Source organism: Pelobates fuscus, chromosome 2 (genome assembly GCF_036172605.1).
Source record: "Pelobates fuscus isolate aPelFus1 chromosome 2, aPelFus1.pri, whole genome shotgun sequence".
NCBI lineage: Eukaryota > Metazoa > Chordata > Amphibia > Anura > Pelobatidae > Pelobates > Pelobates fuscus.
In genome coordinates, this window is record NC_086318.1 from 56,315,349 (window position 1) to 56,459,527 (window position 144,179).

The 144,179-nt window shown below is 43.3% G+C and overlaps 1 protein-coding gene across 1 annotated transcript; it reads right to left on the reverse strand.

Annotated features, from left to right (window-relative positions):
- Nucleotides 1-4,845: 4,845 nt before the first annotated feature.
- On the reverse strand, nucleotides 4,846-90,474 carry TAF1B (TATA-box binding protein associated factor, RNA polymerase I subunit B). Its single transcript, XM_063442184.1, has 15 exons — nucleotides 90,362-90,474; nucleotides 84,076-84,174; nucleotides 81,128-81,218; nucleotides 79,943-80,040; nucleotides 78,856-78,939; nucleotides 77,974-78,079; nucleotides 76,227-76,380; nucleotides 75,631-75,730; nucleotides 50,931-51,078; nucleotides 40,742-40,916; nucleotides 39,827-39,870; nucleotides 36,956-37,046; nucleotides 34,872-34,942; nucleotides 28,434-28,650; nucleotides 4,846-5,155 (listed from the first exon to the last, which is right to left on the reverse strand). The coding sequence occupies exons 1-15, from the start codon at nucleotides 90,377-90,379 to the stop codon at nucleotides 4,963-4,965; spliced, it is 1,689 nt and encodes a 562-aa protein (XP_063298254.1). The 5' UTR covers nucleotides 90,380-90,474; the 3' UTR covers nucleotides 4,846-4,962.
- Between the last annotated feature and the right edge of the window lie 53,705 nt (nucleotides 90,475-144,179).

Here is a 144,179-nt window from a genome sequence, read left to right on the forward strand (position 1 = left end):
TAAAGCTGAGCTGGTGTAGCTTCAAAATATATTGGGTTTCTGACTTGTTTGGAGATCCTCCTGCTTGTTTGATCCCAGGGATAGAGGACAGTGCATGAGTTTAACACCATCGGTGCATAGTGTGAGGACGTTCAGCATCAGTTAGGCAACCGTAAGTCACCTAACGACCCCTAAGGTCCTCTACATATGTCTAGTAGACAGCCACTAGAAGTTGAGTTAACCCTAAAAGGTAATTATTGCAGTTTATTAAAAACTGCAATAATTACATTTGTAGGGTTAAGGAACCTGGGACTATGCACCCAGAACATTTCAATGAGCTGAAGTGGTCTGGGTGCCGATAGAGTCCCTTTAATGTTTCTATCACCCCACCCCCCGCTATCATTCACCCAGGTCCTGTTGCTTTCTGGTTTGCTTAGTTCTGTGGAGGAAGCCATTGCCAAGAGCACCTTGAATTTTGGGCAGACTAGATGGGCCGAATGGTTCTTATCTGCCGTCACAGTCTATGTTTCTATATGTTTCACCTGCCTTGCAAAGACTTCTCATTGAGTTGTATTGAGAAGTCTGTGATTGGACAATCACAGCAAGACTGGGAGGGGTTAGAAGGGGAGGGCTGGCAAAGGCTGCACACAAGATATATGCAGCTATTGCAAGCTGTTTGTAGATATACCCCCAATTAAACTATGCATAATTAAATGCATGCATGTTTTACTGAGGTTTTATCTACTTAGAGATGTTTTCTTTTTTTTTTGTCTTTGGGCAGTGGAGTGTCCCTTTAACACATTTGAACAATACAGCAAAATATATGCATTTATTCATTTTTTTCCCCCAAATTCCATAACTACCTAAAATCCTATGTTTTCTTAACTGCAGAACATGCAAATCCATTCCCTTTTGGCCCAGCACAATCTCCCGTAAAGAGTTTATAACAATATTATGCTGTGCAGGTTTCCCAGACTCCAAGTTTTTCTCCATTCTTTGTGAGAGTCTTACCTTATCTCACACAGTAGGCTGTTGGTAAGAGGCAATGTTTTATGCGGACGTAGAAGGAAAAGTTGAGCTATATCTTTAGAAAGTGTGGCTGTGTGATTGGTAGTCAGGTTAGGCAATGCTAGGACTGAATAAATAAAGGCACTTACCTCCTGAAGAGCAGAGAATTGAACATGAAGACTTAAAATAATTACTATGTCCATTGGAGATGTCCAAGTTAGTGCACTCTCTCCATAGGTTGAAGTGTAAAAGATCTGAATCAGAGAATGGTGCAATTTTACAGCTGTACCTGTAACCTCTAGTTTCTGAATAATACATGGCATTGTGATTTTTATTGTTTTCTACTGGGATTCATTTCCCAAGGAACTCCAGCTCGTAAAAAAAAAAAAAAAATCACATTGCCAATACTTTTGGACACACTTTTTATTAAATTCTTTATTTTGTCATGCATGGAAAATACAAAACGGCAAGCAATGCCACAACAGTTATTGCTAGCATATCAGTCAACATTTATAGACAATTGTTTGGCATCCAATAACAATGCACATTTTATATTATAATGTAGAACGATCAAGTGGTAAACCAACATTTCAGCTACGAGACAAGGCAGGTTTGGGAATAAGTTGTATTAAACATACTGACAGTATTGAAAGATTATGGGAAGACAAGCTTAAATGAGACATTTCCTATTTTCACTATTTATGAAGAAACAAGGCTTGAAATGTCTAGCAAATATCAGCTGTGTCTTCCTAGGAGGCCCCACTCTACGGCAGCCACGGACTACCTAGGGATAAGGGCATGAAAATGCATGTAGGTCAGCTCGATTGCATATTGTGATAAACTAATAACAAAAACAGAAAAACAAAAAACACAATAATGAAAAGGTAACTTCGATCTCATGCAAAAGGCATGGCTATGTTGCTTTCTGCTAATACGGAATTACAGTAGGTAGCAAGTCATGGGCAATGTGTCCCAGAGAGTCCCTCAGTGCCTCCTCATTCAGCCCACGCCTTCAAGAGTCACAGCCCAGACCTGTTACACGCAGAGGAACTCATCCATCACAGATCCCAGTCCTGAAAGCCCGGATGTCCGGCTTATCTGCTTACGCAAATGGAGGCATGCTGTAGAATAACCAGAGCTACTTGCGGGTGTTGTTCGGGTCCAGCGTGGGTAAGAGTGCAGGCTCTTCATGACTTTTGTGCCAAGCTGTGACTTGGAGTTGGGCTTGGATGAAACTAGCTGTGACTTGCGTGGGTTATTAGCCACAACCGGGTGCAGCCCCGCAAGTTTATATGCCGGCGGGATGTAGCTCCTTCTGCAGCGCCATTTTCTGGTTTGCTTTGTTTGGCTTGGTGTGTTTCCGAGTCATGAGTGAGAGGGTAGTGCCAACAGTAAGTACTCAACCGGAGTGTGTGCAGTAGCCTATCGCTTTTCAAGTTTGTTCCAAAGGCCTTGAATACTGCATCCAGCCGCACCAGAATGTCAGGCTCCTGTGTTGTGACAGATGGCCCAGGGATGGTTGCTGCCATTTTAGGGTTAACAGACCTTGGCTGGGTCCATGTTCAAGATTTCAGATGTTGAAGGCGACAGGGGAGGAGCCATCTTCCCTGCGCCAACCCTGCCGTGGTTTTGCTCCTGGAGTTCCTGCAGGTTATACTGCATGTTTGGTGTCAGCGTGTAGCCCCTGCAATCATCTCTCAGTTGGTGGTCCATTTGATTTGTTAGAGTTCCGTTTAAGGTTTATAATCAGGAAAACTTGCCTCGAGAAGCCTGTTTATTCTGCGTCCGCTCAGCTCTACGGTCGGGCCCCGCCCCCTTGGAGACACTTAAAAAATATATATAAATTAGACGATACAAGAATCCTGCTCCAATATAAAAGAGCACTGAGACCTTTACCACTACTTTAAATTTTGGGAAAGAAAATGGTAAAAACTGGAAACAACAGAAATATTAATGCAGTTCTTGCAAAATATGTTTAAGAAATAAAAGTGAACAGAACACGTTTTGATACCAGTGAAATTGGATGCAAAAAAAGAAAGAAAAATGTCTTAAACACCTGATCTTCTTAAATCTGAAGGGGCACAGCCTTAAAATTGCATGCTTCAAAAAGGTTTCTGTTAGCCCCGAGGGGTTTGATGTGAGGTTCACTAGTTACATGTTAAAGGTTTTTTATCACAGTTGAAAAAAAAAAAAAAGGAAAGATTGTTTGATCGTTTAAATGTCATGTAGCATAGTTTAGAGCAGCAAAAATAAATACATAAAATACTTAGAGGGACACTATAGGAATTAAAACAACTTTAGCTTAATGAAGCAGTTTCGATGTATAGATCATGCCCCTGCAGTCTGCTGTCCTTGTGATTGTAGGTGTTAAAATCACGTCAGAGCTAATATTTACACTTCCTTTATTGCACAGTTTGTTTAATTTAGAAATGTTTTTTTTATCTCCTGCGCTGCTAATAGCTTGCTAGACCTTGCAGGAGCCTCCTGTGTGATTAAAGTTCAACTTCACAAGCTACATTATACAAGCAGGTAATGAACAGAGATAAATAAAGAGCAAACACCATGGAAACCAGTAGAATGTCTCTCAACATTTAGCACTTGGCACAGAAATAAGCACCTGTTTCGACACAATATATCTTCCCCAATAACTTCTAAAGAAGCATACTCTGCTTATGTGAGATAGGTTCCAAATGAGCCAGTTTTTTTCAAGAAGTGTGTATGAAGGCTATGTGAGTTCTAGCCCAGAAATGTTTTGGGTTAAACAGAAAATTGGGTAGTGACCCTGAAGGGAAAAGCTCTATGCACAAAAATGACTTTCTTAACCCCTTAAGGACACATGACATGTGTGACATGTCAGGATTCCCTTTTATTCCAGAAGTTTGGTCCTTAGGGGGTTAAGCTAAAGTGGTTTTAGTGCTTAGACTGACCCTTTAAAGATTTGGAAAACCACACCACAATTCAGTTCAGTCCTGGTCCAGAAGGACACACATTGCATTTGAGAAGACGAAACAAACGTTACAATACAGTTTCTGACCCCAATTGATAACACTGTAATAAAGCTAAATCTGGGTTTACTTTTCAGTAAACATTGTTCGTTACAAAATCTTGTAATCAGTAGTTTATGGTACTTTTCTTTACGCACGTTCATGTGTATATCAATTTTGCTACAGTACCTATTAGTCCTTTAAGTGATTTAACTGATTAACAATGAAAGGCTAGTAAAAGTAAGTTTGACATTGCGTGCGCTAGTCAGAGTACCATTGGGTCTCTCTGGGTTGTTCTTTTTAAGCCTAACACATAAATATTTTGTGGTATTGGTGAACTGTTAGGAAAAGACTGTTGGGATTTTTTGGCAGAAAAAGTGAAAATCATGTTTGATTCCCAACAATTCATTCTTTATTAAATAACATTTAAGATGATCGCTTATTCAAGACTGAATAATGTACAACACATTATTTTCTTAAATGTTATTTTTACTAGTAGAAAGAGAGATAAAAGGCACCATAACTAAAAATGTAAATGGAATATCAGAAGGAAAGCGATATGGTGCATTGTACATATAAATACAACGGAAGAATCAATAAAACCGAAGTATACATGTTGTAAACTTTTAATTTTATAATTTCACTTTTTTTTTTAAATGTTTTTATTTGTTTAGCGTTAATATATAAGTAAAATGTGTGTTTAAACATATTTGTACCATGTTTATCTATTATGCTGCTTTCGTTGCTTTCTGAAATAAGAAGTCATGCAGGCAGGATAAAAAGAACATTGTAATAAAGAATGCAACATTTTAAAACGGAATACTACATTGTGTGACTGTTCTCTTCAGTAAAGTTGTATAAAAGTGACCAGACATAACTGCTCCAGAAACCATTTTATTAGTTGGATGATAAGACGTGCACGGGACTGAAAATGGAAACTTTTGATTTTAGACTGTGCAATTGTTTGTTCTGTTCATATAAAAACTGGTGTTCATGTTGCACCTCTTTCTTTGTTTTTTTGGAGTCCTTTAAACTTGTAGTTGAAAAGTTTGTATTCTATTGAGCACACCTCGTGGTGGACTACGCACAGTTCCAGTCTGAGCATGAAGCAGAAGAGAGACAATACAAAGTGATAGCTCCTTGGGAAGTTTGACTCGTCATACAACGTCCAATGTTTACAAATCCTGCAACAAAAATGAAGAAAAGCGTGTTTTTAGTATTTCCCTTTAACACACACGGTGCTTGTAGCGATGGTTGATATGGGGTTCTGTGAAGCAAGGTCAAGCCATGTCTAGGGCAGAACTGACATATGACTCATATTTTAATAGTTTGATGGAGAAATTCCTGTAACTTGTGTAACTTTTTTTCATGTAGAATTTTAACCCCTTCATGCCGAATGATATGATGCAACTATAGGACAAATGACTTTCCTGGCAAGTGATCTGTGTGTTAATTCTGCTATTAATTGCTTCCGGGCTAGCGATGCCCGTATAAGCCATTTATTGTCATGTGATTGTTCTAAGGGAAGGAACGAGTGTCGGTTAATGCTGTTGGGTACAGACACTAGTAATGCTCGGTGTATTCTCTCCACTCCCACCCTTCCTGCTTAGTTACAGAGATTCGGAACGAGCAGGGAGGCTTAGAGAAATGTGAAAAGGATACCCCTTTTCCTGGCAATGTTCTCCTATGACCCTTAGTACTCATCTTCCCTATAAAAAAGTAGTTAGCCTATTGGTCGCATTATAACTCAGTTACTCAAAACAAAAAAAGAGTTAGTTCATTTTTAAAGGCCCCAAGTGTCCCCTCACTCAGAAAAAAAGCAGAAAATAAATAAAATTTTAATCACTGTATCACACAGTGATGAATGGCTTTCAAGTATGTCTGTCATTCACACAGATTGTGAATCATCAAAGAGAGATTTGGGGTTAAGTGTAGGCATTTTACCGACCCCAACAAATGTCCCCAAGTTTCCCTTAAAATAAATATTAAACTCCTTTGTCACTGAGGAATTCAGTGGCCAGGGAGGACTCTATGGACCGGTTTCCAATGTTATTTATTGCTATTTTTTTCTCAGCCAGCCTCTACTCAAAAGAGTGCCTGTCATTTCTGTTAGCAAGTGGCCATTGTTTACCGTAAGAAAAAAAAGTCATCAGTAGCGACAGATTTACTGGCGGTCACTACTGAAAACCAGTCGCTAGGTAGCGGCTAATGGCTTCCAGTACTCTCTGTGGGAGCTGCTAACTACTACTTAGCAAATGGTTTCCAACCCTGTCTATACTGCTTATCGGCTGCCAGTAAATGCCAAAACCTGCCAGAACAGCGAAATCCCTATAGATCCTGAAATAAACACATGGTTAGCTATACAATTTACATGGACATCCTAAAATGCATATCAAGCATATTAAACCACATTAAACGGAAAATAAAAAAAAAGGTCAGACACGACATAAAACAAATGATTTCTTATGCAAGTGCATGTGCCATTTAAATGTATAATGCAAACGGGGGCGGGGCCTGACAATCATGGCGACTGGTTGTGTCCCTTGCTAGCTCCTGGGGACACGCTGAGCAAATCTACTTTTCGGAATGAGAGACCCATAACCGGGCATCAACCAACCTACTTTCAGCTAAGCTAACCGAAGGACTGACCTGGGAACTCTTCCAGCAGGCTTTCAGGGCACCCCAGAAGTCGAGCTTCAGTGAGGCCTAGCCGGCGCTGAGGAAGGGAGAGGCGGCCGATCTCCCGGACCGGTGCAGGCGAAGTGCTAAGCATGTTCCCGGCGCCCTGCTACCCCCCCTCTCTGGACCGGTGGGGGTGATCCCGGTCCCCACCCTGAACGCTCCCAAGCACAGAGGAGGAGCCATGGCGGAATCGAAATGGTATGTGAGCAAAGTGGAATACCCTCTAAGATGGCGGACGCCACGAGTAATCCGACTCCTGTGGGGGAGAGGTCCGTGACTGACCGCCTGGCAGCTATCTTCGATGCCTTCTGGAGGCGACTGGAGAGCAGACTGACAACCACTGAGCTCTACGAGGCACCCCCTGAACCATCTTACTGCTCTCCAAGGCACCCGCCAGCAAACATCACGAGCCCAACATACCTGAGGCGGAGACGGCCTAATCGGCATGCGGCGGCAAAAGCAGCCCGCCCGCCATCTCCGAAGCAGCACAAATCCGGAGCCACCAGGAGGAAAGCAAACAAGGCTGAGATGAGAAGAGGGCGGCCGCTGACCGCAGATCAGCACATGTCACCCGCTACATGGCTCATACTTCCCAAGGGATCAAGAGGCCGGGAGAGGAGGATGAGAGGAGCGGCAGGCCTGGCTCGGCGAGCACTTCGGAGGCTGCCTCAGATGTCAATTGGCCTCTCAGACCTGCCAACCTATGCTGCACTGCGGGACTTTCGCTTGCCCCAGGAGGGAATCGGCTAAACAGGGACTGGTACTACTAAGGGGTAGCTCCTTACCACGCTCCCTGCATAAGTCAATGTGTAGCCAACAGCTCATTACTATTTTGTTCTTCCCCTATTATACTCTGCTTCTGTTGTTATCTTTTATCTTATCACTTATCGCTAATTCACTTGCCAGCTGCAAGCATAGACAGCGAATTGTTAGGCACCAGTCTGACCTATCTACGTGGCCTCTCGGGTGGTCAGTTTAAGGGCATAAAGCACCGGGAAGGTGGTACTACTGCAGCTGCCTCAATACTATATATAATGCAATTCTGCCTTCCACTACCAAACACCCCATATTAACTTAATTCTTACCATGTCTATGACTTTGCATAGCTACGTAATGATCCCACAATAATTCTGCCAGACATGTAATGCTTAACCCGTACTCTACTCTACACTATACTAAAAATTGTGCAGTATACTCAAATGCCATGTAACTGATATGTCTTGTTTAATCAATCTTTCTTGCCAGTGCTGTTGTGGCATCGGAAAATGTCTGTTAATCTCATGCACACAAAAAATAAAGAATTATAAAAAAAATAAAAAAATGTATAATGCAAACAGGAGATACGAAGTGTAAATTTTACATAGATACATGTCTGGCGTATAAAATCCCATTATACATTCTATACACTATTGCTGTGTTCTGCTAAGAGCTATCACAGGATGAAGTACACATACTCAGGGTGAGCCTTTATATTACCAGTGATGTGTGGTTGCCATGGTGACAACTGATGCACAACATTAGTTGCTATGCGTTGCCAACAAGTGGTTACTTTTCAAGTGGTCAGTATTTTTGCAAGCAGAGGTTATTGTGGTCAAACAGTGACACGGTTGAAAACTGGTCAGTAATCACTACCTGCTACTAGCTTTTGGCTGTTAATAGCAATAGCTTATGGTAGCTACATGCTGACTAAGTTGGAAACGAGCCCTATGTCGCACCCTCAAACATTGCAATTTTGACTTGAGACATTAGCAAAGTTCAAACCTAAAAATGGCCAGGTCGTAAATTTGGCCTTATAATGTCACGGAAAATTATCAAAGGTAAACATAGGAGACATTTTTGTATTCACAAGACAAATTTTCCAGACATCACTGCCGTAATACAAATCAGGTTTATAAAATTCTCAAGATAAAAATAAATTAATGTATCATGGGGTGCATATGTTCTTACATTGGAACCAGTTATCTTTATACTCCGAATAGCCACTACATTAAAATAATCTGCCTAGTATCGTGTAGGTCCCCCTCATGCTATCAAAACAGCTCTGATGCATTGAGGCATGGACTCTACAAGACCTCTGAATGCGTCCTGTGGTATTAGACACCAAGAAATTAGCAGGAGATCCTTTAAACCCTGCAAGTTGCGAGGTGGAGCCTCCATGGATGGAATTTGTTGTTCCAGCATATCCCACAGATTTGGAGGACAAAGTAACATCTTGAACTCTTTGTCATGTTCCTCAAACCATTCCTGAAGAACTATTGCAGTGTGGCAGGGTGTATTATCCTGCTAAAAGTGGCCACTGCTATGAGGGAACACAATTGCCATTAAGTGGTGTGCATGGTCTGCATCAATCTCTAGGTAGGTGGTATATGTCAAAGTTACATCCAAATGAATGTCAGGACCCAAATTTATAAAGCAGAACATTGCCCAAGGCTTAACACTGCCCCACTGTCTTCCCAAAGTGTATCTTACTTACTGGCGGCATGCATTTAGTGTGGCCAAACTTGCCTATACTCTGGTGGTTACTTGAAACTCTCAAGTTTAGGCGGTGGGCCTCGGGTGCAAGAACTCTGTCTTTTGTCAAAATGATTGAAAATGGATTGACAAAATAACAGAGGGATTGCACCTATAACCACTGCAATAAACTTTAGTGTTATTTTTAAGACAAGACATTTTCACCTGTACAGACTATCTTCGTTTCTTAAGGAGATCCCCCCCACACCTGCATACTACAAAGACCTACCGGTTACTGGTAAAGGCAAGGAAAAGGAATTTGCATGCAAAGTCAAAATAGATTGATTTAAGAATGTGTAGTATTTTCTTTAGCTTAAATGTTCCTTGCTGTAAATTCCTACCGTGCGTTAATCGTTATATCCTTCCGCACCGAATGGCATTGCACCAATGAGTAAGACTGAAGTGATCGTCTTCATCATTTTCTGAGGATGATTAATATTTACTGCCTTATTGGGCATACACTAAGTAGAGTGTAATTGGATACAGTTTAATGCTCTCCTCTCATTAGAATGATGGAACACACATTAATCTACAGGTAGTCCTCGTGCAGCAGTGAATTGTGACATTAGAAGAATGAGGAAACAAATTACTTTACTGTTTACCCATATTTCTGTAACAGAGTTAGGAAAACAACAAAAGATCTTTGTCAGCATAAAAAAAAAAAATATAGAAAACTAAATACATAAAAAAGGGAAATGAAATATTTAAGTATATGTTAGGAACTTGTCAAATGAAATGAAAAATGGAAGTCACGCAAGATGCTGAAGTGGGCCCCAACCTAAAGCTGTTTGGGAAACTGCCAGGGAAACTTCAGGTGAAACTTATGTAGGTAAATTTCAGCTTTGTTGTTTTTTTTTTTATATATAAACTTTTGAGGGGTGGGTTGCAGGTCAGTAAGACAGTCATGTTCTGTTTTAAGCAATATTAAGATCTACTGGTGCTATACGTGCAAGCGAAGATAGAGCAATACAATATGCCGATAGAGGGTACGTTTATAGTCGGTGACCACCACCAATGTGACATTAGGTAAGTACCTTTTACTTTTCCTAAGGAATATACTATATATATTGGCATTTGGAATTTAGATTTATTTTAAAACAACACTTCTGTGTGTAATGGAGGCTTGGATGTTTCTCCTTGTTGGTTCCAGCTAGAAGGAAGCTAAGATTGATTGATATTGTGTCACTATTGTCCAAGGAACATATGGTGTCCATCCACTTATATGGGGGCAACACACTGGTAATATATTGGTACATTCATTGACACACTTTCTATATATGTATTTTAATAGTTAATTTGCATAATTATTCTATAGGAATTTATTCCTGTATTTTGGGTGTATATATATTTTTTGCTTGGGTGATGTGTCACATGAGAGAATATTTCTGTCTTTCTACTTGGTTATATTGCACGATTCAGGCTGAAAAAGCCCGGAAACCTGTCCTTTATTGCCATATCGTGTTGGCCCATATCGTTGTTTGCACTGTATGTGTGGGTGCATTGCGGGACCCTTGGTCTTGCACACCAATAGCCAAGAGGGCCTTTTTTGGGTAATCTTTGAGTGTACTATCTGTATTGTTTCACTGGTGATAGAAATCAGTGTATGACTTCAAAAGCAAAAAGGATTTGGCAAGATCCATAATTTTTATAGATATGTTATACTTACAAATAAAGAGAAATTACAATGTGGCTTAATGAAACATTTAAAAGGTTTCCAACATTTGATTTATCTCCACAAGTTAGACACAGCATTGAGAACATGTCACTGATATTTCTTATAGATGGATTTTTTTGCCAATGACTTTTTAGTCTTATCTGTCTTTTCCTTTTCATACACATTTCTAACTCTAAAGGCACTTGCGTGAATACACATCAGCACAACTTATGTTCCCTTACCGTATCTATCTTATCTGCTTCATATAAGCAAATTAATAAATATTCAGGGCCATTAATAATGTGTAATAATTAAAGGGAGAGATCTAGCTGCACGTGCACTTAGAACAAGTAGAATTGAGCAATCCTGTAAATATATATTTCTGCTCAGTCATCTATAAAAAACAATGCAGAAATGAGGCAATAGGGGCGGTAACTGTGTATGTCAGAAGGATCAGCTACATCATTGGATCAGGGTCAGTGCATACTGGAAGAATCGGAGGCATTACTAGGTATAACTGTGTATACTAAAGGATTTGGTAGCATTATTGAGTAACTCAAGTTATATTTATTATAATAAAAATTAAAAATTAGTATTGATGGCATTGCTTTGAGGTACTTACTGTCCTCCAGGGGTAGTCATAATGACGACTGCCGTGCTTCACTACATCACTTGTGTTTTGCGGTTACTGTTTCTTATATTTTGTATTTTTTACTTTTTTTTCTGGCCTATCGACCCTTTTTTTTTGTTTTGTTTTTTTAATTTATTAAATTTTAATTTCAAAGTCTGAAAACAGATCATACATCAGACATAAATATATCATAAAAGGGAGAACTTTGTACATCAGTTACAAAGTAGGGGCAGAAACACCATATTCATACAATGAAACATTTGAAAATGTAGGGCACAGTTGGATATTAAAGGTATAGTGCCTACTCCGGCTTCGCAGTGAATTTGGTTTCTGACTCCAGCCTCCGTTACCCCTCATTCGAATCCCGTGTAGACTGGTATCAACACTTATGAGTAGGTTACATGTTATACTACATTGTTTGTCATGACTTACTGCTGTTTTGTGGTCTACCCATCTCTACTCTTCTCTTGTCCGAGAAATGGTAAAAAACAGTAGACGCAGTAAACCTTAAACCATGGTACATGTAGGAATGACATAGCGAGAGTCATGTTTCATAAAGAACAAAATAAAACCATAATTATCCCTGACTAATAGGTCATGTCTGAACGTGCTCGGTCCCAGCCTGTACCTTCTCCCGCCAAGGGCCTTACAGTTATCTCATCGGCTAAAGAATGAAAGGGGGGGGGGGGGGGGGAGTGTGTAAAAAGAGTTAACCAAAGAACCATTCAAGTGGTTAGGTAGGCAGTGTTGTGGAATTGTGTCTCGTGAAGGTCACCCAAGGTTCCCATTTAGTGGCATATGAGGCATATTTGTCAGAAAGGGATGCATTAATCTCTTCCATTGTTCTAATGAATTCTACCCTCTGTATCCATTCTCTAGGTGATGGGGACTTTGCATCATTCTACTTAGCCAGGATAAGTAGATTAGTTGCTGTTATTAAGTGGAAGATCAATGTTTTGTTGGGTTTGGGCAGCAGGCGAGGGCTCAAGAGAAACAATAGGCTCTCCGGATTGAGTTGTAAGCTTATTCCCGTCACCACTGTTATCATTGCCACCACCAGTTTCCAGTATTTTTGGATTTAGGGGCATAGCCACCATATGTGAGCTGAGGTACTTCCCAATTGTTGACATGTCCGGCATTTATCTATAGTATTTGGAAACAGATGGTGAAGTTTGGCCGGAGAATAGGGCCACCAAGAGATTCTCTTATGGTTATGCTCTTGTATGGAATTGCTGATTGATGTATTTTGTATGTTAAGAAAAATCTTCTCCAATTCCTTAGCGGTGAGGGTAATGTTAAGTTCCTGCGTCCATGTGTTGGTAATGTCAGTTTGATGTCATCCTATAGTAGTTTATACATCATGGATAACTATTTACATTTCAGTTTACGTGTTTCGCAGTATGTTTCAAATGTCGTGACAGCTCTACCTCCAGATAAGAGCTTATCAGTAGTGCACAGGAAATGTGTTAATTGATGGTGTCTATAGGGCTGAAGAGCCAAGGGATCTTCTTCAATTCCCATACTTCAATTTGGAGCCCGATTGCGGAGGATTTCCCACGTTGGCTCGGAGAGCTCGGCTATGCTGCGGCCATTCAGGACGGTGGTTAGCTCCGCCCCCATTATCAACCCCTGTCAACCCTTGTTTGTGCTTACAGAAATGCTTCTCTAACAATTGTATAATGTCTATGACTCTGCATTTTATTTGCAGCTATAAATAAAGAATTTAAATAAATAAATAAATAATTGGGGGCATTGTTGGGTATAGCTAAGCATATTAGAAATGCTACCGGTTTCTTAAAGTTACATAATTCAGCCTCATTCACTTTTCTATTTTCCTTCAATAATAGTGATAGATGAAACCGTATTATTTGCTTACTGTAAAAGGTATGTTGATGTTTAGTGGAGCCTGGAAACCCGTCATGGACATTTCAATTCAAGACAGAACTTTTATATTGAGTTACTCGTTTACTCATGGGGGCGAATTACAGACTAGATTTAATACAATAAAAGTTCTACATACTGAAACCTGCCACCAGGATTATCTACTGAATACAGATCAGATAACATGTTTCTGCCTATGCATTACGTCCCTTTGTTGAATGAACCACTAAAGTTGGAAAATAAAACACAAAATCTGAATTAAAAAATAACAGCAATATGCCTGTTATCTTAAAGATAGTAGCTTCCAATAGTTATTAAAGCGGCAAATCCCGTTTTTTTTAACCCCCCTCCCGCTTCCACTACATCCAATTGACCCCCTAGTCACCCCCAAATGCCCCTAAGCCCCCCACATATGAAGTCCCTGTGGGACACGTCATCTGCCCACACTAGATAGCGCTGTGAGATTCCCGCACATGCCCAGTGAAACACCTGGACATGCGAACGGGAATTTCACCTATTCATTCATTCATTAGACAGACGAATGAATGAATAAAAAAAATCAAACAAACAAACACCGAATATCAGTGTTCGTTTGTTTGTTCGGTTTATTACAAGGAGGGAGCTACCGGCGTGCAGCTCCCTCCTTGTAATATGTAAAGACAGAAGCGTCAGGAAGTGCTCCCCACCACTTCATAAGCCCCCCAGGTCCCCCCCATAATAGCATAAGGGAGATTAAAATCTCCCCAATGCCCCTACTCGCTATACCGCGAGTAGGGGCATGTCCACTAAACAGTGAGCAGCCTGTGGCTTAAGACATAAGACATAAGAGTCCCTACTTTGTCTTATGATTTTAAAGAAAACTAAAGAAGACAGGAAGAAAAAAATAACAGATCCCGAGAGAGGGGGAGAAGAGGAAGAGATTGAGGAAAGGTAAGTTCGGCATGACAGTGCCGCTTTAATGCACATGTTGAAATCATCTGAAATGTTTTGTAACATATTGTGAACATTTGAAATGTTTATTCAAAAATATTAAATCAAGGCCATCAGCTAGCTTGCTGTTACTTCAGCAGTTGTGTTAGATGCAAAGGAAAGCTACAGGATGCTTAGAAAACTGATATAATCTCCCCCTGCAGGAGACGGTATTTAAGCTCTTTTGGAGGTCCACAAGGTGGAGGAACATTGCAGTGATAAAGAGATGCTGATCACGATCTCCAACAAAATACTTATTGACGTTGACACAAACATTTGATGTTCCAGCTCATCCCACAAACGCTGAATTGGATTTAGATCTGGGGAATTTGGAGTCCAAGGCAAGAACTGGAACTCTTTGTCATGTTGATCAAACAATCCTGATGAATTTTTGCAGTGTGGCCGAGTTCATTATCCTGTTGAAAGACCCCACTGCCATCAGGGAGGTGAAAAGGTGTACCCGGTTTGCAACAATCTCTAGGTCCCTTTCTGATGTTGAAATCCCCATTGAAGGCACTTTTGGAGGTGGACATGGATCGTCATGGGCACTCCGACAGATCTGCGGCTATACCGCAAACTGCGATGCACTGTGTGTTCTGACATCTTCCATTATGGCCAGCAATAAGTTTTTCAGCAATATGAGCTCCAGTAGCTCTTTTGTGTGAAGGGATCAGACAGGTTAGCTTTCACTACTATAGCCTTCACTAAGTCCATCAATAAGTCTTGGGGTGCATCAATGTGCCTTGGGCATCCATGACTGCGACGCCGGTGCACCAGAGATGCTCTGACCAGAGTCGTCTAGCCATCACCATTTGGGGCCCTTGTCAAAGTCCCTCAGGTCTTTTTGCTTGCCCAGTTTTCTTGCTTCCAACACATTCAAGAACTGACTGTTCACTTACTGCCTTATATATAGATAAAACCTCTTAGCCTAGGCTTATATCTTTATCACAATAAAAAAGGGGTCCTCCAACCCCCAAACCTATCTCTTGTACAGTGTTACAGGTGCAAGAACCGATATATTTTAGGATTCATAAAAACATAAGCCTCTGTAAATATCCTGTAGAAATAGTGATTATAACTTTCCTTTATCACCTTATTATGTCTGGTTGATTACACGATTGCTCAATACTAGTGGAATCCAGTTTGATACATGTTGAGAAACGCGAATCTAAACTTTCTAGGATTTTGCAGTGTGTGTCCAGTTGCCAAGTGTCAATTGCCTTGGAACATTTTAGGCCAATACCGTTTAAACAGAACGAATAGAAGAAAGCTAGTCAGCTATGGGAGGAAATTTAACACAAGGCCCGACTTCTCTTGCAGGCATAAGCTTTCAATAACTGCTAGAATATTCCTGCTCATGCAGAAGAATGTATCGACACAAAGCTCCTGTAACATAACACTGTGTTTACATTTCTCCAACCAACAATGTCACGGTAGATATAGAATGACATACACAGAAGAAAAAAAAATACAAGAAAAAAAGGCTAGTAACTAATAACAAGCAAGTTTGCTGAACTAGAGAACAAAGCAGGAATTAGCTTGCGCGGTTAAGGTGTACACAAGAAGACATGAATAATGGCTAAATTTAACATCCTTTCTGTGATCCATGGCAATTTCTTCTTAATGAAACGTGTTTCATAACTGACCTTTGATCACCTGAAACATAAAAATACATAAAGGGGTTGGAAAAATATTTTATACTCTGAATTTCCTAAAGTCTTCAAGCCCTTGTACGATCTCCAGCAGTGAATAGAAGCTAAAGGAGAAGAGCGCTCAGGGGTCTCAAATATAATGTCACCTTTATGTTATCAATGTTTTGGTCCTCAATTGGAACCTTTATCAAGGCAAACTACACAATAAACAATCCACTATAAATAGGGAGGCATACAATGGAAACAAGGGTAAGCCGTACGTAATCACCCTGTGTCAGGACACAGAGTTGAGAGAACATGGAAGTGAACATCACATATCCAAGGTGCAAGGCATATATAAAAAAAACACAGCCAGACAAAGAGACTAGACAGATACAAAGTTGCAACAAACTAATCTAAATACTGTGAGGCAATTAAGCGGCAAACAGACCGGAAAGGCACAGTAATGCACTACACAATTAGCGAACATCTAAGAAATAGTGGACGCTATTTTTAAAACATTTTCTTAAGGCCCATTGGGGAAAGGATATCCAACTTGTGAATTCAATATGCCTAACAGTCTAGTATTTCAAGGGAACAATGCCTCCCCCCAGGGGCTGGTGGGACATGGTCAATGCCCAAAAATATTAATGTGGGGAGTTGGTGACATGCTTCCAAAAAGTGATGAGGCATGCATTTATCCGGATAGACTGGATAGACGAACGATGACCCCTCATCTGTTCACGCAATTCATTTTAAATTTTACCCATGTAGGCCAGGCCATGGGCAAATAATCCAATATACAATATGGGGGTTAGTACAAGTGATATACAGCTGATCAAAAGAATACAATACCCAAGAGTTTGCTTCTTCGGGTTTTTAGACCAGTGTAGACACTCCAGTAGTGTCCAAAGGGCTAAATCCTAGTAATAACAACACAGGAAAGATGAATCTAATCCACAATAAAATGGACTTATGATAACCCTTTGTAGGTAAGTAGTGCACTAGAAAATAAACCAGTGTACCAAGGTAGACAAGGAGTTAAACCATAGTATTAGTGTTAAAAAACAGTGATTAACTAGAGTTTAAAAGACCACTATAGTGCCAGGAAAACACTCGTTTTCCTTGCACTATAGTGCCCTGAGGGTGCCCCCACCCCGCTGGGCTCTAGGGGGTGGAAGGGGTTAAACTTAATCTTTCTCCAGCAGCGGACGGGGGACTCTCCTCCTCCTCGGCTGAATTTGCATGCGTGGCTGGTGCCGCGCGCGCATTCAGCCAGTCCATAAGAAAGCAATGCTATGCTTTCCTATGGACGCTGGCGTCTTCTCACTGTGAAAATCACAGTGAGAAGCTCGGAATCCCTCTAGCGGCTGTCAATGAGACAGCCACTAGAGGCTGGATTAACCCTATTATAAACATAGTAGTTTCTCTGAAAAGGGTTAAACCTAGCTGGACCAGGCACCCAGACCACTTCATTAAGCTGAAGTGGTCTGGGTGCCTATAGTGGTCCTTTAAACCATTCTATCCGTATAAAAAAGCAGCAAGTTAATAGTACCTTCGTTAGCCCTTGATAGGTAAATAGTGCACTGGAAAAGTATAGCAGTGTACCCAGGTATACAAGGGGTTAAACCATGGTCTAAGTATTAAGTAACCGAGGTAACTTGCTGCTTTATAACAGAACTATGGTTTAACCTCTTGTTAATCCCTGTTTTTTTAACACGAATACTATGGTTTACCCCCCTCAGTATTCAAAGAGAATTATTTTAATAATTCTGAAATTAATATTTCTTCACATTAGTTAAAAAAAAAACAAAGATCTTTTGTGAACTCTGGTTTTCAAGGTAGGAGAGAGAACATGTGACAAAAATAAGCAAATTTAAAACGCATGAGTACATCCGACGTAATCGTAATAACTGTATGCCTGGAACAATACAGGCCGCACTACTCTATGGGTGCAGGCACTAAATATAAGGAGGTAGGAAGCGATGGGTTTGGGACAATTCACAGTTCAGATTTGTTCAATAAGTACTAACTAACTTCAATAAGTATACATTGCTGTAGCTGGGCTTGCACAAATCCAGTGTTTATGCCAGTCACCGGTTAGCAGGGCTCAATAGTCTTAAGGTTATAATATACCATCTTATATTTTGTAATTCATGTATATCAAGTTTTTTGAAAGAAAGCACTTGCCTACCTTTTTTACTCCCCCTTTCTGACAGTCATCTTTTTGCGCCTTTGAACAAATTTTCCGTTATCTGACCCAATACTCGCTGTCTTGCAGCTGTGATATGTTTTTCCAGAGTTGTAAAATTGATTATCCCAACAGTTGCGAGGATATGTTGCCATTTTGAAAAGCATTTTGAACCTTGAATGCAACCTCATTGTCAAGATTGGGTAACGCGCACACACACACACACACATACACACACACACAGATACTCTCTGTCAGACACACTCTCAGGCACATACACAGGTAAACTGTGCATTAATGTGTATATGTGACAGTGTGCATGTATTGCAACTATTTTCTGTTAGTGGGGCCTCATGTTTGAGTTTCGCCTAAGGCCTCATAAAGTCTAGAGCCACCTCTGGGTATGACACTCATATCGACAGTTCTGGAGTTACCTTCATACTGTTTTTTTTTTTTTTTTTTTTTTTTTTTTTAATTCTTTATTTTTATTGTGCAAAAGTTTAACAGACAGGCTTTGTATGCCACGACAGTAAATACAGGCATTTCAAAAAGAATAAGACTTTTGAGGCATATGATAGTACTGCACAGTTTTAAAAAACGATAAACAGGTTGAGACAAGTAATGTCACTTAAGTAGAGAACAGTTAGACATCGTATTTGGATTGACATTAACGTAATCAAAAATAAGGTAACAATCTAAACAGTAGTTAATTCCTCGGCGTAGGAGCCGCTGGGCGCTATGGTTGGTGTGGGCGCTTGGGTGGCTAGCAGAGTATTCATTAATGGTTGCACTATGTCGACCGTCACCTCTGGTGTACCTCCACCGCGGTGGGGAGGGTGTCAATAAGAGAGGCTGGCATGACCTCAGTGGTGTGTCACCCGGGGAAGGGACCTGCTTGGTCCGATCTGGCTACATCACAGCAGTCATATAACATAGGCAGTTGGATTCTAAACAGTTGTCATAAAGTAACAGGCTACATGACTTCGCACTTAGTGAGCTAGTAGAGCATGGCATTGCAGTTTTGGAGTACACTATTAGATTTAGCACAATAATCATGACCCAGGTTTCTCATCATGTTAGCCGGGGAAGGCGAATGGGTTTGACATAAGAGGCATACGTGACATGATGGTAGATGGTTATACATTTTAGTTAATATGCAAGATTAAGGACATGCAAGCTAAGCCCTAGAATAAACGAAAAATAAAAGTTCCAGGCAGGCTATACATGTTACCTAAAACAGTCTAGCCTGGGATTGTATGACTATAGGTGATCATATGTTGCTAAGTAATGCATGCTTAATTAGATAGAAACTGGGCTGAAGCTACAGTGGAAGCCCTGATAACGATATTCATGTCTTAATGCTGAACAAGGCTGGTGTAAGTAAGTAGTTAAAGAAATTATAAACATGGTGAATGTTGAAAATCGTCTAGTGTCAAGATCAGGCTATAGTATCTCGTTGCGACCGTTGAAACGATGTACATTAGCAAGCTAGCACTCTAACCTTAAATCAGAACGGTCAAAGCATAACAAAACAAGAAATGATCTACTAGAGTTGCATGGACGTAGTGGGAAAACAGCAGTCCATCATACATTGAGTCAGCGATAGTCACCCTACTCCCACAGTCGATAAGGGCCGGGTGCGTACAGGAGAGTCACTGTTTACCGGACTGTCCAGCACGTCGGTGGTCATCCAGGCGGCAGCTCTCTCGCTTGGTAAGGGGTTGCCCAGCCTCGGGCGGCATGGGGGGCGGCTCGGAGGTGACCACGTTGGTTTCTGTATGTTGCTTAGGACAGGTTGTGGCGCTTTGGGACTTGGTGTTTTACGGCGGCGGGGAGGACGTCTGTCCGCATCTCGGTGTCTCAGCCGGTAGCGTTGTTTCTGCAGCTTGTGTCGCTTCAGTGTGCGGGAGATTTGCCGGCTTGTAGGCAGCCTCTCAGGCTGCTCCATGTTGCGTGCTTGGTCTCCCTTGTCAGGCTCCCGTGTGGCTTTCGCGTGCCTTGCCCTGTCGAGCAGCATGGCCCAAAAGTTATCCAATATGGCTCCCAGAGTGTTAGTTTCTGTGGCTTTAGGGCCTACTGAATCAGGCTGCAGCAATGTCCAACCTCGTGTTGCAGAGCTTGGTGCCTCCGCCATCTTGGGTGTCTCCGGCACCATGTGGCTTGGGAGTTCTGCAGGGCTCACAGGAGTGTCCGCGCTTAAGGCAGCCTAGGTACTCAAGGACCGGGATGACCCCCACCGGTCCACGGGGGGGGGGGAGGGAGGTGGTTTGAGAGTGCCCCTTTGTCAGCCAGAGAACCGGGAGAGCGGCCGTCTCTCCTCGGCTCCCACCCTCACAGGCCGCTGGTCTCGATTTGGTCTGTCTTGCCACGGAGACCCATGTGACGGGTATCCCCGGGTGCAGTGCAGTCTCCTTGTCCCGAATATTGTGATCAGCAGTCGGTGCGCTCGGGTGGTCGGGCGATAAACCCAGAATCTTAGCTTCAGACTCGGGAGCCCTCACCATGTACGTCTGGTCCGCTTAGTAGTCAGGCTCCGCCCCCCACCTTCATACTGTTTTTGAGTGATTGAATAGCACAGGTTTTAATCGATTCCCAATCTTTGGATGTACTCAAAGGAACAAAAGCAACGTGCAAGTTTTCCTCCTCTCAGTCATGTTCACTGGAATTGAACAAGTTCCTGATTTTCAGCTTGAATTGTTTATCAAGGCAAGGAAAGCTTAGCTCTTTAAATGCATTTTATCTAAATAATTTATAGGCAATAAAGTATAGGTTCAAAGTAACATGGATTTAAAGTGTCAGTGTTGAGAGTGGGAAAGCGACTATGTAGGGTAAAACATATAGTAGAGTTAGAACCTATTATAAGAGGACATTGTACTCATGGAATACTGTTTAGTTTGGGAGAAAAAGCTAAGGGGTTGACCCAGTTGTAATCAATAAGGTGTGGACGTACTGTATGATGGATACTCTGAATGTGGAGGGAACTGATCCTTCAATTGTGTAAACTAGAGAATATAGTTTGTCTTAGAATCTATATGGTCTCCAATGTGGCTATGATTACTCCTAGCTAAGGAATTATAAGGATACCCAGGCATAAACTGTGAATACTGCCAACATAACCTACACACAACTAGCAGTTCCCAAATACTTACGTCTGCTGTGCTCCCACGTGAATTGCGTCCATGATAGACCCACCATAGAGAATTCAGAACAAATTACCAGGGCTGGCTCCTGGACTTTGCCTCTTCACATGACCTGCAATAAATCCCTCATTGAGATTTCAAAGCAAAGGACCATGGCTGGATTCTGGACTTTGCCTCTTCACCTGACCTGCTGACCTGCAGACCTTAACTTGGACCTTGAGACTGCTTGCCCTCTTTCCTGATTGCATACTTTGTGTTCTTCTAATAGAGCCCCTGTGCCACCATGCACTTCCTAGGAACCGGTCTTCAACTGTATGCTATAACACAGGGCAGCTCAATTCTCAAGAAATCTCTCTATCCCAATCGACATGACATTTTCTGATTATTATTACACCATCATTAATAATGGTTTTTCTAATATTCTGTTTGGGCCAGTGCATGTTCCATTAGGAATTTGTCTAATGAAGAACAACTAACTTTGAAAATAGATTCTTTTTTTCTTTCTAAAACCTAACACAGCCCTCTTGCCCTTACACATAAAAATATATAAAATGGTTAAATGAGAAAGAGCTGTGAAAAAGGCACTCAATCTAGATATAAGGGAGAGGCGAAATGTTGCCTCAGGCATTTCATATGAATCCAAGGCTGTCCCATATCCTGCGTAACTTACACATCAGGAAAAAACTACAATAACATGCATGCTTACATAAAACCCTAATTTTTTGCAACATATTCATTGTAATGAATTTTGTTAAAAAATATTCGACTTAATGGACGGGAGACAGAGCCCTTAAACCGCTGACCGACGTGGCGACGGCACAGAGACCGACTACACTGGATAGGTTCCGCTATCACCAGGTGAGGACCTATTACATGAGCCTCCAGGGTTTAGATCACATACACAGACCTTTAACGGACTTCGAGCGCCTATGCACAGACAGGAAACACCTAGATCATGCCGTATCGCATCTTTACACTATGCTACAAGCTCTGGGTAACGAAAGCCTTCTAGGATACACGGCAAAATGGGAAAGGGAGACAGGGACGCACCTGACAGCCCAGGAGTGGGACAAAATCTTCCTCCTAACCCACAAGTGCTCTATTAGTTCTAAGTATCAGGAAATGAGCTATAAACTGCTCACGCAATGGTACAGAACCCCAGACATGCTTCAACGTATGAGTGGCACTTCCTCTGGCGAATGCTGGAGATGTGGCTCTGCCCCGGGCACTACCCTCCACATCTGGTGGAATTGCCCCCGCATTGTCCCGTTCTGGCGGCTGATACACTCTAAGATCACCGAAATTGCAGATCCGGACCTCCCACTGCAACCGCTACCAATGCTTTTGCACCACACAGCCATGTCGGTTCAAAGGTATCGGAAAACGCTCACGATACACCTGCTCTCTGCCGCGAAAAGTCTCATTCCCCTGCTCTGGAAAAGCCAGACAGTGCCAACATATAGACAATGGGTGGATAAGGTAGAAGACATACATAACATGGAAATGTTGACCGCTTCCCTGCAGGATCGCTCGGACAAATGTGCACTCCTGTGGTTTCCATGGACGTCCTACATAGCCCGTGGACAGGCCTGACCGGCCTACTCTGCCATTAATATAACATAGGCGATTGAACTTGCAGTTGTGTTCCGCACCCCCAGGGGATAGCCCTGGACTCAGCCTTACCCCCTCTCTCCTTCCCCCCCTCCCCCCCCCTTCCCTCAGTCCCAAGACACGGTTTTCAGCTACTAGAGCCCAGCCCTCACTACGAGCCAGGTACTCTCCCAGGACGGGTGACCTCCACCTCCCGACCCAGACCTGGGTACACACTCCTCTACTACCCCAGATCGACCCGCTTTCCGTGTCATTTGCTCGCTACTTGGCGGGATTCCCCCCCTCAAGAAACGTACAGGCAGGCTCGATGTCCAGCGTTCCGATATTACAGATTTAGCTGATGTACTTGGCATATCCACTCAAACAGTTCAGGCTGGCTAGATATTAACCGTATAGGTATAGCGGTAATCGCATATGACTTTGGATAGCCTATCTAGATGTCCATAAATGTACTGTATTCTGTAAAGTATACCTTGCTTCCCCCCCCCTCCCTCCCTTTTCTTTTTTCTGTCTCCCTCCTTACTTTGAAAAATACTATAAATAAAGAATGTCAAAAAAAAAAAAAAATATTCGACTTTGTGGAATTTGATCTTGTAAATTTACTATATAACCCCCATCTAACAGTAGCCCCAAGCCTTGCCATTCTCAACAGCTCTACAAAGCAATTTAGCTAAACCATTAAAACTAGCCGTCTGCGTTTCAAAATGTTCTAAAGAGTCAATTCCCATGGGGTATACTGCAATGGTGTAAGTCAGGGATAGAACGTGGAGAACCCCTACAGCAGCATTGCACAACAGTCTAACCCACTTTTACAAAAGTTTAGCTCATTGGATACCCTTTAACCCTATAAACCCACTCATATGCAGCTCTGTACCCCCAATTATACCCCCACTGTTTGTTGTTCTTGGTGCACTGTAGAAACATACCCCTTTCTACTCTCTTTTCACCCCTTACATAGTCACATTTCATACTTATTTATTATTTAGCATCCCTCTGGTTAAACCTATTTTTCACTGAAATTAAAGTTATAATGTGGTTTACATAAATGTAGTAGATCTTCACTCATTACTAATGATACTATAGTCTTAGAATTATGGTGGCACTGCAAAATATTAAACCTTTCAAATAAAAATAACAGATGCCAGTTGATATTCTAATTAATTTATAAGGGACACTATAGTCACCCAGACCACTTCATCTAACTAAAGTGGTCTGAGTGTAGTGTCCCTGCCCCCCCTTAGTTGAGAAACTGCATTTATTACATTGCAGGACTAAGACTGCCACTAGAGGCGCTCCCTTGAGTTTGACTCCATGAAACAACGCTAGACGTCCAACGTCTGAAATCCCCACAGGAAATACCATTGACTCAATGTTTTACAGAGGACGTCGTAGGAAGTGGAGAGCCGACCCAGCACCAAGGGACATCGGCGCTGGAATCTTGTGAACGAATAATGAATAACCCTTTACATTGCCTGGGGGGGGGAGGGGGGGAGGGTGAAGGGGAGCTGGACCAGAGGGCACTATAGTGTTAGGAATACACATCAAGCTGTATGGGGGAGTGATTGTGGCTCACAACCTGAACCAGCTTGATCCTACTAAACCCTGGGAAAGCCACCCTTTTGCACCCAAAAAGTATGGAAAGAAAAAGATGGCTAAAGTAAGTTTACAGGAAGATTAACTTAACCAAATAACCAATGATATTTTATGATGTTATCACAATCTAGCACCTGAAGACCATATTCACCTACACCAGTATAAGATTTACTGCTTATTTAGCGCTTGTTGCTCTATGTAGATCTGTTACCATTTAATGGGGGTGTTATTACATTTTGATACAGGTTGGTTTGGTTTAATGGAAGTTTTCTTTTATTGGCCCTTAAGTCGTTGGGTTGAGGATCCTAAGTGGTGAACAGTGCAAGGGGAATTTGGATTTTAGCAGATACCAAAAACCTAGAGGTTTAACCCCTTAAGGACACAGCTTCTGGAATAAAAGGGAATCATGACGCAATATTTCTGTCATGTGTCCTTAGGGGGTTAAAGGGATACTAACCCTGAAATTATTTATATGAACACATTTACACATTTCTCTAAGCAATTTACAATAGGTCCTATAAATATGGTGTATTTAAGGGTAATTCGCTATTTCTAGTTTTAATTAATTCCTTTTTTTTTTTTAATATGTAATATAAAACAAATCACTTATTTTCCTTTTCTATATAAACTGGTGCTGGTTTATACACTTAGTGCTTAATTATTTGGGAAAGCACTCCATGAACAAGTAAAATATCACCACCACTGTGCTAGCTCGGACATAGTGTTCTCTGATCTTCGTAAGGAATCTTACAAAACTGGTAAAATTCTGGTCTCTACATTGCAATGTAGTATTTCTACAATAATCTGGAAGTTGAACTGAAAGCATGGTTCTCCCTGAAGCTATATTGGCCAGTTCTCATTATTCCAGTTAAACACACACAGAGATCCTTACAATATAGTTTCACTAAAGCTCCATTACATACGTACTCGCATATTATATGGCAGTTTTACATATAGAACAACGGAGAGCGAGAAAAAAACATCTTAATACTGGGAGAGTGACTGAATGAACAGCCCTCGCTCATCCTGGGAAGACTTGGACGTGTGTGCATGACAAAACTTATAGTGTAGTTTAAAAATGGGAAATTATGATCTGCACGCTTTAAAAACCAAGCAGATCATGTAACATATTTTACAGAGCAGATAAATGTAGGGGCTATTGGAGCTGAAGCTCCAGGCCTACACACTGCAATTGTGTTTTGTGATCTGCTGCTCCCCTGAAATGTTGTATGCATTGTCATAGCGTGTGGCCAGGCTGGCACAGATATCCTCCATGCTTTCAGTTCAACTTCAAAATCGTTGTATAAATGCAACACTGTCCACAATACCTGAATGCCTAGAGATTACCTTTGGCACTATAAAGACAAACATGTATCCAATTGGTTTCCTGATTAACTAAATAAAAGCCTAACGGTGTCCCAGGTTCATTGCACATGGGCACTATGAAGCCTGTAATCCATAGGATGGATTCCTTATTCCTTGTGCCCCATGCCTGATAGTTAGACCCTTGTACCCCTTGATTTCCCAGGAGACTTCTATGTGCCTCTTTCAGAGGTCAAACACAAGCTCTTCTAAGAACAAAAGACCAGAAAAGAGAATTCAAACGTCATAATTCGGACCACCATCATTTTCAGATCAAGGCCCATAAAGTCCCTAATCCAGCACTGTATGCATGTATATGTATTAGGGCAGGTCATAAGAATTTATAGCACTATAATACTGGATTCAAAAACACTCATATTCATACTCAAAGTGCAATCAATATTCTCATAGATTTAAAGTGGCTAGTGGTTAATTGGACAAAATGCATTTTGTGAATATTCCTTAGTCTTCTCCTCCTTACTGCAAATGCACATGACAAACACCTATTCTGAATGTCCTCGAGTGGTAGACGGGGACAAGTTACTGGAGAACAGCAGATCCAAAATAAAATCCTTAAACACAACATCTTTTGTTTTGCGGGAAAAAAGGAAGCACTGTATGTAATTTAGTAATAACTGACAAGCAAAGGGAGGGGGGGAAGAATTAAAACCAAAAAAAAAACGGGATAATGATATCTTTTAACTTTTTCTTGTTTACGTTGGCCATGGCTTAGTCCTTCGTTCAGGAGTTGTGTGGTTCATGTTTATGTTTTAGAACACAGCTGGCCCTGTTCACAATACAGACATATTGTATTTGTAATCTTGAATGCAGTTTGCCTTGAGAGATGAAAATGAATCTGCTGCTGGTATACGAGTCTCGCATGAAGTTCCCTTTGTGAATCTTGGAACGAAGAGTTCAGCATTGTCTAGAAATATTTAATCCCTTAATTCAACGGAATTCTTAGCCATGGCTTGGATTGTAAGGCAAACCATTAAAATCAACATTTCCGAGTGCTAGCGTCAAAGGCAAATGGAGAAATTTAAAGAATAAAAATCTCATGGGTTCAGGTCTAAATCTGATGAGGTAGGTTAGGAACACAGAATCAATGTGAATTACTTGTGTTGTCTTTAGGAAAGGTAAGGTGAGGTGAGGACAGCTTTGCTTACTTAAAGCAGCACGGTCCGCCTCACACCCACCCCAAGCCACTAAAAAGTGAATGTTTCATAAAGATAGAGTCTTTATAAAATACAAATTTTAACTGTATTGGAATTTCAGGGATTACTTTTTCTCTGTATATTTCCTCTGCCTGACTTTCTTAGATTTAGAGCAGAGTCTAAGTGTCAATCCCCATGTGAAGGACCACCTAGCCCCCCCCCCCCCCCCCCCCCTGGTTACCTCCGTCAATCGCTGCTTCCTTGAGTACCATAAGCACCGCATCGGACACCATAACCACAACAAACCACACAAACCGCCGCAGGTTGATTGGGGTCTCGCTGTCCTCCACCCACCCTGGACCCAAGACCAGGATCCAGCTTCCAGTGGGTAAACCTCTCCTAGCCCAGAGAGCTAAGCAGACGGCTCTTACAAGAGCAAGTGTTGCAATCCAAGGGAGTATAGTGATTATAACAATCCCTAGAGTGAATATAGCTCTCCAACATGAGCCTAGACTTCATGAAGGAGTAAAGTGTTCTGTTTAATAGCATAATATGCACGTCCCCATGCAAGGGGTTTCCGGTTACATATTCCAGTGTCATTCTCCACTGGAGCTGAGAGTAGACTACAGCAAAAACATACACATGATTACATTGGCTCTCACATCCAGGACACTCCCACGTAAAACAAGATAATCCCTCCTCTGTGCCTGGGAGATAATGGATTTAGGAACTGTACTAAACTCAGTTATGTCCAGGCACAGAAAACACACATTTTACAATACCCCAAAACACATGGAAACCCCACAAAATCATATCCCTGATAGCCACGATCTGGGGGACAAACATATCCAAGAATCACCCAGATCGTCCCAGTTTTGGGATTTCCATCGAAGTCCTACTTTGACCGACCGCACATGAGGCTCCTGCCCAAAACAGATCCAAAGAATCAGGGCTTGCGGTCGGTCTAGTTCGGTAGTTTAAAAACCGAACAAATTACCGAACATAGTCAAGAGTCTTACCCTGGAGTTTGTTCACCTTGTTCGTGGGAAGGAACAAGTTCAGGTAAGTAAACTCACTTAACCTGGCCCACCCTAGACCCCCCCAGTGGCGATGTCACCATCGGGGCGGGGGGGGTCAATGCAAATTCAGTCCTCCCAGATGGTGACAGTGCCACTTTAAAAGCAATAATATATTTTTGCATAAACTAGCATAATCTATCTGGCGTAATAAGAGGACTTGGAGAGGTGCAGTCACGGATATGACTGGGCACCAAGTACTAAGGGCCTGCACCTGCAGAACCCTCAGGACAGAAGTGGCGTATTCCCAGATTTCCTGACATTGTATCAGCACACAGAAAGGGCTGGGGAAAAGGGCATCTTATGGGAACCTATTATATAGTAGTTATCTTTTTCTAGAGATCTACTTTAAATACAAATGCATTAGAATTCTTACTTAGTTCTGCATTTCTTCAATGAACTCAACCAGAAATCGCTGTTTTTGGTTTTCACGTCGTGTTGCATAATTCCCTCCAGGCTGTGTCCATGAAAACAAGTCATGTCTATGTTTTCTTCTTCCCAATTAAACAAAAAACTCGACGGGCTTTGCTTCCCATCGTCAGGTGCCGATTCAGCCAGATCGCTAAACTGCTGGTGTAGGTTCCTTGCCATCCCTGCAAAGGCATTAACAAAAGCAATCATTCATAAAACCTTCAGGTAATCAGAGCGGATAACCGTCACCTGGGGAAAACAAAACTATAGTTATCTGTGTACACAGGCATTATTTAATAGTATCTAGAGTGTGTGAATCATGTCTAACGTACCAAGAATTCATGGTAAAATAGCAGAATTGCTTTATTGGAGGAAAAGGAATAACTGGCCAGGCCCTATCATTAAAGGGACATAAGATCCTTAAACCTGAATAGGAGCTGTATGCGTTTACATATGAAATACATATGTAATCCAGGGAACATCAGCCACAAGGTCTCTCTAGAACCAAACATCCATTATCCTCAGCAGACCTGAGATATTGTGTATATCAGCTTTTCATATGCATAAAAAGTTAGCCAGTTATGACAAAGTACATTGCACAGTATAAAGCTACAACTCCCATCTGTCCCAGTCTGACAATGGGAAGATAACATGAGAGTCAGGGCATTTAATCTCCAAGGCAGGCTATAAACCCTGACCTATTAGAATGCATGCTATGGGCAAACATGGAGAACAGAATACCCTTCCCAGCGGAATACATCACTATTAGTACATATTTAATACCAGGAAACGTGAAGTCAAGCCTTAAGAAGATTATTAAAGAGACACTCCAAGCACCATAACCACTACATCTAGGAAGTTCTTTCAAGACCGTAAACCCCTACAGCTTATTGTAGCAGTGCTTGGAAGGATGTTGCTATTCAGATATCTTATTACTTATTACATGTTGTGCAAGACAGTCTCCTATAATTGCACGAGCGGTGCTGTGAACACAATGCTTCCTACATAGCCCTGCGTACCTACAAGCACAACGTTCTCAGACAGGGAAGGAATGTATATGCATGCTTGCCCACAGTTCCTGCAAGTGAAGGAAACCCATAGTGTGTGCTCATACTCTTACTTGGACAGCTGAATGGGTAAGCTATGTTTCCCCAGTTTACATCATTGGAAAAAGGAGAGGAGTCTGTGTGCTATTAATTTTAAGACAAAATAAAGAAGATGTAGAATTTTGTAGGCATGTTTGTAGGGGCAGGATCCGAGTACCATAACCACTACAACCTGCTCTAGGAGTTAAGGTTGTTCGAGTATCCCTATAAGACATACTATACTCCAAAAATAAACCTACAAAAAAAATTAAAGGAAACAGATTTATTTTCAACTAAATGCAACAGAGCATAGAATTATTTTTTAAAGGCTGATATGTTGTTTTTAAGAAGTTGATTTAAAAAAAAAAAAAAACCACAAAAAAAAACAACAACACTTTACTCAGCTTCCACCACACCTTTGAAAATTAAATTAAAATGTTTCCTAGCTTCCTGGAGAATCTCCTTCCCAGTACAAGCTGTATGTTTTAACACAGTATCTACAGCACTATAGAATAAAAACAACTGTATTCCACCGGCTGTCACTCAAGACCACAAAAGGTGCCAATTATGATATTAAAAAAAATGTCCAATATCATTTGCTCCTATGTCCTTTTAATCAACCCAACATTTCACGCAACAATGAAAATATCACTATATTGCCAGATAACTAAGCTTGATGCTTCAGTGACATTGTGTTGCTTTCCCGACCTCCTGAGATTCTAACCCTCAAAAAAACTGCTACTTCCCCAAATAATCTTGGTTGAATTCACCAATTTCTCACCGTTAAAGACTTCCTTATCATCTTCCACCTAGGCTACTGCCACATACGTCTTACCGTCTTTTCTACCACCCGAGTAAACCCAATCTTTCACATCAATTCTTATGCTGCTTCTGTTGTCTATCCTTGTACTGGCTTTCATTCACACCACAAAGAAGACTTAAATTACGTTATCTGATATAAAGCCCATCCCAACCCTACTATTTCTTAAAATGTTGTCTTTATTATGAAATGCTCCCTAACTTGACTTCTCCGTTCTTCCCACCAGGGCCGGATTAACATAGGGGCTGATGGAGCTGCAGCTCCAGGCCCAGGCCCATGGAATAGGCCCATTGAAAAAAAAAAAAAAAAATTTTTTTTTTTACATTTTTTTTTTTTACACACACACTACTCTTAGGTTTGCCACCTGACTGGTATTTTACTGGCACAGCCGGTATTTGAGACTGCCTGGCCGTGCCGGTATTGCAGTAATACTGGCAATACAAATGCAGGTATTTTTCTCAGAATAAGTGGAGATTACTCTGCAATACCAGCACCGGCCAGTAGGGGTCACTGTGTGTGGAGAGAGGCAGGGATAGGAAGTTACAGCATATCCCCATAGACATATAATACCTAGACGCCGCATTGACCTCGGGGGGCCATGAAATGCGGGCACCCGGTGTGGTATTATATGTCTATATATTAGGACTTCTGTCCCTAATTTTTTTAATTTACTTTGCCTTAGTGACAAATCTCACTTTAGTAAATAGTGATGTGATTGTTTGATTTCTCCTATTCTCTTTATGCTATCACCATGCGGACTTCAAAGTGCAAAAGACAGAGCTCACAATAATAAAGAGTTCTAGATATCTACATTTTATTTTGCACTGTTCCAAAATCCATATTAGTTAAAAATAGGTGAAAAGTAAATACATTACAAATCAGGCAAAGATCCAGTCCCAGTTTAAAACATGTATATTAAGATGATAGATTGTGGGGTTAGTTCACTAAACTTATAATTTTAGCAAACCTAAATCCAAATGCAACGCATAGTTTCAATCTGGAAATTCAAATAATTTCAATGTATTGAGTAAACTTAGTCGATAACGTAAATAACCACAGAGGTCTTAAAGCAGCAAATGTCAGTTAATTTTATTTAATATCCCAGGATTAAACATCATGCTACTGGATCTATACACCCTCCAGGTGGATTTTAAGACTAACCATGTTTACTTTCAGGACCTTGCTCTGCAGATCATAGACATATATATTCTATATATGTCTATGCTACAGATCACACTGTGACCGATCCAAGATGGCGGCCCCGCAGCTCATCAGCGCTAATAGGAAGTAGCAGTCAATGCGGCGTCTAGTATTTTATGTCCATGCATATCCCTGCCTCTCTGTACTACTCACTGATCCGTGGGGACCAGCAACACAGCACAGAGTCCAGAAAGCAGCTCTACAGCTCAGATAAGTGAGGGATGGGGGGGAAAGGCAGCAGGGACACATGGGGACACTGAGACACTAGGGGACACATGTGGACACTGAGACACATGTGGACACAGACACTAGGGGACATATGGGGACACTGAGACACTAGGAGACACATGGGGACACAGACACTGGGAGACCTGGGAACACTGAGACACTTGGGGACACTGAGACACATGGGGATGCTGAGACACATGGGGACGCTGTTTCTCCCAGTGTCCCCATCCAGTGTCTCAGTGTCCCCAAGTCTCCCAGTGTCTGTGTCCCATGTCTCTGTGTGCCTAGTGTCACCATGTCTAAGTCCACAACTGTCCCCATGTCTCCCAGTGTCCCAAAGTGTCTGTCTCCCAGCCAGTGTCCCCTAGTCTCCCAGTGTCCCATAGTCTCCCAGTGTCTGTGTTCCCATGTCTCTGTGTCCCTAGTGTCTTAGTGTCCCCAAATGTTTCAATGTCCCCATGTCTCCCAGTGTCTGTGTCCCTAGTGTCTGTGTCCCCATTTCTCCCAGTTTCCCTAAATGTCTGTGTCCCCATGTCTCCCAGTGTCCCCGGGTCTCTCAGTGTCCCCGGGTCTCTCAGTGTCCCCAGGTCTCTCAGTGTCCCCAGGTCTCTCAGTGTCCCCATGTCTCTCAGTGTCCCCATGTCTCTCAGTGTCCCCATGTCTCTCAGTGTCCTAGTGACATGGGGACCCACTGAGAAACTGGGAGAAATTGGGACACTGAGGGACTAGGGGACTGGGCGACATGGGGAAACTGACACTGTGATACATAGGGACACTGAGAGACTTGCGAGACTGAGACACTGGGAGCAATCCATCTATACAGCAGAATCAAACTGTGAGTAGTTTGTTGGTGATTTTACAGAATTTTCTCTGATGTCACTCCTTATGATTATACAAAGGATTAAGGCTGGTATTTTGTTCCAAGAAAGGTGTCAACCTTAACTACTCTTCACATACTCTTGCTTAAAGTAGCACTATAGGGTCAGGAACGCAATCATGTATTTCTGACCCAATTATGTTAAAACCACCACCCTGCCCCCTTCTTGCCTCCCTATATAGTATAGTAAAATATAACTTGTATTCAAGTCTGCAGCTGCTAGCTCTGCCTCTGAACTGACTGTCTGCTGACATCATCAGAAGTGGTGGTCTGAGCAAATTACAATACTTCCCCATAGGATTGTCTGAGACTGTCAACTAGGCAGATCAGGGGCAGAGCCAGCACAAGTCATAGCCCTGGCCAATCAGCATCTCCACATAAAGATAAATGTAATCAATGCATCTCTATGAGGAAAGTTCAGTGTCTGCATGCCGAGGGTGGAGACACTGAATGGCAGTGCTGCACACTAGGCAGTACTGCCCCAGGAAGCACCTCTACCTGCCATCTAAGGAGTGGCCAGTGGAGTTATTTTCTCTGAAAAGACAGTGTTTACTGCAAAAGGCCTGAATGGAATGATTCTACTAACCAGAACAAATACAATATGCTGTAGTTGTTCTGGTGACTATAGTGTCCCTTTAAGTTTGGAAGCTTAAGAGGGATGTGTGGGAACAAAACTTGTGTGGACTGGCTGACAATACAATTAGTTTAGGTAATGCAGACATTGGTCTCTCTAACACTGTGGCATGTCCCCATTCATCTACACTCACTACATACACCTTTTATCTGTCTCAGACTATATACCAGGAACTTCTGCCTGCTAGTAAGAAGGTAAGGAGACAAGTGGACCAGCGAGTGCTAGGGGACAGTCCTTAGAAAGCATTGAGTGAGCGCATCATTAGACGCATTTATGTTAAGCTCAGGGTGCTGCCTGCATAGTATGCCCTTAGTTGGACAGCCTGCATGATTGGCGGGCAGCCTGACATGCATTCATGTCAGGCTGTCCTTCAAATTCTTTGGACAGACATGCCCCCTTTTTGCGCATGTCCTCGCCTTTTGGCAGGTCTGGTCACGTGATTCGCACCAGTGGCCACCCTTTTACCCTGCCCATTGACTGCCTGCTTCACTGGACACTGCTGTTAAGGGTTATGGATTTAATTGAAAGATGAAAGATATAAATTAGAGAGAGATTAGCATAGAGTATGTGTTTTCTTATAGCTGCATCCTATGAGTTTCCCTCCAGCACCATCTCCATCAGATACATGACGCTTGGGAGGTATGATTGTTTTAATGTTTTTGGTCAATAAGATTCCGTAATTAGGCCCATCATAATTGTCAGCACCAGGCCCAGTGTGCTCTTAATCCGGCCCTGCTTCCCACAAATTAAGGCTCTACTCCCTCTTTCTTAAGGTTCATCTGACCTACATCTTGTCATTACTGTGAGAACTTTAACACTTCTTTAAATTTCAAACAATCCTTCACAGCTCACCTCTTCACAAAGCTTACAAATTAAACCTAGTAGTGATAGTTCCCGAAGGTCAAAACTGACCATATGGCATTTTGGAGTTATAACAAATCTCAAAATGCCTCGAAATCTGGGGAAATTTGATGGGAAATATTCCATTGTCCGTATTGCACACACCCACCTCAAAGTGACACGAGAACAGCCTCAATTAGAGCTCAAATTACAGCTCAGTGAGAAGTCTGAGTGAAGCGTAAGAAAGTCTAAAAGACAGTTGGCAAGGTGTGACAAAGGTGATTTAACACATTTTTTTTAGACTTTTATAATATAAGACTGAAGCAACACTGACATTACCCCTAAAGCATCTCACTCTCAGCAAGCTTCAGGTGCCCGGATGGTTCGTTTAACCAGGTTCAACACTAAATGGGAGAGATTGTGCCAAAAAGACCTCCAGACACTATAATCCCTTCAATGATATTTAGTGGTTATAGTACCTAGAGTGTTCCTATAAACCTGTAAATATATGCACATCAATCATGAAAAAAATGATATGCATCTACACTAGAGATATAGTACTGGGTAATGCGTGTAAACACATGCACAACCCATTGCACTTACACAATTATATCCAATAACAAGGTAAAAAAATTCTATTTTATAGAATGCAAAAACTGATTTTTAGTATCAGCAGCTGGGTCTAGAACATAAATAATTCTCAAAATACTCGTACTTACGTTTTCTTTTACTAAACACGCCTTTGACATTTTTGGAGTAATAAAGTACCCTATTGCTTTTCCATATAAACCTAAAATTAGAAAAACACATGTAAAGTCAGTTTATTTTGTATTTTGGTTCCCATTGTAAACTCTGAATGTTTCCAATTTGGCTTCTTTGACCTTAAATGTAAGATTCTCGTTGAGTTCACGCTTTGGTAAATAGCCCAGTGTGCAAAGTAAACCAAGTGCCCAACTTGGAGATCGGTATCACAGGGTCAGGGCATAGCTTATCAGTCAGGCAGTAAACATGCTTAAACATAGCCTTTGAGTGTACTCATTGTGCTATCAGACTTGCTATCAGATGTATAGATATTAAGAAAGAAAAAAATATATACACATTTAAAAAAAAGTATCCCCACCCTCACCTGTTGCTATATTCTCACCAGATCCTTTGCATGGACTTCCTTACTGATAGAAAACATTCGTGTGAAAGGGAAGGACAAGAGAACCCTGTTACAGGTAGTTCTACCGCACTCCAAAGTAACCAAAGTAACTACAATGCATTCACAGCTAGAGGAATGCATCACAGCAACTACAATGCATGCGCAGCTAGAGGAATGCATCACAGTAACTACAATGCATTCACAGCTAGAGGAATTCATCACAGTAACTACAATGCATGCACAGCTAGAGGAATACACCACAGTAACTACAGCTAGAGGAATGCATCACAGTAACTACAATGCATGCACAGCTAGAGGAATGCATCACAGTAACTACAATGCATGCGCAGCTAGAGGAATGCATCACAGTAACTACAATGCATGCACAGCTAGAGGAATGCATCACAGTAACTACAATGCATGCACAGCTAAAGGAATGCATCACAGTAACTACAATAAATGCACAGCTACAGGAATGCATCACAGTAACTACAATGCATGCACAGCTAGTGGAATACACCACAGTAACTACAATGCATGCACAGCTAGAGGAAAACACCACAGTAACTACAATGCATGCACAGCTAGAGGAAAACACCACAGTAACTACAGCTAGAGGAATACACCACAGTAACTACAGCTAGAGGAATACACCACAGTAACTACAGCTAGATGAATGCATCACAGTAACTACAGCTAGATGAATGCATCACAGTAACTACAGCTAGATGAATGCATCACAGTAAATATAATGCATGCACAGCTAGATGTCACTCCATTCTAATGCCAGTGCACTGCAAAGCCTTTGCGTTGGTGTCAGTGGGGAGGATGGGGGACGACGAGATTCTGCTTGGATAAATGTTCCTGAGGAAACCCAGTTATGCCAGAGTATGGACGAATGTAGTTAGTAGCAGGGAATTGATGTTATACAACTGTATCCTGGATCAAGGCGATGCAGATAGTGCTAAAAAGTAATTGACTAGTCAATCGATAAAATAAATTAGATATATTACATGTAACCTGCTGGTCTGTGGCAGGTCTCAATGAGTGGAGTTAAACCAGGCAACTAAATGCTCATTCTAAGAGGTTAATGTATTGTTTAAACAAATAAAATTATTTAAAAACACAAAGAGGAAGGGGAGCGCTTAAAAGGTCACATAAAATTCTGTATTTATGTTCTAAATGAGTCACTAAATTACGTAATGATTGTATAACCCACATGGCAAATACAGACGTATAAAAGGAGAATTATCCACATAATTGGTTTGTAAAAAGAAAAGCCAGTATAAAATGATGATTACTAACATATAATCAGAAAATAACCCTTTAATAACTATGCCACATCTATTTCATTCAGTTAAAAACAAATATTGGGTTTCAGTGTGAATCAGTGAAAGTCAGAAAGAGAGCCTATCACATTTCCCATGAAATGAATCATACACACGCATTTAAATGGTAAATGATCACGTCATTAAACACATGAGGATTAAAAGCATGAATGCTACGACTTGGGAACAGCTAGAGTCGGGGGGTGCAACTTCTGCTTTTGTTGAACTATGGTAGGGAATTATGGGAAATGTGGTACAGCAAAAACGTGAACAGGTATTGCCAATCACTCCTTTATAACTCTAAAATAGTGAAATGAAAGATATAGCGTACCTGGCATTTTCTTCAGCCAGCTGCCTTTGACTTTTATCAAGGGTTACCTTCATTGTTTTGTACCATTCCTGGTAATCAAACAGCGTTTTCCCTACAGAACAAAAAGGTTATAGTTTATGCGGATATATATTTCAATAAATTGAACCAGAATAAAGAGCATTATGTTGCACAGTGCTGTGTATCATGCTGCACATACTAAACACATAATAATAATAATAATAATAATAATAATAATAATAAATTCACTCTGAATCATGAACAAACCAACAATCTACTCCACAGACAATTTTTAAGAAAATCTCTAAACTATTTCAGCAAAATTGCAAGCAAATGTATAGATCAAAAGATATATATATATATTTTTTTTTTTATTATTACTCGTTCATCACATACGTCGTCCCAATGTCCTCTGTACATAATGAACCACTATAAAGAAGGATAGGTTAGCGGTATGCAGAGAAAGGAAGCAGGCGATTAAATAGAAAAAGAAATCGCTCGCTCTGCAAACCGTGCAGCGGGTAGTTAAAAGATGGTCTCAATCAATGACGGCGCTGCTCAATCACCATATCTGCACCAATACTGGAGCCCCAAGTGCAAACCTGTCAACATGCACAAACACAGCAGAGATGCGACAAACTAAAACGTATTTATTTTCCTTCTAAAAATAGGCTTGCATTTCTGCTGGTTACATATAAAGATTGGCGGTTTAATAAGATTTGTTTTTAAATGTGCCATGTTTTAAAATTATAGTTAATGTAAAAAAGGAACTTCTATGCATGAGGGCCTTTCTTTCTGCATGTCTGCGCAAGACAGGCTCACTTAAAATGTCATTTAAGTGCCATACCCACCTCAGCTTAGTGTAGTGCATAAGGTGTAGAGAGTGACACCCCCTTGGACTCTGGTAAACTGTTTAGGAGTGCTAGTGGCAAAAGAACGGGCTCTTTCCTGCACCCATTAACCTCCCCCTCCATGGGCGACTTGATAAGGCAGAATGTACACTTCCATAGCATTACTATATAATCCCAGGATAGGCCAGTGCTCTCAGACACTCGTTTCCATCTTGGTTGGACTGAATGTACACTGATAATGGAAAAACGTGCTTCCTATTTTTTATCTTGCATTTCTTTACAGGGGGTGAAAATGATGACATTCACTGCAAGCCAATTCCAGGTATCTACTACCCTTTCTGTAATGCAGCACAATACAGCCTTCGATTCGAGCTGAAACCTCACACTAGAATTCACTAGTATTCCGATTATCACCAAGTTTCTGTAATTGTACTTTCTCTAACTATACCACCATAAATCTAAATACAATTTTAAAAAAACATGGCTTTTTGACATTTTACACAAGTGTAAAGCTAAGTAATTAATTAGACTACACACACCACCTAATCTAAAACCAAATATATATTTTTTTTCCCTTGCCATATTTGTACTTCTACTCTAAAGCAAAATAACATGTGTCCTATGGTCTAAGCTTTGGCTTGCAATCAATAACCAGACGCAGATGCAAGTGGCGCAGGACGTACAAAGCAAGCTCTCGAAACACGGCCTGCACTGATCCACAATGTCGCAGCGTTACCAGCGAAGTGGAGGACACAGAAAGCATCTTGACGCAACAGATGCTGCTCCAAGATCTGCCAACACTCACCTGGACCTCAGTCCACATGGGGACGTATCCCCTGGCACGGCTCAAACCATCGGGTACCCCATACTCAGAGACTATGCCAGCAACATGCAGTAAGACTGCATCCAGACCACTGGCAACAATCTGACAAGTGAGGAACAAGTGCAGGAGTGTACAAGTGTCTGGGGCTGGTGGGATAGTTTTGAGGAGGCCCAGTATTTAATTCTACCTCTGGGCAGGCTGCATTGGTCAGTGGGCATAGGATGAACACCCTCCTCAATGTGGTGCCCTTCCCCTCCTTAGGCCACGAGGTCCGTATATTTACCCAACCACTTTTGGTTTTGAGCATTTTGTTTTCTGTTTTTGGTTTATATTCTTGCTCCACTCTGTGGAGAATCCTTTGAGTTCTGTAGTGTTTGTCCATAATGTGCCATCATTTTCAAGTTCCCAGTTTAAGTTTAAAACCCACAGAGACATACACATCTGTACTATATGTATTACATTATTATTGTAGCTCACTGTGTACACCTTACATTGTGGGTGTTCACCTTATTTCCATGTAAGAGCAGGGAGTAGGCTAACAAAATGCAGTAAAGAAACATGTGCCAAATTAATGTCAGCACATGCAGAATTAATCAACTTCTAAATTCTGCAGCAAATATAAGGCACTTCCTGTTGTTGGCATGTGGACGTCCAGAGTCTTCTAAATACGCATAAGAAAGCACTAAGTCAATACTTTCCAATGGGGAAGGCTTAAAGCGTGCATGTCACTCACTGCACATGAACATCAGGTTCAGAGATGCAATCCCTCTTAAGACAGCGCAAAATATTGTCGTTTCACGTCTGTCCAAAACTATGCCCTTAGAGCAGAGTTCTCCAAACTCTGATCCTTCAGATATTGCTGAACTACAACTACCATGATCCTTTGAATTAAATAGCCAGAGAATCATGGAAGTTGTAGTGCATCAACCAGAATTTGGAGAATCCTGCTTATTTTCTGCAGGCTCTTCCTCGTGAAGCTCTTTATTGAATTAAAGGTCTTTACATGCGCTGTCATCACTCACAGCATGACAACGACAGTTTTTCTTAAGACTTCTCAGAATTATACTGACCCATTTCAGGAATAAAGGTAAGTTACACTCTATACAACCAGTCTACGGAACTGCCAATATGTTGGCACTGTATTTTTGTTGGCAAGTGAATAAATAAATAATTACATATATTATTTACACTATAACTAACCTTTTTTATTTGTATTGCTCCTGAAGGCACATTCTGCCAAGGCCCTGGGAAGAAAAAAAAATTATATATATGAAAAGTATTTAATTAACCACATATTAGTCAGACTTTGCCGTTACTGGATATTATCAATAATAATAAATAGATTTTTATGTAGTTCTTGCAGCAGGTGTATCAGCCAGCTGCACATAAATCATAGCTTACTGTACAGTACATTTACTTTGCTGGATCCCTGGCTCTCGTTACAGAGTTATCATGAAGTTACTCAGCCATGTGATATCATTCTTAACAAATGTTTCACAGTTTAACACCCAACTGACAGCTGAATCCCTCTATTAAGCTACAATTACCATCTCTGCACAGCACACGCAGTGCTCCAGGTATACTGCCATCATACTCACTGGTTTTGGCCCTTGATCTATTTGACCAAGTCTCTCTCAGCTAGGATAGATGTATAACAACATATATAAAAGCCACAACGCTTACCTGATTGTGCTGAGAATCACAGTATTTTCTAGTCATCTGCTGCCTCAGCAAATTAAAGTTAGATGTACAGAGTGGAATGTCTGTTGATGCAATGAAACTAAGCGACGCCATTTATAAAATACTCTGAATTATTCAACAAGCTTAGATTTTTTTTAACACGCAGTTTCCGAATTAATGCCCAGGTAAGGAAAAAGTCGCCTGCAAGCGGACATGTTAATAAAGTATAATGCATGTAATGAAATGGCAGGTTTATCACCAAAACAAAGTTGCTAAAGCAGTGGTGGCTTACTTTTGCAACACAAACATTTGTGAATTACATTCCCAACGATGTCCGGTGAGATTTCTCTTTTTGCCAAGGAACTCATCATCTTGCTTGCTATGACAATGTTACCGAGAATACAGACTTATCTAGAACTTTAACACCAAACTTACCATTCTTTGTGATCATCCAGAACAAACAACAGTTTGAGCACCACTATGATCAGAGCTACTGACTGGACATCATATTGAACCATTTTTTTTTCTTGCAAAGGATCAAATGTCAAATAAGTAGCATCATCAAGGCATAGCTTCTTTGCCACCCGACTGGTCCAAACATGAAGTTCATCTAGTCAAAATTAGGAAAAGAAGGTGGTTAAGCATACATATAAATATGATGTGGTGCGCAATATACAATGCAAATTAGTTCTAAGCAGAAATGTATATCAAAAGAGACCTAAACGTCGACTATTGATGTTACGAATTGAATTTTGAATTAAACTACTTTCACAAATCCTTTGAGTGCACCTGTACTTGGACTGATATATACATTGCTGGAGCAAGCACCGGGGATATGCTCTGTTCATATGTGAAAAGCTGGGAGTGCTTAATTTGTGGTTTGAGATAGATTATATATTCTATATAATATTTATTTTTGTCTATCAAAATTACCAGTTCCTTTGTATGTTATAAAATGCACGTTTGTGTTTTTTTTTTTTAATATAAATTATAGATTGCTCGCAATACTGGACTAACACTTGTGTAGAAGAAAAAGAGTTGTAGGCCAATGCAAAAAAAAAAAAATAATAATAATAATAATAATAAATCACATTTAATATACAGATCACTTTCACATATGTAATGGTTTATGGGCCTCTGGGCAAGTGCTTCCCCATCATCATAATATGTGATGGATATACATGCAAATGAGGTGGTGGGAGATAACTGAGGAATGGCAAACTTTGCATAATTCTATCTAAACGGGGAAAAGTATGCAAAACTTCCATTTTACAACTTTTTCAACTTTTGATTATGGCTGTCGCTGGCTGGGGCAATGAACACAGAATGACTTGGTATCTGCCTTGAGAAGGAAGACTGAGGTATGAATGGAAAATAATTGTTAGTATTTTTATTCCCCAATCACGGGTTGCAATTTATTGGTGGGGGGGCGGGGGGCATAAATATATAAAATAAATTACAAATCTCAAATAGTAAATCTCGTAAAGTATTGACAAAGAAGATGACCCAGAAAAATGTGACAAAGCAGGTAGAATACTTATCTCTTGTGTTTTAAAACACACTTGCAACAAAGATGACAACTTTTAACGTTTTATAATTCAGTTTTATACGTGATAATTTTCCTGGTATAGTTATTTTCTAAATAAACTGTGCTATTAAAATGTTATTCCTATTATACAAACAAAAAACATAGTTAAAAACGGCTTACATTAGTAAGCTGTATTACGAAAAGAATTCATGCACATAAACAAATTTCCCCACACGATTTTTTGGAATTTATCCACCTTCGTGTTTCCCAACTCTAGATATTGGGAAATCTGGGGCCAGAGGTCTTTAAATATGTTTCTATAAAGTGTAATTGTCTCATAAAATATCTAAGATGTTGGCAGTGTTTCCTTCTGTAGATCTATAGAGGTAGATTCACACGTGGCATAATGGCATTCATGGTAAAATGCCTACTCATTGTGTAATGGTATTTCAGATAGAAATGTTGCCATTTATCTTAAAGGGGCACTCTATGCACCATAAACACTACATCCCCTGGCATCATCCCATGATCTGAAGTCAAACCATTTCTGAACAGTTTGAAATTTACCAAAGTTCCTTGGGCTGCTGCAGTCCTTCCAGTCTTCGGTGATATAGCTCCAATTTATCAGTATCAATTTTGACCTTATTTAAACACTACTCATGAGTTAAAAGCATCGGCTGAAACTCCTCTGTCAATGAATGATGTCAAAATAGGGATCAAATTATATTAATAATAAGGTAGAATGGCAACCTCCACATATATTTTGTGAGTGATGTCAATAGGAATAAAACCCACGATATTATATATCTATCCATCATGTATACATTTTTAACTGACAGACTTGAAAGCCTTACAACAAAAGCCTAATAGAGACATAACACTGTGTAATAGTTTGTCCTATGTGTAGTCACCCACTAGAGAGTTTTCGAACAAATGCAGGCTCACTAACTCAACAGAATGAGCTTGTTGACTATTTGCATATCAGAGTGATCCTATACACTCTGCAGAGAGATGGAAAAACCCTACAATATTGTTTTGGCCTCTTGTCAGCAAGGTATGGCTGATATGCCTGCAGGCACAACAAGCACCTATGCGTGCCTGGGTTACCCTTGAAACTGTCGTTGTCACTTTTGACTTTTTTTAGAAAGATAGATAAAGATATAAAGGCCATCATACTTTTGTCTTATGTAGCAGACGATATTTGGCAAAATGTGGAAACGGCACAGCTTCAAACGCCTTCCACCTGCTGCATCTTTCCATTTCTCCCCAGCCAACATGCTTATAAGTGATACAGATAAGTATCCGTCACGCACATTGGTTGTCCATGGCTTTTCATTGCATGTGTGCGAGAAGATCTAAGACGAATGTGGCAGTTTTGCAGGGTCTTCCAAAGACCCTGGTTTTGCACTTTTTGCATGTGTGCCATTACATCGATGGCACGGTTCCTAAGGGTTTTATTTTAATTGGAAAATATAGAATCCGAGCAAGGAGAGACACCGAGACATTTATCGGTCTTCTCGCTGCTTTCCAAGTGAACACATTACCATGGATAATCTAAAAAAAATGTGAAGACATCACAAATGACTGTGCTGCTGCAAGATTAAGGATACCCAAAAACAAAGTGTAACAGACACTCACAGGGAGATAGAAGGACTATGTTGGCTTGTATAACATAAAACCCTCTGGCAGCAATACAATATATATATACGGCAAATGCTCACAGACTATAATTCCCAGATAGCCTTTACACCAGCGGTGCCCAAAAGGTATATCCCCAGATGTTGTAGAACTACAACTCCCATGATACTTTGCATGCATTTAGAATGACCTTTTGTGCACCCCTGCTTTACACTATAAACATAACGGTTTATTGCTTGTAGCAGTCCTTATGACACATCCCTCAGTGCCACAGGTGTGTGCAAGAGCTGTATAGTGCACATTAAATGGTCTTCCTTAGCTCTTGCTTCGGCCTCTTTGTTGCCTTTTACATGAGATGTTTTAAAAAAACAAACAAAAAAAAACAAAAAACATCTTGACTATCTCTAGAACTACAGGTCTGGTCACTAGTGCAACAAATGTATTATTAAATCATATATTTTTAAGTTAGTATTTTATAAATAAAATTCAGATGGCATTTTCCTCTAAAATTCAGATGGCATTTTCACTAATGAAATGTGCCGCTCACACAGACGTCTTATTTACATAGCACTCTACCTATTGTACATATAAATGTTCTGATCCAGATTACTAGTACAGTAACAGTATAGAGTCTAGCTGATTGCAAGCATGTACATTGTAATCTAAAATGTTTGCAGAATACTTACTGTCCTGCCTATACTCCCAGTCTCATTGGCCCCCAAAAGATGTAAAGCTAACCTAATTTCCAGCACCGCAGGGGGTCTTCTGGTGGCTGGCCCCACCCCCGTCTATACCTCCTTGTCTGAGATCATTTCCAATGATCAGCCAATCCAAAGTTTTCCCATAGGCTATTGCGCATGCGCATCAAAACTCCACTCTGTTCCAATCAGCATCTCTATGAATCAATGCATCTCTTTGAATAACGTTTAGCACCTCCATGCAGAAAGGGAAAATGCTGAACGTCAGTGCTGCATATAGTACAGCACTGACACAGGAAGCATCTCTAGTGGCTGTCTGAGTGACTGCCACTGGACGTGTCCCTAGTAGTGAAAAGACTTGACAAAGTTTCAGGATAGTGGCAACTTTGTATTTTATTCTGCACTTCAAATAAAGACTGCCTTTAACTGTACCCAGACCACTTTTTCTGTATGGGACATTAGTCCACGTTGGTTGGAGCCCCCTGTTGAAGGTATTCCCAGGATTTTTGATGTGTTCAATATTCTCCCTAGGCAGTAATGTACACACTGCCTTTTATCTGAAAATGCTGTATTTAATTTAACAGGCCTACATTAAGCTGTAGTTGTTCTGGTGACTATAGTGTCCATTTAATATTGCTGGTCTAATAAGTTGACACTATAAAAAAAAAAAAAATACATATATATATATATATACAGGGGCGGGCTGGGCCGGGGGGCAGGGAGGCAATTGCCCCCCGAAATTCTTTTAGGACCGGCCGCGGCGGGCCGGCCCTTTAAATGCTGCAGCCGCCGAGCGCTCTGTAAAGAGCGCTCAGACGGCTGCAGCAGCTTTTCCCTCCCTCCCCTCCCCTGTAGGTGTCCGAGCTGCACTCCGGTCCGCGGTCCCGGCCGGAGTGATGGGAAGGTGCACACTGAGTGTGCACTTCCTGTCAGTCCGGCCGGGTACAGGAAACAGAAACTCCTGTTCCGCGCGGAACAGGAGTTTCTGTTTCCTGTACCCGGCCGGACTGACAGGAAGGTGCACACTGAGCACCTTCCTATCACTCCGGCCGGGACCGCGGACCGGAGTGCAGCTCGGCCACCTACAGGGGAGGGGGTAAGAAGAAGGGGGGGGGGGGAAGAGTAAAAAGAGGGGAGGGGGGGGAGAGTAAAAAGAGGGGAGGGGGGGAGAGTAAAAAGAGGGGAGGGGGGAGAGTAAAAAGAGGGGAGGGGAGGGAGGGGGGGAGAGTAAGAAGAGGGGAGGGAGGGGGAGAGTAAGAAGAGGGGAGGGAGGGGGGAGAGTAAGAAGAGGGGAGGGAGGGGGGGAGAGTAAGAAGAGGGGAGGGAGGGGGGGAGAGTAAGAAGAGGGGAGGGAGGGGGGAGAGTAAGAAGAGGGGAGGGAGGGGGGGAGAGTAAGAAGAGGGGAGGGAGGGGGGGAGAGTAAGAAGAGGGGAGGGAGGGGGGGAGAGTAAGAAGAGGGGAGGGAGGGGGGAGAGTAAGAAGAGGGGAGGGAGGGGGGGGAGAGTAAGAAGAGGGGAGGGAGGGGGGGGGAGAGTAAGAAGAAGGGGAGGGAGGGGGGAGAGTAAGAAGAGGGGAGGGGAGGGAGGGGGGAGAGTAAGAAGAGGGGAGGGGGGGAGAGTAAGAAGAAGGGGGGCGTAAGAAGAGGGGAGGGGGAGTAAGAAGAGGGGAGGGGGGAGTAAGAGGGGCGGGGGGAGTAAGAAGAGGCAAGAGAGGGAGTAAAAAGAGGGGAGGGGGGATAATAAGAGGGGGAGTAAGAAGAAGGGGAGATAAGAAAAAAAGGGGGGTAAGAAGAAGAAGGGGGGAGTAAGAACAAGAGTGGGGAGTAATTAGAAGAAGGGGGTAAGAAGAAGAGGGGGGTAAGAAGAAGAAGGGGGAGTAAGAAGAAGAGGGGGGAGTAAGAAGAAGAGGGGGGGGTAAGAAGAAGAGGGGGGAGTAAGAAGAAGAAGGGGGAGTAAAAAGAAGAAGGGGGTAAGAAGAAGAAGGGGGTAAGAAGAAGAAGGAAGGGGTAAGAAGAAGAAGGAGGGTAAGAAGAAGGGGGAGTAATAAGAAGAAGGGGGTAAGAAGAACAAGGGGGGGAGTAAGAAGAACACAGGGAGGAGGGAGGGTAAGAAGAACACAGGGGGGTGAGAACACACAGAGGGAGGAGTGAGAAGAACACAGGGAGGGTGGAGGGGGGATGAGAAGAGCACAGGGAGGGTGGGTGAGTGTGAGAAGAGACCGCTAGGGGAGGGTAGGGGAGAGGAGAGACCACTAAGGGGCAGGGGAGAGCTCTAAGGGACAGAAGGGACAGCTCTATAGGACAGGGGGCAAGACAGGGAGCTCTTTAACACTACGCGCACACACACACACACACAATGCATCCCTATACATACACAGAAACACACAATGCATCCCTATACATACACAGAAACAGAACATGCTTCCCTTACACACAGAGAAACACACAATGCATCCATTACACACACACACAATGCAACCCTTACACACAAAGACAATGCATCATTTGCACACATACACAGAAACATACACTGCAAACCCTTACACACACATGCAAACACACACACTGTTTTTCTTACATACACACAGAAACACAATGCATCTCTTACACTCAATGCACACACATACAGACACACACCTTGCATCCCTTATGCATACAAACACAGATTCACACAATGCATCCCTCACACACAACCAGAAACACATAATACATCCCTTATACACAAATACACACTGCTTCCACTACACACAAACACACTGCATCACCTGCACAAACTGGTATCCCTATACACTACATACCATAAGCACACATATTAGATAACACATAACACATCCCCTACACACTCCACTCCCTGTGAGCGAGCTCATGGGTGGGTGGAACATATAAGTGGACTTATGAGTGGGCCTTATGGGCATACTCACCGTCAGGCACTGGAGCCCAGACCTTGAGCTGTGTAAGAGGCCCCCAAAAAATGGAGCTGCTTCCAATTCTCCCAGAACGTTGAATTTTGTGACCACAGTTGCAAACAGCCTCCAGAGGTCCTGTTCTACACCAGATCAGTGGAGCCAAACTGCAGCCCATCATCATCCTCATCTAATTGTAAGTAGGCAATCTAGTATATTATTAGTGACACTAATCTATAATTTACCTCACATTAAAGGGACACTATAGCTTAATGAAGTGGTTCTGGTGTCTATAGCTGGTCCCTGCAGGCTTTTTAATGTAAACACACACGGTGTGCAGCACTGGCGTTAGTTCATATGGCAGATCATATGGGTGGGGCATTGTGATGTCACATGGGGGGGGGTGGCGCAATGGGCCACTTGACTGGTTTTGCCCCCCAGGCCTAAGGCTGCCAGCCCTCCCCTGTATATATATATATATATATATATGTATGAAACATGGGGGATGGTTGCACTCACCTGAACATGCTTAAATGGGGTGCTGCTGGGGGCCATATTATACAATAAACAATACACAAGATCCAGCGCACTCTCCTATCTACTAAACAGCAACTTCAATGTTGACAGATTTTATTAGTTTTTAAAAGTTTTTTTTTAAAACACCTAATCTAGGCAAAAATCCCCATCATTTTTTTCCCCATAACTTTTAAAAACTAATAAAATCTGTCAACATTGAAGTTGCTGTTTAGTAGATAGGAGAGTGCGCTGGATCTTGTGTATTGTTTATTGTATAATATGGCCCCCAGCAGCACCCCATTTAAGCATGTTCAGGTGAGTGCAACCATCCCCCATGTTATATATATATATATATATATATATATATATATATATATATATATATATATTTGGGAGTCTAGCCAACTCCTTGGTTTTGCACCCCTCCCTGTTACAGGTGCCTCATCTCAGGTCCCTATTTAGCCTTGTACTGCAGAGAGCCTCAGATGGAATTTTTTCCCAAGTAAGTGGGTTAATCTCATAAGAGCCGACATTAGACTGTGAGAGTAGGACCTGCCAAAGATGGGGTACATTGACGTTGTGGCAGGCTTATGCAATGTATGATCATATAATGTAACTAAATCCCCATTATTTTTTTTGCCTAGATTAGGTGTTTTTAAAAACTAATAAAAGCTGTCAACATTGAAGTTGCTGTTTAGTAGATAGGAGAGTGCGCTGGATCTTGTGTATTGTTTATATATATATATATATATATAGTTATAAGAACAACTACATTTAAAAAAAGAGAAAACGATGTATATAATAAATCACCAAATGGTCAGATAAACAGTTGTTAAGATCTTGCAGTCAAGGGATCACATGACCACAACAAATGAGCAGTTCAAAAATACACTTTATTAGAGAGCTTTGAGCTTACAAGTAATAACTTATCAGTTGAGTAAGCTTAATTAAAGGGCCGAATTTTAAAGATCAGTGTACCTTTGCCCAGACCTGCCGTACAGTCTACTGATCATTTAGTATCTATATGCAAATTTAAGGTAACACAAAAGGTGGCTTTAGGTTGATACGGTTTTAGCATTACGAGACCATGGCAACCACTGAGCTACAATTGTTGAACACTCTGCACAATTACCTACTTGGAGATAATTAATGGGATGTCATTGGGAAGCAGAGTAACCTGTTTGTCATATGGCCACATACAGACACCATCTGACCTATGTATGTGCTGTAAACATGTCAAGCATGCAGGATTATAAAAATCAAAACCATCTGACAAGAAGGAGAGGGGGAAAAAAAAAAAAGCAAGCTTCCCACCTTTCCAGTTTAACAAGAAACTCTGGCTGTGAACAGACACTGTCAGCAATAAGACTCCAGAGCAACACCAGATCAACTGGAGGTCCCCAAAGAAGGCAAAAAAAATAGACAAATTCATTGTGAAATCAACAGAACTTGAATGAAATATTTTAGTTTTTACCAAAATTCTCCTGCAGGGAGTTCTAAAGGAAAACTGTTGAAATGGTACACCCCCACCTATTACACAAGTAAGCTAGATTATTGTACCCATCATGAAAACTGGGGACCCAAACATATTAAGGGGTCACTCTAAGCACCTTGAGAACGGAGTATCACTGCCAATTCTGTGGATAAGAACATTTCTTTGGTAGATACTCAGACGGTCTACTAGATAATCTTCAGGAGGTGTGTGAATCTCACAAAAATATTAATGGCATACACTAATTAAGGTATAGGTATAAGGTATATCACAAAACGTAACTTAAACGTCCGAGATTTGCATTACTAAAGTATATATTTAAATAGTATGACACTACAATTCTGAATTGGGCATAAAGCTGCAGTAGCAGGTAGTAAAACCACTCTAAATGTATGAGGGTAGCATTTGGTAGCACCGCGCTATAAATAATACCAAAAATGTATACCAGTTTAGAAAAGTACACTATATGAAATATACCACACAAAACACAAATTAATAAGGATACAAATAATAAGGAACCAATCTAAAAAGTCCAGGACCAAGCCCAAGATCCTAGAATACAGGCAGATTCCACCATCAGTATCCGACATATAATATGGTGGCAACCTTTATCTTGGAATACAAAGGACTCTATTTACTTTGTCAAGCTGGCTTCTCTAACCGGAACTGTGTGGACCAGATGCATGGCATCAGTTTAGCCTTGCTTCCCTTGGCTTTCATTACCTAGTGTTCCACTTCCTTAGTACTCAAATACCCGAAATCAACGGTAGAATTAACAGATATAACATGACCTTACACTTTGTTTTGGACTTTTATATTGATTCATCAGTATTTGTGTTCTTATCCATTTGCATTTTTTTTAAATTTGTGATATATTTGATATGGTGGGTCTTTTTAAATGCGTATACATTTTAGGCCAATATTATTGATAGAGAAGTAGTGAATTATTGGTTGCTTTAGCATTTTTATAACCTATTTATGGTTCTTTATGTGTAATTCCTGATTTTTCTATCCTTGCTATTTAAATATATACTTTTGAAGAGCAGGTCACACACATTTAAATGATCACACTCTGAAGTGGTCATGGTGCTTGGAGTCTGTAGAGAAGATGCTATATGATGCTGGAAGTGTACCCCAATTTCTGTAAGGATTATTAAACAGCGCCCTCATAAACATAATGCACAGGTGGCGACAAATGGCCAATGGCAGCACACTCCCTCTCTGTGCAACCCAAGTCCTCCCCTCAACCCATACTCCCCAATATCTCTCCCCCTCCAGGAAGGGACAGTGACATCACCAGAGGAGGACTGGGAGAACTTAGTTCGACCCAAGGTAGGTTTTTTCTGTTTCTCTTTCTTTTAGGAGGGGAAGGGGGCCTGCCAATAAGGGTTGCACCATCCCAAAACAGTGTTGAACAATTTCTCAGATTGGAGCCCCTCCAGAACATTATGTCCATACCATTCTCTGTGCTTGCATCCAGAACAGCTATGTGATGTTCCCTTTAAGCTTTCTGGATGGCCAAGTGATTTCCCTTTTAAGTATTCAAAATGGCCAAACAGCATTCCCCTTTCATCGTTCAGGATTACCGAGCAGTTCGGGATTGTTAATAAGTTAGCTCTTTTCATTTACTCATTAAGTGTTGTGCGAGTACCAATTAGCTCCGTGCAGTCGGTGCAGTCAGATACTGAATTCTGTTGACATAAGACACATTGCGGTGATAGCATGCACTGCAGCCAGAACAGCACAGAGTTAAATGGTACTGCTAGGAATTATAGCTTTTTCAGCTTTACACTGGGGCATGTTATAGATATACTTTTTGCAGCCCCATTGTGATACAGAAAGACAATTTACCTGGCAAATTGGCCTCCATCAGATACTTCATACAAAGCACATTAGGATGAAGATAGCAATTCTCAGTTATTGGTGGAAATCGTGGTAAATCCAAAAATGTTCCAAGTTCAAAAGTCTTTTTCGTTATAATGTTATATTCTGGAAGACACTGTAAGGGGAAAATATGGTTTGTTTTTTTTCCAGTCACGTTCTGTCATATGAAAAGCAAGTGCTAATATTTACTTATTGGAGAGGTATGCCACCTTCAGCACTCCAGATGGTTTGGACTACACGTGATGCTTTCCCAGTAAGAGCATTATGGAAGATGTTGTCTACATGTGGAGTTCCAAGGATTTCCTACCACTATTTGTTGGAATAGACTGTTTAGTTGTAAATTTACATATTTGTTAGTAATTGGTCTGAGGATTTACACTGCTACCCTTAAAGCAGGGGTAGCCAACATGATCCCTAGTGGGCGGTTTGGGATTTCAGGTGGGTTGTGGTGGGTTCTGCAGAAAACACCCAGTAGGCCTCGATGGCTGTGGATACTTTCATCTCCCTCACCGGCCAGCTGGAACTTAATTCCAGCAGAGGGAGTGAAGGGCTTGGGAAGCTCTGTGTTCCTCCTGCGAGCAGGCTGATCGGAGTGTTGCCACGTGTTACCATCGCAACGCTCCGATACAGTGCTGTGCTCGCAGGAGAACAGCAGAGTCAGCCTGCAGACAGAGGAGCTGCAGGCTAAAGTGAACATGCCACCACTGGACCACCAGGGATTCCAGCATTATGTCCTCACTCCCTGGCAAAGGTAAGATGAAGGGAGGGGGAGACATTAAAATAGATTTCCACATCTCACCCACCTACACACAGCATAGAAAAATAATTTAAAAAAAAAATAGAACCGAACATAGAAAAAAAAAAGGAAGAAAATAGATAAATTCAAGTACAAGGAAAACCCTCCTTTACAAGGAAAACCCTCCTTTTTTTAAATTTGCACTTGCGCTATAAATTTAGTCTCTGCAGCACTGATGGGCGGTAAGGTATTAAAAGCTTGACTACCCATGCTCTAAAGAGACAATGGAAACTAAAAGTGTTACCAGTTAACTTATTCTACAAAATGCATTTTGCAAAGCAATAGAAGATTTTCATATGAGGCAGACTTGTCACAGTGTTAAATTTCTTCAATATGGAGTGATGTCAAAATCTTAAAATCTCTACTTGATAGGTCACTATCTGTTGATTCAATTTGTACATATTTGTGGAGGATTGTGCAATTTAGGACAATAAATATGTGTAACAAATGTATTTATATCATGTATAAGGTCTGCCAGTAGCATACCAGTGTAAACACTACACATTATGTTATATCTCTAATCACTGTTACACTCTGATATACTCATACATTCCATTTTACTTTCTAAGACTATATCAATAAATGGCTGCTTCCCTGGAAAAAAAACATGATGAAGTCATATATTTACAGATGAAGTCCTGTAGTGTTGATAAAGGAAATTGTGCCCTGGTGGCACAGCCAGCTGTGACTATACAGTGGCATATAAGGCAAGCAGAGAGAGATCATCACTCCTTTTAATTATTCAAGGGAGCCTGTGAAATGGGTCAACACTGCCTCTATTGGAGAACACATGAATACTGCCAATTAAAGGAACACTCAAATATAAGTTTAGATGATGTTGTAAAGGAGAGTGTGTCCGGTTATGCTATAAGAAATTGGGGGGGGGGGGGGGGGGGCAAACTCACTATTTCTGTTCGCAAGACATTTCCCTCCTAGTTTGCGTTATAAAGTTCCCCGAACACAAATACATTTTCCCAGATCAGCAGCTACAATCTACCGAATACCAACCACCCTCCTGGCTCATTAACTACAAACTAACCACAAACCTAAGTGGTCTCTCTGTGTGGCCACCGTTCGTATAACCGAACAATGCGTGCTGTAGAAAACGGCGGCCATCTTGTCGCACGAATGCAGGCAACGGTACTTGGTCGTTGATCGAATGTAACTCAAAGTCGGATACATCCACGTGTGAACCTTCGCAAGACATTTCCCTCCTAGTTTGCGTTATAAAGTTCCCCGAACACAAATACATTTTCCCAGATCAGCAGCTACAATCTACCGAACACCAACCACCCTCCTGGCTCATTAACTACAAACTAACCACAAACCTAAGTGGTCTCTCTGTGTGGCCACCGTTCGTATAACCGAACAATGCGTGCTGTAGAAAACGGCGGCCATCTTGTCGCACGAATGCAGGCAACGGTACTTGGTCGTTGATCGAATGTAACTCAAAGTCGGATACATCCACGTGTGAACCTGGGTGATCTTGTGTCAACGCCTGCTTCTGTTCCCGACAAGATAGGAGATCGCTGTTCGGTAGGATTGTTCGCACGAACTAGGCGACCAATCACTACCTATGAGTCAGGGGAACCGTTTGAAATTGGAGTTGTTTATGAACTCCTGAATGTGACCCACCGCTAACACTATTTCTCTAGAACCAATTTGGGCAGACGCCACGTGTGCGGTCAGTCTAAACTTTACTGGTGGCGATTCAGCGGTGTTTGTGGGATCTGAGCGCTATTGGGATATATTGGGTGCTCACATCCAGGCTATCCGGGGATATAATGCTTGTGGGGGTTCATATATGGGTTAGGTGTATTTTATTTTGTTTTTCATAATAATTTTGTACCTCTAGTGCCTGGGAGATAATTAGGTTAAGCAAAAGCAGGCTCTCATCTCCCAGACACAGAGGCGCCTGGGCGGGCTTACTGTACAAGTGAATGGAGACCCCATGCTGGGGGTCTGTGTATATAAGCTGGTCACTGGACCATAATAAAACAAACATTCTTTTTGTACGCTTCATCAAGTTTTGGCTGATGTTTGGGTATACCAGAGCTTTAAGCACTGCTTCACTTTGGGGCTCGCCCCCTCCCCCCCCACATGTCCCATTAGTCCTCGCCAGCTCTCCCTGTACCTTACTGTAGCGTGGCCGAGCAGGCAGACAACTGTGGAGGAGCTCCTGCGCACTGTACCCGGTCTGACAGGAAGCAGTTCTGTGCTCTGTGAGCACTTCCTGTTAAACTGGGTAGGGGAACAGTCTGCCTGCTCGGCCACACTACATACTGTGACCGGCAGGAGGGAAGCGCATCCCCTCCTGCCGGTTACTCTATTTTTGCACCGTGTGGCCCACTGGCTGGTGCGCACTAGGTGGTCGCGCACCGGCCCGATAGTGTGCCAGCCCACAGGGAAATTTCCCGGATTACAATGGATATACTCAGTCGGAGTATAGGGGATCTGTTACAAGGGGGTAACTCCTATTATAAACATTCAAATACCACGAAAACCCTTTAAAGACGCGAGTAACCCATTTGTATAACTTAAAGGAACACTATAGTCACCTAAATTACTTTAGCTAAATAAAGCAGTTTTAGTGTATAGATCATTCCCCTGCAATTTCACTGCTCAATTCACTGTCATTTATGAGTTAAATCACTTTGTTTCTGTTTATGCAGCCCTAGCCACACCTCCCCTGGCTATGATTGACTGGCCTGCATGAAAAAAAAAACTGGTTCCACTTTCAAACAGATGTAATTTACCTTAAATACTTGTATCTCAATCTCTAAATTGAACTTTAATCACATACAGGAGGCTCTTGCAGGGTCTAGCAAGCTATTAACATAGCAAGGGATAAGAAAATCTTAATTAAACTGAACTTGGAATAAAGAAAGCCTAAATAGGGCTCTCTTTACAGGAAGTGTTATGGAAGGCTGTGCAAGTCATATGCAGGGAGATGTGACTAGGGATTTAACTCCTAAATGGCAGAGGATTGAGCAGTGAGGCTGCAGGGGCATGTTCTATACACCAAAACTGCTTCATTAAGCTAAAGTTGTTCAGGTGATTAATTAATTAATTGTATAAAAAGAAAGGTGAAGCATATAAATATATACATAAAAGTCCCTACATAAAGAGACTAAACGATATGGTGGTCATAAACATGAGAAATATAGACTAATAATACAAATTAATTCAGTTAATCCAAAATAATTTTTAAAAAAAACTGCCAGTTTTCTTCACATGGAGAAAAAATAAAAAATTTTAAAAAAAGAACTCGTGCAAAAGCTAATTAGTAGCAACACATCCTTGCCACCACAAGTATGTGGTAACTTTGTATCCTGTGAATAAGAGTAGCAATATATCACAAGCAACTAACACGACAGGAGAGGGAATTGTCAGCTGGTGTCCCTTATATTGTTTTTTTACTTGTCACACTGCAAGCGATGTAATTACAGAGTTATTTTCCTAAAGATTATTCAGTAAGCAAAAAAAAATAAAAAATAAAAGCCAACAACAAATAAATTTTATTAATTGCAAAACCCCGCCAGAGGAGAAAAATTTCTAACATACTTCAGCTCAGCCATGGTCTGAATTTTAAAAAAATCCACCTTTCAAGCCATCACAGCTCTCTGTTTGGTGAATAAATCACCTTTTATTAAAAGTGCTCAGAACATCTTCAATGAGAGTAACGCTTTATTCATCCTACCACTTTCTTCTATCATTTACAGGGACCGTGTACTGCTACGGGGAGTTATGTCCTTCTATGAAAAGAATAATGCAAGTTATAAAAAAAAAAAAAAAAAATGAAAAAGAAATTTAAAAAGCTTTTGTGTTTCTCCTATTCTGCACTGTAATCCGGCATCAGTTTTTTTCACTAAACACATTTTCAACTCAGCTGTAGTCACAACTTGGCTACTTTATCCTAACTTTTTTCCAATTCAGTACTCCGAGGCATTGACGGAGTTTACAAATTAAGCTTTAAAATAGGATTGATACTGTGAAACATTTTTTCAGTTAAATCCACAACAGAATATTTGAAGGACTGGGAAAATGTTTTATGAATATCTCAAACTTTATCTTGCTTTTTTTTATCCTGATTAAGTCATGCAAGAGACAGGTAAGGACAAGCCAGAGTTTCTGTTTCACAATCGCTTACTCCCTGGTAAAACCTGGCGACAATGAGCCTGTCAGAGCCTTCGGTAAGGCGAGGAGGCGGCCTCACCCAGTTGACAGAGGGCTTTCCAAGTAATGCTTTATACGAGGACAAATCAGAGCAAGCAATCTGGGTCAGTGGTTCACTCAGGAGCAATGGCAGAAAGGCGAAGGATTCTAAGTTAATTATATTAGCAACATCCATTAGATATGCAGTGAGAACTGTAAATGGTTTGCACAGGCCTGGAGTTAAATCTGCAGAATTTTCAGGCATCCCAACCTCTCCCAAAACATTCAGTTCTATATTACTCACTCCAGAATCTGGAGAGTGCCATGGAAATGGCTATAGGTAGTTACTTCCTGGCAAATCCAGCCCTCGGCTTCCACCTTTATATGTCATCTAGGACCATGGTACCTACTTTCATTAGAAGTTAAAACAGATGTCATCCCTCACCCAGTTAGGTGTCAAACAAACAGACAGCAAGTTGTACGACATGCACAACTGGGAACAGTGATGGGTGGCAGCCCCAAACATCTACATCAAACGTCTTCTTTTCCTACTTGGGAAGGAAGGAGTGGTTGTAGAGGGAAATAAAATATTGAAAATGAAGCAAAGAAGGTTGGAGGTAGAGAGTTCTCAGCCTGCGGTTAGGCAGATGGATTGAGAGAGTAAACAGACTTAAGGAGTATGCACACACACACTCCTGGTACCCAGAGAATAAAGGGTTGTTCCACAGCTTGTGGTTATGGAGTCTTTGTACTGGCCAAGAGATACATTAGGGTGCCCTTAAAGAGGAACCGTTGTTTTTAAAAAAAAAAAAAAACGATACACCATGACATAAGGAATCCAGTTATTCCCCATAAATAGTGTGTGTGTTGGGGATGTTTGAAGAAGAGCGGAAAAAAAAAAAAAGGAGTTGAATTTAGGACAAGGAAGTAATTGTGCATGTTTTTAAAAGTCCCTCTTATAAGCACTGCTAAAGTAAACGAATGATTAAAACAAACGTTGCCAGAACAATTATAATAAATGTTTTTAAATATGTCAGGTTGTCAATACTGTTAATAAAGCGTGGGCGACAACTTTATAGGGTGCTTGTTGTGACAAATATTACAGGAAGGTGTATTCAAATACTTGTCTTACGTATACCTTAATCTTATCCAAACATTGTGCTAAAAAATGGCCGCTGCAGGCAGATGCACAACACATACATCCATTCAGGCAGACGTCTTGTAAGAAGAAAAAAAATAAACCAACATACAGGAGAGGGAGGGAAACTGCTCTGAGCTTTTAAGGCAATGAACGCCAACGATGGCATCCAGAGATATCAGAATAACACGTACCAGCATAATCATCCAGTCTTAAGGAAACACAGTTTAAAAACACATGTGCTAATGCAAAGGTTAGCCATAAACTGCTTTAAGGAGGGTTGTCTTTTTAAGGCATACTTGTCAATTTGGGGGGCTTTCATGGGCAAGCAATTCAATGTTCATCCATCAAACACTTTTGTTTACGGAATGCTGGCATTTTACTTTTTGTTGTAATTCTTTTGTACTTATATACGGTTTATATATACGATTTTTAATCTATAAATAAAAAAATAAAAAAAACATGCTCTCTACCTTTTCCACTCTATACACAAAAAGCTAGCAAATGTATAGAGATAATGTATCAAAATATGTAAAACATGTCATGCAACATCTGGGTTTGGCTTCACTGAAGTGCTCTTTGCATCTGACAAAACATTTTAGTCTATCCCTTATGAAAAGCATAGTGGCAATAGATTGAATACATTGTGCATCAACAAGCTTTGACTACGTGGTAGAAAAAAAGTTAAGCTATTTGTATTGTAAGATGTCATATAATGCACGAGATTATGTACTAGTCCCTTTAAAAGCACCTCACTGTATAATGTTCATTTATAGAGTCATTTACTTCTAAGGATCATAAAAGTATGATGGTGTAGAATATTATAATGAGAAGACCTGAATAGCTTCATTATCCACCCTTACCATGTACTTCTTGTAGCAAACTAGAAATTCCTGTTTAAAACCACAGTTCTGGAGAATGCAGGTGAAAAAGCACAGTTCCAAATCTTAGTTGATGCACCTGCTGGTTCACTCTTATGTGATGACCTGTTTTTGTAGAATTGCTAAAATTATATAATTATTTTGGCCAAATAGCTTATTTTATATACCAAAATATTTGCGAGTTTATTCCATTACATTATAGTAACATGAACATTACAGTTCACACATATAAAACTTTCTCATGTCCTGTACCAGAGGTCTGGGAGTCTGAGGGTTCTACACGGTATCTTAGCTGTTCATAGAACTGCACTCTCTTCTGGAAAGTCATCTCAGAAATCCCACCTGGAATCTGAAAAAATGACATCTTGGGGGTTATAAACGCAAGTACTTCTATTTTAACTCGGACTACGATGCTAGAAAGGATGTGGAAAATGAAGGTAGCCACTTTCAGCCCTTGGTATTTGTCCATCTGGATCTGAAAGGTCAACAGAATCGTAGCCCGATCAGCTATCCATTGTGTTATCTTCCACCTGGACTTGGGCAGGTATAGCCCAACTTTTGTGTAGAGATTTAAGTACACAAAACTCAGCAACTGCTTAGTGTATGCACCCGGCGCTATGTGCTGGATTGTCTTGGAGGCCCTTTTGCACAGTCTGCATCTCGAGATCTGTTTCATGTGGTTGATCCCTGCTTCTAATGACATGGTGCGGAGTACCTGGTCCTGTGCTGTTAGGATAAGTGCCTCAGGCACTATACAAAACAATATATAAAACTATTTTGCGTACTGGGCCAAGGCACAAGAAAAAACTAAAAGGACGGCTGATGGATATCTGTGTAAAAACCTGGGTGCAGACAGCTATAACCTAACTGGCATGTACATACTGATTACTTGCTCCGCAATGATTCTAAAAGCAGGGGAAGCATGTGCAGTGCTTATTACATCTGTTTGTACCAGACATTTTCTAATTCGAGACAGCATGAAAAGGAAAGAAATCAGAGCCTGTTGGACATCTTAAACAACACAGATTTCTTATTTGTTTAGCATGTTTGCGGCATGCGAACCAGATAGGGGTGTGTTAAAGAACACCGATTTTTATCTATATTATTCAATAGTCAAATTAATAATGTACAAATAATGTCACCCAATCAAGTAATTCCTTGTCCTATCTCCAAGACAGGTATACGTAAAGATGGATTTAATGAGGATCAGTCAGAGAATTTGCTGAATCAGCTCACGTGAGACCATACTCTAAATCTTCACTGTTTGGTAGTAGCTAGACTACGGCGGAGAAGTCCTGAAATAAGGTGGACTGGCTACAGTCCCTCTTTAATTAGACAAGGTTCTGAAAGATTTCGGACGTTGCAATGGAACCCTGAAGAATAGATTCTCCATAAACAGAGACATAATGCCCCCCATGGCTGGTAGATAAAGTAGTTTGCTGCATGCACAGCTCCAAAAAGGCATTTATTGTAAATATAGAGTATATAGAAAAGAAAACCCATCCCATTTTACAAGTTAGAGGAAGCTTTCTTTTAATAATTATTTTTCTCTAAACAATATTTTTTTTCTCTCTAAAGGAAGGTTTCTTTAACAAAGGAATTAAAGACACAATGAATACCACAAAGTTCACTGCAAACAGGAGAACACAAAACAGGCTATTCAACATTGTCTGAATGTCTGAAAGTCATTCCAGATTCCTATATGGTGCACTTGGCAAACGTACCTTTTATAATAATTTGCAGTGACAAAGTATCACGGAAAAAAACAAAACCAAAAGTTAAAGTTATTAGTATACGTACCCAGATGCCACCCCAATCACCACACTGTTTCGTGGTACCAGGCAGTGCATTTAGTCTGCGAGAACATGCAATGTTAAACTGAACGAGGAAGAACCGGCACTGGGACAGAGTGTTTGTTTAAAGAAAATATTGAAAGGAGATTTAATCCTTTTATGAGATTACATCGTGTAATATGGCTCAGATCCTGTTGCATTATGGTCAATTGTCAGAAAACACGCAGCCTTTTCAAATACAAAAGTACCATTAACACACACACACATTCATTGTGATTAGGACACATAAACGTAAAAATAAATACATTTATATTGAAAATTGGGTTTATAGTGACTTTTTTTTATATTTAAAAATATGCCAATTGTGCAGATAAAAGACAGATGTGATTCATACACAAAGTAGAGACTGTCGCTAAACTGCAAACAGGCATTCACCATCACCCAGTCATTTTTGGGGGGGATTTGCTCAGTGAAGCTAAACTCAAGAAGCAGCAAAGGTCCAGAGTACCTGCCTTGCAAAGACTTCTCATTGAGTTGCATTGGGAAGTCTGTGATTGGACCGTAACGGAAAGTCTGACCGGGGTAAGAAGGGGAGGGCTTGCAAAGGCTGCAGACAACAGATTTGCACAAGAGATTTTTATTTCTCTTTGTATTTGGGCCACAGAGTGTCCCTTTACATCCTTTACAACCTACTGATTTCTCACATATCTTTGCAAAAAAAAAAAAGGGTTTCTCCAAGCACCTAAATAACCCGTTTTACAACTGTTTGCCCTCTTACCTGGATGTTGATCCTGCTGCACATTCTATGAACATAATAAGCACAGAATTGACATTAGCTAGCTCAGGACTCCTGTTCCAGGGTGACTAATTAAGTACTAATAATTAGTGAAGTTGGAGTTACACCTCCAGCAGCAACATCAAATAACTTTCATACTGAAACGCCGAATTTACAAACAACCAAGCACCATAACCACTTCAAATCACAGACTTGACATGGTGCTTGGAGTAACTGTTTAAGTTCTTTTCAACCCTTGAAGTATTATTCCCTGCATGTTGCGATATCTGTGTCAGGGCAGGACTGGTCATTGACTGGTGAATGTCTACAATCTCTGAAGAACTTCAAACTACGGTACTTACTGCTACCGCCCCTTTCCCTCACTGAATACAGTCATAGCAAAAATTAAGACAATAAATGAATGAATGTATTGCATGCCATGGTTCACAATACTATTTACTCATACCATAAAATTTGGGATTCTTGGTAAGCCTCCGAAATTGCCCGTCCTCGTCACCCTTTTTCCTTTCTCTCCACTCTCTTCTAAGTTATTTTCTTTTCATGTTCTGCTTGTACTTTGGTTCTTTTTATATCCATTTTTTTTTCTGGGTAAAATTTAAAACCTTGCTAATGGCCACAAACCGTTAATGTTTATGTACACTATGCAATTCGATGTGACGCCATTCTATACTCCTGATCTATGTACGGCTATTTATCCGATCATGTTTAAATAAAGATTTTTAAAAAGCTGCCTGAGTCCCATTCTGTTTAATCCTAAATAATGCCATAAAGTCTTGAGTGTACACATGAAATGAAAATAGGATTACCCCTCAGGTACTGCTTCATGACTGGTTGGTGGTCAGGAAAAGAGGATTCAAGAGGAGTGAAGATTAAAGGTCCAGCGATGCTTACCTATTCTGAAAGAATTCCGTGGCCCAATCCACATTTTCACTCCACTCCGGAGGCCTGCGAGTATTAGCTATGCTGACATTGTTAGTATAAAACAGCTGCTTACAGCACAGAGGAACACAGACATTGGGGCCCATGGGACATTTACCGGGGCTGAATCCCCACTTACCAAAGGCTAGTGAACACGTAAAAATGTTCAATGCTATAATAAAAATTATATTTACTAACGTAAAGTGCCAATAAATATCCAGATTAGGCTTTCTGTGCTGCATAAACCATGTTTCTTAAAGCAGATTGTGGAGTTCTGCCAAGGTATCACCGTCACGGATACCCTTTTTCCCAATTCAAGAACCCAAAATAATAATCAAGGTAAAATAGCACCAATATTCCATAACCTCACACACGAGTCGTGGCTTAATGCCGGAAGAAGACTGTTTAATGGAAGCACAGGCATCACATTTATACAGTCAGTAAACTCCTCCTCTGTGCCTGAGAGATAATGGAGTCAGGAACTGTACTAGTTCATCTATCTCCAGGGACAGAAAAGTATCACAATTTCTTGACACCCCAAAAGTACCCCCAACATACATGGAAACCCCACACATCCCCGGATAGCGGAGATCTAGGCGAACAAAATATCCAAAAATCACCCAGATCCGTTCGGTAGTTTTGGATCGCCATCGTGGGGATGTTTTGACTGGTGTGCCACGAGGTTGAAGCACAAAATAGTTCCAGGGAAGTTGTGGCAAGAGTCAGTCTCCGTTCGTGGGGTGATGTACGAAAACCACACCAGTTAGACGAAAGCAAATCAATAGAGAATGCTCCCTGTGTTTGGTAACATAGATCTCACGAACGCAGTTCGTGTAGGTTAAGGGGAACAGGAACGGGCAGCAGGTCCATGATGACCGTGATTTGCGCGAGTGCCTGGCCGAAATGAGTTCCAGACACTCGACGACCAAGTCCTGAACATGTGCGTTTGCATGCACGAAATTGCGGCCACCCAGGGGAGCATTCAATTAGTTTGTTCCGTTGTGGTTTTCGCACATGATACTTAACGTTCCATGTTCTAATGGGTCTCTGGGGTGGTCCTATAAACTATGGCACGAAAAAGAGCCGAAAGTGATAGGGGTATTCCTTCACACAGATTATATTTTTTTAAATTTAAAAATGCATTTCTTTTATCGGTTTGATGTTAATGTCCCTTTAAGCATTGGCCAAACTGCATTAAACCACACCACATCACTAACTGGCTCCTAGATATAGTTTTTGGTGTGTCTTTCTTTGTGAACATAAGATGTTTGCTGTGCAAACCCCTCCAATCTTTAAAACATTTTCTGAGCTGTATCCTTTAAGTGATCTAAAATACATATTGTTCGTTTGTTTATTTCTGTTAAATACATTACGGCCAGTTTAAGTGTATCCTGAAAAGGACTAGATCGTCGCTCATTAAGCGTGACATTGCCTTTACAATTTCTTGCTCAACATATATTTTTTTGTTCAACACATTGCTACACTAGATAACCAAAGCACTGCACTATGCGAGTATATACCTGCTGGGCTTGCTCAAAAGCATAATGTACCAATAATGTGGTTTCCTCAACTGGGTTTTAATATGGACCCCCAGAAACTGACTATTTTGAATTGATCTAAACCACAACAATTAAAAGCCATTCAAAGATTCACTGGCTTTACCAACTAAAACAGGTGTTTTATCAGCGGTTTCTCCACCGATCACAAAAATGCGTTGAAAAAGTTTTTTCCCTCAGTTCCGGTCTTAGTGCACACTGATCCATTTTCTGTGTAAGGAAGACATTTCTGATATTGGGTTGGGTGCTATATGATCTCAAAAAGAATCAGTGGTCCAATCTCTGTGGTAATGACTCTGTGATCCATACAGATCACAAGAATACATACATATGCCATATATACAATGGCAACACCAAACATCTCACTTATATGCAGATGGTCTGTAATTCTGGTTACCACAACAATAAAGTGGATTTCTTGTCTTGTCAATACAACCTGGTTAAACTACAGAAAGGGACGAAACATCCATTGTCCTCTCCTAATGGATAGTGGTGATAACAGTTCTATCTTTATGACCTAAAGGAAAATCATTTGTGTTACAGTTAAATGGAAATCCTTTCTTTGTATCACGACAGCAAGGTGGGATACTGTCTGGAAAAATGTTCCTGGTGGAATGTTTCTGATCTTTTTAAGCCTTCATTTCCCTCACCATTATCAACCTGGCAGTGTCACATTTCCTAGTCCAGCTCCACATCTGCCTCTGGTTCATGATGCATGAGCCATTCCAGTAACAATTTTAATGCTGGACGCTATCCTCTTGCCGTTTTATCTTGCAACGCTAGTGGTGTACCATTGTGCTCTGGCATTGCAGCCATGACCCTGGCCTACGAGCTTTCTTTACAACCTATTTAAAGACACTGGTTCAAGCTCTGTCGCAGTCATTGTTTATCTGACATTGAATAATAATTATTATTTGGTGATATTTTAAGATTTAATATATCACTACACTGATCTCTATCTTCATAATCCTTGGCTTGTTCTTTTGTTTTGTTGACCATGGCTTATTCACAACTATTCTCCAGCTGTTCACAGGTGTGTTATGCCTTGATTTCGACATGGAGTTAATTTAAGCAATTCTAAGCACAGGTAATATCGCCCTATCCTTTGTTTCACTTGCGATCCCTCAGATACATCAGTTGTACTGTGTTGTGGAATAAGTTATGGGTGTTGGGGAAGATCATAATCCTTTGCTGTGGTTTTTATTGGCTAGTACTCAAATCGGGGTCTGGAGAATGCAGTGCCTTGTTGCACTAATCAACTTGGACTGTTTTAGGGTTATTACGAATTGGGAATCAGTGCAGGGTCTACAGATTAGCTGGTATTGAAATAAAGTTCCAGTGTAGCATTAAGTCAATCACGGCCACTAAAATAGGGATATGGAGGAATAGGACCCTAAACTGTGCTTCACTGGTCAACTGACACTAATTGGGGGTGATAGGAGAACCCAATTATATCACAATAAGCAGATTGATTTACTGTATTCTTGATCCAATTGCTGCTATCAAATGGAAAGCAATAACATTCATAGTGCAGCTACTGCCCCCTAGTGTTGCACATTATAAATGGCGTATAAGAAAGAAGCACACATCTCCATGAGCAAAAAATGCATCAGATAACTAAATATCTCAAACAGCTAAAATATGAGAAGAGCGTAAAGGGACACGAAATGCAGTGCCCCTTTAGTTTTACCCTTGCAATGTAAAACACTGCCTTTTGTATTCCATATCAAAGAGCAAATCAATGCTATAGAATGTAATCTATAGAATGTAAGCTCGTTTGAGCAGGGTCCTCTTCAACCTATTGTTCCTGAAAGTTTATTTGTAATTGTCCTATTTATAGTTAAATCCCCCTCTCATAATATTGTAAAGCGCTACGGAATCTGTTGGCGCTATATAAATGGCAATAATAAATAAATAAATAAATGCTCTCCTGTGAGAAGTATTTGATTGAACGCACGCAACACACGTACCTTGTTTCCAATACTGGTTTGTTTTCCTAAGAACTAAATATAATAATGTAATGAGAAGGAGAACAGTGGGAGTGTAGGACTCAATATAAATGTAATGAGAAGGGGAACAGACAAGGGGTGGCTTAATTTAATACTGTAATGTGAAAGGGGGCCTAACATTTAAGACATGCTCACAGGGCCGACTGCAAGTAAAGATGGTGAGAACACCTGTTGACATCGCGCAGTGTATGCGGAGGACAGACGTAACTTTTGCTCAGAACTCACATTAGGCAGTCAGGAACAGAGTTCCAGGCTACCTAAGTCACGTGTGTCAGGGATGTATCTAGACCAAAAGTGCACATTACTCTGTATGAGCAGTTTTCAAGCTGAAACTCTAGAAATAGAGATTGCTTGCTCCATGGCCATTTCTAAAAGCAGGAGTAACCCTTTTATTTTAAGTTATGAGAACAGACACCCATTGTACAGGCTGCGGAATTTGTTGGCACTATATAAATACTAATAATCAGACTGTAGCCTGTCTTCTCCAAGTTGCAAACTTAAGTAGAAAGGAAAAAAAAAAAATAACTTGCTGCAAGTATTACATGTTATATTTGGAGGAACTTTCTAATTCAACTCTCCCTTGGCTGAATCCCCAGGATGTGTGTTTAAAGCAGGTTGACACAAGATATCCCAGGGAGATCAGTGCCTCGCTGTCTATATGCTGCATGCTCTAAGTAACATGTTGTGACCAACATCCATGTAAAATTTAAAAAGAAACCAAAATAAAACAATAGACGATTGAGACCTTTATAAAAATGACTAGCTGCTTGTTAGCTATTCAGTGTGTAAAAATCTGAGCCTGGTAGTAATGGTGACAGGATGGGTTTCTAGAGAGCTATTCATGTACCCACAAATAATTCCTGTCAATCTGATCTCTTAGTTTTCACTCAGGGATAAGCATCATGAGCCTAGAACCCGAATCGAGTGACCGGTATGAGGGCGTTTCTCATGGTACTTGGCAGTTGCCAGCCGACATTTTCCGTTGCCAACTGTGTGACCTAGCAGATGTGGTGGAAGGGAGTGGTGTCCGATCTCCCGTCCGAAATGGTGCCCAGTTACCTGCTCCTCTGGACCAGCAGGGATGCTCCTGGTTCCCACCCTAGAAGCTCCCCAGACTTCTCAGAAATGGATAGTAGCGCAGCACACCCAAGATGGCGGACACCACGTTTAATGGAGAGTCCACTAATGGAAAGGGGGGGGGCAGAGGGTTAGAGGAGAGACCACTAATAGGAAAGGGGCAGGGAGGAGAGTAGAGACCACCAAGGGGCAGAGGAGAGCTCTAAGGGATGGAAGGGAGAGCTCTATAGGACAGGGGGCAGGACAGGGAACTCTTTCACACTATACACACGCAATGCAACCCTTACACATAAAGACAATGTATCCTTTGCACACATACACAGAAACACACAATGCATCCCTTACACACAACCAGAAACACACAATACATCCCTTATACACAGACACACACTGCTTTCTATCCCTTACACAAAAACACACTGCTTCCACTACACACAAACACACTGCATCACCTACACAAACTGGTATCCATATACACTACATTCCATAAGCACACACATTAGATCCTCTACAATAACACATCCCCTACACACTCCACTCCCTGTGATCGAACATGTAGGTGGACTTATGGGTGGGCCTTATGGGCATACTCACTGTCAGGCCCTGGGGCCCAGACTTAGAGCTGTGTAAGGGTGCCCAAAAAATTGGAGCTGCTTCCCGTTCTCCCAGAACATTGAATTTTGTGACCACAGTTACAAACAGCCTCCAGAGATCCTGTTCTACACCAGACTAGTGGAGCCCATCACCATCCTCATCTGGTTGTAAGTAGACAATCTAGTATATTATTAGTGACATTAAGCTCTAATTTACCTCACATTAAAGGGACACTATAGTCCCCAAAACCACTGCAGCTTAATGTAGTGGTTCAGATGTCTATAGCCTGTCCGTGCAGGCCTTTTAATGTAAACACACACTGTGTGCAGCATTGGCGTTAGTTCATATGGCAGATCATATGGGTGGGGCATTATGATGTCACATGGGAGGGGGGGCGAGGGAGGGGGAGGGGAGAGGGCAGATTTTTATTTTGCCTAGGGCGGCAAAAATCCTTGCACCAGCCCCGGACAGACGCCATCTAGGGTGTCTGTATCATGCCCGTGAAGGCAGGGCCGGATTAACATAGGGGCTGATGGAGCTGCAGCTCCAGGCCCAGGCCCATGGAATAGGCCCATTGATTTAAAAAAAAAAAAAAAAAAAAGGTTTGGTTTTTTTTTTTACATTTTTTTTTTCACACACTACTCTTAGGGATTCCATCTGGCTTTTATTTTATTGGCACAGCCAGTATTTGAGGCTGTCTGGCTGGTGCCAATATTGCAGTGATACTGGCAATACAAATGCTGGTATTTTTCTCAGTAACAAGAGTGATACTGGCAATCCCAGCACTGGCCAGTAGGGGTCGCTGTGTGTGGAGACAGGCAGGTATAGGAAGTTCCAGCATATCCCTCCCTGCCTATCTATACTCACTGATCTGCAGGGGTGCAGCTACAGAGAGTCCAGACAGCAACTTCCACCCTGCAGAGACAGCCTACAGCTCAGGGAAGTAAAGGATGGGGGGAAAGGCTGCAAGGAGGCATAAACTGAGACACTAAGGGACATTGGGAGACATTATGACACAGACACATGGGGACACAGTGTCCCCATGTCTCCCAGCCAGTGTCCCTGGTGTCTCAGTGCCCCCTAGTCTCCCAGTGCCCCCAGTCTGCCAGTGTCTCACTGTCCCCATGTCTCCTAGTGCCTCATGTGTCTCAGTGTCCCCATGTCTCCAAGCTAGTGTCCCTAGTGTCTGTGGCCCTGGTGTCTGTGTCCCCATGTCTCCCAGTGCCCCATGTCTCAATGTCCCCCAGCCAGTGTCTCTAGTATCTGTGTCCCTGGTGTCTATGTCCCCTATTTTCCCAGTGTCTTCATGTGTCCCAGCCAGAGTCCCCTAGTCTCCCAGTTTCACTGGTGTCTCTGTGTCCCTAGGTCTCCCCGTGTCCCCAGGTCTCCCCGTCTTCCTAGTGTCCTAGTGACATGGGGACCCTGGGATACATGGGGCATTGAGACACTGTGATACATAAGATCACTGGGAGACCTGGGGACACGACACTAGGGGACACTGGGAGACATGGGGCACTGAGACACTGATGCATAGGAACACTGAGACCTGGAGTAATCGACACATGGGGGCACTGGGAGACATGGGGGCACTGGGAGGAATCCATCTATACAGCAGAATCAAACTAAGTAGTTTTTTGGTGATTTTACAGCATTTTCTCTTATGTCACTTCTTGTGAGTTACATCATGTGATGTGACCCATACATATTTAATTATGCAAATTAGCAAGGCTGGTATGTTTTTCCAAGAAAGGTGGCAACCCTAACTACTTTTCACATACTCTTACTTAAGTATGGAAACTTAAGATGGATGTATGGGAACAAAACTTGTGTGGACTGGCTGACAATGAATAAACTGTGGCATGTTCCCTTTCTTCTACACTCACTGCATACAGCTTTTCTCTGTCCCAGACTATATACCAGGAGCTTCTGCCTGCTAGTAAGAAGGTAAGGAGACAAGTGGACCAGCGAGTGTTAGGGGACAGTCCTTAGAAAGCGTTGAGCGAGCGCATCATTAGATGCATTTATGCCAAACTCAGGGTGTTGTCTACATAGTATGCCCTTAGTTGGCCAGCTGCATGATTGGCAGGCAGCCTAACATGGATTCATGCCAGGCTTGCCTTCTAATTCTTTTGGGCAGACATGTCCTCTTTTTGGGCATGTTCGCCCCTTTTGGCAGGTTACGTGATTTGTGTCAGTGGCACACCCTTTTACCGAGCCCATTGACTTCCTGCTTGACTGGACACTGCTGTTCGGGGTTATGGATTTACTTGAAAGATTAAAACATAAATTAGTGAGAGATTAGCCTAGGGTATGTTTTTTCTTATAGCTAGTGTTTTCTTTCTCTCCAGCACCATCTCCATCAGATACATGATGCTTTGGAGTGTTTTACTGTTTTTGGTCGATATGATTCTGTAATTAGGCCCGTCATAATTGTCAGCACCAGGCCCACTGGGCTCTTAATCTGGCCCTGCGTGAAGGATATCGCCTGACAAGGGAATGAGCTTCTGGCTGCATCTCACTTCTGGAATAGAACACTCACTCATAAATTACTACAAAGTACTGCTTAATGTGCTCTTCTCACTCATTCAATTCAAAGCTTGTTAATTCATAATGTGGAGCATATTATTGTCCAGCATGTTTTCTTCTTTTGTTATGCCATAATTACTCATGTTTTCACAGGGCCACCCTAATATGGCTAGCTAACCCTAAAGTTATCCAGTCGGCCCCTGAGACCTTAATCATGACATTTGTATTTAACAAAATGTGACTTGTTTATCCTGTATACAAGAATAATCTACTCTCCTTTCACTTCTGTTATATCATTCAAATGTATATGTGATGTACAATGCTTCATTGTTAAACTTATCTCTCTCAATAAAAAATGCGATTAATAAAAAAACAACAACAAAAAACTACTAAATTATTAAATGATACAAATTACACAAATACAAAGAAAATATAAAGTGATCTGTATCTCACCGCAGTGACAGTCATAATCAAATGTTTATTTATGTTTACACATAGATTTAAATTTACCATAGACGAATAGAATTTGTCACGTGTGAATAATCTGTACTACAATGTGCAGATATATTGGCTGTACTTCCTTTTGACATGAACAAGTACTGTGACCAGCAAGAGGGATGTATGACAGAATGGAAGAAGTTGGACACAGGTTAATGGGTAGAATGCTGCAAAACCTGTACAAAAACAGGGCATTTAAAAATCATAAGTTACTATTTACCATACAACCTAAATCTAAGCTGTGGATCCCCATAGAACAGAATCATATGGAAACTTTGCTCCAGGCATTGCCCTGGCTGCTCTCGTGGTCACCATTGCCCCAATTACTATTCCATTCAACAATATCTGCTACCCTTAAGGTTTGGCGAAAGATATCGGAACTTGGAGAGATTGCACCACCCCTTTCACCCAACTATCCTATATATCATAACCCGCTCTTCCCAGCAGGAGCCAACCCCATACAACAAAACCAATATCCTCATACTTTATGACCACGTGTGTCTGTATCTTTATGAATGAACATATTTGCTGCTCAATAAAAATCTAAATTTAAAAAAAGTTATTATTTAGGCAAAATATCATATAAATTCAAAATAATTGTGATTATGAAGGATCTGCTATCCTCTACACTGATTGGCCACAACATTTAAATCACTGACAGGTGAAATGAATATCATTGGTTATATTGTTACAATGGCACCGGTCAATGGATGGGATATATTAGCCAGCAAGTAAATTTCATGTGTTGGAAGCAGGAAAAATGGGCAAGCAAAAAGATCTGAGTGACTAGGGACAAATAGTGATGGGTAGACTGAGTCAGAGCACCTCTAAAGCGGCAGGTCTTGTGATGCGTTCTCAGTATGCCGTAGTTAGTACCTACCAAAAGTGGTGCACAGAAGGACAACCGGTGAACCAGCTTCAGGGCCATGAAGGCTCACTGATGCACATGGAGAGTGAAGGCTAGCCTGCCTGGTATGACCACACTGAAGGGCTACTGTAGCTAAACTTGCTGACAAAATCTAATGCTGGCTATGATAGAAAGGTGTCAGACATCTCAGTTTGCTCAGTCTGACTGAGCATCTGTGGGATGTGCTGGAACAACAAATTCGATCCATGCAGCCCCACCTCGCAACTTCCAGGACTTGAAGGATTTGCTGCTATAGTCTTGGTGCCACATACCACAGGACACGTACAGACGTCTTGTGGAGTCCATACCTCAGTGCATCGCACCTGTTTTGGCAGCACATGGGGCACCTCCATGATATAGGCAGGTGGTTTTAAATGTTGTGGTCGATCATTATATATATATATATATATATATATATATATATATATATATATATATATATATATATATATATATATATATATATATATATATATATATATATATACCTTGTACCAGTTCTTACCAGCCAAACAATTTTTTTTTCTATTTCTGCCTATAAGTATACCCCAGTTGCTTTCTACATGTTTTGCAAGTTCTTCATGAATATATCATTGCCATCTTATATGTTGTGCTTGCTAGAGCCTCCTAATTACCAATGACACATATTGATGAGAAAGCTATATGGTAAGACCGTAACACAGTTTAATCATGTATTCTAATCTACTCTAAATGTATGTTTACCTTTAGTCGTTTCTAAGACTCTGTTTGCTATAACAGCATAGTTATATACCCAGCAATACTAATGCTACTTCTAGTTCTGCTATTAACTAAATCGACTATCCTCTTAATATTTTATAAAATGAGATTTCTTTATCTGCCAGACTTACTTATTACAAGTAAGGTGTAAAACTCTTGCTAACATGCTAGCAAGAATCTTAGAGAAACTCAGTAGCTTGCGCTTCGTTTAGTCCCCGTTCAGGTCCCAAAATCTTTTGGCTCACTTGTGCCATTACAAAGAGAACGTATACTATTTGCATATCAGACTGATCCCACCCATAAGGGCAGTCCAGAACTGCACAAGAGATACAGCAACCCCTGACAATCATTTCAGCCTCCTTTGGGCTTTGTTAGCATGGTGAAGCTGATACCTCTCTAGGTTGTTTAGCCAAGGTGGGCCCAAGCAAAAACATTGCAACACAAAACGGAGAATATGAGAAATCTGAGAATGGGCAAAAGCTTACAGAAACTGAGAAGCTTGCCCTTTGGTTAGTCCGCTCAGGTCTCAAAATAGTTTTGGTAAGTTTGCTCAGGCCTCAAAAGTGTTTTTCCTCACTTGTGCCATTACAAAGATAACCTATACTATTTGCACATCAGATTAATCCCACCCATAAGGTTAGTGCAGAACCAAAATCTCAGCAAGTTCTCTCTGCACGAGGGATACAGCGACCCTGGGTAATCATTTTGGATTTCTTTGGGCCTTGTCAGCGAAGTGTAGCTGATACTCCTCTAGGTAGAGTGAGACTGTGTACTATATTCTACACTGAACAAAATTATAAACGCAACACTTTTGTTTTTGCCCCCATTTTTCATGAGCTGAACTCAAAGATCCAAGGCTCTTTCTATCAAATATTGTTCACAAATCTGTCTAAATCTATGTTAGTGAGCACTTCTCCTTTGCCGAGATAATCCATCCACCGCACAGGTGTGGCATATCAAGATACTGTTTAGACAGCATGATTCTTGCGCAGGTGTGCCTTAGGTTGGCCACAAAAAAGGCCACTCTAAAATGTGCAGTTTTACTGTATTGGAGGATCTGGGTGGGGGGTCCGAAAACCAGTCAGCATTGGGTGTGACCAACACATTTCCTTCGCATAGAGTTGATCAGGTTGTTGATTGTGGCCTGTGGAATGTTGGTCCACTCATCTTTAATAGCTGTGCGAAATTGCTGGATATTGGCAGGACCTGGAACACTGTCGTATATGCCGATCCAGAGCATCCTAAACATGCTCAGTGGGTGACATGTCCGGTGAGTATGCTGGCCATGCAAGAACTGGGATGTTTTTAGCATCCAAAAATTGTGTACAGATCCATGCATTATGGGGCCTTGGATTATCATCCTGCAACATGAGGTGATGGTCGTGGATGAATGGCACGACAATGGGCCTCAGGATCTCGTCACGGTATCTCTGTGCATTCAAAATGCCATCAATAAAACCTGTGTTCGTTGTCCATAACATACGTCTCCAAAGGCGTTTCAGAGTCTGCCCATACCATAAACCGCTCACGATGCCATACAGGCTGTCTGCCATCTGCCCTGTACAGTGAAAGCCGGGATTCATCTGTGAAGAGAACACATCTCCAAAGTGCCAGACGCCATCGTACGTGAGCATTTGCCTACTCAAGTCGGTTACGAAGACGAACTGTAGTCAGGTCAAGACCCGATGAGGACGACGAGCATGCAGATGAGCTTCCCTGAGACGGTTTCTGACAGTTTGTGCAGAATTTCTTTGGTTATGCAAACCGATTGCTGCAGCAGCTGTCCGGGTGCCTGGTCTCAGACGATCTTGGAGGTGAAGATGCGGATGTGGAGGTCCTGGGCTGGTGTGGTTACACGTGGTCTGCAGTTGTGAGGCAGGTTGGATGTGCTGCCAAATTCTCTGAAACGCCTTTGGAGACGGCTTATGGTAGAGAGATAAACATTAAATTCGCGGGCAACAGCTCTGGTAGACATTCCTGCAGTCAGTATGCCAATTGCATGCTCCCTCAAAACTTGCGACATCTGTGGCATTGTGCTGTGTAATAAAACTGCACATTTTAGAGTGGCCTTTTATTGTGGCCAGCCTAAGGAACACCTGTGCAATAATCATGCTGTCTAATCAGCACCTTGATATGCCACACCTGTGAGGTGGATGGATTATCTCAGCAAAGGAGAAGTGCTCACTAACACAGATTTAGACAGATTTGTGAACAATATTTGAGTGAAATAGCCCCTTTGTGTCCATAGAAAAAAAGTCTTAGATCTTTGAGTTCAGCTCATGAAAAATGGGGGCAAAAACAAAAGTGTTGCGTTTATAATTTTGTTCAATGTACATGTAACTTGCTATCATCTCAATAATTTTTTTATTTTTTTTAACCAAAAAATAAAATAAGTTGTGATGATGCCTGCAGTGTCTCTCTAATTTCATATAATTTCTACTCTTTCTCCACCTCTCACTAAAATTCTCAATCTCTCTCTCTCCTCTGGTATATTTCCATCGCCCTTCAAACATGCAACTGTAACCCCAATTCTAAAGAAGCCCAATCTTGACCCTAACTCCCCATCCAACTATCGTCCTCTCTCGCTACTGCCTTTTGTATCCATGATCCTTGAAAGAATTGTGTATGCGAGATTGACAGACTTTGAGTCCAACTCTCTGCTAGACCCGCTTCAGTCTGGTTTCCGCGCTAAGCACTCTGCGGAAACGGCACTGACCAAAGTACCCAGTGAGCTAGTCGCTGCAAAATCTCGTGGTCACTACTCTATCCTAACTCTCCATGACCTGTCTGCGGCTTTTGACACTGTTAATCATCAACAGCTTCTTCTCATCCTCCGCAATATCGGTGTACGAGATACTGCTCTCTCCTGGTGCTCCTCCTACCTCTCCCAGCGCTCTTTCAGTGTTTCTTTCTCTGGCTCTGCGTCTTCTCCCCAACTCCTCTCTGTTGGTGTCCCCCAAGGTTCAGTTCTTGGTCCCCTACTGTTCTCCATCTATACTGCCTCCCTTGATAAACTAATTAGTTCCTTTGGCTTCCAATATCATTTCTATGCAGATGACACACAAATCTACCTGTCCTCTCCTGATCTCTCCCCATCCCTCTTGACTAGTGTCTCTGACTGCCTCTCTGCTGTTTCTGACTGGATGGCTGCCCACTTCCTTAAACTAAACTTGACCAAAACTGAAATTCTGGTCTTTCCTCCCTCAAGTGTTGTTACTCCTGTGTCTGTCTCCCTCCAAGTCAATGGTGCTACCATCAGCTCCACCACGCAGGCTCGCTGCCTAGGTGTTCTCTTTGACTCCGACCTCTCCTTCAAGCTTCATGTTCAGTCTATAGCCAAATCCTGTCATTTCTATCTCAAAAACATTGCACGCATCCGCCCCTACTTAACGCCAGATGCGACTTAGGTGTTGTTCCATCCCACTGTCCTTTCTCGCCTTGACTACTGTAATCCGCTTCTCAGTGGTCTTACGTGCTCCCAACTTGCGCCGTTACAGTCCATAATTAATGCAGCAGCGATGGTCATCTTCCTGTCCGCCCACACCTCCCATGCCTCACCCTTCTGTCAGTCCCTACATTGGCTTCCTATAAAATATATAGCTCAATTTAAAATTCTGGTTCTTGCTTTCAAATCTCTACATAATGCTGCTCCCACCTATCTATCCTCCCTAATACACAAGTATGTCCCGTCTAGGCCCTTACGATCTGCTGAAGACTTACGTCTATCTTCTGTCCGTACTCCCACCTCTGATGCTCGCCTTCAAGATTTCTCGAGGTCTGCACCGTTCCTGTGGAACTTGCTTCCCTCCTCCGTTAGATGCTCACCCAGTTTCCACTCCTTCAAAAAATCGTTAAAGTCCCACTTCTTCATAAAAAGCGTATCAATTAAACTGTTAATAGCTCCCAAATGCAACTGTCACTAGTCTAATACTATCCTTACCTTTTGTGTCATTTTACCCCACTCCCTCTAGCATGTAAGCTCATTGAGCAGGGCCCTCTGTTCCTGTGTGTCCAACTTGTCTGGTTACAACTACATGTCTGTTCATCCACCCATTGTAAAGCGCTGCGGAATTTTGACGGCGCTCTATAAATATCGTAATAATAATAATAATAATAATAATAATAATACATGGAAGATAAAAGGAGTGTAGAATTTGGCTGGGAAGGGGAATAGTGTGGCGTTACAGTATGGAGTGGAACCTGACTCCTCATTAGAAGAATTGCTATAGATAACCCTCATTGCTATAGATAACTCTCAATAAAACACAAAAACAAAAAATAGTACCTGAACGTGAAAGATATGAATATCGGGTCCATGCATCTTAATTTCATCTGGGATATACTGTTCTGCTTTCATGTATGGTATATGTTCATTAAAAACAAACCTAAGAAATGGAGATGACGTGTTCAAAAATCTATACAAAAATGTCAATGTTATGCCAATTAATTTGAAAATCCAGGCTTTTGAAACTATTTTAAGATAGGTACTTTAAGAAGGGGAAGTTACCAGTTAAACCCTATGCTTGATTGGCTGCGGACATCAACAAAAATGAGTAAAATAACATTTTGGGCAACCTCAAAAACCACACCAAGATTTTAGATCTAAACACTGCTAAGAAACGCCATTATTTGAGATGAATATGTGTGAGCCCTCATTAATGTTTATCAGCGTAGACACATGGAATTGGCTAGAAACTGCTAACCAGGTAGCAGTCAACCGATACCCAATACAGTAAGACCGTTTTCGTGACATTATACATCTGGTAACTGCACAGAGGAGAAAAAACATGACTGGGACTTTTCATTAAAACTTTATAAGCTTCTAAAAGAGTTACTTAATTTCACTTTTTTAATGTTCCTGTTGATGCACATGATCCTTACCGCAGCAAGTCGGACAGCGTGATAGACTCTCTCAGCCAGAGTAACGAGAGATAACAGAATGCCAGGGTCAACGGCATAGACATCTTTAGGGGGTTCTTTTCTTTTACAAACAATCTGCCATCTACAGATCCCGAACAGACAGACGTAGCACTTTCTGCATAAAATAAAATTAGTAAAGTAGTACTGTGACAATTTGTCTTTGATGATTTACAGATTTGCAGAGTTTCCTATCCTACACACAAAGATTCCAAACTTTGTTAAAGGGCCAGCAGATGTTCATCTACTCACACAACCACACTGCCAATTCGAATGTATTAAAAATTAAAATCGTCTTACCTAATGCAAATATACTCACTTTACCCAGAATTCCTTCTGGAATCTTGGGTAGTGATTGTGTTTTTTGGTGGGAGATTGCCTTTGAGATGAAGAGGGAATGATGGGAAATGTAATTCGATTTGTGCCAAGGTGTCTCTGTCATCAGAATAGCCTATGTCTTTATTACCCTGTATATTTTTATTCTACTTACCATCATGTAATATGTTAAATGACCACTGTAGGCACCCAGACCACCTCATTTAGCCCTGTAATGTAAAACATTGCAAATTTCTAGAAAGGCAATGTTTTGGTTAGACTTGGTTATTCGATCAAATGCTGCTCATAGAGAGCATTTGATTGGCTCAGTGCAGCATTTTTCCAAGCATGCGCACTAGCCTTCCAATGCTTCCCTATGGGACTGGGTGGGAGTGGCAGAAGCAGCAAGCTGTGGGTTATAAGCTAAGAAATATGTTTTTTTAAAACTCTTGCTAAAGCGAGTATCAAACATCTAAATTGGAAGGAAAGATAAGATGAGGTGAGGAAGGAACAACCGACTGCCAATCAAGTTTCCTATAAATAAACAGAACAAGATAAAACATGCGTAACATGATAGATAAATAAATAAAATAAAAAAGTAGGAAACAGTGTAGATTACAATATGCTTTGAAATTCTCTGAGGGGAAGGTAACCCCACTCACACTTGGGAAATGGATGATATTTATCTTGTATCTAGTAATCTTAAAGCTCAACATTACATGGACATTGTTGCAAGTCATTTGTAACAGAAAGTATTTAAAGGGACACTATAGTCACCAAAATAACTTTAGCTTAATGAAGCAGTTTTGGTGTATAGACAATGCCCCTGAAGTTTCACTTCTCAATTCACTGCAATTTAGGAGTTATGTTTAGTAGCCCTAGGCACATCTCCCCTGACTGCGACTGACACAGCCTGCATGAAAAAACATTTTAATGTTCAATCAGATCATTATTATTATTTATAAAAGCACCAACAAATTATGCAGTGCTGTACAATTGGTTTTACTTACTTTTAACATTTTTATCTCCTACCTCTGTAAATTGTACTTTAATTACATACAGGAGGTTGCTGAAGGTTCTAGCAAGCAATTGACATAGCTGGAGATAAGAAATTACAAATTAAACTGAATGTGCAATAAAGGAAGTGTAAACATTAGATCTCTCTTTACAGGAAGCGTTTAGGAAGGCTGTATAAGTCACATGCAGGGAGGTGTGACTAGGGCTGTATAAACAAAGTGATTTAACTGCTAAATGGCAGAGAATTAAGCAGTGAGACTGCAGGTGCATTATATAGACACCAAAATTACTTCATTAAGCTAAAGCTGTTTTGGGGACTTTAGTGTCCCTTTAAGTTTAAACGCATGCAACAGAATTCAACCTGATTGCAAATGATTACCCAGTCTATCGGTTGCAGAGGTTTCTCCTCCAGTTGAATTGTCTTCCAAACCGAAAGCTTCTAACTCACTGTCTGGCTCGGAGAAAGAAGCATTACTTTCAGAATCCTAAAGAAGAAGAAAAAAAACGGGAAAAATGATTGAATTTGCGGTATTTAAAGTCAAATTATTTTCTCTTGTTACTGTTATTTCCAACCGAGCGGCTGTTTCCTACAGATCTCTACATATGTGGAAAAACCTGCCAGAGAGAATCAAATCTGCCACCAAAATATCCACATCCATCTACTCTCAATCAAAAAAGCAGTATTCATGGTTACAGTTACTTTCTTCATTGTACTGTATTATTGTAGGTGTAACATTGTATTTGTATATATTCTCTGAGATAGATTTCAAGAAAAATCTCAATGTATCCTTCCTGGAAAAAAATAAATACATAAATACAGTAAAATAAGTTTCACATTGTGCTAAAGGAATACTATAGCGTTAGGCACACATATGTGTGTTTCTAACGCTATAGTGCCCTAGTCATCGACTACGTGACCGGGCCTCTGCTGCACAGCTTAAAAAGCTGAGTTTTCTTAACTTTTCTCCCTCGTTGCTCATAGGAAAGCATTGGAAGGCTAGTGCACCTGCATGGCAAAATGTATCACTGCACAAGCTGATCGCAATAGTGGAATTTGACTTTGCTATTTCAGCATTAGAACTTCTAGTGGCTGTCAGTATGACAGCCCATAGAGGCAGGTTAACTTTGTAGTTCCTGCAGATTCCAAAACCTGTAGGAACTACAGATTCCTGCAGATTCCCAATCTTATCCCTTTAAGATGAATAATAGAAAAAGGCCAAGGTAACACAGTTCAGAAAGTAAAGATGACCAATTTACTGACCGTCAGACTGCCTAGCTTTCGTTTAACATAAGCCACTTTGTTCTTTTGAAGGTATCTCCGCCATAGATTGCATATGACATCATCCTGTAAAAATAGGGAAACCGATTCACTTGGCTTTTCATACTGTACATTTGCCTTGAGGGGACATGTGAGCATTCACCCAGGAGATGGCAGTGTCTTATACACCAATGAAAGAGACATTGACTTGTTAATGGGACGTGCATCACTTGACCACTTATTCTTTTACACCATCAAGCAAACAATTTGAAACAAATATGCAAACCAATATGGAGTAAAACTTTGGAAAGTATGTAATAAACGTTTATAAACTTACTAGAAAACTTGCATTATTGGGCACACCTCTCAGCTAGCGGACTTTTTTTTTTAGCCTCCAGCCTCCCCCTTACCCATCCTGCTCAGTTTCAGACCAGTCCACTAACAGCAAAAACAGTGCATCATTGTGAAGCAGCAAGATACAAACCCAACATCATGGCAGCTCTGCATGATCACACTGATCAGACTTCCTCTCTTCTCCCCCTGTCAGGATGTTGCAACTGTACATATGTAAATCTGTCATGCATGCCCATTACACTTTTCCAGCATTCCTAAGGATAGGACACGGAGTGGTTACTGGACACTGAGTGGTTGGACGTGATGTAGAGTACGGAAATCTGACAGAACAGTGGCAAAGACAGCTTCAGGGCTCCCCTGCACTATTGAACTCTGTATTCAGGCAGCTCATCAGAGCATTGTATAATTGTATCACTTTCTCACAGCTCCTTAATTCAAGGAACAGCCCAGGACTGCAAGGGAAGCCCTATAGCCGTCTCTGCTACTACAGCATGGAGATTCAGTCATATTTTCTGCGGCATATGATTGTGGTCACACATGTCAATTCAATCTTTGATCAGGGACAATTTTATGTCCTTGCTGACAAGACAATGACACCTTACCATTTAAGTAGTTATTTACATACAGTACACTATTATACACCAATTTATTCTTCCAGTGCATACCCCTTTCAGAAGATCTTCCACAAATTAATACACCAGACAGAGCTAATCTGTGAGTTAGGTATACAAGTTACCTTGATCCGAGCATCTACTCCCAACTTCTGCAGAGCTTCTGCCTGTTTCTGTAGTATAAACTGGAATGCCTCGCAAACAAACCAATCCCAGCCCTTTTCTGCAAAGAATAATCCATATTGCAATGAGTTATGCTGTTTCCAATAGATGACATCTCACAGTGTCATTATATCACCAGGCCCAACACACAGAACTTAGATCATGCCTAGCTAAGGTAGGAAATAGAAATGGGCAGAGGACATTAACAGTCCTGAGAGTTGGCCGGGGTTAACGCTAAGAGAGATAAATAATAACCTAAGGAACAGGTCAAAACAAAGTCGAGAACAAGACAAGCTTCTAAACATCAGGTTTGGAAATGTCATTCCTTGCTAGATATTTTTAGATCTAATTTTATTTGTGAGGTTACATTTCTTGCTAGATAATTTAATTTGTAAAACATCTCTATGGGCATGCTTTACCTTGAATATTGATAGCCACTTATCCATTCTGGTAGTATTGAGTGAGTTTACTCAAAAACACTTTGGATTTAATTTATCAGCTGAATTAGTTGAACAATTATTACTTACATTTCTGAGTTTGTATTCAGTTTAAAATTTGTAATCAAATACTTCACTCTAATTGCAACTGAGTTAATTCACATCCTACCATATCCACATAGTATTCAATTGTTTTGATGCAAAGTAACAATGTGATAACTTTTTAGAATTCCTGCTACAAGTGAAACTGTCGGCCTGAATCAGTCTGTTCAGCAATTTACTCATAGACAGTATAATATTGTGCTACCTTAACATAGTTACACAGTAGTTACATAGGCTGAAAAGAGACATGTCTCCGAATTCAGGCCTCCTTGCATCTGTTTTTGCTGTTGAACCAAAAGGCGGCAAAAAATAAAAATAAAAAACCCAGTTTGAAGCACTTCCAATTTTGCACCAAACTAGGAAAAATTCCTTCTTGACCCCAGAATGGCAGTCAGATTTATCCTTGGATCAAGAAGCTATTACCCTACAATAGAAAAAGGATATCCTTGAATATTCTGTTTTTTGCAAGTAAGCATCTAGTTGCTGTTTAAACATCTGTACCAACTCTGATAAAACCACCTCTTCAGGCAGAGAATTCCATATCCTCATTGTCCTTACTGTAAACATTTTAAAACGTTTAATAAAAAATCCACCATCAACCACACTCACCGTCTTTTCTTTTTCGTTTTAAACCTCGGTTTATAGATTGCATCTTGGAATTCAAAGAAAAAGTTTCTATTGGATCAATTTCTTTTGTTTTCTGCAAGAATAGATAATACTGGTTCAGTCCAAGAAATGCCAGAGTTTGTGAATGAAGTCAAATGAACAGAGACAGCTTTATAGGATTATTTAATAACTGCTTAGGTTAGAAGTCTAATCACATCACAACTATAACATTTTTGCTAGCGTGATCTCAGGCCCATTTAGATTTATAAACAAGTGTGACAAACTGCCATTTGCCACTGGGCATTGGAGAGGACTTATTGCTAACTTTTGAACTGGCACTTCGAATGCAGTCGAAGTGCCGAAGTCGTCGAAGTGGCCGCCATTCGACAAACGAACACGTGGCGGCGGCCATTTTAACTTGTTCGAACACGGTCAGATTTGCAGCCAAATCTATGGAACTGTTTGCGGCTACTCAAATGCACGAACACCGCTGACCCGTACCTACTTCGACACTGCGGCTGGAGACTAAGTCCGGTTCGAAGATTCGAACGCTCGTTCGAATGGGACTTAGTCATTTTCTCGGTGTAAAATAGACCGACCGCACAGCCTAAATCCATGGAACGGTTTTGGGCATGAAAATGTGCTTGCGGTCGGTCATAGAGGACTTATACCTATCTCCCGAACGGCTGGACGGATTCGAATGATTTTTGGAAATGTTTGTATTTGGAATGTGCTGATTAATAATATGTAACTGTTGTTATTATATTGGATGTGTGGTTTTAGAGTTATGAAAGTTGGATAAAATGTATGTTTAAATTGTACGTTATAATTGGGTTACCTCTCAGGCTAAGGGGAGGGAATCTGTGGGATGTAACCATTGTGTGATTGGGTAATGTTTAATTGGATGTGGGCGTCTCCCTTGCAGGGGAGAATTGCATAAAAGCAGAGTGTGTGTAATTAAACCAGAGTTCTTCTTGATCCCTTAAAACTTAGCCTTGTCTCGTTATTGGAGGGAGCTGCTATATCACACTGGGGATTGCTATGCTCTGCATACTCCCTTGAGCTTTAATCACTTAGCTCTTGTGAGAGCTTGTTCTTGTTCCTGATACGCTCTCCTGGAGGAGAGGTCTTCCCCACACGGTCCTGGAGGACAGAGGCTGATTCCAGGGTGGACGGAAGACGGCGCGGCTCCAGTCAAAGGACCACTCTAGGCACCCAGACCACTTCAGCTTAATGAAGTGGTCTGGGTGCCAGGTCCAGCTAGGGCTAACCCATTTTTTTATAAACACAGCAGTTTCAGAGAAACTGCTATGTTTATTAATGGGTTAAGCCTTCCCCCTAATCCTCTAGTGGCTGTCTCATTGACAGCCGCTAGAGGCGCTTGCGTGATTCTCACTGTGAAAATCACAGTGAGAGCACGCAAGCGTCCATAGGAAAGCATTGTAAATGCTTTCCTAGGCGACCGGCTGAATGCGCGCGCAGCTCTTGCCGCGTGTGCGCATTCAGCCGACGGGGCGGAGAGGAGGCAGAGAGGAGGAGGAGAGCTGTGCGTGGAGTCCTCAAGAAGCGCTAGGAGCATCCGTCAACGGAAGGCGTCCGTTACAACAAGCATGGGGGAGCTCCTGTGCATCAATGGCAATCATTGCACCAATGAACATCTCTTTAGCAACATGAAAGGTTTAAAGGGAAACTCCAGTGCCAGAAAAACGATCCGTTTTTCTGGCACTGGAGGGTCCCTCTCCCTCCCACCCACCAATCCCCGGTTACTGAAGGGGTGAAAACCCCTTCAGTCACTTACCTGGGACAGCGGCGATGTCCCTCGCCGCTGTCTCCGCCTCCGCGACGCTCCCCCTAATGATTACGTCGGCTGGTGGGCGAGACTAATCTCGCTCACCGGCCGAGGAGACCTAATGCGCATGCGCGGAAATTCCGCGCATGCGCATTACGTCTCCCCATAGGAAAGCATTGAAAAATCATTTAAATGCTTTCCTATGGGGTTTTGAGCGACGCTGGAGGTCCTCACACAGCGTGAGGACGTCCAGCGACGCTCTAGCACAGGAAACCTGTGCTAGAACCCAGGAAGTGACCTCTAGTGGCTGTCTAATAGACAGCCACTAGAGGTGGAGTTAACCCTGCAATGTAAATATTGCAGTTTATGAAAAACTGCAATAATTACACTTGCAGGGTTAAGGGTAGTGGGAGTTGGCACCCAGACCACTCCAATGAGCAGAAGTGGTCTGGGTGCCTGGAGTGTCCCTTTAAGGTCAAAGCATCTTTATAGGGAGAGTTCAATATCTTCACGCTGTACCTTGAAGATACTTTATGTTGGTACTGCAGTGATTGCAGGACTGTAACAGGAAGTGCCTCTAGTGGTTGTCACTTATAGTGACCCTAGGAAGCAATGTAAAAAAGGAAGTGTTTACATTGCTGAGACTGCAGGGACAGTCTCTTTGCACAAGAACCACTACATTAAGCGTTAAAGGTCCTGGTGCTTAGAGTGTCCCTTTAAATCACTCAGTAGTTTCTGATATCCGTTTATTATTATTATTATTATTATTATTATTATTATTATTAACAACATCGAATGGTAGAAAGTTGGAATCTGAATTGCAATTTTAAGGCAAAACCGCTTGGCTCTTTTTTGGCTAAAATTCAATTTTTAGTTCAGTACAATTTGGTGCTTAGAGAACAAGTCTCTTATCTCAAACCTGGCAAAACACTTAAGATAGTAACATATAACAGATCTATAAATCTTTCATTCTTGTATGTTGTCAGCTGTTAGTGTGATGGCACTACAGAGGTATGTAAACTACATTTCCCATAATGCAACATATAGATCTACCTGGTCTATCACTTTGCTACCACATTAAATTAAACCATCATACAGACTCGTGAATTCTGAGACAACCTTTTACCTGTTGCAATATTACCTTTACAGTGTATCTACTTACCTCTATGACTGTGTGACATGATTTGCAGTAGAACTTGCTTTCTTCTGTTAATCCCCAGTTTACTTCTGAACACTGCGGACATGGTTCTTTGTAATCTCTCTGGTTATACAAAAAACACAAATATGAACAGGATAACAAGAAATTATGCTGTGCATTGAATTTGTACGAAATGTTAAAAGTTTTATTTTAGCCTTCCATAGAAGGTAATTTGTTTTAAGCACGCCAATGACAGCCTCTACTTTTAAGTATCAAAATGATTATTCACTAAAATGTGAATTGTCAGAAATGTATACATAATCTATATCTGATCAGCTCCCATCATCTGAGAAAATAAAAGATCACTATAGTGTCAGGAAAACAAACTAATTTTGTGGCGGGCAGAGCTGACTACGATGTTGGGTTTCACTCAAAATGATGCCCTGTTTCGGTCATTAGTGGACTGGTCTGAAACGGAGATTGGTGGGTAAGAGGGAGGCTGAAGAAACTCCTTTAACCCCTTCAGGACGGAGTCAATAGTACACGTTCTGATCAAAACAAAACGTAAACAAAAACTGGAATTTGCGCTATATGTCTGTTTACCCGTAGTTCCCCTCTTTCATATTCTATGCACCCACACTTATTATATATCATTTTGTTCAGGAGAAACAGGGCTTTAATTTATCATTAACTATTCATATATGGAACATAATTCATTATAAATAAACTAAAAAAAAATGTGAGAAAATAAGATTTTTTTTTTTTAAATTTGTATTTCCGTCTGACATTTTAGCTGTGAATGTCATAATACTGTTAGGTTTTACTGCACAAAAATGCACATATTTGTAATCAGCGATGTCTCACGAGTACAACAATATCCCCCATTAACAGGATTTATGGTATTTTGGAAAGTTACAGGGTCAAATATAGAACGTTCCATTTTCAAATAGAAATTTGCCAGATTGGTAATGTTACCTTTGAGACGGTGTGGTAGCCCAGGATTGAGAATTACCCCCATAATGGCATACCATTTGAAAAAGTAGACAACCAAAAGGTATTGCAAGTGGGGTATGTCCATTCTTTTTAGTAGCCACTTAGTCACAAACACTGGCCAAAGTTAGCGTTCATATTTGTTTTTGTGTTAAAAAAGCAAAAAACGAATATTTGGCCAGTGTTTGTGACTAAGTGGCTACTAAGAAAGACTGGACATACCCCACTTGCAATACCTTGGGTTGTCTACTTTTGCAAATGGTATGCCATCATGGGGGTAATTCTCATTCCTGGGCTACCATACGCTCTCAAAGGCAACATAACCAATCTGGCAAATTTCAATGTCAAAAAAATGAAATGCAAGCCTTATATGTGACTCTCTAACTTTCCAAAACACCATGAAACCTGTACATGGGGGGTACTGTTATTCTCGGGAGACTTCACTAAACACAAATATTAGTGTTTTAAAACAGTAAAACATATTACAACAATAATATAGTCCATAAAAGTGCCGTTCGTTTGTAAAAAATGCAAAAAACTTCACTTTTACTTAAAATATCATCGTTGTTATACAATTTACCAATTTGAAACACTAATATGTGAGTTCAGCGAAGTCTCCCGAGTATAAAACAGTACCCCCCATGTACAGGTTTTATGTTGTCTTGGAGAGTTACAGGGTCAAATATAGTGCATGCGAATTAAATTCTCTGCACTTTCTCCCTGTGTTGTCAGGTATGTCAATCAAATTTTAATTAATCAAATCACCTAATTATGTTAAAAGATTACTTAAATATACACGTAGAATTTTAATATATATGCATTTATAGGTATTTAAATTCTACGTGTATACTAACGTAATCTTTTATGTAATTATATGTATTTATCTATCTATCTATATATATATATTTGCGGTTATTTGCATTTATATATAGATAGATATATATAGAATGTCATTCTAAGTGTATTTTGTTACCAATATATATATATTAATAACAAAATACAGTTAGATTGAAATTACATATGGATATATAATTTATATTACATTTTGTTTCAATATTTTATTTATTAATTTTATTATTTTATTTATTATTGTAATTATACGTATTTATATATATAATATATGTGTATATATCTATTATATATATAATATATGTATATTATATATATATGTAACGTCATTCTAAGTGTATTTTAATACTAATATATGTACTTATATTAGTATTAAAATACACTATGTATGACGTTAAATATATATAATATACATATATATATATATATATATATATATATATATATATATATATATATATAAAAATATTTATTTTATAACATGTTTAATACTTTTTTTTTACACTACCTACCAGCAGGGGGACTGTCTAATATTTTAGACAGTCCCCCTGCTGGCAGATCCACAGCCAGCTATAGGGGGCCATGTGATCGCTCTTTGAGAGCGATCACATGGCCCCCGGGGGCCTGATTTGCCGTGGGGGGGCTGCCTGGGCTGTGAGGCAGTCCTCCCGAAGCGGAGCGCCGGGAAGGTAAGTATCCCGGGCGCTCCAGGGCTTAAAGCCGTTACGGCGTTCTATGCCGTTGCAACGGCTTTAAAGCCCACTAAATGCGTGACGGCATAGAACGTCGTAACGGCGGGAAGGGGTTAAAGGATCACTATAGTGTCAGGAAAACAAATCCGTTTTCCTGACACTATGTCATCCTTGGGGGACCCTCACCCTCAGGGTCCCCCTCCCATGGCGCTGAAGGGGTTAAAACCCCTTCAGCCACTTACCTTAATCCAGCGCCGGGCTCCCTCGGCGCTGGTGATCTCTCCTCCCCCGCCAGCTCCCGAGTGGAGCAGAATGCGCATGCACGGCAAGAGCCGCGCGTGTATTCTAACAGTCCGTATTCTCTGAAACTGCTATGTTTACATGTGAAGGGTTAAAACCTGAGGGACCTGGCACCCAGACCCCTTCATTGAGCTGAAGTGGTCTGGGTGACTATAGTGTCCCTTTAACTGAGAGCCGTGCAGAACAATGCAATCTGACCAAAAATGAATAGAACTTATATAAAACATTGAATTCATACTTTTCAAAGATTTTCTTATTTTATTTTTGATTATATATTTGTTTAAAAGTGTTTTATTTGCTTGTTTAAAAAAAAAAACATCTCAAGTGATGCATGTCCCTTTAATTTACCCATGAACAGTATTTCAGAAATTAGTAACAAATTCTCAACTTTCCACACAAAAAAAGTGTTTTAAAGGGATACTGTAGGCACCCAGACAACTTCTGGTCATTTAAGTGATCTGGATGCAGGGTCCCAGGTCCCTAAATCTTGCAAAGCTAATGATTGCAGTTTTTAATAAACTGCAATAATTACCATTGAAGGTTAACTCCACCTCTAGTGGCTGTTTACCATATAGCCACCAAAGGAATTTGGAGTCGTTAGGCAACTTTTGGTCACCTAGCTCAGTGCTCCCCAACCTTTTTATCGCCGCGGACCAGTAAACATTTGATCATTTTTCCGTGGCCCGCTTGTTTTGATTTAATAAGACAAAAAAAAAAAAAACAGTCACATATATTAAAAAAACACGCAGACACATACATAGTCAGAAAATCACAAACACAGTCACATAAAGACATAGACTCAAAATTGTGTGTATGTGTGTGTGAGCGGTGCAGTGTGTATGTGAGGGTGGCAGTGTGTGTGAGAGTTGCAGTGTGTGTGTGTTTGGGGCGGTGTGTGTATGGGGGGCAGTGTTTGCGGGGCAGTGTGTGTAGTGTGTATATGGGGCAGTGTTTGGGGGCAGTGTGTGTAGTGTGTGTATGGGGCAGTGTTTGTGGGGCAGTGTGTGTAGGGCTGTGTGTGTAGTGTGTGTATGGGGCAGTGTGTGTATGGGGCAGTGTGTGTATGGGGCAGTGTGTGTATGGGGAGTAAGGAGGGTAGGGAGGCTTTTTTTTATTTATTTAATTAAAAATAATATATTGATGTCCCCCCTCCCTTCTTACCTTTACTGGGAGGAGGGGGGACATTTCTTAGTCCCTGGTGGTCCGGTGGGGATTCCCTGGTGGTCCGGTGGTGGTGAGATGAACTCTAGCCCAGTTACAGGGCTAGAGTTCACTCTCGCGAGATTTGGAGCGTTGCCGTGGTTACCGCGGCAACGCTCCAAATCTCGCGAGAGGAGGACCCGGAGGAGCTGCAGGTAAGAGCTCCCGGGTCCTCTCACTCCCTCCCCTGCCGGCTGTCAGCACAGTGCCTGCAGACCGGGGAGGGAGATCTCTGATCTCCCCTCCGGTCCGCAGGCACATTGCAGGGCTGGCACTTGGGCAATGCCAGCCCTGCATTAGCCGGCAGGCTCGCACACCCCTGGGCGGCCCGGTACCGTTTGATCCACGGACCGGTACCGGTCCGCGGCCCGGGGGTTGGGGAACACTGACCTAGCTGATGCTGGATGTCCTCGCACTATACATGAGGACATACAGCGTCATGTAAAACCCTATAGGAAATCATTATACATGTTTTCCTATGGTGGAAGTACGAATGCGAGCGCAGCTATTGCTATGCATTACGTCTCACCCATCAGGCTAATAGCGGGGGAGGGGCGGAGCCTGAACCGGCGCCAAGGGACTTCTGCGCTGGAATCGGGTAAGTGACAGAAGGGGTTAAAAACCACAGGGGAGGGTGACGAAGAGGGACATGTAGGGAGTTTGTTTTCCTGGAACTATAGTTTCCCTTTAAGACTTTAAAGTACAGCAGGCTAGGTACAGGGTGAGGGAGGAACCACCTTATGCTCCCCTGGCCCCAGATCATTCTATGCTTTTCTCTTGTCCCTCTTTCCTTCTCTATCTTTACAAACCTGCTTGTGTGGATGAAAGCCCAGCACACTCATATGTTCTGAATTCTGCTCTGTTTACTTGTTTAAAATTGTTTCATTTTGTGTATGACTGGATATTTACAAATATGTAACTTTTGCATATAAGTACTAATGCGAGTGGGGCCATTGCTGTCCATGCGCATTAGATCTCCTCCACTAGCTGAAGGCGGGTGATGAATGGAGCCGGAGTCTGAAGTGGTGCAGAGGGACATCGACACTAGTATCAGGTAATTCACAGAAGGGGTTTTGAACCCCTTAAAATTGTTGTATTGGAAAAATAGTCAGTAAATTAAAGTAGTCAATTACAAAAAACATCATGAGTTTTTCTTGACAGGTATAGTTAAACAAGTATGCTAAGCATCATATCTACTACTTATTATAACTTGTTGAAGAGATTATGGTGCTATAAGCCTTTGAATGCCATCCTCTAGCTTTTTTATGTTTGTTTGTGAAACTGTGCAAAAGTGGTCTCTTTAAGGTCCCGAAAGCCTAGGTCCTCTACAGTTGATTAATAGTAATAATATACAGTGAACCGTGTGGGGTTAGTTCGGCCGGTCATTTCTGAACAACATTCGACTAGTTTTGACAAACAACGCAGGAGTGAATCTTATGCATTATCTAAGGAAATACAGAGTGGCCTGGCTGTGGGTGCGGTGAGAGTCTCGGCTTTTCTCCAGCAATACCAGAGAAAGCGTCAAAAGTTTGAAACTGTAATCACCATAACCACTACAGCTTATTGGTGTGGTTATACGGATGAGTAAGTAAAGGCACAAAGCATACAGGAACACCGGCCCGGTGCTACTTCCCAGTGTAATTTGCCAAACAGTTTTTAGCACCCATGCCGCATTCACTCTTCTGCTGCAGTCTCTATAGACTAAGCACAGCCGAGACATACCCACACTCATTACCTGGAGTACAAACTCAATTAACGCGGCCCTGCACCCCCCTACTCAGCTCAGTAGCACTATCTAAAATTTTCTTAAAGGAAAAGATTGGAAGCAGGGTATCCGGACGCAAGCCCGGCAGGGACTCGGGGCTGTAGTGGATATGGCGTTTGAAATGTTCCTTTAAAAAAAATCTTCTGTATGTCCATTTTATGAATAAGTTGCTATATAGAAGATCTGGATATGACCCAAACTTTTACTTGTATTTACATAATACAGCCTATTCCCAATAGACACACACTCACAGTGGGCTTATTCATGGGGGGGGGGGGGGGGGGGGCAAACAAGATTTAATATATGCAGCTCTAGTTTATTGTATCTTTATTTATGAAAACCATTATAGTGTGGAACTAATTATTAATATGTATTTGACCAAAGATAACAACCCCACCCCCTCTCCCTCCAGTAAGGAAACATATCCAAGCACATGCCATGCAATTCACAGCCACAGCCGCTAGGGGGAGACCGACGCATGAACTGCCCGGCGCACGGCTGTGACGTCACTCACCGTGTCCTCGTCGTCCATGATGCGGGAAGCCGCGGGCAGCGCGTTCCGTCACCTCTAGTCGGTGTCAGTACACAGGCATTCTAACACACTTACTCACTCAGCGGTAACAAAAAAAAAAAGTCTGTCGGGCCTTTAGTTCGTCATTTCCGGGGGCGATGCGGACGGATTAGCTAAACCGGTGCTATAAACACTAGAGCCCAAACGCTCCGTGTCGCCGTGTTCTGTTTCCAAGTGGTGACGTCATCCCTTGATTAGAGGATTCTGGGAGGGCTGGTGGATGGATGATGGATAGATGGATTGGTTAGAACATGGGTGATGAGGGCTCTGAGCACAGTGTGCTATGAATATTGAGTGCATACTTGGTGCAATGCCAAAAATTAGAATACAGCTCTGGGGGGGGGGGGGGAAATATTAAGATACAAATCCAATGTTTTCTTAAAGGGACACTATAGTCACCAGAACAGCTACAGCTTAATGTATTTGTACTGGTGAGTATAGTCAGTCCCTTTTAAAAAAATTTTTTTAATGTAAACGCTGCCTTTTCAGGAAAAAGGCAGTGTTTACATTTCTGCCTAGTAGCACCTCTAGTGCCAGTCACTCAGACAGCCACTAGAGGTGCTACGAGTACTGACATTCAGTGTCTCCACGTTCTGCATGGAGGTGCTAAACGATCCTCGTAGAGATGCTTTGATTCAGTGCGTCTCTATGAGGAGGTGCTGGTTGGCGCTGCGTTTTGCCGCGCTTTCGCAATAGCCTGCCAATTCTTTCCTATGGGAAAGCTTTGGATTGGCTGAGAACATCAGATAAGATGTCCTTAGGCACGGGGTGGGGAAAAAAGGTGCATAAAAACACATTTTCTCTGTGCTGACAGGGGGCCGTGGAAATAAATAATTGGTTTAATATTGTAGGGTCAGGAATACATGTTTGTGTTTCCTGGTACTTTAGTGTTCCTTTAAAACAGTATCTCAGTATGTATGGAAGCTATTTAAGTAAGCGCCACGGAATCTGTTGGCGCTATATAAATGGCAATAATAAATAAATAAGTGTGTTGAATTCTAACAGAGGTACAACTCATTATATTTCAAGTGGCTCTGTCACTTTTTTGCCAACCACATCCTCTAATGGGGTTTCCTAATCGACTCAATACTTGCTCTTGACCTCGAGTTCAGCACCACCTAAATTTTTATTTTATTTTTTTATATCTACTGAGTATTTATACATAGCACCTCCATCTTGCAAATTTTAGAGTCAGAGCTGGAAGGAGGTGTCTATTCAGTTAAAGGACCACTATAGGCACCCAGACCACTTCAGCTTAATGAAGTGGTCTGGGTGCCTGGTCCAGCTAGGATTAACCCTTTTTTCTATAAACATAGCAGTTTCAGAGAAACTGCTATTTTTACCTATGGGTTAATCCAGCCTCTAGTGGCTTTCTCATTGACAGCCGATAGAGGCGCATGCGTGTTTCTCACTGTGAAAATCACAGTGAGAAGACGCCAGCATCCATAGGAAAGCATTGTAAATGCTTTCCTATGAGACTGGCTGAATGCGCGCGCGACTCTTGCCGCGCATGTGCATTCAGCCGAGGAGGCAGGGAGGAGGAGGAGATCTCCCTGCCCGGCGCTGGAGAAAGGTAAGTTTAACCTCTTCCTCCCCTTAGAGCCTGGCAGGAGGGGGACCCTGAGGATGGGTGCACCCTCAGGGCACTATAGTGCCAGGAAAACAAGTATGTTTTCCTGGCACTATAGTGGTCCTTTAACAGCCAATGACAAAAGTTGACATAACACTTGACTAAAGCTCCACCTTTTGTCAGCCTGTGGTTTCTGCATAAGGAGAATGAGTCCCTACTTTTCCTTAAGTATAAACTTTGAACAGTAACCTTATTCTAGTGGGGGGGGGGGGGGGGACATCTGGGCTGCCGAGGGGGACACAATGCAGCACAATACATGCATAAAGAAAATGACAGTGTTGCTTAAATGAGGTACTGATTAATTGATCACCTGAATCACATTTTATTTAACAAAGTATAAGAACTACTGCACTGATCAGCACTATCCTCTTGCAATAGGAACAGCTGCCAGGCCAAACTTGGGCTAGTAGTACCTCTAGAGTAATTGTAATGAAAAAAATAACTACTAACCATGCCACATGAGTTCCAAAGAAAGGTTTTGAGTGAGAAAAATAAGGGTTTAATTATGGCTTTACAGGCAGAGGGATCGATCCAGTAAGTGTCTGGTTGCTTTCATCCTTAAAATTTCAAAGACCGCAGTTTACAAGAAAAAGGTCAAGCAGCAGACATTGGGGACAACAAAGCTATAGACTGGCAGATGGCGAAAATGACTCAACTGATTGAAATGACTGCCAACTCATTCAAATGTCACTCAGCAGCTGTGGGATGATATCCAGTGATTTACAAAAATGATTTAAACTAAAGTGAAGTGCACAGTGAGGACCGTTCGAAAGCTGAAGTTGTGCGAAGGTAGAAACAAAGCCTTCGTTGAGGGATCAAAAAGTGCCAGGCTGAAGTTTGCAAAAGACCGTAAAGATTGAACCATAGAGGATTAGAGTAAGGTCATCTTCTCTAATGTGTCCAATTTTCAGCTTTGACCAACAATTGGTCGCGTGGACGGAGACGTGGAGAGCCCTACAAGCCACAATGTCTTCTACCCATTATAAAAGTTGGTGGGAGGATCAGTGATGATCTGAGGGGGGTTCAGCAAGGCTGGAATTGGGCAGACTCATCTTTGTGAAGGAGGTATGAAACAAGCCACATATAAGGTTTCACATGCTTTCTTCTGCTCTGACAATGTTACCCAAAACCGGGATTATTTTTTTTCCAGCAGGACAATGCCCCATGTCTCATAGCCAGATCACTAAAGGTGTGGATGAGGGACCACCAGTTCAAGGCAATCCTAATATCCAAAACTGAATACCATTGAAAACCCCTGGAACATGGTCAAGAGGAAGATTGATGATCTTTCCTTCTTGGCATTGTGTTAACACACATTTCAGGAAAGGGTACAGAGAAGCCGAGGAGGACTGTCTCGGTTGTCAGGCAGTCCCTCCGAACGATCATAAGTGTCCGAGTTGGTGGCAGGGGGGGTGGGAGGGCGATCGTTAGTCATTACGTCATTAAAGCCCTCCTTTTGTAGGACAACATAGCATGCTCTTCGTCAGGAAGGGGTAACTTGGGAAGCGTTCAGAAATGAACTTTCCACATGGTGGAATGACCATGATTTTTAATCACAGCTTTCATGATTCAGCAATGATTTTACAGAAGCACTTATTGCTGCCCATCAATCTGGGAAGGGTTATAAGGCCATTTCCATACAATTTTAAGTCCATCATTCTAAAGTAAGACAGATTATTCAAAACGACAGTTTTGTTTTTTAGTTTTCAGGTAAATTTCAGAACATAACTGACTTAAATTACCAGAGTTTACTAATTTCATGATGTAAAGTCATGATTTTGTTAAGGACACGGAAGTAAGTATTATGCTTTATCTCTTTCTTTATTCCTCAGCAGCAAAGAAAGGATATTGAAAAAATCAAAGAAAACTAAACATGTACCCCAAAGGGTTAACTACATTCTAAACATATGATCCAATGATAATGCTCCTTGCACCATAATGTCCCATGTGACCTTAAGCCACTCCTCTTTCTTGACGATGCTGACGAACATCCCAGCAAAACAGAACCATAGGCCAAATCCACCATGAAGAAAAACTGTGCTTTCGATGAATTGAACCGTAGAACTTGAAGGAACTGTTAAACAATGCTCCAACTTTTCATGAACCAACTTGAATAGATATAGGATACCAATCATGAGGCTGGAAGAAACAGAGAAACACGTGATAAAATAGGATCATGAACTGTATTTTTATATATTTATATATATATATATGTCTCAAATAAGTAGGTGCACTCATGGGTTTTTTGAAAAAATAATAAATGTTATTTATTGCATATAAGCAAAAGTGACAAACTTGTCCCAATCGACGTTTCGACCCCAACCTGGGTCTTTTTCAAGATCAAAGAGTGAAGTGACAAATTACAGATTATATATACAAAGGAATAAAGTGACTTACCAATCAACATGAAACCTCGAGGTGTACCCGATCCCGGAAGTGTAGTAGCGCGACATGTGACCCCCTGGCAACGTATAAGCAATGAAGTGTATACAGGATAGAGCAATAACGTGTAAGAACGATCAGTGCTGTAGTAAAGTGCAGTGGTAGAGGCACACAATGTTTATAGAAAAAGAACAAGAATTAAACATGGAGGAAACATTCAGAGACTTTACTGTAAAGTGAGCGATAATCTCTATAGCAAAAATTAGTCAAACCCCGACCGTGTGCAGAGAACACAATGCGGTTTGAGAGGAACCCCTGAATGGGGTGTTGAACAAAATCTATAGAATAACCCATGACAGTATGGAGGACCCAAGCATCTGAGGTTGTGTGTCTGTGACTATCTTTCTTCTCTGCCTTCCTCTTTTTTTTATCTCCCTTCCTCACGGCACTCTTAAAGCTGTTAGGAAGTGACCTTGATCCACTTCCTCCTAGCACCATGACTAAATTGCTGCTCTAAAAGGACCAGTCTTAATGGTAATGGGCTTATAATGACACACCACCGCTGAACATCAACGTGTTGAATCAACTTTATTCTATCAAAATGTATAGCTTAATAATCAGACAAAGAAAACACAACTGCTTTAAGTAACATGGAGTGGATCTCCTTAATTCTAAACTGACCAATGAGAGTAGTTTTTCTGAAAACAAATCCGGTGTTATTATGACGCATCATTGTACTAGTAAGGTGTTAATATGAGTCAGCTCCCACTTCCATGTATCAGAACTAATAATACGAGGCCTATTCAGTTGTGTGTGTCATCACGTTGGCCACTAGCTTTTGTTGTTTACTGATTTGCTGGTCACATATTTCCCCCCCCCCCCCCCCCCGATAATTTAGCAGGCTGCATAACTTAGATGACAAAAAGACAAACTGAAAAGAGTTGACTAGTCACCCATAAATCAATGTAAAATAATAATTGTAGATTATGCTAACGTAGTGTACCTATAATCTTAATTTTAATAATGACAGGAGGCGAGTATTTTGCATAACTTTCTTTACTTTATGCCTCCAGCAGCACAAGTCAATCAGAAACTTTAAACCAATCAGTAACAGGCATCACATCCATATATAAAGCCCTGACAGTCACATGATTTCCTCTTTCTTTGATGCGAAAACAGTCCATTATAACGTCAGGGAATTCAATAACAGTCTTGAGTAACGTGTAGGACATAATTTGGAACATGACTTGAAAAACCTTCCAGCTTTATCTTGATCTTTATCTTTATGATGGTTACTCTGAAAAAAACAGAAATACGTGAAAGGTGGTGTAACCCAACTGATGTCCGCATTAAAACCAGTACTATATGCATCTATATTTATATTACGTTAAAAAAATTTCAACATAAAACAACCGTAGTATACTTTAATAATCGCCACGGTTGTAACACCCGTCAACCAAATAAGCATCCCATAAATATACTGAAATATCCAAAATCTTATAATTAGACTGAAAATGATAACCAGAAAATTAGAATATTATTAGAATAAGTATAGGGAGGGAAAATACTCGCCTCCTGTCATTATAAAGATTATAGGTACACTACGTTAGCATAATCTACAATTTTATCACATGACAGGAGGCTTCGTATTTTGCATTTTTAAAGCTGTGGTATGATCGAAAGGATGCGTGTGTGGTTGACGAAAATAAATATACGGAAGTTGTCTCGCCGTGTCCAATTCGCCGCCTGTAAAAATATATAGAGGCCCCTCGTGAAGGCCTGAGAAGCAGCCGTGCCTTGTACCGAATGAGTACCTAAAGCACGTCTCCTTCCCCGTCAACGATAACAACCAGTGAACCCATCTAGACGGAGTGTTCATGGTAACTGGCTTGTATGGTTGTTATAAACCCCGCCGATGTTTTAATGTGTAAATCTAAGTGTTGTCGGAATCTCCATATAACCGAACACCGCTATAACTGCACAAAGGCTGGGGAAAAAACGCCGGGAACAGGGTAAAACACAGACGCGAAAAGGATTTAGTTCTACGAGACACCGTAGAGGTCCTTCCTTCTGGTGATACCGAAAACCATATACGTCGAACTCCCGAATATCTGATATCCAACGAAAAAATCTAACGTAACGTGATTATGACTGACGGCTGACGGAGGGATAGGTTCGTGTTATCTGACTAGTTCCGATAAAAACCCAATCAAAGTCTCACAACAGTGATACTTTAACTCATGGTTCTGGACCGTATGCTACCCCGCGGAAAAACGGCCTATCAAAGGTTCTTGATCGACCGGAGTGTCGTGAATCATACTATGCGCTGTCGAAATAACGGAGCGTATCTCGTTAATGGAGCGGTCGGAACGTTCCGATCGGCCCGTCGTGAAAAATTATGAGCAAGATTCAACATCGATGTAGATAGGGGGTAATAAAAGGATCGTAGTCCCTTTCCATACCCCAGTGACTTCCAAGTGTTCCATGTGGATAAATTATTTCGGTGAATACCTGTTGTCCATGAGTCCCATGACTCTAGTTGGTTGCGATAGTCCCTTGACATACCAGTCTCCCTTGGAAGACACCAATCCACCAACTCTAGCCGCTCCTGCGTTAACAGTCGATGATGTTCTCCCTTTGATCTGCCCGAAGGCAAGTTAAAACTGAAGAAGCAGAGGATGATCCCAATTAAAGACAATCATTCTAGAAGTCACTCTTAGCTCCTTTACCTCTGTAACGAGTACTATCGAAGTCCTTGCCATTCTGATCCCAATTTCGTAGTAGTGCCCGGATCTCAGGCAGTGAGCTTTCAGCCGATGACTGGCCCGTCAGTGAAGTGGTCCTGGGAAGTAGTCAAGGTACTATGGAGCCTTTCCGTCATATCCGTCGAATTCCCTTACGAAAGTCGCTATCGCTGATGTGGGGAAGGTGCAATCCGTCCAATGTGGAATCTATTCCAAAGTAGAGGTACGTAGTTACTCGAAACTGGATTCGAACCGACTCCGCTCTGTTCACTATGAATCCCAACAATTCCAGGAACTGTGACATTAAATCTCGTTTGTCTACGCAGTTAGGCATTGGGCTTACAAAGGGTCAGTAAGTGTCACAGCGGATACCCTTTGCTCTTCAGTGCGTCCTGACCAGCTTCCAAAACTTCTTGAGGTCCTATGTGAGCCAATAGGTAATTGTCCTTTCAAATCTAACCTTGCAAAAGCCTTTTCGAGGAGTAGGTCTCCTAATAGATGTATACCTTCCTTCTTGAGATGTCGGTACGTCCCAAAACCATTGGGTTGGCCTATGTTGACGACGGTGAGAGTCTCCTGTCTTCTTCTTTACTACTTTACGTGGACCTCGGTCTGATCGGGGCATAGATATCCCTGTAGTGACACCGAGCTCCCTGTTGAGGACTATCTTGTTCGTTCCTAGATGACATGGGCATTCCATCCTGAGCTTGTTTCATACTTCTTTTCCCCAAAGCCGGAGGTTTGCAAGGTGTGCCCGGTGCTTCGGCAAACCCCTTTTCGGATGATCCTGGGTGTCTGTTGGTACGCGAGTCAACCGAGGTTTTCCAGTGTGCCAAAGGAAACTTTCCCTGCCAGGCGGGTTCTGTCACTTTTCCTCTTTTGATGGAGACTCTCCATTCTCTTATGATCTCCAGGGAAGGGGGAGAATGGAGTCCTCGTCCCCTGATGAAGGGGTCTGAGATGTTCACTGTGCAGGACGTTCTGAGAGACGGTTCCGCTAAGTTGGGGGGTTCTCTTTCCCCTTGGGGAAGTCGCGTTGGGCCCTTCCCATGGTGCTTAGGTGGTAAGGTGTCCGACTTGTTAGCCAGCCTCTTGGAGAGGGCTTTGTCCCCGGAGCTGCCCTGGCGGCTTAATCCTCACCTGGAAATTGGTCGCTGAATTGAGGGAAATCCGACCTGTTGGTTCACACCCTTTTGGTCTGTGGAGTCAGGATCGTACGACAGTATGCTTATTGCCACTCAGTGTGTCTCTGTGTATAACCGGGGTCACCCAGAATTTCGATTAATCGGTACCACTTTCGCAGGATCTGGGTAGTGGTCTGAGAATGAGGACACCCTCCGTAGGACCGGGACGTACCCTGGTATGGGAGATGTGAAAGTCTCCCTATGTATAATCTAATGGTTCATCCTTATATGTCCTAGAGTTGTGGAGTTTGGCGGTATAGTGAGTTCTCCTTCTCGGTTAAGGGAAGGGCGTACGGGTCCTCCAATTGAAACATAGAGGTGTCGGAACACATGCATGTAGTGTGTCCTGGTCTGTGCATGCAATGCCAGAGCATACTCTGAAGGTAGAAGCCCTAGACAAGGGTGCGGGGATTACCCCTTCGTACCTATGCCACTAGCACCGGGGTAAGACTACCCTGGGGTCACCCAGCGTAGGGGTCACCCCTGTATGTATGTCTCTTATGGTCTGTTGGGACCCTCTTCCGGTCTGTGGGGTACCGAGACAGGTGTCAGGTACAGTAATACACTTATTGCCACAAGTGGGTCTCCACATACAGCTGGGGTTCACCCAGAACTGTTACCATCAGTACCACTTAAAGATTTCCTGGATTGGTCTGAGGAGGGGGTCGCCCTCAATAAGACCGGGCTGAACGGTCAGAAATGTCGGGACGTAAGCCCGTATGGGGAGGTACGGTAGTCTCCAAATTATCCAAGGGGTCACCCCTATTAGGTATACTACTGTGGAGCTTTGGCAGCACCGTGAGCTCTCCTTCTTGGTGCTGTCGACATACATGTATCCACTGTGTTCCGGTCTGGCATACAGTAACAGATCGTACTCCGTGGTTATCAGCCCGTCCTAGGATTAGACCCCAATATCTATATGTCCTTAGCCCTTCCGGGTCTTGACTGGGTTCTCTGACTTCCTGAGGTATGTCTTGCCAGACCTCCTCCTCCGAGGGTGAGTCCTCTGCCCTCCATTCGTCTGTGATTTCTAAGGGCGGTGGAGCTAATAGTTCCTCATCCCCTGATGAGAGTCTTGTGGAGTGTCTGACACAATGGTAGTATGATTTTTTCCCGTCTGTGGGGAGACAGAGCATACGTCAGTGCGTATGTATCTACACAGTGGCTTCCACGTACAACTGGGGGGCACCCAGGTACCATGTAATCAGTACCACTAGGAGTTTGACTAGTGGTCTGAAGAGGGGTCACCCTCTTATCGACCGGGGTGAACGGTCTTTAATGTTGGGACGGAGCCCGGTAAAGGTCGGGACGGAGCCCGGTAATGGTCGGGACGGAGCCCGGTAATGGTCGGGACGGAGCCCGGTAATGGTCGGGACGGAGCCCGGTAATGGTCGGGACGTAAGCCCGGTAATGGTCGGGACGTAAGCCCGGTAATCGGAGGTATCGAAGACCTCAGTACGCTTTTGTAAGGAGTCACCCTTGTGTATGGAATTTTGTGGAAATTTCGCCATTGTGGGTTGTGCGTACTTTGTTATAAGCCCTTGATTGGGCGTGGTGGTCACCCTGTGTAAAACAAAATTGTCACTTCGGATAATGCCAGATTTGTTGTTGTTGTTGTTTGTTTGTTTGTAATGGTTTCTGGGTAGTTCTTCAGTGCTTGTAACAATCATCATTGCCTTCTGTGAGTGTTCAACTAATTGGGCAGTGTGGCTGCTCACTGTAAAAAAAAAAAAACTAATAAACACCCCCCCTCCCCTGCGCGGGGGTTAAAGATTGGGGGGGGGGGGGAGGCTACTGTCTTCCCTCCTGGCCCCCACCCTGGCCCCCACCCTCGGGGGGGAGGACAGTAGGTCCCCCCCCCCTTATTGTTTTATTAGGGCCCCCACCCACCGCTCAGGGGTGGGGGCCAGGGGGGGAGGACAGTAGGTCCCCCCCCCTTATTGTTTTATTAGGGCCCCCACCCACCGCGCAGGGGTGGGGGCCAGGGGGGGAGGACAGTAGGTCCCCCCCCCCTTATTGTTTTATTAGGGCCCCCACCCACCGCGCAGGGGTGGGGGCCGGGGGGGGGGGACAGTAGGTCCCCCCCTTATTACCATTTTTTTTTTTTACAGTGAGCAGCCACAGGCTGCTCACTGTTTAGTGGACATGCCCCTACTCGCGGTATGGCGAGTAGGGGTATTGTGCAGATTTTAATCTCCCTTGTGCTATTATGGGGGTCATACTGACCCCCATAGAGTGAGGGGGGACCTGGGGGGCTTATGAAGTGGTGGGGAGCACAGCTCCCCACCGCTTCTGTCTTTACATATTACAAGGAGGGAGCTGCACGCCGGTAGCTCCCTCCTTGTAATAAACTGAACGAACAAACTAACACTGATACACAGTGTTAGTTTGTTCATCTGATTTTTTCTATTCATTCATTCGTCTGTCTGATGAATGAATGAATAGATGAAATTCCCGTTCGCATGTCCAGGTGTTTCACTGGGCATGTGCGGGAATCTCACAGTCTGTGTAGTGTGGGTAGATGACGTGTCCCACAGGGACTTCACCTACCCACACAAAGATGGCGGCGCCCTGAATAAAGATCGGGGCAGAAGATAAAGAATTAAAAAGAGGTAATGTGGGGGGCTTAGGGGCATTTGGGGGTGACTAGGGGGTCGATTGGATGTAGTGGAGGCGGGAGGGGGGTTAAAAAAAAAACGGGATTCGGCATGACAGTGCCGCTTTAAGTGACAGAAGAAAATCATCAAGAGTCAGTTAGAGGAACCCTGAAATTGATTGTTTTGTAATCATTTAGCAGGTGTACACCCAATGAAAACATGTTTGAATTTAATTATGCATTTTCTTTTAAAACTGGGAGTATGTAAAAAAACAGGCAGCCCCAGGAGACAGGTAAATTTCCCAGTGGGCTTGTGTGTGTCAGTGTTACGGTGCCCGATTGGCACCTCGTTATGACCGCACCTGATCAATGCGGTCACGCTGTCACGGTGCCCAATCGACACCGCGATGTGACCGCATCTGATCAGTGCGGTCACACTAAAGGTGGGAGAGGTTACTTACCTTGCCTCCAGCACCTCTCCCTCCACGAAGCTCCTCTGACAGCGGCCGGGTCCAGCATTAGGGAGGACGCCAGCCACTGCAATACGGCACTGTATGATAGCGTTGCATACAATGATGTCACTAGTGACATGAACATGCTTGTGGCGTTGCGGTTTCACCGTGTACGCGCATTCTGGGGTCATGGGACGTAAATTAGGGTTTACTGGGTTATGAGCAACTGTCATGGTTTCCATCCTGTTGGTTATCCAAGAGCGCGTTCCTGTTACTGTTATTTGGTTATTGATTGGCTTGGCTTGACATACTGTATTTCTGGTATCCCTGATCCTTTGGCATCATAACAGACAGTATCAGGTCGGTGTTGTGTTCGTGTGAGCATAAATTACGGTGCTTGGTGTGGCAGGAGGTTGGGAGGCCTGTGTGGCCCGAGTGTGTCAGGAGGGCTCTTTTCGGTCATACCGGGTTCTTTGTGGCACCAGTTATTGTGGGCTTTATGCCAATCTAACATAGGTGTCTAAGCATGCGCCGCCGGGACCTAGGTTGTGTGCAAGCTACAAATAGTATGTACAGGTAGTAAGTGCCCTTAACCAACGGGGCTGTGGGGGTGGGGGGTGGTTGAGTTAGCTTGTGTGGGTGTGCATGCGCTAGGGTTCCATCCCCCAGGGGAGCTGTCGTTTGTTGGGCTGACCTGTGAGGGTGCCACTGTATCAATGGGCATTTTGTGCACAGTGTTAAAAGGTAGGAGGAGAGACATTAGTGAAAACATAGCAAAGAGGAAAATAAAACACATATTGAATCATTAAATCATAGAACGAACTTGTTGAGGAAACAGTCTCAGATAACGGTAAAGTCTCTGTCGGCTTTTGCAGTTCAGGTCACGTGAGAGTTCGAGGTGCCCTCTCTTGGGGTAAATGGTTCGACCGAGTCGCAGGTTGTCGTGCCTGTTGCGGCTGGTTGTGCTGGCGTTCGCGATGTGGGGCCTATAGTTGTCAACATTGCCGGAATTTCTTCCTGGGATCGTATTACGTGATTTGCCCTGTTCTTTGTTAGTTGTAGGGTGCCCAGGGGTCCCCATCGATAGAGTATTCCGGCTGTACGTAGTTGGGTTGTAAGGGGTGCCATAGACCTGCGCCACTGCAGTGTAGCTTTAGAGAGATCTTGATGAAACGTGAGTGTGGATTTCTCGAATTGCACCGGCGTTTTGCCTCGCAAAACTGACAAAATGCGGTTTAAGTCTGCGTATGAGGTGCATTTCACGATAACATCCCGTGGTGTAGCATTGGTACTTTGTGGGCTTCTTGCAATTTGGTAGACCCCATCTAGAGTTATCTTCTTGGTGATCCCCGGTGGTAATATGGTTGCCAATAGCCTCCGGGTATAGTGGGGCAATTCCTCCGCAGTTATCTCTGCGGATATTCCACGGATTTTAACGTGGGTGCGGCGGTGGCGATCCTCTAGTGCAGTCATTTGCATGAACATAGAGTGCTGATTACCTTGGAGCTGGAGGACCGTGGCGCTGAGTGTAGTGACCGCTGCTTGCACCTCACGTATAGTGCCTTCTGTGGCCTGTACCTTGGTGGCTACTGCCTGGATCTCTTTTTGTGCCAGGGCCCTGTCTGCTGCCATCATTCTGTGCAGGTCTGTTAGTAAGGCCTTGAGGTCGTCTTTCGTGGCTGGTGCTGATCCTCCTGTGAGTACCTGAGGAGGCTGTATTAATGCCTCAAGTGTCTGGGCTGCATCTGGGTTGTCCCCTATCTGACTTGCTTTGCCTTGTTGGGGTTTTTGGAGCATAGCTCCGACGTCCGTGCCTTCAGGCTTCTGGGCCCGTCGGCCCATTGTGTACTCCTGAGCTAGAGGCGAAGGAGGTGTGTTTCGGGTATTCCCGGGCGCTCCGTACGCCAGTGGGCCTCCTAGGAGTGACTCCAGGGAGAAGCGTGGCGGCTGGAGGTAGGCCGCAGCCTTGCGTTTCGGTGTGGGTCGCCCTGTAGGATACCGGAACGTCATCAATCGGTGCAGCGCTTCACCCTGGGTGGGATAGTGTGCGGTGTCTGCTGTGCGCGGTATGTGCCGTTGAAGTTCGTGAGTGTCGGGAGCAGACAGATATGGTGTCCGTCTTGTCCCGCTAGCAAGCTCTGCCCCGTTATTGATTATTCTTATACATTAAATCCGGCCATTCTAAGGACCAGTAATACTTTGTTACTGTTTGTTATTTTGCCCGTGTTGGACTGCTGGTTCGTCCTGACAGTCAGTAAGCTTGTCTGTAGTAAGCATGCATGTATCAGTGATCTTGTCTGTAGTAAATATGTGTGTCAGTGAGCTTGACTGTAGTGAGCTTGTGTGTGTCAGTAAGCTTGTCTGTAGTGAGCGCGTGTGTCAGTAAGCTTGTCTGTAGTGAGCATGTGCATGTGTCTCGGTTAACTTGTCTGCAGTGGGCATGTGTGTGTGTCAGTAAGCTTGTCTGTAGTGAGCATTTGTGTTTGTCTGTGTCATGTATTCATCCGCTTATAAAAATGTGGTTAATGACATTTACTGTACACACAGGAAAAGTTGTGCCAAGCAGCAACCAAATCCACAGAAGGGTTAATGCTGAGCAGCAATTATGCAAATGGAACCTGGTAACTGCTTTTGGGGTCAAAGGCCGGTTACAGCCCATCAGATCTAGAGGAGGGGTGTTTAGGCCCAGTTCTCATCCTACTCAGTGCCCTGTTGTGGTTTCCCTTGTGGTTGTCCGAGAGTGCGTTATTGATTCTGGTAATTCTGGTTATTTGACTTTGGCATTGTTTTTGACTTCCTTGTTTTCTGGCATCCCTGACTCCTGGCTTTTCCTTATCGTTGTGTCTCTTTCTGTTTCCCTTGACCTCAGCTATTCCTGACTTTTCTTTGGTACGTTAGTCCGGCCATTCTAAGGTCCGGTATACGTTACCTATCAGTCCTCTGTGTTAGACAATTCTACGTACTGGATCATTCTGTAATCCTGACATTCTGTAGTGAACATGTGTGTGTCAGTGAGCTTGTCTGTAGTGAGCTTGTATGTGTTTGTCAATGAGCTCGTTTGTAGGGAGCATCTGTATGTGTGTCAGTGAGCTTGTCTATAGTGAGCATGTGTGTGTTTGTCAGTGAGCTTGTCTGTAGTGAGCGTGTGTGTGTCAGTGATATTTATTTATAAAATCTATGGAAAAATAATGTATACCAGTCCTATAAGTCATTGTTCCATGGTATGTATATATATATATATATATACATATACAGGGAGTGTAGAATTATTAGGCAAGTTGTATTTTTGAGGATTCATTTTATTATTGAACAACAACCATGTTCTCAATGAACCCAAAAAACTCATTAATATCAAAGCTGAATATTTTTGGAAGTAGTTTTTAGTTTGTTTTTAGTTATAGCTATTTTAGGGGGATATCTGTGTGTGCAGGTGACTATTACTGTGTATAATTATTAGGCAACTTAACAAAAAACAAATATATACCCATTTCAATTATTTATTTTTACCAGTGAAACCAATATAACATCTCAACATTCACAAATATACATTTCTGACATTCAAAAACAAAACAAAAACAAATCAGTGACCAATATAGCCACCTTTCTTTGCAAGGACACTCAAAAGCCTGCCATCCATGGATTCTGTCAGTGTTTTGATCTGTTCACCATCAACATTGCGTGCAGCAGCAACCACAGCCTCCCAGACACTGTTCAGAGAGGTGTACTGTTTTCCCTCCTTGTAAATCTCACATTTGATGATGGACCACAGGTTCTCAATGGGGTTCAGATCAGGTGAACAAGGAGGCCATGTCATTAGATTTTCTTCTTTTATACCCTTTCTTGCCAGCCACGCTGTGGAGTACTTGGACGCGTGTGATGGAGCATTGTCCTGCATAAAAATCATGTTTTTCTTGAAGGATGCAGACTTCTTCCTGTACCACTGCTTGAAGAAGGTGTCTTCCAGAAACTGGGAGTTGAGCTTGATTCCATCCTCAACCCGAAAAGGCCCCACAAGCTCATCTTTGATGATACCAGCCCAAACCAGTACTCCACCTCCACCTTGCTGGCGTCTGAGTCGGACTGGAGCTCTCTGCCCTTTACCAATCCAGCCACGGGCCCATCCATCTGGCCCATCAAGACTCACTCTCATTTCATCAGTCCATAAAACCTTAGAAAAATCAGTCTTGAGATATTTCTTGGCCCAGCCTTGACGTTTCAGCTTGTGTGTCTTGTTCAGTGGTGGTCGTCTTTCAGCCTTTCTTACCTTGGCCATGTCTCTGAGTATTGCACACCTTGTGCTTTTGGGCACTCCAGTGATGTTGCAGCTCTGAAATATGGCCAAACTGGTGGCAAGTGGCATCTTGGCAGCTGCACGCTTGACTTTTCTCAGTTCATGGGCAGTTATTTTGCGCCTTGGTTTCTCCACACGCTTCTTGCGACCCTGTTGACTATTTTGAATGAAACGCTTGATTGTTCGATGATCACGCTTCAGAAGCTTTGCAATTTTAAGAGTGCTGCATCCCTCTGCAAGATATCTCACTATTTTTTACTTTTCTGAGCCTGTCAAGTCCTTCTTTTGACCCCTTTTGCCAAAGGAAAGGAAGCTGCCTAATAATTATGCACACCTGATATAGGGTGTTGACGTCATTAGACCACACCCCTTCTCATTACAGAGATGCACATCACCTAATATGCTTAATTGGTAGTAGGCTTTCGAGCCTATACAGCTTGGAGTAAGACAACATGCATAAAGAGGATGATGTGGTCAAAATTCTCATTTGCCTAATAATTCTGCACTCCCTGTATATATATATATATATATATATATATATATATATATATATATATATATATATATACACACACACACACACACACAAACACTACCTGGGCACAAGGACTTATAGGGCTGGCATACATTTTTTTTTCAGGTCTGTTTTGCATTCCCAGTCTGGCCCTGCCTTTGTCCACTACTTCTTTTGGAGGGGACTCCATCACTGAGGTGCATCGCCTCTGGTTACAAGGTCAGCAAGTTGCTTTTGCAGGGCTCAGTCATAAAAGCTATTTAAATTTTAAACAGGTTGAATTTATGTTAGACTGAGAACATTAAGCAGATGTTGAATAGACAATGAGAGAGTTATGGCAGAGCACGCAAGCATGGAATGAGATGTATATTTACGGGGTAATATACTAAACCAGGAACTTATCTGGGAATTGCATGACCGGTGTATAGTCGCCATATGGGCTGTCGGAACCTTGGACAAAACCCCCCACATACCTAACCCAATAACACACTGACACTCTGGTATATGGGAAAATTTGTCCACAGCTTTATTAAATAATTATATAATATATAACGATAATATTGCTTTAATAATAAATTAACATATAAACATGGGTCATTGCCCCCACCTTCCGCCCCTCTCATCCGTATCCTTCTTTTTAATAAAGGGCAATGACCCCCAACATAACAAATACAAATATATAACGACATTTTCCAACCTCGCCAACTTGAACCGAACAAGTGCCAACCATAAGTAACCATGGCAGGGGTATACCCGGATACCCCTGCCCCACCAGGTTCTGAGCCACCTCCAGGACTCGAAACCACCATTGACCATAATTCCAAATTTTCCATGTTCCTCACGTTCCTCATAGGGAGCCTATGTCCTCTCTCTCAGCTCCCTATCCCGCCACAAGCTCAGACCTTGACCCCTTAAGCTGTCTGAGCTCCGCCACCCCGGAGAAGGAACGCCCTCTGCATCCCCTCCTGCAGACCCAAGTTCAGCAGGTCATAACCCACAGCCGAAAGGTGTACACCGTCCGAGCGGTAATACCCAGCCAACCCCTCCTCCAGCTCCTGGTGCCTCACCACCACTCCCCCCAGCTTCCTGACAAAACTCGCCATCAGGCTGTTCACCTTACCCCTGCATCTGTCAATGGCTACTGGGTCCCGTGCGTACCGCCACCGCCGCCTCGGAACAATCTCCGACCATACCAGCATCACCCCGGGAAGCAAATCCACCAACCTGTTAAGATCCTGCTTCATCCATTTAACCAACCTCCGCTGCGGGGTGAGGCCCAGGTCATTACCGCCTGCATGTAAGACTAGCATGTCCGGCCGCGCCCCGCCTGCGACCATTCTGAATATTGCCCCGCAGACGTCCCCCCAGCAGAAGCCCCGATACCCCCACCAGTGCACCACAAGCTGGCCTTCCGGAAAGCCCAGCTGCTGGCCTTGAGCTCGAGCTGCAGCCCTCCTTCCAGCCCAGAAAACGAAGGAATGACCCACGATCCAAGCGACCCGGCCTGGGGAAGAAAGAAAAACACAGGATAAAACCACCCGTACCCCCAAGGCCGCCCCAAGGCCCCTTAGTGATCCAACAGCCCCAAGCGTACATATGAGCGGAACCTAACAGATTCCCATCTCCCAATCCGCTTGACTACCTCATCCCCCAAACCCAGACGCGTGGCCTCCGTGGCCGCCCCAATACGAAAGGAATGGGTACCGTACATACCGGCATCCAGTCCCATCCGACCCAGACCCAGACTGAAAACCTTCTGAAATTGGAAGCGAGAAAGCGACGAGCCATCCGCGTGGACCAACAGGGACCCGCCAACCGCGGGTCTCCGATCCAAATACTCCGACACCGCAGCTACTGGGCACAGTGCCGAGCCCGCCAAAGCCCCCAGCGTAACGTCCCTGCCTTTACCTTCCACATCCGTCTTGGACCTAGCCAAGTGTACCACCAGCTTCCCACCCAGTATACGTACCCCCGACACCTGTAGGCCCCCCGTGGTCGCCCGGGTGTTGCTCACCAACTCCCCGACGCGGAACGCCCCAAAGAAAGCCAAAAGAAATGCCACACGGAATAGCGATACCTCAAAGGCATTGAAACAAATGATGGGCAGCACCCGAACAAGCCCCTCCAGCACATGCACTGACACTGGGCGCCTAGCATCGGGGACCTTCCGAGCCCTCCGATACCCTTTGAGCGCTTGCCTGACAATGAACGCCTTGGTAAGGTCCGTGCCCCCATGGAGCTTGAACCAAAACGCCATCGCCGCCATGTTCCTGTCAATCACCGCCGGGGAGGCGCCCCCCGCCAGTAATTGAAAGGTAAACCACAAGAAGGCATCCAGTGGTGGCTCCCCACGTACCCCACGGCCCAGCCCTCCCCAGGAACGTTCCCATGAACTCCAGACCTTACTGTAGGCGGCCCATGTGGCCGGCGCCAGCAAAGCCTTCACGAGTCCGCCAAGCAGGACGCTCCTAGCTGCCACATCTCGACCGGGCACGGTTGACCCATGTCCTGCGCCTCCGGAGCCATCATCCGAAACCGGGACCACTGAAAACGAGACAGAGTGTCAGCTACCTCGTTCAAGTACCCTGGCACATGGCGCGCGCGTAAGACCACATTCAGGGACATGCACAACAAAACAAAGCGACGCAGCAGTGTCACCACCGGCTTCGAAGCCGCAGACTGATTATTAACTGCGTGCACCACGGACATGTTGTCCGAGAAGAAAACTACCTTCCGGTCCCTCAACCGGTCCCCCCACAGAGCCAATGCCACCACCAGTGGGAACAGCTCTAGAAAAGCCAGGTTACGTATGAGGGGGCTCTGCCCCCACGCCTCCGGCCACTTTTCCGCACACCAGCTCCCGCTGAAGTAGGCCCCAAAACCCACGCTACCCGACGCGTCGGTATACAGTTCCAGCTCGGCTGTCGACACGCCCCCTTGCCGAAAGAACACCGTCCCGTTAAAGTCCTTGAGGAAGGTATCCCACATCCCCAAGTCTGCCCGCATGGATGAAGATACCCGTACGAAATGGTGAGGGGAACGAATCCCCGCGGTAGCCGCCGACAAGCTGCGGCTAAACACCCTACCCATGGGTATTACCCTACAGGCGAAATTGAGCATGCCAACCAGCGACTGCAGGCGGCGCAGGGTCACCTTCCGTGCCCGACGCACCTCGGCCACCACGCCGCGCAACCCTTCCAGTTTCGCCAGTGGTAGCCGACATTCCCCCCGCACTGAATCAATCTCCAGACCCAGGAAACTAAGGCACTCAGTCGGGCCCTCCGTCTTATCCGCCGCCCGTGGCACCCCAAAGCAGCCCGCCACCCATTGAATAGTCCCCAACAAGTGCTGGCACGCGGGAGAGCCGGCCGGCCCCACACACAGGAAATCATCCAGATAGTGCACCACCGCTCTATCTCCCGCTTCCATTCACACCACCCATTCGAGAAATGAACTAAACTTCTCAAAGTAAGAGCACGAAATGGAACACCCCATGGGAAGGCACAAATCTACAAAGTAGCCCCCTTCGAAGAAGCACCCCAACAGGTGGTGACACGCCGGGTGTACCGGGAGCAATCTAAAAGCGGCCTCGATATCCACCTTGGCCATCAACGCACCACGCCCGGCTCTCCTCACCAGCTCGACCGCCTGATCAAATGATGCATAAGAAACCGAGCATAGGTCCCTATCAATGTCGTCGTTCACCGACTCCCCTTTAGGATAGGAAAGATGGTGAATGAGCCGAAACTTCCCTGCTTCTTTCTTGGGGACCACCCCGAGGGGAGAAACCCTAAGGCCCTCCAGTGGCGGGGCCGAGAAAGGCCCCGCCATCCTACCCAACCGCACCTCCTTGTCTAACTTCTCCCGAACCACCTCCGGAAACTCCACCACCGACTTGAGATTATGAGGGCACGCAGTGCCGCCCCTCTCCCTAAAAGGAATGACAAACCCGTGCCCAAACCCCGCCCGAAGCAGCTCCGCGTCCGCCCTGTTACCGTAGCGGCTTAGCCAGGGCTCCATCGCGTCTAGTCTCACCGGGGTTAACCCCCGAGGTAGAGGGAGACCCCCCGCCTCCAACCGTGGCAGAGGTTCCCGCCCCCCCGGACTTCCCTTTCTTGAAACATCGTTGGAGCCCATGAGCCCCACCGCAGCCCGAGCACTCATGCTTGAAGCGGCAGGCTGCGCCCCACTTGCACTGACCCTCATTAAAGAGCCAGCATAAGCCCTTCTGCGAGGCGGCCGACGAGGAGGACTGACCCTTAGTGCCAGCCGCGTGCTGAAAGGGCTGCGCCTTCTGCGCCATCATGAGCTTCATCCAGAGAGGCAGGTCCATCTAGTCCCACCGCATGCCTGGATTCGCCGCCAGCCGCTGCCGGAACTGCTCATCATACCGCCACCATGCCAATCCGCCATAGGTGCGGTATGCCTCCCATATGCCATCCAAGTAGCAAAACAGGGACGAGCAGGAGCCCGGCGACTTTTCCCCGATCACGCTGGCCAGGATACAGAATGCCCTTAGCCAGTTACCAAAAGACTTCGGTATCTTGCGATACCTCCGCCGCTTCACCTCCTCCTCCTTCTTCTCGTCCTTCTTTTCCTCCTCCTTGAGGTCAAGAAAGTCCTCCAAGGGAAGAAGAGAGACGATCTCGCAAAACTCCCCTTTCCAGATTTTATCTTTCACCTCCTGCTTGAGGTGAACCCCCAGCGGGCCCGCGAAGGACACATACGCATGCTGCCTCGCTGCCTCCGACACCCCACCCGCCAACTCCGCCCGTTCGCTTCCCGCCTCGCCCACGCTGGAAGCCGACACGGCTTCCACGCCCACAACCGCCGCCGGGGTCCCTAGACCGGACCCCGACTCCCCTCCCCATGCTTCCACACCTGCCCTACGCTACCCTGTGTACCACCCCCCGCTCCCAGTGAGTGGAGTAGTGATTACAGTGTTTGCACTATCGCACTGGACTGTAGCGATTCAGTAGACTCACCGGCCAAGCCCCTTGAGCTGAGGATATCCGGGGCTGCGCTGTCCGTCACTGCTCGTCCAGGATGTGCGACATCCGCCGATGTCCCGCCAACCAGGGAGCCCACCCGGTGCCTGGAAAACTCCGAGGAGGAGCGACTCCGGGACCTGGAAAGAGGAGAAGAAGTCCTGGGCAAGGTCGTACTGTTCCCTTACCACCTTCCCGTCCCGAACCGGGGAGCGCCCTCCAACCGCCAAAGCCTCCCGCCGGGTGTCGTCCCGCCGTCGCACCCCAAAGGCCCGGAGGGCCCTGCCACGTGGACTACGACTCCTACCGTCACTCTTAGATGCCAACCCCCGTCGATGCAACCTGGGGGACCCGGACCCCGCCGAACTCCCTGACGTTGAGCGCCTGCGCTGGGGCCTCCGTCTGCGCGTCCTGGGGGCCCTAACTGGCGAGGGGCTAGCACTACCAGACTCCGAACTAGACCCACCCCCCACGTTTCTAGCCCCGCGCCCCAACCCCGCTTCAACCCGACCTACCCCTGCTCCTACGGTACCCAGACCAGAGACACCTCCCCCGGGGCCCTCTACGGACGCGGATGGTGGCACCCCGCACCCCGAGACAGCTATCACCGACCGACCGGACCTCGGAGCCTTTCCTTTCCCCTTACCCTCCACCGCCCTCCTAACATCTACCGGACCTGCGGGCCCCACCCTCCGCCCCGCTTGCAAACTACCGAGGGACCCCCCACCCTCCCCCACTGAAGCCTGCCCAGTCTGCACCCCGAGAGACCCCTGCGCAGCATCCCGCACCCCTCCCGGGGGCCCTCCGCCCGACCCCTGCTCCCCTTGGGCCGCTCGCCTACCCCCCCTCCCGTCCACCCGCTCCCTTGAATCGGGCCTCGCTCCCCGTCTGCCCACCACGCCAAGGGGACCCCCGGAAGGGCCACCTGCACTTGCCTGCTGTACGTTGGGCCCGTCACGGACCGTCCCAGTCCGCGTGCTGCTGTCCGCCGCCATGACCGATGGGGGCGCCCTCCTGGGCCGGGACCCCGCCCCGCCAGGCCCCGCACCAGGCCGTCCCGCCGCCATTTTGGATCCTGCTCCGCGCACGGCCCCATCCATGTTAGGGGGTGCGTCAGCGATGTCCAGGGCAGCCGCCCGTCTAGACTCACTGCGCCGAAGCCCCGGCCGCACACTGGGAGGCAGAGCCTCGACCAGGCAGCTCCTGGGCCTGCTGCGACTTCCACTGGCTGCCTCCTGCACTCCCGTGCCACCGACCTCCGGTTCTCCACCTGGGCTCAATCGCCTCGGGGGCCTCCTGGCCCGCGCCGGGCGAGAATCTCCGGCCTCACGTCCTGCCGCCGCAGCAAGGACCGGGCCCAGCTGGGCCTGCACCCATTCCGCTCCCTGTTGCCGCGCCGCTGTCCTGATCCCCTCCAGAAGTTTCTCCACGACATCCATGACCCTGCAGAGGAAACAAAAGAGAAAAGCCCTACCCAGCAAGTTTAGAGAGCACCGGGATGCACACAAACTAAACCGGGTAGGAAATTAAAAGTGAACATCACAAAATGGCTCCTCCCTTAAATAGCCAAACCCACATATCCCATAACCCACCTGTCCTGTCTGTTCCTCCTGGGCCCGCCTCCTAACCCCTGTCAAGGCCCTGTTCCGCTTAAGCTGCGCTTTTGGCTACATGGGGCTACAAAATGTATCCAAATTATATCTGTTTCCAGGTCAGCTAGCATGGCTCTGAGTTCCAGGATATTGTCAATCATTGTCCTGCATGAAAAGAATTCACAAAATACACATTCACCAAATGGCACTAAATTCAAAAACAACTTGCAATATGTAGGCAAAAAGAGCTGAGTTTGACAACAATCAACAATTTCGCTGTCATTATATTTTGGCAATTTTAGCCTAAGTTTTGTAATTGAGTTTTCAGTTCACTCCTATTATTGAATAAACCCCTGTGTTGTATTTGTAGGTGTTTTATTGAATATCAACGTTAAAGGACCAATCCCGGCGCGGACATAATGTAAGCTCATTTTAAATATCTATAGTTCTAAAATAAAAAAATATTGCAGTTTATGCCCTTCTGTGTTTTATACTATACTGCCATACCAGTCTGGCTGCCTGACTGAACAGTAAGTTATAAAATGTCATCACTTGTAGGTGGTTATTTTATACAGGGCCAATCCAAGAAGAGGATGTCGCTACTCAGACTACTCTAACAGTAGGTAGTCTAGCTGAGGCTGTATAACTGTATAATATTTAATCTACCCACACAACGTTGGGGTCTCTCTTAGCACTTAAGCTCTTTATCACTGGTAGGGCGTCATGTCATATTACTTCTGGAACTCTGAGGATGCTTAAAGGGAAAGCATGGGAAGTAGTCAAACTGGTACATCCAGAATAACTAGACCGGCGAACCCATCTTCCTGTTTTTCTATAGATGTGTGTATCTGTGTACATGTGTCTATTTGTCTGTGTATCTGTGTGTGCGTGTGTCTATTTGTCTGTGTATCTGTGTGTGCGTGTGTCTATTTGTCTGTGTATCTGTGTGTCAGGTGTCTATTTGTCTGTGTATCTGTGTGTCCATGTGTCTATTTGTCTGTGTGTGCGTGTGTCTATTTGTCTGTGTGTGCGTGTGTCTATTTGTCTGTGTGTGCGTGTGTCTATTTGTCTGTGTATCTGTGTGTGCGTGTGTCTATTTGTCTGTGTATGTTTGCGTTTTGGGGCTGGCTAATGATTTGTGTCTAGCCCCAAGATTTCTGATGTGGGCCTGTTGGTGAGCACTTAATGTTCAAGTAGTACAGTGCAGAGGACATTGGACCTGCAATACAGAAAGTATGCAAATCAGAAATCAAATGATCTAGCAATCTGTATATAGAATACTTATCTATTCATGTGAGTATTCACAAAATAACAATGTTTCGGCCAGGTCTGCTCTATATCAAGCCTGGATAATTACTAGCCCTCGGTTAAAACATTGTTATTTTGACTGTACTTACCTGAATATACAAGTATTCAATATACAGATTGAGTATACTGGACTACTTAATTCCTATTTGAACAGTAACATGTTACCCAATTTAGGCTGCTAAGAGGCATCTGGCCGATGAAACAGTTGCAACTGAAGAAGAGATGGGGGATTTCAAAATAATGTCTTTGTATTAATGATGTTCACTCTTAATACAAAATGGCACTTAGGTATATAAGTGAATATTCACATTTATCTGGGACTGGTTTTGCATAGATAGCATTTTTTCCTTCTGAAATTGACCCAGAGAGAAAAAAAACGTGACACATATAATACACAATGATTTTTCTGAGGGTGTTTTTTTCACCCTTACTGGTGTAGGAGATTACTTTACGCCTACGTAGCAACACCCTGTTGTAAGACGTGGATTTAATGGTTTTCAATTCCACCTACTCAATATCCGCCTCTTCGCTTCACACTGCATCAGAGCTGCTCTTCATCACCATGGGAACCGTTACTTGTGACCTCATCAGACTGAACCGGGAATTTGCCACACAATTCCACATAACTAATAACCATTTCACTGCCAAAGGGCTTTACAAGCCTCCAACATAGTATTTCTAATGGGAGGCTCTCACGGAGCAGTGTGCTGCTGCTAGTATAGGTTTCATAGATTGGGCATTGTGCAGAATCAACAAAGCCTAAAATATGCTATTCTCTTGTCAATTGTCCACAAATCCTGGCTTAATGCTTAAATCCCTTAATGTTTAGAAAAAAAATATGGAGCAGTCACTTTTCTCTAGGAAAGTAAATATATAACCTATACCCCTAAGGCCCACCTGCATAGCCCTTTAAGGGTGACAATCTGACCCCTGAGGACCCTATGCTAAGATACATGCCCTGTTTATTTTGCATAAGCAGCTGAATAAATAAATGACACGTGGTGTTTGATATGGGATCTTTAAATGTTGCTTCGTTATGACATGATGATGCTGTCATTGATCCTTAAGGGGTTAACGGTAAAATAATAATTTATAATCTATAGCATAATCCTATTTTTTTAAATTTAACCTTTTCATTATTATTATTATTATTATTATTGCCATTTATATAGCGCCAACAGATTCCGTAGCGCAAGATATTAATGCTGGCTGTAGAGGGGAAACATTCAGGTCTCATAAGGAAATCATGAACTTTATAGTAGTTTGTGAATCCCATCACGCAGGCTACGAGGGGCCGGTCCTAAGCCATGAAGCCATAACAGTGGCGCAACATTCTGGTCTGGCTTAGGGGAATTACAGGGGGTGCGTATGGGGTAAGACAAAATTAGATCCATACAATCCGTAAAGTTAGGTGCATACAATCCGTACAAGCAGAAGGCAACCGTTCTGTGCAATGACACCAGATGCTGATGTCCAATAAATAAATACTGCATTGAGAAAGCTCTAGCAAGTGGTCAGCTGGGTGACTTGACCCTAAAAACATCTGACATGTTTCACGCTACACAGTAAAAAGAAGTACACTACTGTACCGTACTAAGTTTCCCTGGGCAATATAGTGTCTCCTACATCCTACATACATATGTTATTATTATTATTATGTTATTATTTATATAGCGCCAACAAATTCTTTAGCGCTTTACAGTGGGTGGACGAACAAACATGTAGTTGTAACCAGACAAGTTTGACGCACAGGAACAGAGGGGTTGAGGGCCCTGCTCAATGAGCTTACATGCTAGGGGGAGTGGGGTAAAATGACACAAAAGGTAAGGATAATATTAGACTAGTGACAATTGCAAGAGAGGGATCAGTCGGGAGCTATTAACAATTTAATTGACACGCTTTTATGAAAAAGTGGGCTTTTTATGATTTTTTTTGAAGGAGTGGAGACTGGGTGAGCATCTAACGGAGGAGGGAAGTGAGTTCCACAGGAACGGTGCAGCCCTCGAGAAGTCTTGAAGGCAAGCATCAGAGGTGAGAGTACGGACAGAAGACAGACGTAAGTCTTCAGCAGAGCGTAAGGGCCTAGACGGGACATACTTGTGTATTAGGGAGGATAGGAATTATGGCTTTCGCATCATTTGTGATTTAGCCTCATTCATAGTTCTATTTCATACACCTTTTCAGATGCTTCTTTAGGTTGGAAAAGTTGGGGCAAGATTTATAATCCGGATTAAGTTCCCTATCCATGATGTCATGCCCCAGCACTTCAGGGCATTAATTCAGTCACTCTCTCTCCTGACATGCTTGGAGGGCTACTGGGGAGAGACAAACACAGACATACAATTTACAGGGGAGAGAAAGAATTAGTGGTTGTAGTTCTGACAAAGTGGTGACTCCCATCAAGATTGATGAATCCCACTCTGGACAGTGCCAAGTCACATTGTGGAGTACTGTAGTTTGAAAACAAAAAATGACAGATGTAAAATGCATATGTCTATCTGTCTCTGCAGTTTTAGTTGTACACTTTAAATTGAGCCTGCCATAATAAACATCAGAATTCCTAAAAAACAAAAGCATTGATTGGAAAAAATATAGATCCACTCTTCACCTGTCGATCAGTTCTGGCTGACATAGACCTGTATGTGACATTTGATTGGCAGGAAAGAGCAGGAGAACCCTTGTACAGGCATTTACCTGTTACTGCAACTACAGTACCTGGCGTAGCAAGCACTTTATGTGCTGTATAGACTATAGAGTAATATAGGAATGGATTGACTGATGTGAAACAGAGGTAGGAGACACCAAGGGTGATTATTACTGTTGTGCTAGATTGAAGGTAAGTAGTTGAATCATCTCGCAAATTTCAATGAACTATATCATTCATCTCCGTGATAGATTATATATTTTTTGTTCCACGTCCACATTAGCAATATCAATTCTGTCCTTGTTTGGACGGCATTGATTGATTGAATATTAGCTGATGCACTAAGCCTATCAATGCTGCCCGAATATAAAACAAATTCGTATATAGTTAGTGTAAAACTTCCACCAAGGAATCCAGCAGGCAGAAGCCAGGGTGCAGGTGCATTAAGGACCCTCGACTTTGGTACAGGCACTCACAAATGATTTGATACAGAACAAGAGGTCAGCGCCCATTACCCTGCTAGTACCATAATCACTACAACAACACGTAGTTGTTAAGGTGCTGAGACTGCGCTTTTAAAGTGAACATAACATAACAGGTTCACTTTTAACTGAGCTGCTGGACACCCCTATTTCAAGCAATGCAGGATAGAGCTGCTGGACACTCATGTTTTAGCAATGCAGGATGTATTTCTTACACAGTGAGAACAGAAATGACGAAATACTAATTTTTGTCAGCAGGTGGCAGCATTATATGATCCTCTCCAGCTAGATAAAAGTACAGTATGTGAAATCTCATTCTGGCCCAGCCATAGAAAGGCAATTACCTTGGAGTGGGTGTGGGCCTGGAGCCCTGGAGCTGTTTGTACAATGAGAAGAGAAAAATGACTGCTAATGCCAGGAGCTCTTCAACAAATGAATGGGGCAGATTACTATCCATGAGTCGCATTTCACTGACTCAACAATTTGTTACCATTCCATAAATAACAGTGAGACGGTAACATGGGCCTTTTAAATTAGAATCTGGTAAAAATTCAAAAAAATAAAATACAAAAAAAACACAAAAGGTTTCCCTCGATGCACTGTTTGATGGTTTGCCTGGAGTTGAACGCAGACCTCTCCCTCATGAAGAGGAGACTGTTATCCCATAAACCTCGAAATAACCATAGTTTATGGGATTGAGCAGTTCCACTCAATACTTAAGATCATTTGAAATGTGCTATAAACTGATAGGAACCGTACTTAAAAAATGGGAATTGAGGACACACCCAGAACATGCATTTGCTGCCGTAAAGAGCAAAACTTATACAAAAAACAGTTAAAGGGACAGCGCGCGCACACACACACACACACACACACACAAACACAGTTTTACATTTAACAAGGCAACCTAAAATCATCTATGTTACCAAATTAATATGAGGATTCAGTTCCATCATATGGTCATATTGTGTTAAGCCCACCGCTATGTCACAGTACCCTGAAAATGGTGGGTCCATACTTTGTCAGAGCCTTACCTTGACATCCTTGACAGGTAAGATCTGCGGAGCTTAGCATAGCACCAGTCAACCCCAGCAACTGCACACCTCATGACCTGGCACAGTCAGGGAAAACTCTAAACATTAAAAGTGTGTTGTCATCAAAAGTACAAGATTTTCCCATCCTCTTGTCTTTAAAGTCACCCAGGCCACTTCATCTCAATGAAGTGGTCTGGGTGCAGTGGTCATTAGTTTTAACCATGCAATGTAAATCATTGCCGTTTTTTAGAATCTGTACTTTTACTTGCAGGGTTAAGTCCACCTCTAGTGGACAGGAGGCTCCTATTATGCATGTTTAAAGCAAGGCTGAAAATTTCACTGATATAGAAAGGGAATAACACCCTAAGCGTACCAGGAGATCTTCTAATTAAAACAAAAAAAAAAAGGGGGGGGGGAGAGTCTACGATAACTACAATAAGTATTGTAAAATGTGTGTATACAGATCTAGAAGCACAGAAAAAAAGAGAAGAAAGAAACAAGAAGAAAGAGGGAAAAAAACGGGGAAACAAGAAAAGAGAAAAAGACACAGGAATTGCATATATGCACAGTGGTACTGGCCCAAAATAAATTCAATACGTTCAAAACAGACTGGGTTGAGATGGAGTGTCTAAACGTATCCCAATCGACAGATATAATCTCTGTAATTTGTAGATAGGTCCAAAAAATGCTAAAAATCCTTGAAAAATTGAGGTAAAGTCTGTATAAATAAATGTAATAATGAATACAGACTGCCCGTATTCAAATAGACAGATGTAGTCTCTATAATAAATAGATAGATCCAAAATATTCAAAATCCTTAGAGAAGTGAGATAAAATCTGTATAGATAAATGTAACAGTGGATACAGACTGCCAGTAACGAAATACAAATACGTACCAGCTACACTGTATCACTATCTGTAACAATATATCTGCATGGTAACAAACATATACAGAAATGCAATCATATGTCATCCAGCAGGGGCTTCTGATCACATACTAGGTCACTGACATAGATCTAGAGTGATAAAGTACATGTCCTCTGGTACTTGGTAAATACAGCAAACACCCAGCGTATGAATAAAAAATAAATATCAAATTTATTTTCACAGCATCATCAATTATAAAAGTAAAAAAAAAAATAAGTAAGTAAAATGTAAAATCGGGGGGGCGGAGCCAGCGCCTGAGCGAGAGAGTCGCAGCTTTCAACAGCTCCGACACCGAGACCCGTTAAACTTGGTGTTTTAACCCTAAAAGCGAATTCCGGGACCAACTATTTGGACCTCCGGACTCCTCAAGATATGGGGAAAAAGACAAAAAAAAGCCGGGCTGATCCTACCTCCGGATCGCAAGATATCGGCAACTTTCTACGCCCGACTCAAAGAAACGAGCCCGCCAAGATGGCGCCGCATGAGGCCTACACCACGCAATCCTCAGATGAGGAGAGCCTGTCCGACCCTGCCTGCGTTCCCGGCAGGACACTACACAAAGCCCCACAGTCGCACGACCTCGGAGACGCAGCTCCAGCTACAAAAGCTGATATAAAGACCCTGATGCTGAACATAAAAGCAATGTTTGACGCCGACATGGCGCTCGTCCGCAGTGAGATCTCCACGCTGTCTGGCCGCATGACAACGGCTGAGGAGTCCCTCAAGAGTACCAGGGTGGCACAATCAGCCACGGATGCATCGTTGGGGTCTCTCCAAAAACAATGCGCGACGCTGACGGCCCAGATGGCTGGCATGGAAGACAAGGCAAAGGCCAGGAACCTGAGAATCAGGGGGGTGCCCGAATCGGTTACTAACGCAGAGCTGCCGCACTACTGCAGGAGGCTTGTGGCTACGCTGCTGATCCCAAAGCAGGCCAAGCAAGTGGGGCTAGACTCCTGCTTCCGACTGCCTAAAGCTGCTAAAGCGCCGGAGGAAGCACCCAGGGACGTGCTCATCAAATTTAACCGGGACTCAGACAGAGGGACTTTGATGGGCGCCGCTAAGGGCTCCCCAACGGTGACCTTTGAGGGGGACACCCTGACGTTCTATAGGGACCTCTCCAGGCAGACCCATTGGCGGATCCAGGGGGGGGGCAACGGGGCAATTGCCCCCCCCGAGATTCCCCCCGGCCGGCTAGTGCAGGGCTGGCATTGCCCAAGTGCCAGCCCTGCAATGTGCCTGCGGACCGGGAAGAGAGATCAGTGATCTCCCTCCCCGGTCCGCAAGCACTGTGCTGGCAGCCGGCAGGAGAGTGAGAGAGGACCCGGCGGGAGCTCAGCCTGCAGCTCCTCCGGGTCCTCCTCTCACTAGCATGGAGCGTTGCCGCGGTAACCACGGCAACACTCCAAATCTCGCGAGAGTGAACTCTAGCCCTGGAGCGCGGGCTAGAGTTCACTCTCCCCACCTGACCACCAGGGAATCACACTGGGACCACCAGGGACGGAGAAATGTCCCCCCTCCTCCTCCTCAATAAAGGTAAGAAGGGAGGGGGGACATAAATATATTAATTTTATTAAATACATTTTTTTTTTTATTAAAAAAACCTCCCTTCCCTCCTCCCCCCGTACACACACTGCCCCACAAACACACACTGTCCCCATACACACACTGTCCCCATACACACACTGTCCCCATACACACACTGACCCCTTAAAAACACTGACCCCATAAACACACTGACCCCATACACACACTGACCCCTTAAAAACACTGACCCCATAAACACACTGACCCCATACACACACTGACCCCATAAACACACTGACCCCATAAACACACTGACCCCATAAACACACTGACCCCATAATCACACACTGACCCCATAAACACACTGACCCCATAAACACACTGACCCCATAAACACACTGACCCCATACACACACTGACCCCATAATCACACTGACCCCATACACACACTGACCCCATACACACACTGACCCCATAAACACACTGACCCCATACACACACTGACCCCATACACACACTGACCCCATAATCACACACTGACCCCATAATCACACTGACCCCATACACACACTGACCCCATACACACACACTGACCCCATAAACACACTGACCCCATACACACATGTCCCCATAATCACACTGACCCCATACACACACTGACCCCATACACACACGTCCCCATAATCACACTGACCCCATACACACACTGACCCCATAAACACACTGACCCCATAAACACACTGACCCCATAAACACACTGACCCCATAAACACACTGACCCCATAAACACACTGACCCCATATACACACTGCCCCACAAACACACACTGACCCCATAAACCAACTGACCCCATAAACACACTGACCCCATAAGCACACTGACCCCATAAACACACTGACCCCTTACACACACTGACACCATAATCACACTGACCCCATACACACACTGACCCCATACACACACTGACCCCATAAACACACTGACCCCATAATCACACACTGACCCCATAATCACACTGACCCCATACACACACTGACCCCATACACACACTGACCCCATAAACACACTGACCCATACACACACTGCCCCACAAACACACACTGACCCCATAAACACACACTGACCCCATAAACACACTGTCCCCATACACACACTGACCCCATAAACACACTGACCCCTTAAAAACACTGACCCCATACACACACTGCCCCACAAACACACACTGTCCCCATACACACACTGTCCCCATAAACACACTGTCCCCATACACACACTGACCCCATAAACACACTGACCCCATAAACACTGTCCCCATACACACACTGACCCCATACACACACTGCCCCCATACACACACTGCCCCCATACACACACTGCCCCCATACACACACTGCCCCCATACACACACTGCCCCCATACACACACTGCCCCCATACACACACTGCCCCACAAACACTGTCCCCATACACACACTGCACACCCATACACACACTCCACACACACACACTCCACACACACACATACAGTACCGTACACACACTGCTGCCCCCCCATACACGCATTGCCCCCCACACACGACCCCCCCCATACACGCATTGCCCCACACACACGACCCCCCCCATACACACACTGCCCCACACATACATACAGTGCCTCCCCATACATACAGTGCTCCCCATACACACACTGCCCCACAGACATACAGTGCCCCCCATACACACACTGCCACCCTCACACACACACACTGCCCCACACATACACTGCCCCCTAACACACACACTGCAACCCTGAAATACACTGCCGCCCTTACGCACTCACACACACTTTACCGCTCACACACACACTGCACCTTTCACACACACCACTTCTCCTATGCCCTATATCCCAGCAGACCCCAGGTAAGTTGTCAAACTGTTCTTAAACGGTATGACTACTTACTCTGGGGTGGGATCCTGGCACTACTGGCACCATAACTACTACACTGAGCTGTAGTGGTTATTGTGCCATGATTATTTATTTAAATAATCTACAAGTGCCCCTCCCGAGATCAGGCTCTGGATCCGCCACTGGGCAGACCCTCACATGGCGTAGATCCCTCCGACAGGTTACTACACTGCTGCGAGAGAATTCCATCACGTACAAATGGGGGCAACACCGCCTCATCATGGAGCAGGCCGGCAAGACCTCTTACCTCTCCCATATCTCCGAGGCACCCAGCTTCCTCAGACCGCTAGGACTTACTCTCCCTACAGCATCTGCGAGTACTCGGCCAACGTGGAACGTAGAGGACATAACCCCGTTTGCACCCAGAGACTTGGTCCCGAAGGCGGCAGGCCGTTTGACCTGAGCTCATGGCCCAGCGGACTTACTACCCACTTTTGACCCACACGGGTCGATAATACAGGACGTTGACCTGGACTCTCTGTTAAAGCCTAAGTACTTGTGTTACCACAGCAGTTTTATTTTACATTACGATATGTTTAATTTTTGAGCGCATGTTTAGCCTTAGTTCATACCATACCCCCATTATGGCACTACAATTCTAGCATTAAGCGTCTATGGTAGTCACTAACGCATGCTCACTGGCTCCGTAAGCAAACAGGGTGAGATGACATTTAAGCCGTTTCCTCCCCACCTTTCTTTGGTTGCTCAGGCGGCCTAAGGCCACATTCCCACGAGTTGTTAACTCTAAACCTGAGGGCCCCTTTAAATACTACACCCCGACGTCCTTGAGCAGGGCCCACCTAGCTGGCGCCACGCACCCTCACACCAAACGGCATTCTGGCTAACAACCAGGCAAGAGGTGTACTAGCTTAGATAATATCAATAAAAAAGGGTAGCCTAGCAAATGTGTAATAGATGCCATTAGACTTTCTTGTTAGTCTTATATGTGTTGTACAATATGAAAATATTACACTTGATGTACAGCTGACTTATACTCTGCATACCCGCAAAAATAAAGAATTTAAAAAAAAAAAAAAATTTAAAATCAAATAGATATATTTACAAAGTCCTTGGGAATAAGCAGAATCCGGATAAATGGTAGCAGTAAAAAGAAAAGCCGGGAAGATAGTTGTCCAAATCTTCGCGTGCGTCTCACTTTGTCTCGATCTGCGTTCCACTGGGTCTCAGTGAAAATTGCGGCTCCTGCCGTAAATTGCCTTACGCGTTTCGTGACTAAATGATGTCACTTCTTCAGAGGCTTGTGAAAATTTCACTACTTGCCAGGTCTAAAAAGGTACTCACCACTGCAAGCTTGGTGTCAGGATCCCGCGGGCGGCTGCAAGGGGAGGCTGCAGTCCGCTCGCGGCACTCACCCTCCAGCCGTCCGCGGTCCCCTTCCTGCCATGCGCTCGGCGGGCGGCATCCTCCCAGCCACGGAGGCTAGAATGGATGGTTTAGACCACCGTATGGATCAGTTTGCTCAAGTTTTGCAAACCATACTGGCTCGTACTGCACACTTGCAACCTGCCGTTCAGGAGGCTGCTACTGCCGTGCCCGAATCCATTCCCACTCCAGTACCCGTTCCTGCTCATGTAGTTCATATGACGCCGCCACAGCGCTACAGCGTTGACCCAGCATTGTGTCGTGGTTTTCTCAACCAAATTGACATCCATTTAGTGATAAATCCACGTTCCTATCCCACTGACAGATCTAAAATCGCCTTTTTGATAAACCACTTGTCCGGGAGAGCGTTAGCATGGGCCAACCCCATGTGGGAGAATACGTCTCCTATGTCCTTTGCAGATTTTCTGACAGCTTTCAAACGCATGTTTGATCAACCCGGTAGGGTTGCTTCTGCTGGCAAAGCTCTGCTTAGGGTCCGACAGGGTAACAGATCTGTAGCGGATTATACTATCAAATTCCGCACTCTAGCAGCTGAAGTGGTTTGGAATAATGATGCCCTCGTAACAGCCTTTCAGGAGGGTTTGGCCACTTACATACTGGATGAAATAGCATCCAGGGAATTGCCTGTTCTTCTGGATGATGTTATAGACTATATGATTCTTATTGATAACCGTATTAGAGAGAGGCGTAGTCAAAGACGGCTGGATACACGGGTGTTACCTGCTCTACCCTGAACTGCATTACTAGCATTACCCGCTCCTAGGCAACCATCCCCTGAACCCATGCAATTGGGTGCTACGGGGTTAACTGAGGCTGAAAGAGCGTACCGTAGAAGGGAGGGGTTATGCCTTTATTGTGGAAAGAGGGGGCACCACTGTAATGCCTGCCCTAAAGTACAGGGAAACTACAGCACCTAAGGCCTAGAGAGGGGTCGGCCTCGGGTGTTATGACTTTGTCCCCTCATGTGTCCATCTCCAGACCGTTTATTATGGTTTCTCTTTTGGTCAATAAAACCACTATAACAACCAAAGCCTTGATCGATTCAGGTGCGGCAGACAACCTTATGGATGAGAACTTTGCCGAAACCGCAACCTTGACTTTGAGCCAAAAGGCCACACCCTTGGCCGTTGAGGCCATAGATGGTAGACCACTTGAGAAACCTCTGGTAACCCATGAAACCCAAGAAATAGTTATGTCTGTGGGTGCTTTGCACAAGCAAAGGTTAACCTTCCAAATAATTGACTCCCCTACTGCCTCCATCGTTCTGGGTTTTCCCTGGTTAGTGAAACACAACCCTGTACTTGATTGGGGTTGTTTAGATATACTCTCGTGGGTGGAATCTTGTCAACGAGACTGTATGGCTCAAGTACGTCCTGTTTGTTCACTAAATGTGCCCACGGCTAAACCACTTTCTGTTTCTGTCCCTTCTGTATATGCAGACCTTGCATTGTTTTTTTAAAAAAGGGAGGCAGATAAGCTACCTCCACATCGTGAGTATGACTGTGCCATAAACCTGTTACCGGGTACTATGCCTCCTAGGGGTAAGGTCTACCCTCTTTCTGAGAAAGAAAACCAGATCATGGAGGAGTACATACGGGAATCCTTAAGTAAAGGTTTTATTAGAAGGTCCTCCTCTCCTGCTGGTGCTGGTTTATTTTTTGTGGCAAAGAAGGAGGGCGACTTGAGGCCATGTATAGACTACAGGGGTCTGAACAATATAACGATTAAAAACGCCTACCCTATCCCCCTCATCTCTGAGTTGTTTGATCGTGTTAAAGGTTCTAAGTACTTCACTAAATTAGACCTCAGGGGGGCTTATAGCCTTGTCCATATAAAGGAGAATGACGAGTGGAAAACAGCGTTCAATACGTGTAGTGGGCATTACGAATATCTGGTCATGCCGTTTGGACTGTGTAATGCTCCTGCTGTGTTTCAGGACCTCATAAATGATGTCCTTAGGGATCTATTGCATGTCTGTGCTGTGGTGTACCTTGACGACATTCTTGTATATTCTCCTGATCTGAAGTCACACCATAAACATGTTAGGATGGTGCTTAAAAAATTATTACAGAACGGACTTTATTGTAAGTTAGAAAAATGTTTGTTCGATCAGACCTCTGTGCAATTCCTAGGATATATAGTTACTGAACAGGGTTTCAGTATGGACCCTGCTAAATTGGAAGCCATACTGTCCTGGCCACTTCCCCAAGGACTTTAGGCTATCCAACGTTTTATAGGATTTGCCAACTATTATAGGAAATTTATAAAAAAAAATTATCCGCTTATCTCTCCTATAATGAAGCTGACAAAAAAAGGTCTACACCCTAGGGTTTGGATTCCTGAAGCCCTTAAGGCCTTCGAAACTCTCAAGAAAGCATTTGCCTCTGCTCCAGTGCTACACCACCCTAATCCTTCTCTTCCCTTTGTTATGGAAGTAGACGCTTCTGAATCGGGTGTGGGAGCAGTACTGTCACAGAGGTTGTCGTATGACAAACCCCTCCATCCCTGTTGTTTCTTTTCAAAAAGGTTGTCTGATCCAGAAAAGAATTACGATGTTGGAAACAGGGAACTATTAGCTATTGTGTTAGCTTTTAAGGAATGGAGGTACTTATTAGAGGGTTCTAAACACAAAATTATGGTTATAACAGATCATAAGAACCTCTCCTATATAGCTGATGCTAGAAGGTTGTCCGCCCGGCAAGCTAGATGGTCTCTATTTCTTTCGCGCTTCCAATATATTATTACCTATAGACCTGGTTGCCGTAATGCCAAAGCTGACGCTATCTCTCGACAGTATGAACCCTTAGAATTTGTTAACCCGACTCCTGAACCTATTGTACCTGCGTCTCAGATAATAGCTGCTACCCGTTTGGTTGTTTCGTCTCTTTTTCTTGATAATATTAAGACATACCAAACCCAAGCACCCCCTGAGACGCCTGTTGGTAAACTATTCGTTAAAGTAAATGACAGAAAAAAGTTGTTAACTTTATTTCACACCGCCAAAACTGCTGGTCATCCGGGGGTTACCAAGACTTATAAGGGCCTCCTTCAACAGTTCTGGTGGCCTTCACTTAAGCGAGATGTCGTGGATTTTGTACAGGCTTGAAGGGGCTGTACGCAGTGTAAATCTCCTAATGTGAGACCCCAGGGTCTACTGATGCCTCTATCGGTACCCAAGAAACCATGGACCCACTTATCCATGGATTTTATTGTTGACCTTCCTCCTTCCGATGGTCAGACAGTGATATTGACTGTGACGGATAGGTTCTCTAAAATGGCGCACTTTATTCCGCTTAGGAAACTCCCTTCTGCGATTCAACTTGCTCAGGTGTTTGCCAAGGAAGTGTTCCGCTTGCATGGGGTACCTCAGGATATAGTATCTGACAGGGGACCTCAATTTGTCTCTCGATTTTGGAGGGGCTTTTGTGCTGAGATGGGGGTCTCCTTGTCGTTTTCTTCCTCCTATCACCCGCAATCTAACGGTGCAGCCGAACGTGCTAACCAGTCTGTGGAATTGTATTTACGCTGTTTCACTAATGCGCACCAGGACAACTGGTCTCGCCTCCTTCCGTGGGCTGAATTTGCCAGGAATACGGTGTCTCATTCGTCTACTGGCTTAAGTCCTTTTGAGGTTGCTTATGGGTTTCGGCCTTCTGTCCTTCCCGGTGCGTTCTCTGACAAGGGAATGCCCGCCTTGGACCAGCACCTCGCCTCTTTGCGGAAGATGTGGGATCAGGTCCATATTGCGCTGTCTCGTTCAGCAGCTGCTCAGAAGAAGTTTGCTGATCGCCGTAGGGGTGCGGCCCCTTCTTATGTTCCGGGTGATAGGGTATGGTTGTCCTCCAGGAACCTCCGTCTCAAGGTTCCCTCGATGAAATTCGCTCCCAGGTTCCTTGGTCCCTACAAGGTGTTACGTAGGATTAACCCTGTTTCCTACTCCCTGGACTTGCCTCCTTCCATGCGTATTCCAAACACGTTTCACGTCTCGCTTTTGAAGCCCTTGCTGTGTAACCGGTTCTCTCGTCCCCTCGGACGGCCCGTTTCCCCTCGCACTGTCCCTAGTGACGTGTACGAAGTGGCTGCCCTTCTAGACTCTCGTGTTTCTAGGGTAGGCTGCAATATCTGGTGGATTGGAAGGGTTGTGGCCCTGAGGAGCGGTCTTGGGTTTCAAGCTCTGATTTGCACGCTCCCTCTTTGGTCCGCTCCTTTCATGCCCGGTTTCCTTAAAAAGCCTTCTGCTTCCCGCACTCCGGGCGGTCTTCGAGGGGGGGTAATGTCAGGATCCCGCGGGCGGCTGCGAGGGGAGGCTGCAGTCCGCTCGCGGCACTCACCCTCCAGCCGTCCGCGGTCCCCTTCCTGCCATGCGCTCGGCGGGCGGCATCCTCCCAGCCACGTATGCCGCCCGCGCCTTCCTCCACGTCCCCCAGCGGCAGCATTCATGACGCTGCACGCTGGGAGACCACCCAATTTATTACACGCCGGGGTCAGCCACCTGACCCTGCATTAAAGGCACAGTGCCTCAATCACAGTGGAAGGTCTAGATACCTCCCACGTGTGATTGTTAATTCTGATTGGAAATTATCCATTCAGAATTAACCTTATGGTTTAAATACTTACCTTTCCTGTTCCTCCCTGTCCTGTTGTGGTCTTTGCTTGCTAGTATTGCTACTGAACTTGTGTTTCTGGTTACTTACTCTCTGGCTTGTTTATCTGACTTTGTGACTTTCTCCTATCCTTTGACCTCGGCTTGTTTCTCGTTATTCTGTCTTCTGGTTCCACTTACTCGGCTTGTCTCCTGACTATTCTTTGGGTGCTTAGCCCGGCCACTCCAAGGTCCGGTACTGCACCTTTTCTGTGTGTGTGTGTGTGTATGTGTGTTAGCGTGTTTGGTTCCCAGAATCGTGACACTTGGAGGGTCCATGGTACATTCACCAGCATAGAATTTTTATACTCATCTGGTGTACATTTTCTCTTGCCAATAGCTAGTGGGAATTTTGAGCCCTGTTTAAAGTTATATAAAACTATAACATAACCATAGAAACAAGGAAATCAGGTTTAAAATTAAATGTCTTAAATGTAGAATGGAGGACTACATCCAAGAAAGCTTTCAGGATAGCTAATAGAGAACACTCTGGAAAACTTTAGTGAACTTAACACTTAACGTGTACATAACATCACGCAAGTCAAATACAGAGAAACCAATTTAAAAAGTGCCAGCGTTTGTGGTGGAAAAATTGCTGCAAGAAAGAGAGGTGATAAAAGAAAAAGTATGAGGATAAAGGGCAAGGCAGTATATGTGTACCACAGCAACAAGGGAGTAGGGCAATGATAAAGCACAAACTCAACCACTATTCACTGATCAGCTATAACACTAAAACCACTGACAGGTATTGATTAAATCATTACAATGGCACCTGTCAAGGGGTGGAATATATTGGGCAGCCAGTGAACAGTCCATTCTTGAATTTCATGTGTTGGAAGCAGGAACAATGGGTAAGCGAAAAATCTGAGTGACTTTGACAGGGGCCAAATATTGGTGGATAAACGACTGGGTATCTCCAAAACGGCAAGTCTTGTGCGGTGTTCCCGGTATGCAGTGGTTATTACCTTCTAAAAGTGGTGCACGGAAGGACAACTCAAGGCTCATTGATGCACATGGGAAGCGAAGGCTAGCCCATCTGGTCCGATTATACAGAAAAGCTACTGTAGCTCAAATTCCCGAATGTTTTAATGTTGGCCATGATAGAAAGGTGTCAGAACACATAGTGCATCACAGTTTGTTGCGTATGGGGCTACGTAGTCTCAGGTTGGTCAAAGATGCTCATGATGACGCCCACCTCCGAAAGCGCCTTTAACCCCTTAAGGACCAAACTTCTGGAATAAAAGGGAATCATGGCATGTCACACATGTCATGTGTCCTTAAGGGGTTAAGGGGGTAGTAAACTTCATAACTGGACCACGGAGCAGTGAAAGTAGGATGCGTCGTCTGATGAATCCCATTTTCTTTGAGAACAAGTGGATAGCCAGGTACGTCATTTACCTGGGGAAGAGATGGCAACATGATGCACTATGGGAAGAAGACAGGATAAAGGAGGCAGTTTTATGCTCTGGGCAATGTTCTGCTGGGAAACCTTGGATCCTAGCATTCATGTACTACCTACCTAGAGCTTGTTGCAGACCACGTACACCGTTTCATGGCACCCTGATGGCAGTGTCCTCTTTCAGTAGATAATAAACTCTGCCACACTGCAAAAATAGTTTAGCAATGATATGAGGAACGTGACAAAGAGTTCAAGGTGTTGCTTTGGCTTCCAGTTTCTCCAGATCTCATTCCAATTGAATATCTGTTGCATGTGTTGGTACAAGTAATCTGATCCATGGAGGCCCCAGCTCGCAACTTGCAGGACTTTAAGAATCTTCTGCTAATGCCTTGGTACCAGATAACACAGGACACGTTTAGAGGTCTTGTGGAGTCAAGGCCTCAACACAGCACAGCTGTTTTGGCAGCACGAAAGAACCTACACGATATTAGTTAGATGGTTTTAATGTTGTGCCTGATCAGAGGATAAGGGATAACCAGAAAGAGCTATAAGCAAGCCCTAGTGAAGTACTAACAATTAAAGCAAATCTGCATAGAATACTATAAGTAGCCAGACCACTTCACTACAATGAAGTGGTCTAGGTGCCATGTTCTCCATGTTTTAATCCTGCAAATGGAAACATTCACATTATGACAGTCACTAGAGGTACTTCCTTGAATTAATGATGTAAAATCACGTGGCTTGATAGAGACCATCACGTGGCTTGATAGAGACCATCTGATTGGCACAGCATGGTGTTTTCCACTCATGAGTATTAGCTTCCCAATACTTTCGCATTGGATTCTAACTCGATGATCTCAGCCAAAGAGTCGTAATGGCACGCCAGAGACCAGTACTGCGAGGGATATAAGTAAACTTCCGTTTTTAACCCTGACAGTGGGGGTCCGGACCCCCAAACAGTAACTAGCACTCTTATAACCGTCTACAGGAGCATCAAAACCAGAGGGAGATCTCAGTGTTACCTGTTATATACTATATGATGTCACCTGATTGGTTAAGGGGTTCTACTTTAGCAAGTTTGGTCGTTCAAGATATTTTATTTAGTTTTATTTTAATTTTTTATTTTTTTTATTTATTGTTAACTCTTTGCTGCTGTGAGTAGTAAAGAAATAATGAATGCATAATAGAAGTCTCATGTCTGCTATACATTTTGAGTTTATACACACGAAAAACCTATATCGCTATGATAAAAGTGCAGTTTTACAAAGGTGGTGAAATGATTGCAATGTTCCACTTCAAAACGGCTATAATTTAACTCACTTATTCTTATTTTAGATACGATTTAGCTTTAAAGGTTATCTTTATATGTTTTATTCTGGTGAACGGCCTAAGTGTTAAACAAGTCACTGGAAAAGGGCGTGTGCCAAGGAGATTAAATAAAGTCGTCTATAAATGCTTAGACTTTTTTTTTTTTGACTGTTGCAAAGGTAGTAACACCCTATGGACAAAGGGGAAAGTAAACAATTACTAGCTGTCACCACTCCCTATAATGATTAATTGTTAACTTCAGTATGAAAGCACAGACTGGTGCGGACTGCTGGAGCTTTCCTAGAAGTATACAGCATGTAGGAAGATGAGCTAAAATTGCACAGGATTATGTCTCAGTAGATCAGCATGCATTGGGGGGTTTTCTAAAAACAAATGTCCCCTTAATTTGGTCTAGGTTTTCATATTTGGTCAAATCTGGGCCGTTCTGTAAAGAATGCTGAATTACTATGCCACCTATAGCTATTTGGCAAGTAATGTATCAAAAGCCAACTGTAAAACCAGTTTTCTGCCAGTTTCTCAGAACAGAATCTTAGCTAACAGATTGATATTCCATGGTTTATCAAACTGGACACCATTTTAGATGACCGTTTAGGTGACCCGGCCATCGCTGCCAGGGTTAAACAGGTGAGTTTGCGTGTCTATGGACTGGTCTCTGGTGTCCAGCTCTGCCACTTTAGTGGAAATCATCGTGATCAATGATCTCCGCCATTCCAATGCTTCTTATAGGAAAGCATTGGGAGGCTAGTGCGCATGCGCGGCAAAACAACGCTGCGCCAATCTCTGATGACTGCTGGCTCTATGTATTACAGGAGGTTATATGTGTCTTACTGCCTATGAAAAGGGTGCACCATTAGATGGAACCATCACCATAAGCAACATCTCCATCATTTTAAACAATATCACGGTCACAATAAACATTATCACAATCGCCTTATGGACATAACAGGTAGAGCTGAATAGGTGTAACAGTGTTAGTCAGTGCCAGGTAAGGTAAACAGAACTAATCAGCTTTGTTTCCACCTGTCTGTGTAAAAGTTACATAGAATGTAGAATTTTGAATCCAGCGTTATCTTTGTTTAGAATGGTAAGGTAATGTACTATTTTCAGAGTCGTAGTCACACTTAACAGGGCAGTGCTTTCGCTGTAAATGTGTTTTACAGGCTGCATGAATCTAACACAAATATAAATGTGCAATTTTGTGAAATGACTCCTACTGTACACAAATATCGAAACATATGGTCAACTACCACATTAGAATTCCCAACTTCTGCCCTGAAATTATTCTAGTTTGTGCCCATTAAGTAAGTCAGCCATTGGTAAGGTCCGGCACTAATGTTGGACAAGAATGTCTGGCTTGCAAATGGCCTTCTATCTGAAAGGTGTTCAGTAGGGTTGAGGTCAGTGCTCAGTGTAGAACTCTCGACTTCCTCCACTCATAGCTCATCAAACGATGTCTTCATGAACCTCTTTGTGTGCACAGAGAACAGGAAAGATCTTTCCCCAAACTGTTGCCATAAAGTTGGGAGCACCCAATTATCTAAAATGCCTTCTTATGTATCCTGGAGCATTAAGATGACTCTTCACTAGAACTGCAAGGGTCGAGGCGAGCTCAAACACTGAAGAACAGCTCCACACAGTTATAGCTTCTCCACCAAACTTTACAGTAGGCACTGTGCATTCCAGTAGGTAATGTTCTCCTGACATCATCACCCACACCCAGAATCTTCCAATGCAACAGTTGATACATGATTTTTACGCACTTCAATACCCGGTGTCACCGCTACCATTTCATGGCTGGACTGATGTTGCTCCTAGATGCTTGCAATTCACAAAAATAGCATTTAGAGTGGATCAGGGCAGAACTTACAGGGCAGAAAATCCACAAACTTACTTGTGGCAAATGTGGCATTCTTGGACAGTGCCACATTGAAAATGTTGATACATGATTTTTACGCACTTCAATACCCGGTGTCACCGCTACCATTTCATGGCTGGACTGATGTTGCTCCTAGATGCTTGCAATTCACAAAAATAGCATTTAGAGTGGATCAGGGCAGAACTTACAGGGCAGAAAATCCACAAACTTACTTGTGGCAAATGTGGCATTCTTGGACAGTGCCACATTGAAAATGTGCCACTACACTGCCAATGAGATTTCATGGCCGTGTGCTGGGTTTCATGCACCCGTTAGTAATGGGTTAGGCTGAAATAACTGATCTCAATCATTAACAGGAGCGTTCACGTACTTTTGGCCATAGAGCACATCGATTTAATCTGTAACTTCATTTAATCATAAATACAGACCTGACAATACTGCAAAACCCAAATCGGCTTAGAATTCCTTTTTTTTTCATGCAAGGCTGGTGCTGATCTCACATGGGGCAGTCAGATTTCTAGCTTCATACTGGTAGAGAGGTAAAGACTAACATAAGAGAAAATGAATTGATGAGTAAAACTTTATATAACTTATAGATGAATACATACTCTCTTTTTAAATTAGTTTTTATCACATATGCTCGTAATCCCTTCTTAAATGTATCTACATGTTTGGATTTGTTTTATATTCTGATAATGAGTAGTTGATATCTCTCTGTCTATTAGTGCAAAATACATTTACTCAATATGTAGAACAAGGTAAGAATCTGTATACTCCCAAGCGTTGCACTATTCCCCAGACATAGATTAAATCAAGATTTATGTTAAGCCTTAACAGTTGTAAAACCTGTTTGTCTGCATTTTGCAAACTTTTACAGCGTGAGCGCACTTTTGCAAAGTACCCTGTAATGTCAGATCTGTACCTTAGGTGTCACTCAAGCTCAGATCCAGTTACTAGGAATTACTCTGGATTCTTGACCCATGGTAACCCCCTCAAACCCCTCAAATTTTCTTTTTTTGAAAAAAGTGATACATAGCTAACACAAGAAATTAGTGCAAACAGACACTTTGTGTATAGACTGCTGTTCAGGGAGCAGAGAGGGAGATAAGGGCAGGGTTTTAAAATAGTATACAATTTGCATTGCAAATCAATGCAAACTGCACCAGCCACGTGCCTATACATGGTTGCCAGTTAAAGGATTAACTCTCTAAGTTCTAAAGAGTTATGGAAATGTATACTGATCATTTACACACTCGAACAGTTGAACAGTCTGCCAGAAGTGAACCACTATCCTTAAAGAGACACTATAGGCACTATAACCATTCCATCTAACTGAAGTGGTTATAGTGCCTGGAGCTCCTGGCACTGACCCTACTTTCAATGTTAAACCGGTTTCCGAACACTTTAACATTGAATTAGGGTACTTGGCCATGAGGGGATTGTACAGCAAATACAGATGAACGGGTCCCAGGCGCACGGGGGTCTATACCCCCAATATGTATGTATGTATGTATGTATATATATATATATAGAGAGAGAGAGAATATTATTATATATAGAGAGAGTGAGTATTGTTCTATATATAGATATGCCATTGCGGACCCCTGCTGAATTGTACAATTATGCTCCACCTCCAGTAGTTTTATGCTCCACCTCCAGTAGCCAGGCGATTTTCTTCTTCTCTTGCAAGTCGCTAAAGCGTTGCCACGGGTTGCCATGGCAATGCTCTACATGGCGCACAATGCATGCTGGAGCATTGTCACAGGAACCCGTGACAATGCTCTTGCTGCTCACAAGAGAAGGAGAGAACCTGCTACTGGATGTGGAAGATGAGACTCCTGGGTCACTGTTCATTGTACAAGCATTTGGGAAACTAGCCCCCCCTCTTCATGGCCAAAGGTAAGAGGGGAAAACGTGCAATCGATCATAACAAAAAAAGCTCACTCCAAGCCATTATCCAAAACCATAAACACAAATACAGACTGCATGCACTACACAAACAGAGGCACTGCATCCACTACACACACTGCATCCACTACACACAAAATCTGCATTCACTACACACACTGCTTACAATACAAAACAGAGACACTACATTACACAGACACTGCATCCACTGCACACACTGCATCCACAATACACACACACACACACACACACTCTATACACATAACACATACACACAATCTGCATCCACTACACACATACACACCTACACTTACATTCATTATACACAAACACTAAATACATTATAATCACACATACACAAACACACTGCATCAAGTTTACTTATCCTTGTGGGCGGACTTCGGCGGCCTGGGCTTTGAGCTGTGTAAACTTTCTGATGGCAGTCTTGCTGGCCACCGACATTATAGCACCCACTGGAGGTATGGCTAAGGCAGAGATTACACACTTCCTTCTTGCCATACCAATTCATACAGCAATAGTCACTGTGATAGGCTAAACGTCAGGAACATGAGTGCATTTGTAAAAAAAAAAACGTACAAAAAATTCTACGAGTACAAAATGTAAAACGTATGGGGTAGGATAGCTCAGTCTTAATCTTCTTGTTTCATGAAGTCTATATCTTATAGCAGACAGGTGAGTGCTTTACATATGTTTTATTTCTGTATTTTCTGGTTACTGGTTGTGATTTGAATGCTGGCTGGATTATGATTGGCTGTAACATTCGCCAGCGGTCATACGCCACTGGTTTCCAAAGAATCAATTAAATTTTTAACCCTTCAGCTTTCCCTTTTTGCTCTCAATGCCTTCTTCTACTAAAATATGTGATTTCTTACAGAGTAAAATGCACACCCAGCAAGTCCTATAACTTTTACACGCATAGTTAAACTTGTTTGAACTCGTTCAGTATGCTGTTGCATTGAAAGGTCATTTAGTGTAAGGCATCCCTGAATCTTTAAACTGAAGTGCCAGAGGGTGCAAGCTTTTCCCTCCGGAACAGAAAGGGTCAACGTAAACAAAATATTATAGATTTTAGATAATTTAGCCTTCGGCAGTCTAACTAGATGTCACTTCAGTGCCTACTCATTCATAATGATATTTCTATGATTGTCTGATTTGAAAATACTAGAGGATAGAACCTAGACAATGATTAACAGCTTCCTGTGTTACTTTCTTCTCTGGCTTTGTGTCTGCAGAACGCTTAATGTTCCTTTTTATAGCATTGAGAAATGTCTGTCTACGCTCAGTGACAGCCCAGCCCAGGAGACGGATAGCATTCTGATGACATCATCATACAAGAACTCTCTCTTTGGGTCCATACAGTTAGCATTAGGCTGGGCCTTAAGGCTCTGTTACACGTTGCTCTATGTTGCTCTATGTTGCCCTATGGGAGCTGGTGGTTTGTCCATAGCTGTCAACCTGGGTCCTGTAAAACAGCAGGCTTTTGTAGCTAACATTGTAGATTTACAGGCAGATGAAGAGGAGGAGGGGTGTCTGGCCCGTTTCCATGGTTACCATGTAGCACCATCATTATGACAGCTAAAGGGTCTTATGATGAGATTTCCTTAGATGGTGCTTATCGTCGTTCACAGTTGCTTTGGTAGATAATATTCCCAAATTAATTAATAAAAGATTAGAATTAAAATATTGCGTTATAACCATGATATTTTGTGTGTGTGCAGACTACGTGGAAATTGGAATAGAGGTATAACATAACACATACACATTGTATGTGTAGGCGAATTTATTACAGTATGTGTTGCTTTGGTCATTTTATAATTGCCACCAAGCTTGAATTTTATTAACAGGTCAGAACAGAAAAAACCTGCTATGCTTGTATACTAATGTAGCAATTGCTCCAGGACCACAGCACTTTATTGATCTTGTACCACGTGTTTAGGGTCAGGCTGTGCATAATTGGACATTGCTTAATAGCAGCATTAGGCAGGAAAAGAGGCAGGAGCGAGAGTAAAAAAAAATCTACCTCTGCACTCCTGCCTGTCATTGTGGCTAAATGTTCTCATGACTGGTTAACTTTTTTTGTTTTATATTTTCTTATTTTCTCTACCCCCCCCCCCCCCCTCTACCCAACAGACCCCATGACGGCAAATCCCAGTTCACCCCCACCCGATATAAAATTGTGCAAAGAGACACACATGTTGGGCAGAAGATACATCCTGAATCGTTTGTAAACTACAGCCTGTACCACTATCACTACTGGGAAACGTAGCAACGATGTTATACGCAACACTGTAAATGATGTACCAACATGTTGTTTATCTGTCATTTATCAAAAATAAAGAATTTACAAAAAAAAAAGAAAGTATAATTTATCAGAAAGATAACATCATCGACATTGCCAGAGTTTCTGTGTTTGACTGGAGTGACATTAGTCACATATTCCTCTGGCAATGCATGAGATGGTTTCATGCGCTGTAAATGCTGTGAAGGAGAACCTCCTTGAGGTTCTCCTGCTTTTAACCTGTCAGCTCTGTATAATGCCAATTGATTGGCAGGTGAGCAGACAATATAAAAGTTAGCTTTTCTATATATATAAAATATAGCACTAGCATAACCACGTATGCTCTTGACTGGGTCACCATTGGAAGGGATAGAAAAAAATGTCCTCAGGTAAAGAGCATGCAGAGGGGGTGGGTAGTTGAAGATAATCAGTAGTCGGGTAATAGGCCCAGAGGTAAGGGGGCAGTATAGATAGTCAGTACTCAGGTAAAGGGCCTGGAGGGGGAGGGCAGTAAAGATAGCCAGTACTCAGGTAAATGACCCAGAGGGGGTGGGCAGTACAGATAGTCAGTACTAAGGTAAAGGGCCTGGATGGGTGGGTAGTAGAAGGTAGTAAGGTAAAAGGCCTAGAGGAGGGGGTCGGACAGTACAGATAGTCAGTACTCAGGTAAAGGGCCCGAAGGAGGGTGGTGGGCAGTATAGATTGTCAGTACTCAAGTAAAGGGCCCTGAAGGGGTGAGCAGTACAGATAGTTAGCACTTAGGTAAAAGCCCCAAAGGAGGGTGGTGGGCAGTACAGATAGTCAGTACTCAAGTAAAGGGCCCTGAAGGGGTGGGCAGTACAGATAGTTAGTACTTAGGTAAAAGCCCCGGAGAGGGTTGGCAGTACAGATAGTCATTGATCATGTAAAGGGCCTGGAGGAAGGGGTGGGCAGTAGAAGATAGTCATGGGGGACCATGAGGGTGGGGGCACCCTCAGGGCACTATAGTGTCAGGAAAACCGCTTTGTTTTCCTGACACAATAGTGATTCTTTAAGCTGAAGTTATTTTGGTGACTATAAGACCTATAAGTCCAGTCCTCACTCACAAACACATGCATGTAGGCAAACACACACATCATCCACATAACAGGCTAAATTAATTATATGAGAGAGTCTACAAAGCAGTCACGAACTGCAATCTTATCTATACAGTAAATGTATTCATGTCTATTAATGAATGCAACTACTTGGGGCATGGGAACTACATATCCAGTAAGCCTCTTGCTGGATAAGGGTTTCTTAGATACTCATAGCTCATCCATGGAAATGACAGGTTGGGATTACCTGATGAATCGTTTGGTTATTGCAACCTTGCAGAAAATGAAGGAATTTTAAAGGGTCATCTCATTTGTGTGGCTGGACAGCTGTTTTATCTTATAGCTATAAAACATTAAAGCCATAGAATCCGTTTTTGTTCAACATATTTTAAAAGCAATTATATCCACAGTAAAAGATGACACTGCAAATCCACCATGATGGTTTTTGAATTAATTATTTATACAGAGGCAATTATCCAGAAGGAAACATGATTGGAATTAATTGTCTGCCAATGCAGTGATCACAAAATATTCAGGTAGCAATCACTGTTAAATGATTGTTACATAATATGCAGTGATATAACGCTCACTGTTATATGATTGTTACATAATATACCACTCTCGCTCTCACCTTCTCTGAGCCAGATTGGTAATGCAATACAAATATGATCATATTACTTACAGTGGTTTCCTGACAGTAGAATGATCACTTTATTTGATGACAGTTAACACATATCTCTTTATTCAGAATTAAGAATAACAAGGTGGATTTGCAGTGTATTTCCATGTACCAGCCATAACCCACTTTTAAGTACACAATGGGACCAGAGCATGAATGTAAAACGAAAATGTACTTAAAGTGAAGCATTACCTTTTTTCACTTCCCAATGCATGTACTGCATTGTAATAGTCATTTACAGGCATAACTTATATAAATAATGCAGCATTGATAATGTTAGTATGCCAGGTTGTTAAGCATGGATTATGAAGAACAATTGTTGAAGGGCATTAGTCTCCAATAGGTCAGATCTCTCATGAAAGCCATTGCGGAGAAGACATGTGAGGCATTGCCAGTCTCCTGGCATTTAAGGACAGTTAAACATGTTTGCGTGTGGAGGTGTAATGATCTTGTCACTATGTAAGCTTTATAGTAGTTAAATCCATAGATTTAAAATTTGTAACAGTATTCTAATACACTCACACTGTATAGAGTTTTATTTCAATAAAACATCAATTTGTTGTCTTTTAAAATGCTAGAATTTGCATGGTTTCTTATCTTAAAGGGACACTCCAGGCACCCAGACCACTTCGGCTCATTGGAGTGGTCTGGGTGCCAACTCCCACTACCCTTAACCCTGCAAGTGTAATTATTGCAGTTTTTTTTAAACTGCAATAATTACCTTGCAGGGTTAAGTCCTCCCCTAGTGGCTGTCTATTAGACAGCCACTAGAGGACACTTCCTGCTTCATAGCACAGGTTTTCTGTGCTAGAGCGTCGCTGGACGTCCTCACGCTGTGTGAGGACCTCCAGCGTCGCTCTATTCCCCATAGGGAAGCATTGAAATTCATTTTCAATGCTTTCCTATGGGGTGCGCTAATGCGCATGCGCGGCATTGCCGCTCATGCGCATTAGGTCTCCTCGGCCGGCGGGCGAGATCAGTCTCGCCCACCGGCCGACCTAAGCAGAAGGAGGAGCGGCGGGGGAGGAGGAAGCAGCGACGTGGGACCTGTCGCTGCCCCTGGTAAGTCACTGAAGGGGTTTTCACCCCTTCAGCAACTGGGGATTGGGGGGTGGGAGAGGGACCCTCCAGTGCCAGGAAAACGGATCGTTTTCCTGGCACTGGAGTTTCCCTTTAAATCATATCTATTAAGGCAAGTAATCTTAACATCTTCACCCTCCCTTTTTTAAGATGCTTTCATACACTGGAAATTGTTGTTTTTTTTTTCTTTTTTTTCTTAACTGGGCAAATCTTTTGCAGAGTTAAATGAGCAAGGGGAAAAAAAATGTACCTGTGTCTTTAAAATATATTCAGGGAGTCACCCCTGTGTGTTGGTAGAGGCCTGGTCTTAAACTGCGGAGCTGCCCGGGCGAGAATAGAACCTTCCATTTCCTGTTCTCTTGCTGACAGAAGAGGCGCGGGAATGTCCGCACTCGCAAGGCACTTTACGTACACTTGCGGGTATGTTTGCACTCACAAGTGTGCGTAAAGTGAGGGTACGCAAAGCGTGATATGCCTGTATATAATTAAAATGAGATTGGGTTGTTGAATTTTACCACATGACAGGAGGCTTCATATTTGCATATCTTTCTTTACCGAAAACTTCAGCAGCATAGAAACATAACAACCAATCAGAAAAAAGTTATGGTGCCCATAAAAGGCCCTGTCTATGACATCACTTCCTCTTTCTTTGCTGCTCCAGCCTACAACAGGTCAGAGTATTATTACCTCTCTGATGTATTTATATATTTTTACTCTACCTTCACTTTGTAACTTAATATTTATCCATCTACTGCTCCTTGCTCCCTTTCCCTGTCCCCCTGTCTCCCCATATTCAGTGTGCTACCACCACTTTATCTAATTTTGGTTGGGCGGTCCGCGGGCGTCACGGCTGTCCATGCCGCGCTCGCTGCGCGGACCTGCCCTGCTGACACTCAGGGGACTGTGTGGCCGGGGCGGTATTGCGTTTTTCTGCCGCATTTTTTTATCTGCTTACTCGCGTCCGCGAGCGAGTTAACACTGCTACACGCGGCCGCCGGCCATCTTGGATCTCGCGGCTCGCGAGACCCACGACGTCCGCCTTCCCTGCTCACACGGCGGTTCGGAATCACCCGATCACCGCTCCTTGCATCTGCATTAAACCCTTCAGGGGTCCCCCTCTCTAGGCACTTTCATTCTTGGTTGAAATAAAAAAAATAAAAAAATTAAAAAAAATTCTTCTCTGCTGTGACTGCCACATGGATTTAACTCTCTCTTAGTGCCTTACACTCGATGATTATGTTGAGCATGCAAACAATTTAAATGTATAATTGTTCAGTCCATACAATACCACTATTACTATACAAACAATTACTGTGACATAAACAGAATCAACTATATCACTGTACCTTTCCAAGGGCATATTGCGTTACTGTACCCTACACAGGGCATATTATCTTGTATTATTGTACCCTACAGAGGGTCATATTATACTACTGTACCTGACGGTGCAAATTTATGTGGGTGTCCTCTGGGTATTTTTTCATGGCACACCACCTGGGGTGATCCCCCAGATATGCATGCAAGGTCACTGGCAGACCATTACCTCTTATGTGGGTGTCCTCTGGTTTACCACGGCACGCCACCCGGGGTGAACCCTGATCATATGCACAGAGGCCTACGCCTCAACTTTACCACTGATTAATACAGGCATATATGGATGTTTAAAGACTGCCTGTCAGTTTTACATTAAAGCAACAGTACCATGCTGGAAACGATTTGACGGCAGGATCACTAAGGAAACTGAGTGTATTACGGTGTACCCCTTCACAAGGAAGCTTATATGTATATTTTTCTGTGCCTAGGGTCCTGCGGCTGCATACCTTATGGAGACAAGCCCCACGCGCCTCTATAATAAGCCTGTATAGTTAAAAACCATGCATACAGCTCTGGCGTACATTTGTGGTGAACCCGGTTAACTAGACCAACACCACTACCAGTCAGTCATGCCTGCACCGCGACTCTCAGTAGCCAGATTAATCTAATAGAGGTGACCCCTCTACACTTGGCACGAGTATTCATACTCTCAGACAAACTACAACAGGCAATTCAGACCGTTTTACCTGGGTGATCCCCAATTCTACCAGGAGTCTAGCACCCCTACGTGCTGACCCTCAAGTGCTACACTGACTACCACTATCTCCAAATAGATCGGGAACGAGTCATGGTGGACACTCTCACCCTTTCCAAGATTTCTAGGCAATGATAAACGCCGCAGTAGCGGCCTCAGTGGAGAAGGTTCTGTTCTGAGCTCTGCCCCACACCGCTTGATGGATACCTCAGGCCCACAAGCCTTCGAGTCGAACGGCAAGGGAAGGGCTCCAGCCCCCCCTGCCACTAAGACGCCCATAAAACAGACCAAACAGGCGGAGCATCGGGTATTCAAACCCCATCCGCCACAATCTTCCGACTAAGAAGACTATTGCCCACCACGTACTTTGGACGGACACTATGGGCTGCCCAACCCTCTGGGAATGGAAGTATGCGCATGCCTCAAGACCGAATACCCCAGACCACTGCTACCAGACAAGTGGCAGTTGCGCCCGGGCTCAACAACACTGGGGTAGTCTTCATTGCACGCTCGGGACGAAACCCTGCAATGGTAGTGTCAGGATCGGGACAGGGATCCAACACGCAAAGTACAAACAGGTACAGGGTACGTATACCGGTCCTTAGAATGGCCGGGCTAACGTACAGAGAGTATAGAGAATGGTCAGAGACAAGCCGAGGTCGAGGGAACGAGAAGACAGGTAAGCGAGGAACAAGCCGGGTCAAGGATAACGGAGGTAAACAGAGTAAGGAAACAAGCCGGGTCGAAAACCAAAAGGATAACTGAGAAACACCAGAGCACTGTGTGACTAGACAGGCTAGAACCACGACAGGGCAATGAGCAACAGGGCGAAGTATGTTTAAATACCCTGGCTAGAGAGGATAGACACGCCTCCGACGAAACCTGATTAGTCTGTCTCGGACTGAGTGACAGGTCGTTCCGGATTGGCGTGATGACGTCGACCTCCGGGCACCATGCTACAAAAGGAAGAGACTCCCTCGCGGCCGGCGTTTGTGTGACCGGGTCGACCGCGAGGAACAGAGGAAACATGGCGTCCGGACGGATGAACGTCTAAGTCTCTACCTCTCTCGGAGGTAGAGACTTCAGGTACCCTGACAGTACCCCCCCCCTCAGATACGCCCACCGGGCGGAAAGAACCGGGACGAGATGGAAAGCGAGAGTGATACGCCCTGCGGAGACGAGGAGCATGAACATCCTCCTGAGGTACCCAACTCCTCTCCTCAGGACCGTATCCCTTCCAATCGACCAGATATTGTACTTTCCCCCGGGAGATACGAGAATCAATAATAGAGTTAACCTCATACTCCTCCTGACCCTCCACCTGAACAGGACAAGGAGGGGCTGTTGTGGAGGAGAACCTGTTACAAATAAGAGGTTTCAGCAACGACACATGAAACGAGTTAGGGATGCGTAAGGTATCAGGAAGAGCTAGACGATACGCAACTGGATTGATACGAGACAACACCCTGTAAGGTCCAATATAACGGGGAGCGAACTTCATGGAGGGCACCTTTAAACGGATGTTCCTCGTGCTCAACCATACCCTATCACCCGGAACAAAGAGCGGAGCCGCCCTTCTACGTTTATCAGCATGTTTCTTAACCAGCATAGAATTGTGCGTAAGGATTTGCCGAGTTTGATCCCACAACTTCCTCAAATTAGCAACATGAACATCAACCGACGGCACCCCCTGGGAAGGAGAAGCCGAAGGAAGAATAGACGGGTGAAAGCCATAATTCATGAAGAAGGGGCTTGAATGAGT

Excerpts from the sequence above, each read along its gene's own strand:
- TAF1B (XM_063442184.1), bottom strand. Across the intron at positions 78,940-79,942 it reads GAGTAGATGCTCGGATCAAG|GATGATGTCATATGCAATCT; the intron begins GTAACTTGTATA and ends CTATTTTTACAG. Across the intron at positions 75,731-76,226 it reads ACGCTGTCCGACTTGCTGCG|GTTTGTTTTTAATGAACATA; the intron begins GTAAGGATCATG and ends TCCATTTCTTAG.